Below are 138,051 nucleotides of genomic sequence, written 5' to 3'. Positions count from 1 at the left end.
AGATTTTCGCCGTCGTGACTTTTCGCTCCTCGCGAGTAAGGGAGGGGACGTGACCGAGCTTCACCGCCGCTCCCCGCGACCGGCGCGGAACCGGCGGGCGAGGGGAGGACGCCTCGGTCCGCGGCTGCGTCGTGCTCCCCGGCGCCTGGAGGAAGATTGGCCGAGGGGAGCCGTGCGCCTTCGGCGGCCGTTAAGGGTACCGCGAGGGCGGACGCCTCCCCGCCTCGGCCCCGGTGACGGGCGCCGGCTCCCGAATCGGCCAGACGCGGTTCCCGCAGGCTCCCCGGGGGAAGGCGCGGGGCCCTACGTCGTCCCCGTTCTTTACTGCCGACGGGAGCCCCCCGCCCGCCCGCCCGCCCGGGTTCCACGAGTCAGAGTGCCGGGGAGGCGCCCTCCGCTCGGGCGGCCCTGCCCGCGGTGGACCGGCGGCGTCCTGGCGGGGCGCTTCTCGCCGGTTCTTTTCCGCAGACGGGAGCAAACCGCTCGGGTTCGCCCGCCTTGGAGTTCCGGGGAGGCGGCGGAGACTCGTGGAGGCCGACGGGGAGCAGAAACTGCCGAGGGGAGGGCGTGCGCGCCTCGCCGGTACGCGCGCGGAGATTTTCAGCGACGTGACTTTTTGCACCTCGCGAGTAAGGGAGGGGAAACAACCGAGCACGACCACCGCGCTCCGCGTCCGGAGAAGACCCGACGGACTCGGCCGGCGCGAGGAAAGCGACTCGGTCCCCCCCTTGCGCCCCCCCGGATTGGGACACGTCCGTCCTTCGGCGGAAAGGGAAGAGCGGCGCGTCGACGGCGACGCCTACCGCGCTCCACGCCCCGGCGCAGACCCGCCGGACGGGGCAGGCGCGGCAGCGGAGCCTGACGGCCCCACACTCCCGGAGCCTCGGAGCCCTCGGCCCCCGACCCGAGCCGATCGTGATGCGGACAAGCCCAGGTCAGGCGAGTTCCCGTCGAGGCCCTACTGCGCTCCACCTCCCGTGCGCAGACCCGCCGGAGGGGGCAGGAGGGCCCCCTCCGGCAGAACGAATCCCTCTTTGAAAGGCTGCCTTCATACTATCTGACGCATACTAACGCTGGAGGAAGTTACATTGAACACGTGCAGGGGAGCCCTAAGTACATGTTGTGCTTATTGATATGTCGGTAGTTTAAGATGTTGCAGCAAGCGTTTTTCCATCTGCCCGCGCATAGGGCCTGGAGCAGTCACCCTCTGTGGGGAGAGCATCCGGGCCACCCCGCCTCCTGTCTTCTTGGTGGACCGGGAGAGGCCAGGCTTCCTCCCTCTCCTTCCGGTGCGGAAAGTAGACTGGGATGGGTCTCCAGACTTGTGAGTCAGAACCCTTGTGACTCCCTTTACACCCAGGTGCAGTTTGGAGGAGGATGTACCATGGATCATGGGATTTCCAGTACCTTCACTCACTTCCTGAGACCACTGCAACTACAAGGAAGGACAGATCTGAACAAGACTTGGCACACATATCCGAAATGACACACTTTATATGCTGCAGCAGCTTGGGGTAGGACAGAGCAAGGATTGTGGGATTTGCAGTACCTTCATCCAATTCACCTCCCACAGACCACTGTGATGTCCATGAATGACGAAACTTTACCAAACTTGGCACATTGATGCAATATGGCCCACTTTACACTCTAGTGTGATGTGTCACGGGTGTCCATTTACACAGACAGGCTCCCACCTCCACAAACAGCTGAGTGCTGAGGAGCCTCCAATGACACTGCAGATCATAGCAAGCACCCTGAACAAGTCCAAGAGCCCTTCCCACGTCCTCCACAAACACCATCCTGCCCACCACCCAAGTGAAGGCTTCCATTTGGAGACAATTTCCCCCTAGATTTTCTGTTTTTCCTGCACTACAGACACTTCCCAGTGTTCCTTTCTCTCTCCATTGGTGTGGAATTTGCAAGTCCCCGCCCACTGCCTCTCCCATAACCCTTTCCTACCCCTTTCTATGGTACACAGCAAACAGAGTGGAATTGATCAACAACTGAAGAACTAAACAATGGGGTTTGGGGCACTAACTCAACAGGATGGAAGTTGTAGTTCACCCTGTATCAAGACACAGCCCTGTGACCCCTACCCACAATGGTCCTGGATCACATTTGGCCCAAAGAACCCCCATGGGAGTTGTAGGTACTGGGGTTTGTAGTTCACCTGCAATCAAAGAGCACTCTGAACCCACCAATGATGAACTTGGACCTAATTTGGGTCGATACAGGGAATGCTGTGGATGTAGCGTACCTGGATTTCAGTAAGGCCTTCGACAAAGTCCCCCACGACCTTCTGGCAAACAAACTAGTAAAATGTGGGCTAGACAAAACTACGGTTAGCTGGATCTGTAATTGGCTAAGCGAACGAACCCAAAGGGTGCTCACCAATGCGTCATCTTCATCATGGAAAGAAGTGACAAGTGGAGTGCCGCAGGGCTCCGTCCTGGGCCCGGTTCTGTTCAACATCTTTATTAACGACTTAGACGAAGGGTTAGAAGGCACGATCATCAAGTTTGCAGACGACACAAAACTGGGAGGGATAGCTAACACTCCAGAAGACAGGAGCAGAATTCAAAACGATCTTGACAGACTAGAGAGATGGGCCAAAACTAACAAAATGAAGTTCAACAGGGACAAATGCAAGATACTTCACTTCGGCAGAAAAAATGGAAATCAAAGATACAGAATGGGGGACGATGCCTGGCTTGACAGCAGTGTGTGCGAAAAAGACCTTGGAGTCCTCGTGGACAACAAGTTAAACATGAGCCAACAATGCGATGCGGCTGCTAAAAAAGCCAATGGGATTCTGGCCTGCATCAATAGGGGAATAGCGTCTAGATCCAGGGAAGTCCTGCTCCCCCTTATTCTATTCTGCCTTGGTCAGACCACACCTGGAATACTGTGTCCAATTTTGGGCACCACAGTTGAAGGGAGATGTTGACAAGCTAGAAAGCGTCCAGAGGAGGGCGACTAAAATGATTAAGGGTCTGGAGAACAAGCCCTATGGGGAGCGGCTTAAAGAGCTGGGCATGTTTAGCCTGCAGAAGAGAAAGCTGAGAGGAGACATGATAGCCATGTACAAATACGTGAAGGGAAGTCATAGGGAAGAGGGAGCAAGCTTGTTTTCTGCTGCCCTGCAGACTAGGACACGGAACAATGGCTTCAATCTACAGGAAAGGAGATTCCACCTGAACATCAGGAAGAACTTCCTCACTGTGAGAGCTGTTTGACAGTGGAACTCTCTGCCCCGGACTGTGGTGGAGGCTCCTTCTTTGGAGGCTTTTAAGCAGAGGCTGGATGGCCATCTGTCGGGGGTGCTTTGAATGCGATTTCCTGCTTCTTAGCAGGGGGTTGGACTGGATGGCCCATGAGGTCTCTTCCAACTCTACTATTCTATGATTCTATGATTCTATGATAATTTGGCACACAGACCCGCCTCCATGACCAACAACCTACTGGAGGGGTTTGAGGGTCAGCAGTTCAGCCAGGACAAGGCTTTAACCCAGGCCTCCTCAAACTTTTTAAGCAGAGGGCCTGTGGTATACTGTGCCTTTAAGTCATACTCTCTGGTTGTTACACCTGCAATGTAATTAAATGACTGATGGTTGGGATATAATGCTGGTGTAGCCAAAGCTTTAGTAGTAGCCTTCCTAGTGTTTGAATAAACACCTTTACTACAAGACTCTGCTGGCTGGTCAGTTTGTTATATACGAAGACAAAAACCTAGAAGATCTGAATGGTCCAAAATGCGGCGGCCAGGCTGCTAGCGGGATCATCTATAAGATCCCATATTACACCGATTCTGAAACAACTGCATTGGCTACCAATAGAACATCGGATCTCTTACAAGATACTGATCCTGACATTTAGAGCTCGAAATGGCCAAGGACCATTATATCTTAGGGACTGCCTCATTCCTTTTTTCCATCAGTGGTCACCTTGATCCTCCCAGGAAAATCTCCTATACGTACCAGGCCCAAGGGAGGTACACCTGGAAGCTACAAGGCGTAGAGCCTTTTCGACCTATGCTCCAATTCTGTGGAACACACACACACACACACACACACACACATACATAAAAATGGGAAAAATTAAAAGAAAAAAAATTTAAAAAGAAAAAGAAATATATAGAACTTCCTTTCTTCTTTATAGTGGGGTGTCGTAAAGAAAAAATAATGAAATTGTCCACTGTGTTTGTCTTAAGCTGTGTTATAGTCTATTCCGTTTTCTCTCTTCATTTTAAATGTAGGTTTTGTTTTTTTCTTTCATCCAATCCTTGAACGGAGTCCAGTTAGTCCTATTTTTCCTTTTACCCTGGGTTTTGGTGATCAGAAATGTCAGTTCATCCATATTCATAATTGATCCTTTTTTATTATTTGGTGGGTTTCTGTCCAATTGTGCTTCCATCACCCCATTGAAATCATCAATTAACATTATGTTGCCTACCTCCTGATCTGAAATCAATTTTTGGAGATTTTCAATGTATTTGGTTTTTGGCCCTCTGTGTCTTTGAATGCCAGCCTTGCTGGTATAGTATCCTTGATGTAAATTACCACTCCCCTCTTCTTTTCTGGTGCAGATGAATAAAATTCCTTCCCTAATAATTTTTGTTCCAGGTGGGCAACGTGTCTTTGAGATATGTTTGTCTCCTGTAAAGCTATGAGGTCATACTTCTCTTTCTTCAGTTGGTTTGCAAGCTTTTTCCTTTTACTAGGTGAATTTAGCCCATTGACGTTGTTTGAAAAGCACTTAAGGGACCATTCCATAGCTTTGTTTTCCTTCTTTCCCCTCCACTACTTTTTCCAGAGGCATCTTTGTCCTTCCGCTTGGAATATCCACCTTCTCTGGGGATACTGTTCTCGCTCTTTTGTTTGGGTTCTCCCACTCCGCCAGTTTCTTTCCATCCATGTCTTTCTTCAATTTTGTATAGAAAGCTTTTGCTTTTTCTTCCGAGGTCAACCAAAAACGCTCATCTCTGAATGTTACCATCACTCCTTCAGATTTTCCCCATCGGAATCTTATGTTGTATTTTTTTAGTTCTTCAGCCAAAAGCATATTTTTTTTCTCTTGTTTAGTATCATTGGAGGTATTTCTTTTAGTATTGCCACTTTCTTGCCTTTGTAATATGTCTGGGTCGTGTTATTTCGTTTTAAAATTTCATCTCTATTTCTCCTTTTTGTGAAGTGAACTATGACATCCCTCTCCACTCTATTCTTCTTTGCATAGCTCGTTGAAATTCTGTAAACACAGTCTACTTTGTCTTCCATCTCATCCTCTTCACATTCCATTAATTTAGCTGGTAGTTGAATCGCGATTTGTCTTATGTCCTCTTTGGCCTCCTCCCTTATATTCCTATATCTAAGTTGTAGTTCCATTTCATGTTGCTCCAGCCTCTCCTGTTTCTCTTCTAGTCTGGTTGTCTTGTCCCAAAGTTGATCTATGGCCTCTTGTTGTTGTTTTTGAGACTTAGCCAGCTGTATTCTTTCTGATTTTATCTCTTTGATGTCATGTTGGAGATTTGAAATATTTCTTTTCATTGCTCCAAGATCTTCTAGAATTTCCTTCTTCATGGTTTTAATTTCTTTGTTTATTGATGTTAGTTGTTCCTGATATGTATCTTGTTTTTCCGTAAGTCTTTGAATTTCTCGCATAACATCTTTTAGTGAAAATTCGTCCTGTAGAGAGTTTCTTCTGGCTAGACCTGAGGTTAGGAGCAGTCGTCTTTCGTCCTCTTTAAGTTGCTTTTCTCCTTTCATCTTTTGTGAAGTCATTCTTGTGGTTTGGGCAGGCTTATAAGATTAGATTGGCTTGTATTGATTCACTTATTGAAGTAGAAATGGGGGAGTTAATTAATTTCTTTCTTCCTTTCTGCTTATTGCTTGGTTTTTTTGGTTCGTTTTTCTTTTTTAATTATTTATTATTTGTTTATTTACTTATTTACTGATTAATTTGTATTGTATATAAATTGATTGATGTTAATAGGTATACATTTAATTATGTGATCTGGAGTTAGGAACAGTAAATTGTCTTAAATAGTATATATCAAAGCATTGGAGTGGAAATTCAACATATTATATTTGTATGCAGTTGGATTCAGTTTAATTATCTTGATTAGGTGGGTAGAGATCTGTATTTTTCCTTAGTTGATTCGATTTGGGGTAATAAGCTGTCCGCAGGTTAATTCTCAGTAGATACAGTAGCTGATTAAACTATAGATGAGTGCCTCCTTACGTGAATCAGAGTTAATTAGATGAATTGAATGACTGAGAATTATAATTACTAGATTACTTTAAGTTAATTTAAATTAGTTGTTAAAAGTGATTTGTGCTGTGAATAATTTGCTACTTATCTTTGCTCGTTGCACAGTCTTTATAGTCTCTGATCTTTTAAGGATCTCTGTTCTTGCCACTTCTTATTCTCCTTTACCTCTGTTGCTCTTTGTTCACTCTTCTTTGTCTGAGCAGTCCTTTTTTTTGTACTATGGAAGTCTATAATGTCCGTTAAACTCCCTGTCGCTGTATTTTCTTCCGGGTTCTATACTTCCTTTCTTTATGTTCTTGGATCTTCAAACTCCCTTCCCGTGCTGTTGTCTTCTTCTGGGTTCTGTCCTTCCTATATGTTCTTGAATCTCCAAACTCCCCTCCCTCGCTGTTGTCTTCTTCCGGGTTCTATCCTTCCTATCTCTATGTTCTTAAGTTGCTCCTCCCTCGCACGTCAACTGCATGGCTCGTCCCTGCCGCCCTCTGACGCAGTCTGCTTTGCGTCCTGCGTTCTTCCAGCGGCCCTACTTCCTTCTCTCCCTCCTCACAGCGTCACCGCCCTTCGTTTGCCGCAGGTCCGTTCCCTCCTCCTTCCCCTCCTCTTTTTCGCCACTTTCAGCTCCTGCTCCCTGAACTGTTTTTAATTTCTTCGTGTGTAGACTAAACAATCCTGTAGTCAAGGTCAGTCCTCATGAGTTTCTTTGCTTTCCTTCCCTGTGTCTTTAAGAATTTGAAAAGAGACGATCTTAGTATATAGGGCTTTCTTAAGGGAGGCTTTACTCTAAGAGGGATCCTTTGTTTTTGGTAGGAGGCTTAGGAGGGCTCCGGTCGGCGGTCCCCCTTTTGTAAGACCTTCTTTCTTATATCCCCAGCTCTAGGGTGTTAGTATAATTTAGGGGTTACTCCGTTAGTCTTTTAGATTAGTTTAGATAGCTCGGATGAGTTCTGGGGTCTGGCGGTGGGTCCTTGCCACTCGGTCTAATTAATTAGGTTTAATTAGGTTTGAGTTGTTGGATCTGGTCCTAATATGTTCTTTCCTACTTTAAAGACAGAAAAGATTCTTCAACTCACTTTTTCGATGTTTTTCTGAGGTCAAAATGCGGGTGGTCGGCAGTATCCCTGGGGCCCTCTGGTACTCAGGGTTGCTCTCCCGGGAGTCTGCGTCCCTATGGGGGGGGTCTCATCCGGGCCCTTGGCCCCCTCCCTTGAGGGGAATGGGGCTCCTGGGCCGTCGGTTCGACCCCCCCGAGTGGGTTTGCAGCCTTTCCCGAGTCGATCCACCAGAAAGGGGAAGCAACAGCTCACCCGATCTCCCAAGATGCTGGGGCGAGAGAGAGAGCTCTCACAGCCTCTGTCCTGCCGCCATGCTTCCCGCACCAGAAGTCCTGTCAAGAGCTACGGTTGATCCCCCCTGGAAGTCAGGAAAATCCAATAGGAGATGAGAAAGTGATATACGAAGTGAATACATTAGCCATGCACCCAGATAAAATGGGTATAGTACAAGAAGCAACAAAAAATGATCCCCAGCTTAGGATGATTCAAACATACCTAAACCAAGGATGGCCAAAGTATATGAGAAAGGTGGTTCCAATAGCAAAACCCTTTTGGCCGGTTAAAGATCACTTAAGGTGTAGGGATGGGGTTCTTTTCATGGGAGAAAGAATAATCATTCCAGCAAGCCAAAGACAAAATGTTCTTGCACAGCTGCATGAGTCCCATCAAGGGATTCAAAGAACCAAAGAAAGAGCAAGACAGTTGATGTACTGGCCTGGTATGTCAAAAGATATTGAGTCAACTGTTGAAAGTTGTTTTGTGTGCGCCTGTTTTGCCCCAAATAATCAAAAGGAACCGCATAAACCCCATGAGATCCCAGAAGGGCCATGGCAGAAGGTGGGAGTGGATATATTTGAACAGGACATTCGCTCCTTTCTCTTGGTAACTGACTATTTCTCAAAATATCCAGAAGTAGTAAGTTTACCTGATAAAACTGCAAGAACAGTAATTGTCAAGATGAAATCTGTGTTTGCAAGACATGGAACTCCAATAATTGTGGTGAGTGATAATATGCCATTTGTGAGTCAAGAATTCAAAATATTTGCAAAAGAATGGGGATTTGAACAGTGTTTTAGTAGTCCGGGATATCCACAATCTAATGGCATGGTAGAACGAGCCATTCAGTCCATAAAACAACTTATACACAAAGTAGGAAAGGCAAGGGGTGATCTGTATGCAGCATTGTTGGAGTATCAGAATACACCTGTGACAGGACTATCATATTCACCTGCACAAATATTGATGGGAAGAATGCTGAGAAGTAAACTTCCCATAACAACTGACTTACTATGTCCTAGGATTCCTATTAATGTGCGTCAAGATCTACAAAGAGCTCAGGAAAGACAAAAGCATTTTTATGATCAAACAGCAAGACCCCTCAAACCCCTAAGAGAGGGAGATTTGGTATGGATGCAATCCAATGACCACAAAGAAAGATGGCTTCCTGCCGTAGTGATAGAAAAATGTAAACAACCTCGGTCATATCTAATAAAGAATCTGGACGGGCGCGTATATTGGTGTAATAGGCGTCAATTAAAACAACGGAACCAGACACCTGAAAGTACCATTCAAGGAAATACAACATATAATGGTTCTAAAGGGATTTTTGTGAACAAAAGTGACACACATGTAACAGCAGACAGACAGCCAACGTATGTGACATTGCATGGCAGGCCTGTGTTTGAACCTGTAAAGCACACTCCTTAGAAGGATGGTGCTGAAGACCATCCTCAACGGTGGGCTAAGTACTAGTGACCTCTGGCCCCAAAGAAGACAATCATATTCTCTTACCTGTCTAGTGATGTAATGAAGCTGCCAAGTTTTAATGAGAAACTTCTTGTAATTTTGTTGTTTTTTTTATTTTTTTTTATTTATACTTAAAACTTATACATTCTTAAATAAATTTGCAATACAGAGTTATGTATATCAAGCTCATATAGTATTTTCACTCTCTATATTATATACTCATATTATTTACCTTTTATTACCCCTCACCTAGTGGTATCCCTTCACCCCAGACCAGCCAATTACAATATTTATTTCCAAAATTCAATTGTTTCTTTTACAGTTTTTTCCCCTTACCTTCTACATATACAAACTCTATAAATTTTCCCCATATCTTCCCAAAATCATCCTTTTTTAATATCCCTCTTTTAATTTTAATCTTACATGTCAATTTATCATTTATCGCAATATCCCAAATCTCCTTATTCCATTCTTCCAATTGGCACTCCTCACTACCTTTCCATTTTTTGGCTATTAACAATCTTGCTGCTGTTAGCAAATTGGCGATTAGTTCCTTTAACTCTTTTGATACTTGAATATTATCCATAAATGACAACAGTGCTATTTCAGGCGTTCCTATTATTTCTGTTTTGGTGATTCCCTTTATTTCTTTAAAAACGTTCTCCCAAAATTTTTGAACATATTTACAGGACCACCACATATGTATATATGTACCATTTTCCTGGCAGCCCCTCCAGCACTGCTTAGAGTATTTATCAATTTGATTTAATCTAATTGGTGTGAGGTACCATCTCCAAACCACTTTATAATAATTCTCTTTTATTCTTATAGACATGTTTTTTAATATACGCATATTCCACATTTCTTTCCAGATTTGAGGGTGTATTTCCTTATTGCAATCTAACTCCCACATTTCTTTAAGGTGATCCTGCTCCTGCTCTTTATCTATTAGCAATTTGTAAATATCACTTGTTATACCTTTGGTTCTTTCTTTTCCTTCCCTTCCCCCCCTTTGACTAATCATCTTCTCAAATTTTGTAAGTTCTCTATCTCCCTTATATTTATTTCTTATTTCCCTTGCCCATCTTTCCAATTGTAGAACTTTATACCACCCAATACTCCCTGATAGTTGATTCCTTATTTCTCCTAGATTCTTCATTTTTGATTCCCAATCCTTTAATTTTATCATTCCTTTTTCTTTAAATGTTCTTTCTAATTCCCTTTTGAGATTCATTGGGAAATTTTTTTGTAATTAACACCGGTGTTAATGGGGAGATTGGTGGTATTAGTTTTTCTTCATACTTGGCCCAAATTTCTAATACATTTCTTCTCCGAATTCCTGGTTTTCCCTATGAAGAAAATATTCTCTAATTTCATATCTATATCTTTACTCTCTTCTTCTAACCATTCTAAATCCTCTTGTCCTATAATCCCTTCAATAATATACCTTAATTGATTTGACATATAGTATAGTTTTAAGTTTGGTATTCCCAGACCTCCATTCTTTTGTATTTTATACCATTTTTCCTTATTTATTCTAGCCCTTTTATTCCCATTACAAAAGGTATTTATCATATTCTGCCAATTTGTAATTTCACCAGTTGAAATTTTGAAAGGTAGCATTCTAAACAAAAAATTTATTTTGGGTAATATTTTCATTTTTATTAATGCAATTCTACCAAACCAAGACAATTTAAGCTTGGTAAATTTAGCCAGAGTGTCTTTAACATTTTTTCTTAATCTGATTATATTATCTCTTTCTAAATTGCCAATTTCTTTAGATATATTGATTCCTAAGTATTTTATTGACTTCTTTATTTTTATTCTACACAAACCCTCTTCTCTTATTCTCTCTTCCTCTTTTTTAGTGTAATTAAATAATAAAATTTCTGATTTGTTCCAATTAACTTGAAGGCCTGTGACTTCCCCAAACTCTGTTAAGTGTGTTTCTATTCTTTTTAACTGTTCTATTGGATTTTCAAGGGATAATAGTGTATCGTCTGCAAATAAACATATTTTGTATCTTCCTTCCCCCCATATCCCCTTTATATTTGTATCCTCTCTTATCATATTTGCTAATATTTCTATAACTATTGCAAATAGGGTAGGTGAAAGGGGGCATCCCTGTCTTGTCCCTCGGGTTAATCTTATTTTCTCTGTTAGGCCATCGTTTACTTGAATTGCAGCATAATTAGTTGAGTATAATTTATCAATCAATCCTCTAAATCTCTCTCCTAATCCAAATTTTTCTAATATTTTTTTTAATGCCATCCATGAGACACAGTCAAATGCTTTGAATATATCTAGGGCCAATATCCCTGCCTTTGATTTTTTTCCCCTTAATTTTATGAATTATATTTAGTACTCGTCCCACTAGATTTGACATATTTCTTCCAGGGATAAATCCACATTGATCTTTTTGAATATAATTATATATGAAGCTATTTATTCTCTTTGCCATTATTACTGTCAATATTTTAGCATCTTGATTTATAAGGGAGATAGGTCTATATGAACCAGGATCTGTAGGATCTTTATTTGGTTTTAGAATTAATATGATCCTTGATTCTTGCCACGACGGTGGGATCTGTTCTCCTGCCATTATCCTATTATATAATTCTTTTAATTTTGGTACCAACATTAATTTAAATTTTTTATAATATTCCGGTCCCAACCCGTCCATTCCTGGGGTCTTCCCTCCTTTTAATTTATCTATAGCCTCTTCTATTTCCTTTTCTGAAACTAATTGCTCCATGCTTTTTTTAAATCTATTTCTTGTAGTTCTATTTTCCAATATTTATCTATCACCTCCTCTATCCTATTATTTGGATTATCAACAGCTGTATATAGTTTTTGATAAAATTCTTGAAAAACGGCCAATTTTTCTTTCATTGAGATAGCTTCTCTGCCCCATTTATCTTTAATAGTTCCAATTAAGTTTTTACTTCTCTTATCTTGTGCTGCTCTAGCTAACATTTTAGAATTCCGATTACTATATTCAAAATATTCCCTTTTTGTATATATTAAATCCCTCTGTGCTTTTTCTAAATTATATTTTTCTAGTTCCTTCCTTTTTGCCAAAGCTTTAAGATAACTTTGTTTATCTTTGTCCTTTACATATCTCTTTTCTAATTCCTGGATTTCTAACTCTAATTTCTTTCTCTCTACTTCCTGCTCTCTTTTCAAATTACATGCTTCTTTTATAAAAAGGCCCCTTGTTACTGCTTTCATAGTATCCCACACCATTGCGTAAGAACATTGATTATTATCATTAATTTCCCAAATTTCTCCTAGTTCTTTAGCTATTTTCTCTACCATCTTATTACTCTCTAATATTGCATTTCCTACTTTCCAATTCTTATATGTTTTGTAATCCTTCTTTATTTGGAAATCCAAGCTTATTAATGCATGGTCTGAACATTTTATTACTCCTATTCCAGCATCTACTATCTTAGGTAACATGTTTGGTGAAACAAAAAAATAATCTATCCTAGAGAAATTTTGATGAGCCATAGAATGAAATGTAAATCTTTTCTCATTTCCCTTTAGCATTCTCCAAATATCAATCATCCTTTTATTCCTTATTACTTTACTTAAAATTGTATTTTTTGTGTTTTCCCTTTCCTTTTCATTGTAAAATGAGATTTAACCATTTCCTCATCTATTATTCCATTAAAATCCCCTCCTAAAATCAAATATCCTTTTTGTATTTCCTCTATCTCTTTAAATATTGTTTCGTAAAATTCTGCCTGATTGGTGTTTGGGGCATATACATTGGCTAAAGTAAAATCTTCACCACCCATTGTCCCTTGTATAATAATGTATCTTCCTAGTTCGTCTATCTTTGTTTCCTTTATGTTAAAACCACATTGATTTTGAATTATAATTGCCACACCCTTCGATTTAGATGTTCCATATGATTTTATATATGTTACAGATCCAAGCATCTTAAGCTCATTTACCCCTGATTTTGTTTGGTGTGTTTCTTGTAAAAAAGCAAAATTTGCTTTAGCTTTATATATCATGTCCGCAATGATCTTCCTTTTGTAAACTGAGCCTAAACCTTTACAATTCAGAGATACAACCCTTACATATTCCTCCATTTGATTACAAATCCACTTTCCATCCTACTTGGCTGGTCTCTAGTCTGTGTCCTCCCCTGTTTTACCCCCCTCTCCCTCCCTTCGCCCCTTTCCCTTGTGGAGTGTATTCCCCCTATTTCTTCCCCCCCACTACGTTCAGAGACCCCTTGTCTCGAACCTGGTTTATTCCAAACCTCTTTGTGGGGTGGGGGGAGGGGACTCTTCTTCCCACCGAGTGTGCTCATTCCGATATCTCCCAGGGTAATTATTTATATAATACCTTAACTACTAGAATTTACTCCAACATAGAATTAATCAGTCCTTGTCGCAGTCTTTTTCCTTCCTTCCTTCCTTCCTTCTTTCCAGTCTTAGTCCAGTCATAGTCCAATAATAATCCAGTAATAGTCCTGTCGTAATCCAGTCATTGTCCACATTAGTCCCTATTGATCCATATTAATCCATTTTAGTCCCTATTAATCCAATCTTAGTCCATATTAATCCAGTCTTAGTCTTAGTCCATATTAATCCAGTCTTAGTCCATATTAGTCCAGTCTTAGTCCATATTAGTCCATGTTAATCTCCTCCTCCTGTTGCTGCATCTTTCTTCCCCCTTTCCTCTTCTTTTTCCTTCTCCATCGGTACTGGTTCTGTTGCCTCAGTTGTCAAGTTCAATTCCTGAAGTAACGCTAGACCTTGATCTAAAGATGTAATTTTGTAGTTGTTGCTTCTCCAGCGAAACCTCAGGTGTACCGGATAGCCCCAGCTGTACGGAATCTTCTGACTTTGTAGTATAGTTGTGACTCTCTTAATAGATTTTCTCCATGCCAGGGTTTCGGGGCACAGGTCTGGAAAAATCTGTATTAGTGTCCCCTGGTATTTTAATGGGGATACTTGTCCTCTTAATACTTTCATAATTTTGTCTTTATAGTAGAAATTTCCAAATCTGACCAAAATATCCCGAGGAAAAGGGGTATTCTTCTTGTATCCCACCCTGTGAATCCTCTCAAACCAAGATTCCTCACAGTCTGTTTGCGAGATTTCTTTTATCCATTTAATCATTTCTCTCTTTAATATCCCAGGGTTTTCTCCGTTTATCTCTGGAAAGTTTCTAATTCGAATATTCATCCTCCTATCTCTGTCCATTAAATTTATCACCCTCAAATCCATCCTTTGAAGGCTTTCCTGGCATTGCTTTATCTCTATTGAGTTCACTGCCACTTGTGCTTCAGTAGCTGTAATCTTCAAATCCAGATCTTGGGTTTTTTTTTCCAATTTCTGTGATGTTGAGTGCAAATTTTTTATCTGATTTTCCAGCCCAGATATTTTAGATGTAATTTCTTGGGTGCTGTTTAAAATCAGATCCTGGAGCCCCTTAATCTGTTGTAATATCTCATTGTTTACATTTGTACTTGGGCATTCTCCTTCTCCTGGTTCCTTCCTCCCAGCTTTCTGTGCTGTCGCCATTTCGTCTTTATTTGTTTCTTGGGAGTCAGCCTGATTCTCAGCAACTTTGGCTTGTACCCTTTCCAGGCTTCTATCAGATGGACGGGGCCGTAAGTAATAATTAATTTGCTTTTGCTCACCCCTCTCTCTTTGAATGGGACGGCTTCTGCCCCCTCACTTCATAAATCTTTTTCTTCTCTTTGCTAATTTCAGCTTTATCTGATCGCCATTAAAGGAGGCCTCGCTGTCCGGAGTCAAAATCGAAAGTAATTTATCCTGGCTTCCCTATCTGCTCTTTTTCGGCATTGAAGATTTTTATGGGTAGTTTGACAAGTCCCACATCCAAAAATATTCTTTACTCACTGCGAGTCCATTTCTAATAGTTAAATTTCTTTATTTTTCCTTTCCCCTCATGGGAGCTCCGGTTTCAGCATCCACTCATGGGTCTGTGGCTCCGCCTCCCAGAAACTTCTTGTAATTTTGATATGTATGTTTTTAAGCACTTCTATAAAATGTATTTTGTTTTGTTTTCTGAGATCTGTAGTTATTATGTATGAAGGGGAGATGTGGTATACTGTGCCTTTAAGCCGCACTCTCTGGTTGTTACACCTGCAATGTATTTAAGCTACTGATGGTTGGGATATAACGCTTTTTGGTGTAGCCAAAGCTTTGCTAGCCTTTAAGAAAGACTTGAAAACATGGCTCTTCCGGTGTGCCTTTGGAGAGTAACTGTCATATTTTCCTTCGGTTATTCCCTTGGGATATCTATCCTCTAGACTGTTCCACTATTTTATGTCCCTGCTCCCCGTGGTTTTATTCATATGCCTTTCTCACCGAGTTTTAACTTAGTGTTCATGTGGCCTGCCCTGGTTTTTATTGCTTTCTCTGAATTTTGGGTTGTAATGTATGTTATTATTTATTGTATTGTTAAATTGTGTTATGATATGTTGTTTTATATTCTGTCATATTCTATGGTTTTGGGCATGGCCCCATGTAAGCCGCCCTGAGTCCCCGTTGGGGAGATGGTGGCGGGGTATAAATAAAGTATTATTATTATTATATTATTAAAGCTTTAGTAGTAGCCTTCCTAGTGTTTGAATAAACACCTTTACTACAAGACTCTGCTGGCTGGTGAGTTTGTTATATACGAAGAATACCACAGGGCCAGTCCACAATCCTTCAGACTGTGGAGGGGCCGAATTATCATTTGAAAATAAAAACCCGAACGCATTCCTATGCACACTGCGCATGTCTTATTTGTAGTGCAAAAAACAACAACAGCAACAAGGAAAGAACATTATAATATTTAAAAATAAAAACAATTTTAACCAACATAAACCTATTAGGATTTCAATGGGAAGTGTGGGCCTGCTTCTGGCCAATGAGATCGTCAAGTTAATTAGGATTGTTTTTGGGCGAGCCTAAGTCTCAAACTGAGGGCGGGTGGGGGCCAGGCAAATGACCGTGGAGGGACACAACCAGCCCACGGGCCTCCGTTTGGGCACCCTGGTTTAACCCACTGCGGCTCCTGGAGACACTGCCACCCCCACCAACAATACTTGGCCCACAGAACCCCCATGGACAACAGACTCTCCTGGAGGGAACTGGGGGGACTGGCCCACTACGGTGGGAGCTGTAGTTTCCCCTGCAGCCAAAGAGCACACTGACCCCCACCTATGGTGCATTGAGAGAGCAAACTTGTAATGATAGTAATAAAACTTTATTTGTATTCCGCCCTATCTCCCCAGGGGAACTCAGGGTGGATTCCAACATACAATGGCAAACATTCGATATCCCCGTAAAACAAACAAATACTGACATAAAATCCCAGAGAAACCTAACATTGAATTAAAGCCTAACATCAGTAAATTAAACCTAACATCAATAAATTTATTTATTTATTTATTTTTCAAACTTATATGCCGCCACTCCCCTAGGGCTCGGGGCGGCTTACAAGAACAGGCTAAAATCAACAATTTAAAAAAGTACATGTAGTCAAACAAAATTATATAATAACAGAAAATCCAAACAAACATCCACATTAATTCACAACTGCCAACTAAAGTTCACAATGTCAGTTGGTGATGTGGTCAAACGATGGCCATTGGGCTGGCGTGGACTAGGAAGGTCCAGATACAATATAGTTCTCAGCCAAGGGCCCGGTCGTGATCTCTCTTTATCTAATCCTCCTCCTCCTCTCCATATGCTTGTGTGCATAAATAGGTCTTCACTTGTTTTTTGAAGGAGAGGAGGGAGGGGGCCAGCTTTATTTCTTTAGGGAGGGAGTTCCAGAGGTGGGGGGGGGGCACGAAGAAGCCCCCCCCCTCTCTCTCTCTATCGCACTTGAGATGGGAGTGGGACCAAGAGCAGGGCCTCCTCCGCTGACCGCAGTGCCCGGGCTGGTTTGTAAGAGGTGATGCGTTTGGTCAAGTAGCCTGGACCTGAGCCATTTAGGGCTTTAAAGGTAATGACCAGCACTTTGTATTTAGCCGGAAACAGACTGACAGCCAGTGGAGCTGTCGCAACATGGGAGTGGATCTCTCCCTTTAGAGGGCTCCTGTTAGTAATCTCGCTGCCAGTCTCTGAACCAGTTGAAGCTTCCGAACTATCTTCCAAGGCAGCCCCACGTAGAGAGCATTCCAGTAGTCCAAGCGGGATGTGGCTAAGGCGTGGACTACCATGGCCAGATCTGGCGTCTCAAGCTAAGGGCCAGCTTGTTGGGAGTATGGTTGTATTTGTATGAAATGTAAATCAAGTGTTTACTGCTGATGAGCAAGAGTGTGTATTTTTCAGTAATGAAATAGTTAACAGCAGGCTAGTTTTGACTGACAGCCTGTTGTCATTGCTATGACCTATCAGGCTTGATTTCCTGCCTTTGAGGGTTGGAACTTCCTCTGGACAGAGGAATGTGTGTCTTATCTTATTGGTGGTGTTCGGCTTGAGCATTCGCTGAAGATGGACTATGAATGCTATGCTCTGAAGCCGAGAATTGCAAACTGTAAATAGACATGTAAATAAAGTTAATCAACAGTTGGACTTCGTCTGCTGGAGTGTTTGTTTGACCAGTGCTGTTTCTCAGCATGGGAATACAGTCTGGAGAAGGAGGTGAGACCGGGATGATGAATTTTGGAATCCACTCCGCCCCCCATTATCCCCTGACACAGCTGCCCCACAAGTTTTAATTGTGCAAAGGCCCTCCTGGCCACCGCCAACACCTGGGGCTCCAGAGTCAGCGATGAGTCCAGGATCACCCCCAGACTGCGCCCCTGTGTCTTCAGGGGGAGCGCGACCCCACCCAACACAGGCCGTAACTCCAGACCCTGACCCGCCTTCCGACTGACCAGGAGTGCCTCTGTCTTGGCTGGATTTAGTTTCAACTTATTAGCCCTCATCTAGTCCATCACTGCTGACGGGCACTGGCTTAGGGGCAGGACGGCACCCTTGGTATTCCATGGAAAAGAGTAGCAGAGTTGGGTGTCATCCACATAAATTTGACACCGAACTCCGGAGGATCTCTCCCAGCGGTTTCATGTAAGTATTGAACAGCACGAGGGACGGAATGGAGCCCTGAGGGACCCGCAGGCCAATGGCCAGGGAGTCGAACAGGAGCCCCCAGCCCCGCCTTCTGGGTCCGCCCCTCCAGGAAGTGTAGGTCTGACTCAACGTGACAACGTTTAACCACTGATGGAGTTTCAGGGGGTTAACCTGGCATGATGGGAGTTGTAGTTCACCCGCAACATTATGCATTTTGGACAATGAAAACATTGACTTTTTCAAGCTCGTACAGTCGAGTCTCACTTATCCAACATATTCGTGCCAGCCGTACGTTGGATAAGCGAAAATGTTGGATAATAAGGAGGGATTAAGGAAAAGCCTATTAAATATCCATTTACGTTATGATTTTACAAATTAAGCACCAAAAACATGTTTTACAATAAATTGACAGAAAAGGCAATCCAAAACACGCCAACATTATGTACTAATCACTGTATTTATGAATTTAGTACCAAAACATTGCAATATATTGAAAACATTGACTACAAAAACATTGGCTACTAACAAATTGACTACAGGTAAAGATAGAATTGCATAAAATGAACTTACAGTAGCCACATTGCCGGAAATTAAATCCATAAAACGTTCAATCCTTGCTGCCTAGAGAAACAGCTGTGGATCGGGGCGGGAGGCAAACTGCGTTGGATAATCAGGAACGTTGGAATCAGGAACGTTGGATAAGCGAATGTTGGATAAGGAGACACTACTGTAATAATAGAGCCGGGCTGTGGCGCAGGCTGTTGAGCAGCTGCAATAAATCACTCTGACCATGAGGTCATGAGTTCGAGGCCAGCCCGTGGCGGGGTGAGCACCCGTCCATTAAAAATTAAAAAAAATAGCCCCTGCTCATTGCTGACCTAGCAGCCCGAAAGATAGTTGCATGTATCAAGTAGGAAATAATGTACCACTTATAAAAGTGGGGAGGTAAGTCTAACTAATTTACGACCTGGAATGAGGAAGTGCGGTCAGAGTGGATGATGAAGCAGCTGCTCCCCCGGTGGCCAGAATCGAACATCCCCCTCAGGAGAAGGTTAAATTGCCTCTGCGTCTGTCTGTCTCGGTCTCTGTCTGATGTGTTTATGGGCATTGAATGTTTGCCCTCTGTGTGTATAATGTGATGCGCCCTGAGTCCCCTTCGGGGTGAGAAAGAAGGGCGGAATAGAAATACTGTAAGTAAATAAATATTGACTACAAAAACATTGGCTACTAACAAATTGACTACAGATAAAGATAGAATTGCATAAAATGAACTTACAGTAGCCACATTGCCGGAAATTCAATCCATAAAAAGTTCAATCCTTGCTGCCTAGAGAAACAGCTGTGGATCAGGGCGGGGGGCAAACTGCGTTGGATAATCAGGAACGTTGGATAAGCGAACGTTGGATAAGGAGACGCTACTGTAATACTATAGAGGTGCAGTTTCCCTTTCCGGCCACTGGATGGCAGCAAAGGGCTGCAGGTGAGACGCCCAAGGCGAGGGCAATATTCCCGTGCCCGCAAGAGGGCGCCAAAGGGACGGCCACCGGGCTCCACGTCCATCTCCCCTTGAGCCAGGGCGCTGAGCCAGGGAAGAGCGTTAGTGGCGGCGCTCATAACGTCCCGGGAATGGCCCTTGTGCGCGGCCCTTCGCCGCCTCTGCCCGGGACGACCACTCCCAGCACCCCACGTGGCCCCGCCTCCCTCTCGCGCTCTCCGGGCGCCATCTTTGGTCTGGGCGGAAGCCCAGCGAGAGGAGCGCTCGCTTCCTAGAGAGGCGGAGGAGGGGTTCCGGTGGGGAGAGCCAGGGGGGTGGTCACTTCCTGCGGAAGAGGCGGGTCCGGGGTCGGGAAGGCCGTGATGGCGGCGGAGGAGGAGGAGGAGGAGGAGGAGGGGGGGGCCTGGCGGGGGGGTTCGCAGCGTCACGTAAGGAAAGCAGGGCGCCCAAAGACGTCAATTGAAATAATAACGACGTGTAATATTATTATTATTATTATTATTTGCGACATTTATATACCGCCCTTCTCACCCCGAAGGGGACTCAGGGCGGTTTACAAGTATATATACATACAATATATTATATTGTACCCTAATAATGATAATATAAAATAATGTAAGGAATATAATAATATTAAAATAGTAATAATGACGCATAGTATTTATTTATCATGCCAGAAGTGACTCGAGGGTACAAGTGGTAAGGTGTGTAGAAACACACACGAAGGGAGCGATCGAGTTGGCGTGGTGCTGCATGTCCTTCGGCCAGAACTGGGCCCTTGGACGGAGAGATGCCTGGGGGTGGGATGCCGTGGGAAGGTGCGTGTGGCGGGGCGCAGGCGGCGCTGTGGCGGCCTCTGCTTGGCTCTTCTCCTCCGCACTCGCCTGTCGTGCGTGGACTCCCCTGTGCGGCCCCATTTCTGCAGGTTGGCTCTGCGCCTGGGGGTGCCACAGCGCAGCCCGTTCAGGGCCTCCCAAGCCCCCCCCCCCATCCTCTGTGTGCCCAGGAGGGGGTCTCTCATCTGGTGCTAGCCACTGACTGAGGTTCTGGGCTTTAGCCTGCCACTTTTGGACTCTTGCTTGCTCGGGTGTTCCCGTGAGTGTCTCTGTCAATCTTAGGAAGCTGTTTTTTGATTTAAGGCATTGACGTCCTGGCTGGTATCGGAACAGAGGATGGGCCAGAGATGCCACTGCCTTGGTCCTTTCATGGCTGGCTGCTACTTCCCAACAGTTGTCAGGTGGTGCAATGCCGGCTACACCGAATAATTTCTCCAGCGGTGTAGGGCGTAGACATCCAATGATAATGTGGCATGTCTCATTAAGAGCCACATCCACTTTTTTAATGTGGGGAGATGCACTCCACACTGGGCATGCTCATAGAATCATAGAAGAGTTGGAAGAGACCTCATGGGCCATCTAGTCCAACCCCCCGCTAAGAAGCAGGAAATCGCATTCAAAGCACCCCTGACAGATGGCCATCCAGCCTCTGCTTAAAAGCCTCCAAAGAAGGAGCCTCCACCACGGCCCCGGGGAGAGAGTTCCACTGCCGAACAGCCCTTCTCACAGGGAGGAAGTTCTTCCTGATGTTCAGGTGGAATCTCCTTTCCTGTAGTTTGAAGCCATTGTTCCATTGTGTCCTAGTCTGCAGGGCAGCAGAAAGGAAGCTCCCTCCCTCCTCCCTAGGACTTCCCTTCACGTATTTGTACATGGCTCTCATGTCTCCTCTCAGCCTTCTCTTCTGCAGGCTAAACATGCCCAGCTCTTTAAGCCGCTCCTCATAGGGCTTGTTCTCCAGACCTTTGATCATTTTAGTTTCCCTCCTCTGGACGCTTTCCAGCTTGTCAACATCTCCCTTCATCTGCGGTGCCCAAAATTGGACACAGTGTGATTCCAGGTGTGGTCTGACCAAGGCAGAATAGAATAAGGGGGAGCAGGACTTCCCTGGATCTAGACCAGGGGTCCTCAAACCTTTTAAACAGAGGGCCGGTCCACAATCCTTCAGACTGTGGAGGGGCCAAATTATCATTTGAAAACAATATATGAACAAATTCCTATGCACACTGCACATGTCTTATTTGTAGTGCAAAAAAAAAAACCCAACAACAATCATTTATTTATTTATTTGCTACATTTATACTCCACCCTCTCTCACCCCGAAGAGGCCTCAGCAGCTTACAAGTTGTATGTACATACAATCTATCTATATATATAAAAGAGTGATGGCATCAGGGCAGTGGACAAAACAACAAAACTACAGGCCCCCCAACCTCGAAATTTGACAACACAACCCATCATCCACGCCTCAAGGTTGATACAACAAAAAGAAAAGAAAAATAAAGTCCTAATTAGAGGGAGAGGAATAATTGTTTTTATCCAATTGCTGCCAGTTTAGAGGGCTAATCTCTGCCCACTTCGTTGCCTAGCAACCATGGGACAGCCAGGTTTCAGTTAGGGGACAGGCAGATTTAGGCCTCACTTAGACTTCTTCCACAGATTATCTGATTTGAACTGGATTATATGGCAGTGTAGACTCAAGGCCCTTCCACACAGCTATATAACCCATTTATAATCTTATATTATCTGCTTTGCACTGGATTATCTTGACTCCACACTGCCATATAATCCACTTCAGTGTGCATTTTATACAACTGTGAAGAAAGGGCCTCATATAATCCAGTTCTGAGCAGATAATATAAGATTAGAAATATACAGTAGAGTCTCACTTATCCAACATAAACAGGCCGGCAGGATAAGTAAATATATTGGATAATAAGAAGGGATTCAGGAAAAGCTGATTAAACATCAAATTAGGTAATCGTTATACAAATTAAGCACCAAAACATCATATTATACAACAAATTTGACAGAAAAGGTAGTTCCATGCGCAGTAATGCTATGTAGTAATTACAGTAGAGTCTCACTTATCCAACACTCGCTTATCCAACGTTCTGGATTATCCAACGCATTTTTGTAGTCAATGTTTTCAATATATCGTGATATTTTGGTGCTAAATTCATAAATACAGTAATTACTACATAGCATTACTGCGTATTGAACTACTTTTTCTGCCAAATTTGTTGTCTAACATGATGTTTTGGTGTTTCATTTGTAAAATCATAACCTAATTTGATATTTAATAGGCTTTTCCTTAACGCCTCCTTATTATCCAACATATTCGGTTATCCAACATTTTGCCAGCCCACTTATGTTGGATAAGTGAAACTCTACTGTACTGTATTTACAAATTTACCAGTCAAATATCACAATGAATTTGAAACACTGACTACAAAAACATTGATTATGAAAAGGCAGACTGTGTTGGATAACCCAGAACATTGTATAAGCGAATGTTGGATAAGTGAGATTCTACTTTGATATGAAATAATTTCTAGGATAGAATAATGCAGAACAATATAATCTCTAAAACCAGGACAGTAATAAAGAAATAAAGAAAGTAAATAAAGCAAGGAAATTGGAAATTCCACAAAGGAAACAATCAGGGCCAGCTAACGCCTCCCAAGAAAGGATTCTTCCAGAAAGGAAGCTGAGAAGGCAGTGAAGCACTATGTATTACCAAAGTCCTTATTATTACTATCATTACTATCCTTACTATTATTATTATTATTATTATTATTATTATTATTATTATTGTGTTGCGGTCAACCGTGAAAATGAATACAATCTGGCTCCAAGTATTCAAAAACACTAAACTCAGAATATAAAAAAATTAATGTGGTATAATAAAACAGAACAATACAATCTCTAAAATCAGAACACTAAATAAAGAACAACACTCTGAAAATAGGGGAATTCCACACAGAAAACAATCAGGGCCAGCTAACACCTCCCAACAAAGGATTCCCATCATCAAAGTCTGGCGAATCCTCTGTTTTCTCAGGGCCACAGACAGTCGAAGCATATAAAATATCACAAAAAACACCACTCTGAAAACAAGGTAATTCCAGACAGGAAACAATCAGGGCCAGCTAACACCTCCCAACAAACAAATCACTCAGGGAGGAAACAGCTAGGCTTTAAATCTGCAAGGCCATTACATCCTAATCATTTTTCCTAATTGCAGCATTCATACTTGCCTCCAACAGACAAAAAAAACAAAACAATCAGAAATATTGCATATTCACAACCTTTAGGAAATAATGTCCCCTGATGGCACAGCATGTTAAAGCGCTGAGCTGCTGAACTTCTGGACCGAAAGGCCGCAGGTTTGAATTGGGGGAACTGACAGAGCCCCCACTGTTAGCCCCAGCTTCTGCCAACCCAGAAGTTCAAAAACATGTAAATGTGAGTGCATCAATAGGTACTGCTCCGGTGGGAAGGTAACGCCGCTCCATGTAGTCATCCCACATGACCTTGGAGGAGTCTACGGACAACGCCGGCTCTTCGGCTTAGAAATGGAGATGAGCACCAACCCCCAGAATCATACATGACTGGGCTTAATGTCCGAGGAAAACGTTTACCCTTTACCTTAACTACCACCAATTCCTCAATACTTTATTTCCCATACCACCATTCTTCGCCACAGCAACGCGTGGCCGGGCACAGCTAGTATGTTATATTATTACAATAGCACATTATTAGCATTATATATTACTATATTGTACTATACCACTATACCATATTATTATTAGTAATATTACATGTAATATATAATATATAATTAATATTTTATATTATACAATATTATTACATTGTATTATTATTATTAGCTGCCCTGAGTCCCATACTGGATGAGAAGGGTGGGGTAGAAATACTGTAATAAATAAATAAATATTTATTATATTGTATTACATTATAATATTATTATCAATATTATATGTATACACAATATATTATATTATTACCATAGCACGATATTAGTAAATGAATGAACAATACAATATTTAAAAATAAAAACAATTTTAACCAACATAAACCTATCAGGATTTCAATGGGAAGTGTGGGCCTGCTTCTGCCCAATGAGATAGTCAAGTTAAGTAGGATTTATGTTGTTGTGTTACTTTCAAGTCATTTCAGATTTTGGGCAAGCATAAGTCTAAAATTGAGGGTAGGGGCCAGGAAAATGACCTTGGAGGGCCGCATCCGGCCCCCGGGCCTTAGTTTGGGGACCTCTGATCTAGACGCTATTCCCCTATTGATGCAGGCCAGAATCCCGTTGGCTTTTTTAGCTGCCGCATCACATTGTTGGCTCATGTTTAACTTGTTCCCCACGAGGACTCCAAGATCTTTTTCGCACACACTGCTGTCAAGCCAGGCATTGTCCCCCATTCTGTATCTTTGATTTCCATTTTTTCTGCAGAAGTGAAGTATCTTGCATTTGTCCCTGTTGAACTTCATTTTGTTAGTTTCGGCCCATCTCTCTAGTCTGTCAAGATCGTTTTGAATTCTGCTCCTGTCTTCTGGAGTGTTGCCTATCCCTCCCAGTTTTGTGTCGTCTGCAAACTTGATGATCGTGCCTTCTAACCCTTCGTCTAAGTCGTTAATAAAGATGTTGAACAGAACCGGGCCCAGGACGGAGCCCTGCTGATGGCACTCCACTTGTCACTTCTTTCCATGATGAAGACGACGCATTGGTGAGCACCCTTTGGGTTCGTTCGCTTAGCCAATTGCAGATCCAGCTAACCGTAGTTTTGTCTAGCCCACATTTTACTAGTTTGTTTGCCAGAAGGTCGTGGGGGACTTTGTCGAAGGCCTTACTGAAATCCAGGTACGCTACATCCACGGCATTCCCTGTATCGACCCAACTCGTAACTCTATCGAAAAAAGAGATCAGATTAGTCTGGCATGATTAGTCCTGGTACTCAGCAGCAGAGTAGCCAAGCGCAAGGGAAGGTGTCTTCACTGCATCTGGTTATGATTCCCAGGTTGTGCCAGTCTGCTTTCGTATGATGATGTTTCCAGTGCCGTTTTTTCCCCTTAGTAGTCAAGCAGTGCTTCTTGTAAGTCAGAGCACGGTCCAGGATAATGCCCAAGCATTTTGGTGTGCTGCAGTGCTCCAGTGGGATTCCTTCCCAAGTAATAATAATAATACACATAACAAAATCACGATCTGTAACTGCAAAAGACCACCTTACTGGGATCGGCACGCATCATCCAAAAATACATCACACAGTCCTACACAGTCGGGCAGTGTTTGACTTGTGATTTTTTTTATATGAAATCCAGCATATACATCTCATTTGCTGGGTCATACTCTGTCTTTGTGGCAGTAATAATAATGATACACATAATAATAACAATACACATAATAATAATTTTCCCAAAGCTCTTTCCAGAACTTTGTTGTTGGAGTTTTCTCTGGCTTTATGGTTAGTGTGTCTGTTGTTTGGTTCAGATTCTGGTAGAACCGTCTTTGGTCTGATTGAAACAGTTGATTTTGTCTCTACTGGATGATTCTGGCTTCATATCTTTCAATTTTTCTGGCTGTTGCTGTAATTTGTTCTTTCATGATTTCCAAAGCTTCTTCAGTTTTTCTGGTGTTCAGCCAGTACTTTCTGATCTGGTATTGCTTGATTTTGTCATTCTTCAGTTTCTTCTCTTTCTTATTTTTCAGGTTACTTGCATCTGATCTGAGTTTCTTGATATTCAACTCTAGCCTGACCTTCCACTTTGGTTTTCCAGTGGATTTTCTTTGGGGCTGCCTTGGTTGTAGGAGCCCAAGCTCTTCTGTTACTATCACTGCTGCACTGTAGGCATACTGGTTTGTTTGTTCAATTGATGTTATTTGGACAGTGGAGAGTGCTGCATTCACATCTTTCATGAGAGGCACCAGGCGTCTCTTCGGCACTGTTTTTAGAGTTGGGAGCCGCTTTCTTATTGCATTTGCTGCAGCATGAGCCATGATCTTATTCTTGAGCTCTTGTTGTCTTCCTGTCAAGGTTCCTGGTGGTTCAACAGGTGTTTCAAGTGCCGGTTCATCAAATTCTTGCAAAAGCTCCACACTTCCTTCTGGTTCAATCTGTCCCACCATTCCAAGTGTTGCTGGAGTCTCTGTTGCTGTCTGTGCTGTGGTCTGATGGTAATTTGCTTTGCAGATTTTCTGGATTTCTTCGAGTTCAACTTCACTGAACACTTTGTTTCTGATTATGAATCTTCGTTGGTCAGCCAGTCGGGGTTCTGTTATCTGTGAGTCAGGGTACTCTTGCTTCCATTGTTGATGCATCCTTTTTGAGTAGCCACGCTTTTGAGGTTCAGATTTGTAATAACATTTCATAACTGTCTGGTTTTCTGGCATTGTATATTTCTGTTGCTTCTGTGGCTGTTCATTTGTATTTTGATTCCGTAGCCCACTTGTCGATTGATGTCCAGAATTGGCAGCATCCACCGCGGTGCCTCTCATGAAAGATGAGATAGACCAACCACTTTTGGTCTAAAACTATTTAGTTGCTTGTGATTTCCTTTTTTTCCATCATTTTAAAATGTATTTGTTATGCAATGCTTTTGAAATGAAATAAATAAACTAATCCAGGAAACATGGACGGTGGATGAACTGACATTAAGAGGATTCCGTTCATCTATGGTGAAGGCCGAGCCGGGGGCAACATGTGGGAGAGCTAAAGGAGGAATAGGGATCCTGGTTTTCACTCATTACATGTCTGCACTAGGCCCCTACAGCCATCCAAAAAGAGTGCAGTGGCAGTGTTGATCCAATTCCAACATCACACGCTGCTGGTACTTAATGTATATATGCCCCCACTGAAGAGGAAACCATAGATAAGAGCCCAGTGATACAATTTGGAAATGTATGCGGCAATTTCATAATGCAGAATCCAAATGCTTCTGTCATTTTGGGAGGAGACTTTAATGCTAGGATCGGCCCAAATGACATCTCGCTTTATAGACTCCACAATACTCTCCCTCTCAAGCCTGATTATGATCTACACTCCTTATGTGACAATCAAAAGATCAGAAATCGAATTTTGCAGGTCTATGCCTGGCTCAAACAACTCCCAGGCCAAAATTAAGATTCTGACTAAACAGAAGGTCAGTTGCTGCCCTCTGTTCCGTTTTGCCTTGTGTTTATTTGTGTTGTATTTTGAAATGGTAATATGACTGGTCAAATAAATTGTTGTTGTTGTTATTATTATTATTATTATTATTATTATTATTATTATTACAACTGGTCCAACGATTGGCTGCCAGTTTACTAACTGGAGCAACTTACAGAGAGCGGTCAACCCTCCTGTTTAAGGAACTTCACTGGCTTCCGATCATTTTCCGGTCCCAATTCAAGGTGCAGGTTATCACCTAAAAAGCCCTGAATGGTTTGGGACCCGCCTGCCTTCGTGATCGTGTTTCTCCCTACGAACCTGCGCAATATCTCCGATCGTCAGGGAAGGCCCTCCTCTCACTCACACCCCATCAAACATTACTGGGCTTGGTCCCCATGAAAGCTGCCCCGAGTCCCTTCGGGGAGATGGGGTAGGATATAAGAATAATGTTGTTGTTGATATTATTTTGGATCCTCTGGTGTGTTTTAAGGTAGTTTCCCCTTAATAACAGAAAATCCTAACACCGGGGAGGGCTTATAGTTGCATGGCATGAGTAATCATGACACTTGGATATTGAGAGGATGGAGACATTAAGAAGTCTGCTATCCTGGATATTGGGAGAGGGATACATTAATAAGCCAGCCATCTTAAATACTGGTAGAATGAAGAGTACATTGAGAAGGTGGCCATCTTGGATATTATTATTATTATTAAACTTTATTTGTACCCCGCTAGCATCTCCCGAAGGACTCGATGCGGCTTACAAAGGCCAAGGCCTCAACACACAATATAACAATACAAAACAAAAGGCAAATTAAAAACAATTAAAACAGTATAAACAACAAGCAATAAACAATACGCTAAAACACAATAAAACTGGGCCGGGCCAGAGTAATGGGTACAAGATTAAAAGTGCTGATGTGACAGGTGATATATAAGGCTTATAGGGCAAGTGCAGAGTGCGATATACGATCTTAGTTCTAATAAAGTGCTTATGGGACTTGGTGTTGGAGATTTGGGTTATTGGGAGAATGAAGGATACATCTTGGATAATGGGAGATGGAGCAGTATTAAGATATCAGTTATCTTGGATATTAAAAGTGGTACATTAAGAAGTTGGACATATTGGAGATTGGCAGGAAGAATATATTAATAGGGCAGCCATCTTTGACATTAGGAAAGGGTGGCCATCTTAGATATTGAGAGGGAGAGATACATCAATAAGTCAGCCAACTTGGATATCAGTAGAAGGAAGAATTCATTGAGAAGTCAGCCATCTTGGATATTGGGAAAATAAATGTGGAAAGGGTTGCCGTCTTGATTATTGAGAGAAGAAGGAATAGATTAATAAGTCTGGTTTTCCTCTCATTCATCCAGCAGGTGACCTCTGAACAAACCTTGTGAAGAAGATCCTGTGAGAGCTTTGCCCTGGGGATACCTTTGGACTGAAATGGTCACTGCACTGGCAGGAAGGAGGAATAAGTAGGAGAAAGATGTATCTCATCTTTGGAGGAAAGGGAGGATCGTGCTGTCAAAAGTGTGGCTTGGGAAAGAGACCAGAAGGCTATGGCAATACAGAGACTGAGAAGAGGAAATCCTGTGCTGTTTGGGAGTTCATATCTGTGAATCTCTGGCATAATATTTGAATCAGAAATTTAAAAGAATGGAAAATTTTCATCCCTGTTCCACATCACATACAAAGGAGAAGCTACATAAGTGTATGGACTGTGGGAAATGTTTCATGGGGAGAAGTTATCTTACTAAACATCAACAAACTCACCAAAGAGAGAGGCCAAATACAAGCATGGTATGTGGAAAGAGTGTCACCGGGGAAAAGCCACATCAATGCACGGAATGTGGAAAGAGCTTCAGTCGGAGTGGGCAACTGCGTTCCCACCAAAGGACCCACACAGGGGAGAAGCCACATAAATGCATAGAATATGGAAAGCGCTTCAGTCAGAGTGATAGCCTGCGTCGCCATCAAAAGACCCACATCAATGCATAGAATGTGGAAAGAGCTTCAGTCACAGTGGAGCTCTACATTGCCATCAAAGGACCCACATAGGGGAGAAACCACATAAATGTGTGGAATGTGGAAAGAGCTTCAGTCAGAGTGCACATCTGCATTCTCATCAAAAGACCCACACAGGGGAGAAGCCACATCAATGCATAGAATGTGGAAAGAGCTTCAGTCACAGTGGAGCTCTACATTGCCATCAAAGGACCCACATAGGGGAGAAACCACATAAATGCGTGGAATGTGGAAAGAGCTTCAGTCAGAGTGCACATCTGCGTTCTCATCAAAAGACCCACACAGGGGAGAAGCCACATCAATGCATAGAATGTGGAAAGAGCTTCAGTCACAGTGGAGCTCTACATTGCCATTAAAGGACCCACATAGGGGAGAAACCACATAAATGCGTGGAATGTGGAAAGAGCTTCAGTCAGAGTGCACATCTGCATTCTCATCAAAAGACCCACACAGGGGAGAAGCCACATCAATGCATAGAATGTGGAAAAAGCTTCAGTCAAGAGTGCACATCTGTGTTGCCATCAAAGGACCCACACAGGGGAGAAGCCATATCAATGCATGGAATGTGGAAACAGCTTCAGTCAAAGGGAAACACTGCATCAGCATCAAAAAACCCACACAGGGGAGAAGCCACATCAATGCACCGAATGTGGAAAGAGCTTCAGTCGGAGTGATGGTCTGCGTTCCCATCAAAGGACCCACACAGGGGAGAAGCCATATCAGTGCACCGAATGTGGAAAGAGCTTCGTTCGGAGTGATGGTCTGCTTTCCCACCAAAGGACCCACACAGGGAAGAAGATACATAAATGCGTCGAATGTGGAAAGAGCTTCAGTCGGAGTGGAAATCTCCGTTTGCATCAAAGGACTCACACAGGAGAGAAACCACATCAGTGCATTGAGTGTGGAAAGAGTTTCATTGAAAGTGTAGCTCTGCGTCTCCATCAATCGACCCACACAGTGGAGAAGCCACATAAATGCATAGAATGTGGAAAGAGCTTCAGTCAGATTGGAAAACTGCATTCCCATCAAAGAACTCACACAGGAGAGAAGCCACATCAATGCACTGAATGTGGAAAGAGTTTCAGTCGGAGTGATGGTCTGCGTCGCCATCAAAGGCTCCACACAGGGGAGAAGCCATATCAATGCATGGAATGTGGAAAATGCTTCAGTCAGAATAGAGCTCTGCATGCCCACCAAAGCACCCACACAGGGGAGAAACCACATCAGTGCATGGAATGTGGAAAGAGCTTCAGTCAGATTGACAGTCTTCATTCCCATCAAAGGACCCACACAGGAGAGAAGCCACATAAATGCATTGAATGTGGAAAGACCTTCAGTCAGAGTGGAGCACTGCGTGGCCATCAAAGGACCCACACAGGGGAGAAGCCGTATCAATGCACTAAATGCGGAAAGAGCTTCAGTTGGAGAGGACAGCTGCGTCGCCATGAAAGGATCCACACACAGGTAGAGGAAGAGCCTTTGAGTTCCTAGTTCTGCTAAAATATCCCCCAGATAAGGGTCCCACCCCTCCACAGGCAAGCAAATAATGGGAGAATGGGAGAAAAGAAGAAGGCCACCACCTTGTTCTCTATCTGTCATGGACAGCAGTCTGTGTGGCCTGACTTGACTGCTGCTGGGGGCAGGACCCCCACAGAGGAGGACTCTTCTCAGTATTGCAGCCATTTTTAAAGGGGTTAACTTGAACTCTTCCTCCTCAAGGAAAGTATCACAGACTTATGGGATCATCTGTGAAGGCTTGCTGAAATGAGAACAGATGAGATCTTATGACAAAAGTGTTCCAAAAAAAACCCCTAGCTCTTTGAGAGCAGATAATAGCATACCTTGGTACTGTTGTCCTGGATCTTGGCTCTGCTGCCTTGGTTTCAATTCTGGACTCTGGCCTTGCTCCTGTAATGAACTCCTGTCACCTGACTGTTGGGCTATAACCTTGGCTGTCGCTTAGTCTTTGGTCATGACCTGACTCCATAGTCCTTAGCTTCTCTGTGTTAATTGAACTCTTGACCTTAGTTTGTGTACTGCCATTTTCTTATTTTAGCCAGACTTTCAAAAGTTTCAAAGCTTGAGTTTTCTTGTAGGTTCATAGAATAATAGAGTTGGAAGAGACTACATGGGCTATCTAGTCCAACTCCCTGCCATGCAGAAAAAGCATAATCAAAACACCCCTGACAGATGGCCATGTTTAAACATTTCCAAGGAAGAAGCCTCCCCAGACTCTGAGGCAGAGAGTTCCACTGCTGAACAGTTCTAAGAAGTTCTTCCAGATGGTCATGTGGAATCTCCTCTCCTATAATTTGAATCCATGGTCCCACTGAGTCCTTGTCAGGACCCAGGCTGCAGAGCACCAATAACCATGCGCAGAGACCAGATTCTATCTAATATCTTTATTAAAGAAATATATAAAGTCAATAAAAACAAGTGTAGAATATAGTTCAGAAGCAGACCTTTCAGGAAAGGCCAAATATAGTCCAGGAAAATATTGTCCAATATAAGATATTAGAGTCCAAAGTTATAATCCATTAACTGAAACACACACTTTGCCAAGCAATAGTGTGGGGAGATGACAAGGTCTTTTAGTCCATTGAAGCTTGACAACAAGGCTGGATCATGAGCTTGATTCTTGGCTGGATCAAAGACTTGAAACGTGGCAACTTGAAGCATGAAACAAGGTCCGTGGCAAAACGTGAGACAAGGCAAGACTTGGAACTAGATCCGGGAAGCAGGGAACAAGGAATACGAAGTCCACACACGATCTCTCTCCTCAAGCTGATCAATCGACTCCGCAAGGTTCCCCTTGCGGCAAAACCCCTATATAGGGTCTTGTTTTCCCGCCAACAGAACACTTTCTCTGGAGAACAAGAAGCGAAACCCAACTCTGACCAGATGCATGACTCCTTAGAATTTCCCAAGGGAAGCAGACTTAATCAGCTAGTTGTTTGGCAGCGATTCTGAGACTCCAGCGATTAGCCTCCCTGACTCCTCTATCTCTATTATAATTGTCCTTTCGGGAAAACGGGGGAGAATTCTGCCCAAAGCTTGTTTGGGTAACTTCCTGAGGACAAACATCCTCCAGGTGGAGAGGCTCCGTTTCAAACTGAACCGGTGGAAATCCCATGTTTTCCTCCTCGTCTGCCTCAATAGCACTAGGAACGGGACTACAAGGCCCATGAGACATCACAGTCCTGGTCTCTAGGACACAGAAAACAAGCCAGCTCCCTCTTCCTTATGACATCCTTTCAGATATTTAAACATAGCTCTCTCGTTTTCTCTCAACCTTCTCTTCTGCAGGTTAAACAGACCAAGTTCTTTAAGCAGCTCCTCAGAGGGATTATTCATGGTCTTCAGGCCTTTGGTTAATTTAGTCGCCCTCTTCCTCTAGACACCTTTCAGCTTAGTCAATATCCCTTAAATTGCTTCGCCCACAATGTGATTCCAGAGGTCTGACCAAAGCCGAATAGAAAGGCACCATGACTTCCCTCGATACGGAGACTAGACTCTTTTGGATGCAGCCCAGAATCCCATTGGCTTTTTAAGCTGCTGCATCACACTCTTGACTCATGTTTAGCTTGTTCTCCACAAAGACTGCAAGATCTTTTTTACATGGATTGTTGTTGAGCCAGCCATCACCCATCCTGTATCTTTGCATTTCATTTGTTTCAGCCTAAGTGTAGTATCTTACATTTGTCCTTGTTGAAATTCCTTTTATTAGTTTTGTCCAATCACCTCGCTTATGTGTGAAAAAGATCTTGGAGTCCTTGTGGACAACAAGTTAAACATGAGCCAGCAATGTGATGCGGCTGCTAAGAAAGCCAATGGGATTCTGTCCTGCATCAATAGGGGAATAGCGTCTAGATCCAGGGAAGTCCTGCTCCCCCTTATTCTATTCTGCCTTGGTCAGACCACACCTGGAATCACACTGGGTCCAATTTTGGGCACCACAGTTGAAGGAAGATGTTGACAAGCTGGAAAGCGTCCAGAGGAGGGCGACTAAAATGATTAAGGGTCTGGAGAACAAGCCCTATGAGGAGCGGCTTAAAGAGCTTGGCATGTTTAGCCTGCAGAAGAGAAGGCTGAGAGGAGACATGATAGCCATGTACAAATACGTGAAGGGAAGTCATAGGGAGGAGGGACGGAGCTTGTTTTCTGCTGCCCTGCAGACTAGGACGCAATGGAACAATGGCTTCAAACTACAGGAAAGGAGATTCCACCTGAACATCAGGAAGAACTTCCTCACTGTGAGAAGGGCTGTTCGGCAGTGGAACTCTCTCTCCCGGGCCGTGGTGGAGGCTCCTTCTTTGGAGGCTTTTAAGCAGAGGCTGGATGGCCATCTGTTCGGGGTGCTTTGAATGCGATTTCCTGCTTCTTGGCAGAATGGGGTTGGACTGGATGGCCCATGAGGTCTCTTCCAACTCTACTATTCTATGATTATCTGTTGGGGTCATTTTGAATTCTGATCCTGTCTTCTGGAGCATTAGCTCGCCCCCCCCCCCCCCCAATTTGGTAAACTTGCTAAAAAGCAGGGCCCTTAAATGTTCATTTCCAGTCATTAATAAATATGTTGAACAGCACTGGGCCCAGGACCGAATTCTCTTCATGGCACTCCACTCGTCACTTCTTTCCAGGATGAAGAAGAGGAACCATTGGTGAGAAGCATGCTTTGGATTCAGTCGCTTAACCAATTACAGATCCACTTCATAGTAGCCTTGCTTAGCCAAGATTAGACTAGCTTGTTTGCAAAACAATAATGTTGTTTTGCAAAAGACTCCAAAATCTTTTTCACACATCCTGCATCGTCCCCCATTCTGTATCTTTACCTTCATTTCTTTCTGCCTAAGTGAAGTATCTTGCATTTGTCCCTGTTGAGGTTCATTGTGTGAGTTTTGGCCAATCATCTCTTAATCTGTGAAGATCGTTTTGGATTCTGCTCCTGTCTTCTGGAGTGTTGGCTATCCCTCCGCATTTGGTATTGTCAGCAAAATTTATGACCATGTCTTCCAACTCTTCATCTAAGTCATTAATAAAGATATTAACCAGAACCGGGCCCAGGATGGGACCCTGCTAATGGCACTCTACGCGTCATTCCTTTCCAGGATGAAGAGGAACCATTGGGGAGAATCCCCCCCTGGGTTCGTTCACTAAGCCAATTACAGATCCACCTGACTGTAGTTTTGCCGAGCCCACATTGGACTAGTTTCCTTGCCAGAAGGTCACTGGGGACCTTGTTGAAGGAAGGAAGGCCTCCCTGAAATCCAGGTAGGCTCTATCCACAGCTTTCTCTGCATCTATTGAAAAAAGAGATCAGATGAGTCTGGCATGACTTGTTTTTGATAAATACATGTTGACTATTATTTATTATTTTTTACTTATGAATATTTCTGTAAATATTAGGATACACAGAATCTGTTGAGATGGACAAATTAAGTAAGCAGATGAAAGGAAATATTTGTCCAGCTACAAGCAAGATTAATAATTTACTAGTTATAATAATGAGGAGGGGATGGTTGTATATTGTGGGTTTTAGGACAGTTTAATATTATTAAAATAAAAGAGTAAATATAGAAAAACCTAATAAAAATAAAATAAAACCTAATAAAAATAAAGTCTAATAAAATTAAAATTAAAAAACCCCAATAAACATATAATACTAATAATAATTTTATTTCTAGACCACGCTCTTTCCCCAAAGGGACTCGGGGTGGTTTACATACATATAAAATGGCAAACATTCAATGCCACAACTACATCACTCGGTATCAAAAAATGAAAAAGAATAACATACTTAACACAATAAATTTTCAGATAATATAGAAACAATAAATTTTGAGATGACAGTTAAACCATTAAGAATATTATTGCACACAGCACATACTTGGACCAATTAAAATGACCAAACTGCAGAGGGTGTCCGGCATTCGTTGTAATTTAACGTGGACCTTAGCAGCTCTACAGTGACAGTTATGTTAATCCTTCTCCTCCGTACGCCAAGGTACATGGATGTGTTTTCAACTGTTTTTTTTTTTTTTAAGGAGACGAGGGTGGGTTGGGGGGGCATTTTTATTTCAGGAAGAAGTTCCAGAGGCAGGGGCCGCCTCTCATTCCCACCAACTGCTCTGGTGACGGAAGTGGGACTGAGACCAGGGCCTCTTCCACTGACCAAAGTGCATGAGATGATCTTGTTAATGTAAGATTAATGTAATGTGAATGTTTAAACGTAATTTTGTGCAATGCTTGTGAATGTAACCTGAGCGCATCATCAGAGAATGTATTGACACTGAAAGGGTTAATCAGTCAAGCCTCTAATGAACTGTGAAGATGTGACCCTGAGTGTGCCTGGAACACGTAGGGAGGATTCAGAGATAAGATTTCCTTCGTTCCTCTTACTTCCGTGTCTTTTGTCTTGTTTCTGTCTGTTAGGTTGGATGTCAATGCTAGTGTGTGCTGTATATTTACTCTACTCAGTAAAGCTATATGTTTGCTTTTACTGAAGTCTCAAAGTGTCCATTCTTCTGTGCTCCAAAGCTTCTAAGCTTCTGTCACACTCTGACATCTATAAGGTTCAGACAAATAGCTTGAACCTGAATCATTTAGGGCTTTATAAGTAAAGACCAGCATTTTGTATTTAGCTCATCGTTGAGCCTGGAACCCCAGGTTTCGGTGGTGCCCAGGGGAGCTTTTGCACAATTGAAACTTGTGCACCAGTTGCTCCCGTACCTTGGGAAGTCTGACTTGGCCACGGGAGTCCATGCTCTGGTTACATCCTGAATAGATTACCGCAACACGCTCTACATGGGGTTGCCTTTGAAGACTGTTTGGAAGCTGCAACTGGTCCAATGAGCGGCAGACAGATTGCTCATCGGAGCTGCGTACAGCCTGCAGCACTGCCTCTGTCAACCGCTCCCACCAAGTCTGGTCTCCTTTATGAGGGCCTTCAAATTCCCCCCCCCCCCCCCCACGCCTTAGGCTTTGTCTGCCAGTTATGGGGGGCCAACTTGGTTGCTTCCATTGTATCCCCTATTGCTGCTAGTAATGACAGTGCGTATAAATTGTCAAAATTTGAGGCACTGGAAAAGCATATTACCAACATGTCTGTGTCAATAAAAGATTCTCGAGGCTTCCTAGGTTCCCTTGTTTATCCCATTCTGGGACCCTTGTAACTCAATCAATGGATCGCCTCCAGCACCATTGTTTCCTGGACTGTCATTGGGCAGAGGAAAATCTGCATTAAGAGTGAGGCACGCGCTCCCATTGGCCAGCAGGGGCCAAGCTCCTGCCTTCACCAGGAACCTCCTCTGATGTCATCGGGGCTCAGCCAATCATGGCGGAGCTGGTAAAGTTGGGTGGGAGCTTTAATGTGCTCTGTATAAAAAGGCCTGTTTTTCAATGTAATGTATCTCAGCTTATCTTTTGCAGATTACGGCCTTGCTGACATCACTTTCAGCTGATTGAATGAACTACTTTGGTGGCATCATCTTCAAACTTGGTGAGATTTCAAAACTTTGGCTTCCTCGCTCACCAAGCGCACAGATGCACTGATTGGCTGGGAACTTGTGCCGATCGCCACTTAACAGGCTCAGTATCCACGCCTCAGGTTCCAGTATCCGTGGCCTGGATCTCACTATCCACTGCTGTTTAAATTGCTCTATTTCACTGGCAGAATGAGTTTTGACTGGATGGCCCAACTCTAGGATTCCATCTATATATATAAAAGAGTGATGGCATCACGGCAATTCACAAAACAACAAAAGTACAGGCCCCCCAACCTCAAAATTTGACATCACAACCCATCATCCACGCCTCAAGGTTGATACAACAAAAAGAAAAGAAAAATAAAGTCCTAATTAGAGGGAGAGCAATAATTGTTTTTATCCAATTGCTGCCAGTTTAGAGGGCTAATCTCTGCCCACTTGGTTGCCTAGCAACCAAGGGACAGCCAGGTTTCAGTTAGGGGACAGGCAGGTTTAGGCCTCACTTAGGCTTCTTCCACAGATTATCTAATTTGCACTGGATTATATGGCAGTGTAGACTCAAGACCCTTCAACACAGCTATATAACCCATTTATAATCTTATATTATCTGCTTTGCACTGGATTATCTTGACTCCACACTGCCATATAATCCACTTCAGTGTGCATTTTATACAACTGTGAAGAAAGGGCCTCATATAATCCAGTTCTAAGCAGATAATATAAGTTTATCAATATACAGTAGACTCTCACTTATCCAACATAAACAGGCCGGCAGGATAAGTAAATATATTGGATAATAAGAAGGGATTCAGGAAAAGCCAATTAAACATCAAATTAGGTAATCGTTATACAAATTAAGCACCAAAACATCATATTATACAACAAATTTGACAGAAAAAGTAGTTCCATGCGCAGTAATGCTATGTAGTATTTACAGTAGAGTCTCACTTATCCAACACTCGCTTATCCAACGTTCTGGATTATCCAACGCATTTTTGTAGTCAATGCTTTCAATATATCATGATATTTTGGTGCTAAATTCATAAATACAGTAATTACTATATAGCATTACTGTGTACTGAACTACTTTTTCTGACAAATTTGTTGTCTAACATGATGTTTTGGTGCTTAATTTGTAAAATCATAACTTAAGTTGATGTTTAATAGGGTTATCCTTAATTCCTCATTATCCAACATATTCGCTTATCCAACGTTCTGCCGGCCCGTTTATGTTGGATAAGTGAGACTCTACTGTACTGTATTTACAAATTTACCACTAAAATATCACAATGAATTTAAAACACTGACTACAAAAACATTGATTATGAAAAGGCAGACTGCGTTGGATAATCCAGAACATTGTATAAGCGAATGTTGGATAAGTGAGATTCTTCTTTAATATGAAATAATTACTGGGATAGAATAATGCAGAACAATATAATCTCTAAAACCAGGACAGTAAATAAACAGGGGAATTCCACACAGGAAACAATCAGGGCCAGCTAACACCTCCCAACAAAGTATTCCCATCATCAAAGTCTGGAAAATCCTGTTTTCTCAGGGCCACAGACAGTAGAAGCACATAAAATATCGCAAACAACACCACTCTGAAAACAAGGGAATTCCAGACAGGAAACAATCAGGGCCAGCTAACACCTCCCAACAAAGTATTCCCATCATCAAAGTCTGGAAAATCCTCTGTTTTCTCAGGGCCACAGACAGTAGAAGCACATAAAATATCGCAAACAACACCACTCTGAAAACAAGGGAATTCCAGACAGGAAACAATCAGGGCCAGCTAACACCTCCCAACAAAGTATTCCCATCATCAAAGTCTGGAAAATCCTCTGTTTTCTCAGGGCCACAGACAGTAGAAGCACATAAAATATCGCAAACAACACCACTCTGAAAACAAGGGTATTCCAGACAGGAAACAATCAGGGCCAGCTAACACCTCCCAACAAAGTATTCCCATCATCAAAGTCTGGAAAATCCTCTGTTTTCTCAGGGCCACAGACAGTAGAAGCACATAAAATATCGCAAACAACACCACTCTGAAAACAAGGGAATTCCAGACAGGAAACAATCAGGGCCAGCTAACACCTCCCAACAAAGTATTCCCATCATCAAAGTCTGGAAAATCCTCTGTTTTCTCAGGGCCACAGACAGTAGAAGCACATAAAATATCGCAAACAACACCACTCTGAAAACAAGGGTATTCCAGACAGGAAACAATCAGGGCCAGCTAACACCTCCCAACAAAGTATTCCCATCATCAAAGTCTGGAAAATCCTCTGTTTTCTCAGGGCCACAGACAGTAGAAGCACATAAAATATCGCAAACAACACCACTCTGAAAACAAGGGAATTCCAGACAGGAAACAATCAGGGCCAGCTAACACCTCCCAACAAAGTATTCCCATCATCAAAGTCTGGAAAATCCTCTGTTTTCTCAGGGCCACAGACAGTAGAAGCACATAAAATATCGCAAACAACACCACTCTGAAAACAAGGGAATTCCAGACAGGAAACAATCAGGGCCAGCTAACACCTCCCAACAAAAAATTCACTCAGGGAGGAAACAGCCAGGCTTTAAAGCTGCAAGGCCATTACATCCTAATCATTTTTCCTAATTGCAGCATTCATACTTGCCTCCAACAAACAAAAAAACCCAATCAGAAATATTGTATATTCACAACCTTTAGGAAATAATATCCCCTGATGGCGCAGCGTGTTAAAGCGCTGAGCTGCTGAACTTCTGGACCGAAAGGCCACAGGTTTGAATTGGGGGAGCGGAGAGAGCCCCCACTGTTAGCTCCAGCTTCTGCCAACCCAGAAGTTCAAAAACATGCAAATGTGAGTGCATCAATAGGTACTGCTCCAGCGGGAAGGTAACGCCGCTCCATGTAGTCATCCCACATGACCTTGGAGGAGTCTACGGACAACGCCGGCTCTTCGGCTTAGAAATGGAGATGAGCACCAACCTCCAGAGTAAGACACAACTGGACTTAATGTCTGGGGAAAACCTTTACCCTTGACCTTAACTACCACCAATTCCTCAATACTTTATTTCCCATACCACCAGGCTTCGCCACAGCAACGCGTGGCCGGGCACAGCTAGTGATTCTATAACTGAGTCACTGTAGGATAAGATGGAGTTTCAAGGGTTAAGGTCTGTATATGGGGGGGCATGTTTGGGGTAGCGGTAACTGATCTATGTTCCTCCTCGGAGGTTAAAATTGTCGGGGGGGTGGGCTGCTCTTGGTCCCACCCCCCTCGCAAGTACAACTGAGGGTATGTGTGCTGGTACGGCTGTACCAGAAGCTCCAACTTTATTTTCTTTATGTTAATGTTTGCAGTCATAGGGCAGGCACACCTGTCCATCATCATTAAATTTAGTTCCGCCCCTTGCTCAGGGCTCTGGGAGGGAAGGAGTCATTTTTAAGTCAGTCTCACTTAAGGAAGCTAAGTTATAGGATGTAGACCAGCTCATCCCGTAGAAAAGCTTCACATCTCAAGAACATCCGGGGATATAGAACATCCTAGGAATCAGCAACAGAAATTCCAGGGGAAAGGTCCCAAAGGTTCTGGCTAAGAGCTCACAGCCCCTCAGCCTCACAGCTCCTGAGGGAAACAGCTCTAAAGTTTCCAAAGAAATCTCGGAGAGGGAACAGCACCACTGATCCATGGAACTCCTGCTGAAACATCTGCAAGCCTTGGTTGGTAGGTCCACTCAATACCCAGACGCATTTGGAATCAGTAGTGGGTCCCACATCAGCTAGGCCCATATAACAGACAGCCTGGGAGAGGTTATAAGGAGGTTTTCTTCTTATAGAGAAAGCAGAGTTATCCAAAGCCAAGGCCAACTGTTTATTAAGGAAACCTTGAAATGTTATTTGACTCCTTGAAGATTTATTATTTGTTCAATAATAAAGACTTTGTTATCTCATTAAAGACTCAAAGGACTATCCTTTTCAGGAAAATCCTCAAGAACCTCTCTTTGAGGCACCCTGGCTTCCCACTGGGCATAAAGTATATGTCCTATAGAAAGACAATAGCTACAAGCCCAGTGTGTGACAGAACAGTATGTATAGCTCATACATGACAAAACAATTCCTTCACAAGAGGAGAAGGAACTGGGATCTAGTTTTCTAACAGCAGCAAAATTGTTAATAGCAGAAAAATGGAAAGAAAGGAAGGGAATTTAGTTAGAAGAATGGTACGAGAAGTCTCGAACATCACTATTAATGACAAGCTGGATTGCAATATTAAAATTACCAAAGGGAATATGGAAACAAACAGATATTCAGAAAATATGGGGAAATTTTATCACACTATGTCTTCATGTCAATCATAATAATAAAGAAATACACTATGTATAAGCAAATAAAATATGTGTAGTAGATGTATATGTAGTATACATTGTAATTGAGGAAAGTTAAAAACTGATGAGAAGCATGCTTAAGGTGTGTCTGGTTTTCTTCTTTCTAGCTGTGCAAAATACGGCATCCTTCCCTGCCCAAGATATTGGGAAAAGGGGAAAGGAGGGATCCTTATAATACATTTCGAGTGATACATTTATACATAAAAATATTTTCAAAAAAGAGATGACTGTTCAGCATTCCTATGAAGCAAACTCTGGCCTCACTGTAAATGCAACCTTAACCATCTTCATTCAGCATCGTATGCATTTGGGTCCAATATTTCTGGGTCTTTCTCCGAAGGTGTTAGGCGCATCGCATGAGAAAAGGTCCCCCACCCCCACCACTGGAAGAGACCCCCAAAGGGTATTGTTCAGCCCCCTTCAGCCAGGCAGGAAGGCACAATAGAAGCCCTCCCAAGAGACGGCCATCTAACCTCAGCGAAAGACCTCCAGAGGAGACCCCAGGCTCCCAGGCAGTCTAGTCTGTCCTTCCCTGGGGCTGGAAGAGGCCTCAAGAGGCATCGACTGAGCCCAGACCCCCACAGCCAGCCAGCCAGCCAGGAAGGCACAGCCAAAGCACCGGGGGAGGCCAGCCTCTCTTTAAAAACACCAGAGAGGGGTAATCGCGACAGAAGGGCAGTGCTGGTGTGTCCAAGTGGAGGTTGCTGTAACTTTTGTTATTTGCACAGTTTGTTGCTTGAGTTGCAGTAATTGCCACCAAAATGGATAAATTTCTAATGAAGAAACACAAATACATCAATAACTATGTTTGTGATGGAGCAGCTGCAGAGGAAACTACACAAGAATTGTTTATTCTTATCTCTAGATCTTCTTCTTCTTCTTCAGTGTCAGTCCCGCTTGATGGCGGGGTCTGCTTTATGGGTGTGTGGTGCCATTTCACCCGGCTGTGTGCCCAATCAGGGTGTATGTCCGCAGTCTTCAGGCCATTGTGCAACGTGTCCAGCCAGCGTTGCTTCGGTCGTCCCTTTGCTCTCTTGCCGAGCACTTCTAAATCAAGAGCAATCTTGTTCATCTTCCCACTGGAGAACATGACCATATCACCCAAGGCGTGATTCTCGTAGTTTGTCAGCAATTGGAGAAATGCCAAAGCATTGCCCAGATGTCATGGTTGCGGGTATGTTCAAGGCGTGTGACGCCAGCTGTAAGTCTCAGCATCCTCACCTCCATAACACCGAGGCAGCGCTCTGCTTCCTTTGTTGCCGGCCAGCATTCGGTTCCATATATTGTGGAAGGCCTTACAACAGTTTGATAGGTAGATTTTTTTATTTCAGGTGATCAGGCATTTTCTTGTGACAGAATACACCTGTGACCATGCACCATTTCATCCAAGCCGCGTTAATCCATGTGATGACTTCGTCAAAAATGTTGCCACCTGAAGTTATCATCAATCTGAGATGCTTGAAGGTGTTGACTTTTGGGAGATTCACCCCGTCCATCTGGATGGTGCCAGTCTCCTCCTCACTGGTCATCGGGTACTCTGCCCGAGCATTACGTTGTCAGCATACAGCAAAGTCCAAGGTGCCGGTTTCTCCAGATTTCTAGATTACAACATACAACAACAAAAAGGAGAGAGGACAGACCCGTGATGGTGACAGGAAACTGACAGCTTCTACATTGCTTTTTGGATCAGCTGTACAGAATCCGGACCCAACTGACCAGTTCTTCGGTAAACAGCATGGTACTGCAAATGGAGACAAAACCACATTAGTTGGTAGGAAGGTGGACAATTTTGCCAATTCTGTGGTTGGTGACAGGTTCAAAGATCTTCATAGTATGGGATAGCAGGTGGATTGGCCGGTAGGTTGTACAGTTCCCACGGCTGCTTTTTTCCTTCCAGGTTGGTATAGTTGTGTTTTGCTGCCAGTCTACAGGTGTCTTTTTCTCAGCAACAATCTGATTGAACAATTGTGTCAACCAGCCAGCAGGTCAGGTACCTTTACCTGGTTTCATGCACTTCAGTGCCACCTCAGCTTCTTCCACAGTGATCAACTGTACAGGGCCGTAGGTTAGCGCAGCTTGAGGGATCTCTATATATTATTATATTATATATATTGAAAAGCATATATTTGGTTAGTTTAACCTCCGGTGGAGGTTGTATGTCTAAAAAGCGTCATCAACATAAAAGGTTTGGAAAGCTCTGTCTTGGAGTCTTTCTGGGGTCAAATGCCTACCACTGTTCTCTCCCATCCGAATTCTATGTCCCTTTCCACAAGACATGTGTTTATAAGTTTTATCCCCAGTGAGTTCTTTGATGCGAATGTAAGCCTGAACTACGAATGAAGCTCTGTCCACACTCCAGGCATGTGTAGGGTTTCTCCCCAGTGTGAATCCTTTGATGCGAACGTAGATGAGAACTCTGAGTGAAGCTCTGTCCACACTCCAGGCATCCATAGGGTTTCTCCCCAGTGTGAGTCCTCTGATGTTGACGTAGACTTCCACTATGATTGAATCTCTTTCCACACTCCAGGCATGCGTAGGGTTTCTCCCCAGTGTGAGTCCTTTGATGTGCCCATAGACCAGAATTATGAGTGAAGCTCTGCCCACAGTCCAGGCATGTATAGGGTTTCTCCCCAGTGTGAGTCCTTTGATGTGAACGTAGACTTCCACTCTCAGTGAAGCTCTTTCCACACTCAGGGCATTCACAGGGCTTCTTCCCAGTGTGAGTCCTTTGATGTGAACGTAGACTCGAAGTATGAGTGAAACTCCTGCCACACTCCAGGCATGTATAGGGTTTCACCCCAGTATGGGTCCTTTGATGTGAACTTAGATCATCACTCCGAGCAAAGCTCCTTCCACACTCCAGGCATTTATAGGGCTTCTCCCCAGTGTGAATCCTTTGATGTCTACCTAGATGTCCACTCTGAGCGAAGCTCTTTCCACACTCCAGGCACGTATAGGGTTTCTCCCCAGTGTGAGTCCTAAGATGCAAACGTAGATCTGAACTCTGAGCGAAGCTCTGTCCACACTCAAGGCATCCATAGGGTTTCTCCCCAGTGTGAGTCCTTTGATGTAAATGCGAGCATCCACTGCCAGTGAAGCTTTTTCCACATTCCAGGCATTTAGATCCTTCCTCTGTCATGTGAACAGTGATATGGGTGTTTAATTGCAATTCAGATACTTGACTCTTCTTTCTTCTTTCTTCTCTGTAAGTGAGGTCCAGAATTCAGCAAGATCATCACCTTGAGAGGATATCTTCTTCCTATATTATTGAAGAGTCCTTACTTCATCCAAGAAGTGGCTCCACCAAGTCCTTGTTTGGCCTGGTCAGGAAAGAAGCAAAAGATCAAGGATGAAAGCCAGAAACCTTCTCTACCTCCAAGATTTCCCCCTTTCCCTTCATGGCTCATGTTGAAAAGGGAAATACCTAGAAATGCAGACATCAGGGTCTCAAGTTTATACACAGAGTCAATCACAGATTCTTTAAAAAGAAGGGAACGAATCCAGAATGAAAGAAGAAAAGGGAGGGAGAGAGGGAGGGAGGGATGAAGAAAAGAATGAATATAGAAGGAAGAAAGGGAAACTCCTTCCAACATTGGAGCATGACTTTGATTTCATTGGGCCAGACACAAATTGTGGCTAAGGGAAGCCAGGCAGAAAGGAAGGGCCATTCACTGGATAATGGGTTTCCCTGAAATACTGGGATGTGCTCAATGCTGAGGGACACGAGGATTTCCGGGCTGCCCCCCACCCGACAACGGGCCCCACGTCCGCTTCCTGAGCATCCCGAATGGGATGGGATGCCCCCGAATTGCCTGCCTCTTCCCAAAAGAATCCCGTTTCCAGCCAAGGCCCTGCCTCCCCAACTACCGAATGCAAACCCACTTTGAGGCTTGTTGGGATGTTCACATAACTACTCTCTGCTGATTGAAGTTCCCATTCAATCCCTCAGCTGAGCCCAGGATGTTATGCAAAGACAACTAATGTAGAGGTTTGTTCAGATTTTATGTTGTTATATAATTTTGTCTGACTACGTGTAGCTTAATTTATTGATGTTAAGTATAAATGTACTGATGTTAGCCCTCAAGTTGATGTTAGGTCTGAATATGATTTCCATATGTGGGGTTTTTCTGGGATTTTATGTCAGTATCTGTTTATTTTATAGAGGCATTGAATATTTGCTGTTGTATGTTGGAGATAGATAGATAGATAGATAGATAGGGCCAAATACAAATAATGTTTGATACTCGAGTATAAGCTGACCCAAATATAAACCTAAAAGTACCTAATTTTACCTCAAAAAACGTGGAAAACTTATCAACTTGATTATAAGCTGAGGGTGGGAAATGCAGCAGCTACGGGTCAATTTCAAAAAGAAATAAATATATACCAATAAAATTACATTAAATGAGGCATCCGTGGGTTAAATGTTTTTGGATATTTAGGGAAAACTGTAATTTAAGGTAAGACTGTCCAACTCTGATTAAATCATTATTCTAAACTTCTTCAATGTAAATGTGCTTATGTATCCTTCCAATAATAGAGTAAAATAATAAATGTAATAGTTAAAAAAAATCAGGAAAAACTCAGCCGTTACCAAGACCTCAAGATTGAACTGCAAAGGTTCTGGCAGAAAGCAGTACAGGTGGTCCCGGTGGTAATCGGCACACCAGGTGACGTGCCAAAAGACCTCAGCTGGCATTTGGAAACAGTCAACATTGACAAAATCACGATCTGTCAACTGCAAAAGGCCACCTTACTGCGATCTGCACACATCATCCAAAAATATATCACACAGTCCTAAACGCTTGGGAAGTGTTCAACATGTGATTTTGTGATACAAAATCCAGCATATACATCTCGTTTGCTATGTCATACTCTGTCTTTGTGTCAACAACAACAACAACAATAATAATAAATAGAGTAAAATAAATGTAATAATAGAGTAAATAAATGTAGTAAGATAAAGAGTAATATAATGAATGTAATAATAACAATAATGGTACAGTAAAAATAATGTAGTAATAATAGAGTAAAATAAACGTAATAATACTACAGTAGTAATAATAATAATAAAGTAATAAATGTAGTCATATTAAAAGTCCTTTCACTCTGGGGAACAATTTTTAACATAATTCCTGTTCAGTTGGATTTTTCAGCTGTTTCAGACTTAAAATAGGCAGTTCATGTTCTTTGATCACGTCCAGTTTTTTCTCTACAGCTGATCTTGCCAGGCAGGCAGTGCTTCAGCCTCCTGGGCGATGCCAAGGCCGCCTGCCTGTCAACAACCGTGGCCGAGCGGCGGCCCCCCAGCCAAGCTCCACCTGCCTGCCTTGTTGTAAGAGGACACATGGGACTGCACGGTGGGCCCGGGGGGGGGGGGGGTCTCAAGGGAGGGGAGGGGAGGGGAGGGGCCCTGCGTGGGGCCTGGTGGCTCTGCTCTGGCCTCCACCGCTTCCCGGCTGACCAGGGAGAGCTACAACTCGCAAGTGGGGGCAGAGCGCTTCCGCAAGTGTGAGCGGGTGCTACAGAAGCACCTGCAGGCCACGGAGCACGCAGTGCACTTGTGAGGAACTGGAATAATGTTTGTGTGAATACACAAACGGAGACTGAAAACGGAGACTGCCCAAGGCATGTGAAGCAAGGATTCAACAAGGAGTGCCTAACCTGGAAAGATGAAACAAGGGTTCAGTAAGGCGTATCCAAAATAATAATGGACAAGGAAATGTGCAGGTGGCACCCCATAAGTCATACAGCCTGAGATGTAGAATGTTTTGAAACCATGTCGTAGGAACAGAACAGCACGTTCACCGAAGGAAGGACTAACTTTAGGCTACAAAATGCAGGGGCCTCAAAGATCCAGCACGCTCTCCAGACCCGTGGCCACGGGGTGTCCAAGCCGGTGGGAGTGTTGGGATTCATCCTGGACTACTCAAGTCTAAATGTAGTCAGACAGATGATAGATTGAGGGAATCCTTTCCCCGTTTCCAAAGCATGCCTAGATAGGATTCACCATTGTTTCCTGCTTCCCGTCCTATTTAGGTCAGCCCACCCTTTGATGTTCCTAGAAATGTAATCTCTCCTAGGGCTTCGACATAACTTCCCCAATTTGGTTCTTTGGAATGTTTATGGCCCTAGAGAAGAAGCGACCAGACCCACGAGGCTGACCGCCATTCCATCTTCCTGCTTTGTTCCAGAGAGGACGCACCTCTGTCCTCTATTAGTCAAGATGTAGTTATCTATAGAGCTTTGTTATTTTAATCCATCCATGTGTATTAGATCAGGATAGACTAGCTAGATAGGTCCTAACCTTTTCTATCCTTCAATGGATTTCTTTTTACCTCAATAAATGCTTTTAAACTTTAAAGCTAACTTTGCATCCCTTTTGCCTTCCTGATGACGCAGAGGCCTTCCAAACTCACACCCGCAAGTCTCACGCTGCTGCAGTTCTTTACTCTGCTATTTTAATGGGAATTTACCTCAAAGAGGGTGATTACAGCTTAACGGCTCTTCCATTCCCAACAGGGAGGACCCGATCACGTCTTCGGAGCAGGGCCTGTGAGTGTGAGCAGGGGTGCATGGATGTGAGTGTGGGTGAGAGCTCTCTCCTGATGCGATTTTGATCAATAAATGTTACATGAAAAGTGTTAAAACCAAATTGGGTCTCTGGAAGTGCCTTATTGATCTAATATACCGGGTTTCCCCAAAAATAAGACAGTGTCTTATATTTATTTTTGCTCCCAAAGATGAGCTAGGTCTTATTTTCAGGGGATGTCTTATTTTTACATGAAGAAGAATTCACATTTATTGTTGAACAAAAAAATGAACATTTATTATATACTGTACAGTAGTTGTCATCACAAACCAGCATAACCAGACAAACTGTGAATCCTATCAAGAATTTCTTGTTACTACCATTATTTCCATGTACAACTGGTATGTACATTTACCAATCCTTCATGCTCTGGTGTTCAGTTTGGCAGGCGCTGGGCATGTTTCCAAACAAAAACTTTGCTAGGTCTTACTTTCGGGGGAGGTCTTATATTTAGCAATTCAGCAAAACTTCTACTAGGTCTTATTTTTTGGGGATGTCTTATTTTCGGGAAAACAGGGTACCTCACCATTCCCTGAACACTCTGCATCAAAAAAGAGCAGGAACCCCTTGGGTTCAAAGCACAGTTGGGACCAAGGAGTGTCAGGCAGGTAGAAAGGTGGGCAGGACCCAGGGGTGGGTGGGCGCCCAGAAACCTTCACGCCAAGCTTCGTGCCCCCCCCCCATTCCCTCCTTGGCACCTATGGTTACACTTGCTTACAGGCCGACCAGGTGAGCCTCCCTCCCTCCCTCTCTCCCTCCCTCTCTCTGCGCAGGCTGATCTCGGCACATTGGCAGCTGGAAGAGAGTCCGCATGTGCCCAAGGCACGTGTGCCCAAGATGTGGCACTTCGGAGCTCCTGGGTCAGGAAGGTCCCCGCGGTGGGAGCTGGCTCCTTAAGGAGACAGGGCAGCTTCTCTTTGGGCCAGGAATGTCCACGCCCTGGGCTGGAGGCCTGACTCTGAATGGGGTGGAAAGAAAGCCCTCCCCTCCCCTCCTCATGATCCTACATAAATCTTTTTCTTCCTGTCAGAGAATTGGCAGTCTGCAAGGATGCCCAGGGGATGTTGCCTGGATGTTTCTGAGGTTTTAACATCCTTGTGGGAGGCCTCTCTCATGTCCTCACATGCATGGGGAGCTGGAGCTGACAGAGGGAGCTCCTCTGTGCTCTCCCTGGATTCGAACCGGCAACCTTCAGGTCAGCAGTACCGGCAACCTTCAGGTCAGCTTCACTACCGAGGGCTCCATCCTGCATAAATGAGGAACTGTTTACTTGGTAGGAAACTTTCTGGAGGGCATTTTCTGTGAACAAAGTCTTTTGCCTTCTTTGTTGAGAAAGAGAGAGAGGGAGGGAGAGAGAAAGGCAGGCAGTTAGAATGAAAGAAGGAAGGGCAACAAGCAGGAGGCAGGCAGACACAGAGAGAGAGGGGCAGGTGGAAGGCTTCCCCCCCAGACCCTTTTTCCTGTGCCCCTCGCAACCCAGACCCTTATTATTATGACACGAGATGGAAGGCCATCTCTTGGGAGTGCTTTGTGCTTTTCCTGCATGGCAAAAAGGGGGTTGGTTGGACTAGATGGCCCCTGGGGTTGTTGTTATTATTAATATACAAAGACTGGGTGGCCATCTGTCAGTGATTTTCTGTGGTTCGTAAGTGCCTGCCGAAATGAGCACACTTTCCTGCCCATCCGTTCTGGCCTCAGTAAATCAAGCTGCCGCTCTTAAACTTCAGCTCTTCATTTACATTCCACTCTTATGTACAAGAATCTACTACACAGCACATGGTCTGACACAAGAGAGAAAGAGGGTTGTCGTGTGGTTTCCAGGCTGTATGGCCATGTTCCAGAAGCATTCTCTCCTGACGTTTCACCCACATCTATGGCAGGCATCGTCACAACCTCTGAGGATGCCTGCCATAGATGTGGGTGAAACGTCACGAGAGAATGCTTCTGGAGCATGGCCAGACAGCTTGAAAACATACAACAACCCTGTGATTCCAGCCATGAAAGCCTTCAACAACACAAGAGAGAAACATGGCATGCTTCAGAATTTATGCCTACGGACAATAATAATCATAATAATAAATCTTTACTTGTGCCCACCACCATCTCTCTCCCCAGGGGACTCGGGAGGCTCACAGAAGCACTGCAAGTGCCACATATGAACAACAATACACAATACACAAGTAAGTATATCAACAACGTAAGTATATCAACAACAATAGATACAGATTATTTTTGCACAGTCTGCCAGGGCTTTGGGTGATGGTTGCTGGGTGGCCCAATTGTGGATTGGATTTGTGGGTGACTAGGACATCTAGAAATGGCAGTTTCCCTTCGCTTTCTTTTTCCATAGTGAGTTGGATGTTTCGGTGGGTGCTGTTGAGGTGGTCCAGGAACTACTGAAGTTCTTCTCCTCCATGGCTCCAAATGGTGAAGGTGTGGCCCACATATCTGAGCCATATCTGGATGACACCTTCACCACTTGCAGGCATGAAGAAGAAGACCTCAACAAGTTCCTGGAGCACCTCAACAGCACCAACCCAAACATCTAATTCACCATGGGAAAAGAAAAAGGAAGGAAAACCGCCATTTCTAGATGTTCTGGTCATCCGCAAACCCAATCCACAATTGGGCCTCACCGTTTACAGAAAACCTACACACACGGATAGATACCTACATAAAAGCTCGAACCACCACCCAAATAAAAAAAGAAGCCCAATCCAAGCCCTGGCAGACCTTACACAAAGAATCTGCGAAGCCTACCTCCTCCGAGGGGAACGGGACCACCTCAACTGGGCTCCCCAGGCCAATGGAGACTCCACCACAGACACCAGAAGGGCTGCAAGGTCAAGAACATCCACGAGAGGAAAGACAAAGGCCACCCAGAGGAAAAGGGCTCTCAGAATACAGCAAGGGAACCACTGACCACATAGGGAAGCGGATGAAGAAACACAGCCTACAAGCTATCTATAGACCCACTAAGAAAATCCAACCATTGCTAAATTCATCAAAGGACAAGAGGGATCCTCCCACCTCTGGAGGAGTCTACCGTATACCAGGCAGCTGTGGACAAGTCTACAGAGGGACCACCAATGTGGAGTCCAGACACGAATCCAAGAGCAGAGAAGTCAGTCATAGCAAAGCACCTGATGAACCAACCTGGATGCAGCATATTATTGGAGAACACGGAAATGCTGGACCACTCTCACAACCACCAGGTCAGGCTACACAGAGAAGCCATTGAAACCCACAAGAAGCACATGGACAATTTCACACAAAGGAGGAAACCATGAACACAAAAACAATCTGGCTTCCAATATTTTTTAAAAAAAACTCTAAAAGCAGGACAGTAAATAAAGAACAACGGGGAATTCCCAACACGAATAAATCAGGGCCAGCTAACACCTCCCAACAAAGGATTCCCTCAGGCAGGATGCAGCCAGGCCTTGAACCTGGCAAAGACATTAAATGCTCATCAAGGTGGCCCATTGCAACATCCACACCTGCCTCCAACAGGCAAAAGTTCTTTCTCCTAACCTGGACTTTTAACAGATACAGTAGAGTCTCACTTATCCAACATTCTGGATTATGCAACGCATTTTTGTAGTCAATGTTTTCAATACATTGTGATATTTTGGTGCTAAATTAGTAAATACAGTCATTACTGCATAGCATTAATGCGTATTGAACTACTTTTTCTGCCAAATTTGTTGTATTACATGATGTTTTGGTGCTTAATTTGTAAAATCATAATCTAATTTGATGTTTAATAGGCTTTTCCTTAATCCCTCCTTATTATCCAACATATTCACTTATCCAACATTCTGCCGGCCAGTTTATATTGGTTAAGTGAGACTCTACTGCAGGGGTCCCCAAACTAAGGCCCGGGGGCCGGATGCGGCCCTCCAAGGTCATTTACCTGCCCCCCACCCTCAGTTTTAAATTTAGGCTCGCCCAAAGTCAGAAATGACTTGAAGGCACACAACAACAACAACAACAACAACAACAACAACAACAACAACCCTAATTAACTTAACTATCTCAATGGCCAGAAGCAGGCCCAGACTTCCCATTGAAATCTTGATAGGTTTATGTTGGTTAAAATTGTTTCTATTTTTCAATATTGCATTGTTCCTTCGTTGTTTTGCACTACAAATAAGACATGTGCAGTGTGCATAGGAATTTGTTCATATATTGTTTCCAAATGATAATTTGGCCCCTCCACAGTCTGAAGGATTGTGGACTGGCCCTCTGCTTAAAAGGTTTGAGGACCCCTGCTCTACTGTATATAAAACCCACTGGCCTTGTTTCCAACAGACCTCACCACCTCTGAGGATGCCTGCCATAGGTGCGGGTGAAACGTCAGGAGAGAATGCTTCGAGAACATGGCCAGGCAGCCCGGAAAACTCACAGCGTCCCAGTGATTCTGGCCATGAAAGCCTTCGACCTCCCCTTAATTCTGCCAGGCAGGAAAAACACAACCGAAGCACCCCCAGCAGATGGCCACCCGGCCTTTGTGATGATAATAATCCTAGCAGAGTCTCCCGGGGAGCATGCAGTCCAAGCCCCTTTATTCGGACAGAAGGGAAATGCGCAACCGAAACACACACACACACACACACCCCGGAGTGGTGGGAGAGGAGGATATATATATATATATATACACACACACACACACACACACACACACACACACACCCCGGAGTGGTGGGAGAGGAGGATATATATATATATATACACACACACACACACACACACACACACACACACACCCCGGAGTGGTGGGAGAGGAGGATATATATATATATATACACACACACACACACACACACACACATACACCCCGGAGTGGTGGGAGAGGAGGATATATATATATATATATACACACACACACACACACACACACACACACACACCCCGGAGTGGTGGGAGAGGAGGATATATATATATATATACACACACACACACACACACACACACACACACCCCGGAGTGGTGGGAGAGGAGGATATATATATATATATATACACACACACACACACACACACACACACACCCCGGAGTGGTGGGAGAGGAGGATATATATATATATACACACACACACACACACACACACACACACACACACCCCGGAGTGGTGGGAGAGGAGGATATATATATATATATATACACACACACACACACACACACACACACACACACACCCCGGAGTGGTGGGAGAGGAGGATATATATATATATATATACACACACACACACACACACACACACACACCCCGGAGTGGTGGGAGAGGAGGATATATATATATATACACACACACACAACACACACACACACACACACACACCCCGGAGTGGTGGGAGAGGAGGATATATATATATATATATACACACACACACACACACACACACACACACACCCCGGAGTGGTGGGAGAGGAGGATATATATATATATATATACACACACACACACACACACACACACACACACACACACCCCGGAGTGGTGGGAGAGGAGGATATATATATATATATATACACACACACACACACACACACACACACACCCCGGAGTGGTGGGAGAGGAGGATATATATATATATACACACACACACACACACACACACACACACACACACACCCCGGAGTGGTGGGAGAGGAGGATATATATATATATATATACACACACACACACACACACACACACACACACACACCCCGGAGTGGTGGGAGAGGAGGATATATATATATATATACACACACACACACACACACACACACACACACACACCCCGGAGTGGTGGGAGAGGAGGATATATATATATATATACACACACACACACACACACACACACATACACCCCGGAGTGGTGGGAGAGGAGGATATATATATATATATACACACACACACACACACACACACACACACACACACCCCGGAGTGGTGGGAGAGGAGGATATATATATATATATACACACACACACACACACACACACACACACACCCCGGAGTGGTGGGAGAGGAGGATATATATATATATATATACACACACACACACACACACACACACACACCCCGGAGTGGTGGGAGAGGAGGATATATATATATATACACACACACACACACACACACACACACACACACACCCCGGAGTGGTGGGAGAGGAGGATATATATATATATATATACACACACACACACACACACACACACACACACACATACACCCCGGAGTGGTGGGAGAGGAGGATATATATATATATATATACACACACACACACACACACACACACACACACACACCCCGGAGTGGTGGGAGAGGAGGATATATATATATATATATACACACACACACACACACACACACACACACCCCGGAGTGGTGGGAGAGGAGGATATATATATATATATATACACACACACACACACACACACACACACACCCCGGAGTGGTGGGAGAGGAGGATATATATATATATACACACACACACACACACACACACACACACACATACACCCCGGAGTGGTGGGAGAGGAGGATATATATATATATATATACACACACACACACACACACACACACACACACACCCCGGAGTGGTGGGAGAGGAGGATATATATATATATATATATACACACACACACACACACACACACACACACACACACCCCGGAGTGGTGGGAGAGGAGGATATATATATATATATATATATACACACACACACACACACACACACACACCCCGGAGTGGTGGGAGAGGAGGATATATATATATATATATACACACACACACACACACACACACACACACACACACACCCCGGAGTGGTGGGAGAGGAGGATATATATATATATATATATACACACACACACACACACACACACACACCCCGGAGTGGTGGGAGAGGAGGATATATATATATATATATACACACACACACACACACACACACACACACACACCCCGGAGTGGTGGGAGAGGAGGATATATATATATATATATACACACACACACACACACACACACCCCGGAGTGGTGGGAGAGGAGGATATATATATATATACACACACACACACACACACACACACACACACACACCCCGGAGTGGTGGGAGAGGAGGATATATATATATATATATACACACACACACACACACACACACACACACACACACACACCCCGGAGTGGTGGGAGAGGAGGATATATATATATATATATATACACACACACACACACACACACACACACACACCCCGGAGTGGTGGGAGAGGAGGATATATATATATATATATACACACACACACACACACACACACACACACACACCCCGGAGTGGTGGGAGAGGAGGATATATATATATATATATACACACACACACACACACACACACACACACACACCCCGGAGTGGTGGGAGAGGAGGATATATATATATATATATACACACACACACACACACACACACACACACACACACACCCCGGAGTGGTGGGAGAGGAGGATATATATATATATATATATACACACACACACACACACACACACACACACCCCGGAGTGGTGGGAGAGGAGGATATATATATATATATACACACACACACACACACACACACACACACACACACACACACCCCGGAGTGGTGGGAGAGGAGGATATATATATATATATATACACACACACACACACACACACACACACACACACCCCGGAGTGGTGGGAGAGGAGGATATATATATATATACACACACACACACACACACACACACACACACATACACCCCGGAGTGGTGGGAGAGGAGGATATATATATATATATATACACACACACACACACACACACACACACACCCCGGAGTGGTGGGAGAGGAGGATATATATATATATATACACACACACACACACACACACACACACATACACCCCGGAGTGGTGGGAGAGGAGGATATATATATATATATATACACACACACACACACACACACACACACACACCCCGGAGTGGTGGGAGAGGAGGATATATATATATATATATACACACACACACACACACACACACACACACACACACACCCCGGAGTGGTGGGAGAGGAGGATATATATATATATATATACACACACACACACACACACACACACACACCCCGGAGTGGTGGGAGAGGAGGATATATATATATATATATACACACACACACACACACACACACACACACACACACACACACACACACACCCCGGAGTGGTGGGAGAGGAGGATATATATATATATATATACACACACACACACACACACACACACACACCCCGGAGTGGTGGGAGAGGAGGATATATATATATATATACACACACACACACACACACACACACACATACACCCCGGAGTGGTGGGAGAGGAGGATATATATATATATATACACACACACACACACACACACACACACATACCCCGGAGTGGTGGGAGAGGAGGATATATATATATATATACACACACACACACACACACACACACACACCCCGGAGTGGTGGGAGAGGAGGATATATATATATATATATACACACACACACACACACACACACACACACACACACACACACACACACACACCCCGGAGTGGTGGGAGAGGAGGATATATATATATATATATACACACACACACACACACACACACACACACCCCGGAGTGGTGGGAGAGGAGGATATATATATATATATACACACACACACACACACACACACACACATACACCCCGGAGTGGTGGGAGAGGAGGATATATATATATATATATACACACACACACACACACACACACACACACACCCCGGAGTGGTGGGAGAGGAGGATATATATATATATATATACACACACACACACACACACACACACACATACACCCCGGAGTGGTGGGAGAGGAGGATATATATATATATATACACACACACACACACACACACACACACATACACCCCGGAGTGGTGGGAGAGGAGGATATATATATATATATATACACACACACACACACACACACACACACACACCCCGGAGTGGTGGGAGAGGAGGATATATATATATATATATACACACACACACACACACACACACACACACACACACACACACACCCCGGAGTGGTGGGAGAGGAGGATATATATATATATACACACACACACACACACACACACACACCCCGGAGTGGTGGGAGAGGAGGAGGGTTTGGGGCGGGGAGGAAGGTGAGGAAGGAGGAAAGAAGGCCTCTGGGGGGGGGGGGTCTTCCCCAAAGAAGCCTCACCTGGGGCGCCTGGCTGTCCCTTCGGGGCTTGGCAGGGAGCGAGAGACAGGGCGGGGAGGGCAGGCGGGGAGGGCCTTCTGGAGGCCTCCGCGGATGAGAAGGGCAGCTTCCCTTTCGGGAAAGGAGGGCGCCGCCCCCTTCCCGACGCCGAGCCCCGCCCTCCCTCCCTTCCTTCCTCCCCCTCCCCACCTGGAGGGGGGGAGGGAGGCCCGATTGGAGAGGTTTTTCCTCGAGCAGGAGTCAGGCGGGCCACGGCGGGGCACGTCCGAGTTCCCAGGTCTCAGGACATGTCGCCAGAGCGGTGGGTGTCCTCTGCACAGGTGGAGGCCTTCCTGGGTCGAGTAAAGGGAAAGGTTTCCCCTGACGTTAAGTCCAGTCATGTCTGACTCTGGGGGTTGGTGCTCATCTCCATTTCTAAGCCAAAGAGCCGGCCTTGTCCGTAGACACCTCCAAGGCCATGCGGCCACGGGCATGACTGCATTCTGGGTATACACATGTACATATACATGCATACATATATGAGCGGCCCCGCAGATTAAGATCTTCCAGTGAGGCCCAGCTCTCGGTCCCGCCGCCGTCACAGGTGCATTTGGCTGGGACGAGAGACAGGGCTTTTTCGGTAGCTGTGGAACTCCTTGCCGAGGGAGATTAGGGGAGCCCCCTCACTCATGCCTTTTAGGAAGCGGCTGAAGACCTGGATGTGGGACCAAGCTTTTGGCCCATCCTAAGATACGGTTGATATAATCGGATGTATTCGTTGGATTAATGTGAAATTGAATACAGACTGGCTCTGACTTTTGGCCCAAGGCTACTGGCCCTGTTGTAATGGTCATACAGTGTTTTACTGTTTTAAATGGGGTACGATATTGGTTTTTAAGTGTGTTTTTACAATCGTTTGTTTTACTATATTTTGTATTATATGTGGCACTAGCTGTGCCCGGCCATGCGTTGCTGTGGCGAAGTCTGGTGGTATGGGAAATAAAGTATGGAGGAATTGGTGGTACAGTAGAGTCTCACTAATCCAAGCCTCGCTTATCCAAGCCTCTGGATAATCCAAGCCATTTTTGTAGTCAATGTTTTCAATATATTGTGATATTTTGGTGCTAAATTCGTAAATACAGTAATTACAACATAACATTACTGCGTGTTGAACTACGTTTTCTGTCCAATTTGTTGTATAACATGAAGTTTTGGTGCTTAATTTGTAAAATCATAACCTAATTTGATGTTTAATAGGCTTTTCCTTAATCCCTCCTTATTATCCAAGATATTCGCTTATCCAAGCTTCTGCTGGCCCGTTTAGCTTGGATAAGTGAGACTCTACTGTAGTTAAGGTAAAGGGTAAAGGTTTTCCCCTGACATGAAGTCCAGTCGTGTCTGACTCTGGGGGTTGGGGCTCATCTCCATTTCTAAGCCGAAGAGCCGGCGTTGTCCGTCATGTGGCATGGCTGCATGGAGCGCCATTACCTTCCCGCCAGAGCAGTACCTATTCATCTACTCTCATTTGCATGTTTTTGAACTTTAGGGTTGGCAGAAGCTGGGGCTAACAGTGGGGGCTCTCTCCGCTCCCCCAATTCAAACCTGGTCCAGAAGTTCAGCAGTTCAGCGCTTTGACACGCTGCGCCATCAGGGGATATAATTTCCTAAAGGTTGTGAATATACAATATTTCTGATTGGGTCTTTTTGTCTGTTGGAGGCAAGTATGAATGTTGCAATTAGGGGAAATGATTAGCATGTAGCTAATTATTTAATATATTATCTGCTTAGAACTGGATTATATGAGGCCCCTTGTACACAGCTGTATAAAATGCACACTGAAGTGGATTATATGGCAATGTGGAGTCAAGATAATCCAGTTCAAAGGAGATAATATAAGATTATAAATGGGTTATATAGCTGTGTGGAAGGGCCTTGAGTCTACACTGCCATATAATCAGTTCAAATCTGATAATCTGTATTTTATAGGCAGTGTGGAAGAGGCCTAAGTGAGACCTAACTCTGCCTGTCCCCTGGGCTGAGTGGGTTGCTAGGAGACCAAGTGGGCGGAGCTTAGCCTTCTAACTGGCAGCAATGGGATAAAAACAATTATTCCTCTCCCTCTAATTAGGACTTTATTTTTCTTTTCTTTTTGTTGTATCAACTTGGATGATGGGTTGTGTTGTCAAATTTCGAGGTTGGAGGGCCTTTAATTTTGTTGTTTTGCCGGTCGCCAGGATTCCACCACTCTTTTATATATATAGATATAGATTAATCTTGCCATTATGTAAGACCGCTCTGGGTCCCCCTGGGGGAGAAGAGCAGTATATAAAATAAATAAATGAATAAATAAATATAGGATCATAGGCCTTGTGGTGTGACTAGGGCTTTCACCTTCTCTGCCAAACAGTTTTGGAGAGATCTCTCTCACACTGAGATGGTTTGACAGAGAAGGGTAAAGACCAAGTACAACTACAACTCCCACGATTTCGTAGCATTATGCCACACACACACATATAGATATCTATACACATACCTCCCCCCCCCCCCCCAATGTGTGTATGTGTCTCTCTTTTGTAGGGAGACCAAGGTGCTCGTTTATAAAGCCACTAGCTGTGCCCGGCCACGCGTTGCTGTGGCGAAGTCTGGTGGTCTGGGAAATAAAGTATTGAGGAATTGGTGGTAGTTAAGGTCAAGGGTAAAGGTTTTCCCCAGACATTAAGCCCAGTCGTGTCTTACTCTGGGGGTTGGTGCTCATCTCCATTTCTAAGCCAAAGAGCCGGCGTTGTCCGTAGACTCCTCCAAGGACATGTGGGATGACTGCATGGAGCGGCGTTACCTTCCCGCCGGAGCAGTACCTATTGATGCACTCACATTTGCATGTTTTTGAACTTCTGGGTTGGCAGAAGCTGGGGCTAACAGTGGGGGCTCTCTCCACTCCCCCAATTCAAACCTGTGGCCTTTCGGTCCAGAAGTTCAGCAGTTCAGCGCTTTGACACGCTGCGCCATCAGGGGATATTATTTCCTAAAGGTTGTGAATATACAATATTTCTGATTGGGTTTTTTTGTTTGTTGGAGGCAAGTATGAATGCTGCAATTAGGAAAAATGATTAGGATGTAATGGCCTTGCAGCTTTAAAGCCTGGCTGTTTCCTCCTTGAGTGAATTTTTTGTTGGGAGGTGTTAGCTGGCCCTGATTGTTTCCTGTCTGGAATTCCCATGTTTTCAGAGTGGTGTTGTTTGCGATATTTTATGTGCTTCTACTGTCTGTGGCCCTGAGAAAACAGGATTTTCCAGACTTTGATGATGGGAATACTTTGTTGGGAGGTGTTAGCTGGCCCCGATTGTTTCCTGTGTGGAATTCCCCTGTTTATTTACTGTCCTGGTTTTAGAGATTATATTGTTCTGCATTATTCTATCCCAGTAAGAATAATTATTTCATATTAAAGAAGAATCTCACCTATCCAACATTCGCTTATACAATGTTCTGGATTATCCAACGCAGTCTGCCTTTTCATAATCAATGTTTTTGTAGTCAGTGTTTTAAATTAATTGTGATATTTTAGTGGTAAATTTGTAAATACAGTACAGTAGAGTCTCACTTATCCAACATAAACGGGCCGGCAGAATGTTGGATAAGCGAATATGTTGGATAATGAGGAATTAAGGATAACCCTATTAAACATCAAATTAAGTTATGATTTTACAAATTAAGCACCAAAACATCATGTTAGACAACAAATTTGTCAGAAAAAGTAGTTCAGTACACAGTAATGCTATATAGTAATTACTGTATTTATGAATTTAGCACCAAAATATCATGATATATTGAAAGCATTGACTACAAAAATGCGTTGGATAATCCAGAACGTTGGATAAGCGAGTGTTGGATAAGTGAGACTCTACTGTAAATACTACATAGCATTACTGCGCGTGGAACTACTTTTTATGTCAAATTTGTTGTATAATATGATGCTTTGGTGCTTAATTTGTATAACGATTACCTAATTTGATGTTTAATTGGCTTTTCCTGAATCCCTTCTTATTATCCAACATATTCACTTATCCTGCCGGCCTGTTTACGTTGGATAAGTGAGACTCTACTGTATATTTCTAATCTTATATTATCTGCTTAGAACTGGATTATATGAGGCTCCTTCTTCACAGCTGTATAAAATGCCCACTGAAGTGGATTATATGGCAGTGTGGAGTCAAGATAATCCAGTGCAAAGCAGATAATATAAGATTATAAATGGGTTATATAGCTGTGTGGAAGGGCCTTGAGTCTACACTGCCATATAATCCAGTTAAAATCAGATAATCTGTGGAAGAAGTCTAAGTGAGGCCTAAATTTGCCTGTCCCCTAACTGAAACCTGGCTGTCCCTTGGTTGCTAGGCAACCAAGTGGGCAGAGATTAGCCCTCTAAACTGGCAGCAATTGGATAAAAAAATTATTGCTCTCCCTCTAATTAGGACTTTATTTTTCTTTTCTTTTTGTTGTATCAACCTTGAGGCGTGGATGATGGGTTGTGTTGTCAAATTTTGAGGTTGGGGGGCCTGTACTTTTGTTGTTTTGTGAATTGCCGTGATGCCATCACTCTTTTATAGATATAGATTGTGCCCCCCCCCCCCCAACCCTGTTCTACGCCTGCAAAATGCGTACCCTCGACAGGCGTCACTCTCCACTTCTGGAAGAATTCCACCAGCGTTGCCTCCAGAAAACCCTGCCAATCTCTTGGGAAGACAGGCGGACAAATATCAGCATGCTGGAACAAGACAGAAAGACCGCCAGCACTGGATCGAGGAACCTTCCGCCATCACCTCCGCCGGGCTGAGTGCCATGTTGTGCGAATGCCCAAAGGTCACCATCGTCTCCCAAAGCAGTGACTCTGCTCCCAACTCAAGAACAGAAAACGGAAGGTGGGTGGGCAGGAAAAGAGATGGAAAGATGGGTTTAAAGCAGGCAGGGGCAAACTAAGGCCCATTATTATGTCTATACTTACAAAGCGTTCTGTTTCAAATCAAAGATACTCTGCATTCAGGTTTCATTCTACTGCAAGTATGAGCCTAAATGGCTCAACCTGTTGTTTAAATAGCAAAGACTCTCACACAGGTATTCTACAAAGCAGTGTGTAACATTGAACTCATAATTCGCATTTAAAGAAATACAATAGATTTATTTTAAAAAGTCATAAGAGTTGAAGAAACAAGAAAATAACCAAGAAAGTTGATTACATTGTGAATGTAACTACCATTCATCATACTGTGAATGCAACAGTTTGATTGGCTTTTGTAACCATTTATCTGAAATTTATATTTGTTTATTGTATATAATACAATGTTTAATGACATTTAATACATTGTTATTATTCCATTTAGTGGACACTTGTTAGTTCAGGCCACCGTTGACTCTCAGGTGCCTTAATGTCATGACATATATGATGTATGGTTTGAATGAAGATCCCATCCTAAGGAATAAGGCCTGGAAAACAACTACAATTCATGGACTGTAATTGAAAGTTGCTGATGAGAACTGTGACAATGATTAACTGTTGACATTGCTGACTTGATGTACTCTTGGTGGAAAAACAACGTGTTTACATTTCCAGAGACAATGGTTCTTTTAAGTAAGGAAGTCAACATGGAGTCCTTACGTTGACCAACCTCACTTAAGGAAATCTTTACAAGGTTTCTTGCACTACAGGAAGCAAACAAGGCTCCTTGATAAGGAAAACCAATTAAACAAAGTCAACAACTGCCCAGGAACTGATGCAATCAACATGTTTTAACTCTTGTCAGAAATTTACAACTTTCAGAAGCAAATCCATAGAAAATACTGCATGAAGCACCCCTTACTCTCAGGAAAAGTGTGTCTGACCAACTGAACACCATTTCTGAACACCATTATGAACAGCCGCCTCCTCTCAAGAAGCTGATCCACTTCCACAAGAAGGATGATAACAATGCTTGATAAATGGATGAATGAATGTTAGAGTATATGTGTAAATGCTGATACAATATCCCCTTTTGTCTATGTGTCCAATATCATTATTCTAAAACCCAGAACAGGAGCCTGTGTCTGCTTCTCCCTCTGAAAGTGCCTCATGCAGCCTGGCTCACTGAAAGCGGAATAAAAGAACCCATTCAATGTTTTAGAAAGTACTTATGACATTCGATATTATAACCCCCTCCCCCGAGGACCCTGCCTAAGGACACCCTCTCCAAGACACGTCTCAATCCCCACAAGGCACCAGGTCTGGTCTGGTCAGGGAAGCTAAGCAGGGCCAGCCCAGGGTGGGACTTGGATGGGACTTGGAGGTGGTCAGAGGGAGTGTCCTTGGTGTCTTTGGAGGTGGTCAGAGGGAGTCACACCTGGACCCGGGACGAGGCTCACTAGGTGGCCATTCACCCTTGATTTACATTTTGTGTGTTTACAGATTTTCCCTCTACCGGCTATTACCAGTTCTTTCAATAAATAGGTCAGAGAACGGCCCTTTAGATCCATTTTCTTGTGTCTGGCTCTTTATTTCATGGTGGGAGTTCAAACAATCTGTATAAAAGTATAAAAACATAACGGTTGCCGTCCTTGGAGCCAGCAGGTCAAATACAGCTAGAAACAGGCACCAAACGGTAGCAGCTGGATTATTTTATTGACTTACTCACTTCATTTCTATCCCGCTTCCCTTTCTCCTCATCGTAGGGATTTGAGGCAGCTGACAATCACATCACGCAATGCCATAGGATTTAAAAGCAAGGCCGACACAAAATTGTGTAAAACACCATTAAGTATTGTGTCATGGATACAAAAGTTGAAGTACAATAAGTACACTTCTGGTGTGAGAGAACTGGCGGTCTGCAAGGACGTTGCCCACGGGGAATTGCCCAGGTGTTTTACCCTCCTGTGGGAGGCTTCTCTCATGTCCCCGCATGGGGAGCTAGAGCTGACAGAGGGAGCTCACCCACTCTACCTGATTTGAACCTTTGACCTTTGGATCAGCAATCTTGCCGGCACAAAGGTTTAACCCATTGTGCCACCGGGGGCTCCCAGGGGATGGCAGAGAGAGATGGCCAAGTTGCTTTATTTATTCATTTATTTATTTATTTACATCACTTTTACCCCGCCTTTCTCTCCGAAGAGACTTAAAGCGGCTTACAGTAAATAGGCAAAAATTCAATGCCTAAAAACAATGTAAAAACAACAATTCATATAAAACAATCTACAAAACAACAGTTCATATAAAACAGATACCATTACAAAATAAAATCACATTATATAAAATTTTAAGAATGTCCAAGATTAAAATCCATTCATCCAGAATCCTCAAGTGAAAAACTCGGGGCTATGTCTGTTTTTATTGTTGGTTTTATTGTTTTTATTGTTATTTTTAAAGCCAAGTGTATTGTTTTAATCTATTTTTGTAAACCGCTCTGAGCCAAACTGGGAGTAGCGGTATATAAGTTTAATAATAAAATAAAAATAAAATAAATAAGTCTTCGTACAGGTCATGTAAAATCCATGTTCTCATTCATTAAAAGCTTGTGTGCACAACCATGTCTTTAAGGCTTTCCTGAAGCCTAGGAGAGTTGGTATCTGCCGTATGTTGCTGGGGAAGGTGTTCCACAGCCGAGGAGCCACCACCGAGAAGGAAGGGCCTGTCCCTCGTTCCCACCAGCCTTACCTGCGAGGCTGGTGGGACCGAGAGCAGGGCTTCCCCGATGATCTAAGCGTTCTAGAAGGCTCATAGGAGGGAGGAGGGTGGCTCTAGAAGGCTTTTTTGCATTGTAATTAGCGTATGTTTATCTCAATACTTGTGTCTTGGGTGTTTTTCATTCTGTCGTTCTTTAAAAGTGTGAATGGCTTTGGGTCTTGTCGGCTGAGCTGAATACAAATGGAAGGGCCAGAGGTTGCATGCCTGCCTTTGTTCCCAGGGCCCCTAATGAGAGACAGCGTGGTGGGTGGGTGGCCCTTCTTCCTTCTGAAGGGGAGGCTGACGAGGGGCTTCCCTCTCTTGCCCCCCCAACTCCCCCCATTTGCATGCAGGGCGTGATCTGTGTGCGCACAAGCTGGCCTTCCTGGCCGGGCAGAGCATACGCCGGGAGCCCAGCCTGGCCCTGGCCGAGAACCTCTTCTACCTGAGAGGAGGAGGAAGATGCAGAGGAGGAGGAGGAGGAGAAGAAGAAAAGGGGCTCCTTTCATGTGCCTTTGGTGGGGGGCAGGGGGGGGCTTGGATGTTTTTCTTTGCCCCCATTCTTCAGGGGCTTGTCTCATTTCATTGCTGCCAATGAGTGCAATTGGTACAATGGTGCAATATTGATGTTGTTTAACAAACAGATTGTTTTTATCTGTTTCTAATTTTATTTAAACGTTAATTTAAGATGTTATTTTTATATTGTATGGGACGTTGAATGTCTGCCTTGTTTTGGAAGCCGCCCTGAGAACCCTCAGGGAGAGGATGGGGTGGCTTGGAAATATTATTACCATTGTTATTAATTATTATCTCGTGATACATGACAGTTTCCATGTCCAGGTTTGGTCAGTAAACTTCTTACTGTTTGACAGCCTTGTCTCCTCCTCCTTGGCCACTCTGGCCTGTCTCCTCCCCCCCCCCCCCCACAAAGCTTGCTGGTCTCCCATTGGTCTGCATTTACAGGGAACATGAATGAGGGCACGTTGCTGACCAGTCACTGTATCCCGTATTTACTCCAGTCTCATGCGCCATTGAATCTAATGCACACCTCAATTTTCAAAGCCTTGAAACCAAAAACGTATTTGCTGCCAAATGTAATGAGGAGCAGCAAAAGGTGCTCTCTTTGTTATTTGGCTTTCAGCAATGGAAATGAAAACCTTGGGGTGCAGCTATGTGCAGCAGTCCCTTCAGGGAGATGGTGGTGGGATACAAGAATAAAGTTGTTGTTGTTTTGTTGTTATTATTATCATTATTATTATTATTATTATTATTATTATTGAGCCTTGTCCATTAAACTACAGGTGACATCCTTCAAAGCAGAGCTCCAGGTGCTCTTGAAGCAGCTTCCCGTCTGGCTTTGGCCTGAGGAGGTCAAGTGAGGGCCAAGGGCAGGAACAAGACTGGCTGTCTTTGGGGAGGATGGAAGGTCTCTTGGTTCATTATCACCTGCCTCTGAGAGGCAGTAAGGGTGGCCGGGGGGGGGGGGGGGGTGTCCTTGTAAAGGATGCTGTCCATCTCTCAAATTACAGGCCAGGAGATTCCACCTGAACATTAGGAAGAACTAGCTGACTCCTAGAGCAGTTCAGCAGTGGAACTCTCTGCCTCGGAGTGTGGTTCAAGCGCCTTCCTTGGAGGCTTTTAAACAGGCTGGGTGGGGTCAGGGGTGCTTTGATTGCGCCTTTCCTGCATGGCACAAATGGGTTGGACTCGATGTCCCATGGGGGTCTCTCCCAACTCTATGATTCAATGACTCCGCCGGGAAACCCCCCCCCCCCCCCCCCATCTCTTGCTCTTGTGTGGAGGCTCTCCTTTCATTGTCTCTATGAGGACATTCGTGTGAGCAGCAGGCACTTCACTGGACTTGCTCTCTGTGCCCTGTGCCGGGCTTCCGTCCTGCCACCGTTCCCACTCCCCCCAAGTCAGGGATGGGGTAGATGTGGCCCAGAGTTACTTTGCCAGCTTCAGTCTCCAAGAGGCCTCCTTCCCACCTGCCCAAATGGAGGAGACCTGCAGACCCCTCCCCTGGGCAACATGCCAAGCCTGGTTTTAGGAGAAAGGAGGTGCCTTTGGCTAAAGATGAGCCCGAAGCAAAGGACTGGTGCAGTAGCTTCAGGGATCTTGGATGTCTACACCCCGTCCCCTCAACACCCCTCCGTCTCATTGGCCCCTGGCCATGCGTCCCCCCTTCCCCACGTGGCCCCACCCTGACGTCTGTTGGGAGTTGCCATGGCCAAGGACCCCTCAAATGCTCCCCGCTGTCCCTTCCACCTTGACCCTTGCTGTCCGGCCCCAATGGAGGCTGGAAGCCTGGCCAGTTTGGGAGCCCAGCAGTAGAATCCCGAGTTGGAAGGGACCCCAAGGGCCATCCAGTTCAGCCCCTTCATGCTGGGCAGGAGGACCGTCAAGACCCTCCCGACAGATGGCCACCCAAACCCTTACTTGATGAGTCTCCTTTGGCATATAATCCTAGAGTTGGAAGGGACCCCGAGGGCCATCTAGACCAGCCCCTCCCCTCCCTCGCTGCCAGGCAGGAGGGCACAATGGCGAGGAAAGCGGCCCTCTCTGAGGGAAGAAGGGGCTTCCGTGTTGGAGTATCAGCCCTTGTCTCTAGAGCCACAGAGGGGACCCGTGCTGCACCCGTGGCCATGTTTCCACCTGCGTCTCTGTAACCGGAGGGGCTTTGCTTTCTGCTGCAGAGAGAAGAGGTCTCTTCCCTTTCATCCCTTGAGCATCTTTAGGGTGCCTTTAGGGGTGCTTTGGAGGCGATTTTCCTGCTTCTTGGCAGAAGGGGTTGGACTGGGTGGCCCCCCAGCTCTGCTCCAACTCTCTGGCCCTTGTGTTGGCGGGGGGGGGGGGGGCTCCAGGAGGTTCTCCTCTGCCTTGCAGAAACACCCTCCGACGGGTCACCGTTGGGGACTCGTCTACCAAAGACATCCTCTCTTTTACCTGAGGTGCATTATGGACAACAAGCCAAGGAAGGGCTTCTCAAAACCATACCAGAACACCATCCTGGAATTATAGAATCATAAGAACCGGAAGAGACCACACGGGCCAACTAGTCCAATGACTTTCTACCCTATAGGAAAAGCTCCATCAAAGCACCCCCGACAGATGGCCATCCAGCCTCTGCTTGAAATCTTCCAAGGAAGGCGATTCCTCCACGCTCCCTCCGAGGTAGAGAGAGCCAGTCGGGAAGTCGGTGCTCCACATTTACGTGGTTTAGGGCTTCAGGGCCCCATGAAAGGGGAAAACTGCAAAGATCTCAAGGGGGCCTCGAAACCTTCTTAATCTTGTTGACTCTATCTAGCACATTTATGATTTACAACATTTCAAATAGGTTTCCTTTCACATTTAGCTTTTTGCAGCTGATTGTGATTTTTTCAGAAGGGTCTGCAAGGCTCCAAACAATTCCCATTTTATTCTGGATGGCAAATTTAGTGAATAATCCTATCCAGCCATACCTGGCAAAATGGCACGACCTGGAAGAATCCTCCACCTTGTGCGACTGTGGAGCAGGACAGACATCTCCGCCGCACCTGTCTGCTTGCCCACCATGCCCTGCCTCATGCACAGACGATGAACTGGATTATACTTATTTACGCAATGCTTTTGACACAAAAGAAATAAATACCCAGGCAGATATAATCATAGATTTTAAACTCGTGTCTTCTGCTTTAATGTTTGTTCTGTGTATTTTATTTATGTATTTATTTACTTCATTTCTATCCCGCCTTTCTCACCCAAAAGGACTCAAGGTGGCTTACAAATCTGGCCAGAATCCAATGTCCATAAAAACCAACGATAGCAATAAAACATAAAAAAACACTTTAAAAGATTAACATGAAGCATTAATACACATAAAACAGTATACAAAATTTATAAACATATGAAATGCATCCAAAAACCTTCCACATAATCAATCCAGACCATGTCAAAGCTGTAGAAACTTATTCTTTAGATGCTTGGCTTTTTTCCTGAAAGGCAGAAAGGATGGATCCTGCCGGATGTCGTGGGGAGGGGCTTCCACAGCCAAGGAGCCACCACTGGGAAGGAAGGAAGGAAGGAAGGAAGGAAGGAAGGAAGGAAGGAAGGAAGGAAGGAAGGAAGGAAGGAAGGAAGGAAGGAAGGAAGGAAGGAAGGAAGGAAGGAAGGAAGGCCCTGTCTCTCGTCACCACCAGTCACGCTGGCGAAGGAGGTGGGACTGAGAGCAGGGCCTCCCCAGCTCGTAACGTTCTACGAGTTGGAAGAACTTCCTCACTGTGAGAGCTGTTCAGCAGTGGAACTCTCTGCCCTGGAGTGTGGTGGAGGCTCCTCCTTTGGAGGCTTTTAAGCAGAGGACGGATAGCCATCTGTCAGGAGTACTTTGCGTGTGATTTTCCTACTTCTTGACAGAATGGGGTTGGACTGGATGGCCCGTGAGGTCTCTTCCAACTCTATGATTCTATGATTCTATATCAGTGCTGTAAATAAATAAACTAACAAAATGAAGTTCAACAGGGACAAATGCAAGATATTTCACTTCGGCAGAAAAAATGGAATGCAAAGATACAGAATGGGAGATGCCTGCCTCAACAGCAGTACGTGTGAACCAGATCAGAGAGGAGGAGGAATGGGAGAAACCTATATATATATTAGATCGCTGTGAGTTTTCTGGACTGTATGGCCATGTTCCAGAAGCATTTTCTCCTGACGTTTTGCCCACAGCTGTGGCAGGCATCCCCAGAGGTTGGGAGGTCTGTTGGAAACTAGGCAAGTGGAGTGTAGATAGAGATCTGGAAGGATGTCCAGGGTGGGAGAAAGGATTGCTGGCTAGACAGCAGTACATCTGGCTAGACAGCAGTACATGTGAAAAAGATCTTGGAGTCCTTGTGGACAACAAGTTAAACATGAGCCAGCAATGTGATGCGGCTGCTAAGAAAGCCAATGGGATTCTGTCCTGCATCAATAGGGGAATAGCGTCTAGATCCAGGGAAGTCCTGCTCCCCCTTATTCTATTCTGCCTTGGTCAGACCACACCTGGAATCACACTGGGTCCAATTCTGGGCACCGCAGATGAAGGGAGATGTTGACAAGCTGGAAAGCGTCCAGAGGAGGGCGACTAAAATGATTAAGGGTCTGGAGAACAAGCCCTATGAGGAGCGGCTTAAAGAGCTGGGCATGTTTAGCCTGCAGAAGAGAAGGCTGAGAGGAGACATGAGAGCCATGTACAAATATGTGAGGGGAAGTCATAGGGAGGAGGGACGGAGCTTGTTTTCTGCTGCCCTGCAGACTAGGACACAATGGAACAATGGCTTCAAACTACAGGAAAGGAGATTCCACCTGAACATCAGGAAGAACTTCCTCACTGTGAGAAGGGCTGTTCGACAGTGGAACTCTCTCCCCAGGGCCGTGGTGGAGGCTCCTTCTTTGGAGGCTTTTAAGCAGAGGCTGGATGGCCATCTGTCGGGGGTGCTTTGAATGCGATTTCCTTCTTCTTGGCAGAATGGGGTTGGACTGGATGGCCCATGAGGTCTCTTCCAACTCTACTATTCTAGGATTCTATGAAATAACCTACACCTGCAAATATGGAGGGACATCTGTACTGAAATGCAGGATTCAGGTGTGCAACGATGAAAACCAAAGTCATACCCGAAAAAGCAATAGACGATGATCAAAACACAGTATATATGTAATAACTGAAGCATAAAAATCAAACGCAGAGCCATGTGACCGACATAAAGGTGGAAAACGACATCCAAAAGGACCTTACATTTTCCATTTAACCTCAGCTCTATCTGCCTTTCCAGTCTCTGATATTTTGAACCTTCTACATCCCCGCTTTGCAAACACATTTTTTATTAAGATAAAGAGAAACATAGTAATTTTATAATATATAACACTAAAACTGTACAGCGCAGAGTGGAGACTACAACAAACTAGAAAAAATCAGAAAAAAACACCAATAAAAGACACTAATATAAATACACGAAATACACTAACTAAAAAACCTGGGCCTAATTTTAAGAACTTCGAAGTGAGTTGATTATATCCCTTACTATTCTACTCCCCCAGTTAATCCTATGTAAGTACACTTCTGCTTTTGGCAACACGCTTCTAATTCATAAATCCGGCAGCTGACATTTGCTCCTCTTGTTCTTGTTGTTGTGGAAAAGTGATAAAGAAGTCTCCATCTTTCTTGAAGTTGATCAAGGATTTCTCTTTAATGAGCAGAGTCACTTCTTCCATTTTTGATCAATCGCGAATCTTCGTCAGTCAACCTCCCCGTGTGGGAGGAGATGGTTTCTCCCCTCTCTGAGGGGAAACGATGCTTGCCGTAGTCATCCTATATTCTAGGCATCTTCCAAATTTTTATTCTATATGGCTGTCCAACATTCTTATGAAACAAAACTCTGGGCTCACTGTAAATGTAACATTAACCTTTATCGTCCACCATCGCAAGCATTTGAGTCCAATATTTCTGGACTTTCTGCAAAGTCATCACAATATGATAAATCGTACTCTCATTTTTCTGCATTAATGAGCATTGCCTTTGTATGTCTTAGATCAGAGCTTTCCAAACTGTATGCCATGGCACACGAATGGGTTGCCTGTAGTCCACAGGTGCATCCCATGAGAAATGTTTCTCCCCCATACTCATTGGAAGAGACTCACAAAGAACATCCAGTCCACCCCCTTCAGCCAGGCAGGAAGGCACTGTAGAAGCCCTCCCAACAGACAGCCATCCAACCTCAGCTCAAAACCTCCAGAGGAGACTCCAGGCTCCCAGGCAGGCTATACTTCGCTGGGCTTGGAAGAGACCCCCAAAGGGTACCTAGTCCAGCCCCCTAAAGCCAGCCGGGCAGACACAGTCAACGCACCCATGGAAGGTTATCCAGCCACGACAACACCCACAGACGTTTATTCACTACAGAAGTGGAGTGCTGGTGTGCTCAAGTGTAGGTTCTTTTATAACTTTTGTTATTGGCACAATTTGTTGATTGAGTTGCAGAAATTACCACTAAAATTGCTAATTTTTGAATTAAGAAAATATAACCTGTCAATAACTAGGTTTGTGATGAACCACATGGAGCAGCTATAGAGGAAATTACACAAATATGGTTTATACCAGGCATGGGCAAACTTTTTTTTTGCCTTCTGGTTGTATTGCTGGCCCGGCCAGGAAAGAAGGGGGCAGGTCTGCAAGGAGTAGGGCCTGGGAGGGGGCAGGGCAGGGCAGGGCAGGGCCTGGGTCATCCTCAGGTTGTCTTCCCAGCATAAGACGGAGCCACTTGCCCACTCCTTATGTCAAGAGGAAGGTGGGACACACGGCCTGTGGAGGAGGGTCTGAGGTAAACGCATCTGGCCCCCGGGCTTTAGTTTGCTCATGCTTGATTTGTACAGTAAAGACAGTAGTAGTAGTAGTAGTAGTAGTAGTAATAATAATAATATTTGCAGCCCGCCCCATCTTCCCAGGGGACTCATTATAGGAAACTGATTCCTATATATTATTATATTACATTATATTATATATATTGAAAACATATAAGAGGTTGGTTTAACCCAGGGGTCCCCAAACTAAGGCCCGGGGGCCGGATGCGGCCCTCCAAGGTCATTTACCTGGCCCCTGCCCTCAGTTTTATAATATAATATTTTTATATCATTTTAAATAATCTATATATATAAAAGAGTGATGGAATCCTGGCGACCGACAAAACAACAAAACTAAAGGCCCCCCAACCCCGAAAACTGACAGCACAACCCCTCATCCACACCTCTAGGTTGATACAAAAAAAAGAAAAGAAAAAGAAAGTCCTAATTAGAGGGAGAGGAATAATTGTTTTTATCCAATTGCTGCCAGTTAGAAGGCTAAGCTCTGCCCACTCCTAGCAACCCACTCAGCCCAGGGGAAAGGCAGAATTAGGCCTCGCTTAGGCCTCTTCCACACTGCCTATAAAATACATAGACCCCCTCTGCCCTCACCACTTTCACAGTACACAAACAACCAAATGCATACTAAACATAAAGACAACCATACAACAGACATTCAATACAACTACTACCTCAACAATTTCTCACCAACACCACCAGACAATGCCACAGCAACGCGTGGCCAGGCACAGCTAGTATACTATATTGTATATACATATAATATTGATAATAATATTATAATGTTATACAATATAATACTAATAATAATACCATATAATAATATTAATTATATGTTATATATTACATATAATATTACAGTATAGTGGTATAGTTCAATGTAGTAATATATAATGCTAATATTGTGCTATGCTAATAATATAATATATTGTATGTACATACAGCTGCTCTGAGTCCCCTTCAGGGTGAGAAGGGCAGGATATAAATGTAATAAATAAATGTAGTAAATGAATAAATAAATAATTTTAGACTTAGGCTCACCTAAAGTCTGAAATGACTTGAAGGCACACAACAACAACAATCCTAATGAACCTGACTATCTCATTGGCCAGAAGCAGGCCCACACTTCCCATTGAAATCCTGATAGGTTTATGTTGTTTACAATTGTTTTCATTTTTAAATATTGTATTGTTCTTTCATTGTTGTTGTTGTTTTGCACTACGAATAAGACATGTGCAGTGTGCACAGGAATTTGTTCATTTTTTTTTCAAATGATAATTCGGCCCCTCCACAGTCTGAAAGATTGTGGACTGGCCCTCTGCTTTAAAAGTTTGGGGACCCCTGGTTTAACCTATGATTTGCTAACAGAACTACTGTGTGGCAAAAGGATGAATGACTAAAAAGTGTGCCACTAACATGAAAATATATATCTCGGACAATCTCTATGGGGTCAAATACCACTATTCTCTCCAATGTGAGTTCTAGGTCCATGTAGATTTGAACTCTCAGAGAAGCTCTTTCCACACACCATGAGTTTATAGGGTTTCTCCCCAGTGTGAGTCCTTTGATGTAAACGTAGACCTGAACTATGAGTGAAGCTCTTTCCACACTCCAGGCATGCATAGGGTTTCTCCCCAGTGTGAGTCATTTGATGTGAACGCAAACCTGAACTATGAGTGAAGCTTTGTCCACACTCCTGACATTTATAGGGTTTCTCCCCAGTATGAGTCCTTTGATGTGACCGTAAACCTGAACTATGAGTGAAGCTCTGTCCACACTCCAAGCATGTATAGGGTTTTTCTCCAGTGTGAGTCCTTTGATGCGAATTTAGATTCACTCTCTGAGTGAAGCTCTTTCCACACTCCAGGCATGTATAGGGTTTCTCCCCAGTGTGAGTTCTTTGATGTGAACGTAGACTTGAACTCTGAGTGAAGCTCTGTCCACACTCCAGACATATACAGGGTTTTTCCCCAGTGTGAATTCTTTGATGTAAACGTAGACTTCCATTCTCAGTGAAGCTCTGTCCACAATCCAGGCATTGATAAGGTTTCTCCCCAGTGTGAGTCCTATGATGCGAGCGTAGACTTGAAGTATGAGTGAAGCTCTTTCCACATTCCAGGCATGTATAGGGTTTTTCTCCAGTGTGAATTCTTTGATGTGAACGTAGACTTGAACTCTGAGTGAAGCTCTGTCCACACTCCATGCATGTATAGGGTTTCTCCCCAGTGTGAGTCCTTTGATGTGCATGTAGACCTGAATTATGAGTGAAGCTCTGTCCACAATCCAGGCATTGATAGGGTTTCTCCCCAGTGTGAGTCCTTTGATGTGAATGTAGACATGAACTATGAGTGAAGCTTTGTCCACACTCTAGGCATGTATAAGGTTTTTCCCCAGTGTGAGTCCTTTGATGTGAACGTAGACTTCCACTCTCAGTGAAGCTCTGTCCACATTCCATGCAAGTATAGGGTTTCTCCCCAGTGTGAGTCCTTTGATGTGAACGTAGATTTGCTCTCTGAGTGAAGCCCTTTCCGCACTCCAGACATTTATAGGGTTTCTCCCCAGTGTGAGTCCTTTGATGTGGACGTAGATCTCCACTCTGAGCAAAGCTCTTTCCACACTCCAGGCATGTATAGGGCTTCTCCCCAGTGTGAGTCCTTTGATGTAAATATAATCCTCCACTGTAAGTGAAGCTCTTTCCACACACAAGGCATTCAAAGGGCTTCTCCCCAGTGTGAATTCTTTCATGTTGTTGGAGACGATCCCTCCGAGTGAAACTTTTTCCACACTCGAGGCATTTAGATGCTTTCTCTGTCATGTCAACAGTGATACAGTGTTTAAATACACTACAGATAATTGACTCTTCTTTTTTCCTTTCTTATCTGTAAGGTCCAGAATTCAGCAAGATCATCACCTTGAAAGGATTTCTTCTTCCTATATTATAGGTTTCCTTACTGAACCCAAGAGGTAGCTCCACAGAATCCTCATTTCCCTATAGTCAAGAAAAAAGCAAGAGATCAAGGTTGAAAGCCAGAAACCGTATTTACCTCAAAGATTTCCCCCCTTTCCCTTCATGGGTCATGTGGAAAAGGGAAATACTGTACCAAGAAATGCAGACATCAGGGTGTCAAGCGCATACATGGATACCAGCAAAGGCAGTCACTAATTCTTGAAAAAGAAGGGACCAAATCCAGAAAGAAAAAAGAAAATAGGGGAGGGAGGAAGAAAAGATTAAAAGATAGAAGGAAGAAAGGGGAGCTCCTTCCAATGTTGTAGGATCACGTTGATTTCATTGGGCCGTACACGAATGTGGCTAAAGGAACGGAAGGCAGGTAGAAAGGTGTAGTTTGTTCCAATAATAAAGGGCGTCATCATTGGATAATGGGTTTCCCTGAATTACCAGGATGTGCTAAATGTTGAGGGACACAAAGATTACTGGGCTGCAGTGCTTACCATCCCACAATAGCTCCAGGTTTGCTTCCTGAGCATCCCAAATTATACCCCTGCTGCTACCAAATGGCCTGTCTTTTCCCAAAGGAATCCTGCAGCCAACCAAGACCCTGCCTCCCCACCCATCCAGTTCAACCCCACATTGAGGCGTGTTCACCCAATGAGCCTCTGCTGAAGGACGTTCCCTTTGGGCCATTCTCTCCCTCGGCTGAGCCCCAAGTGCAGCTCCATCCACAAGGCCTTTTTTCCTTCCCACCTCTTTCCCCTTTGCCCACGCACCCCTTTCTTCCTTGTCCTCTGCCCAGGGGAAGATTTTCAGCAGCTGAAGGAGACAGAGAAACACAGGCTTTTTATACAGAGTCCTAGGAATGTCACTACTATATTATCTGCTTTGAACTGGATTATCTTGACTCCACACTGCCATATAATCCACTTCAGTGTGCATTTTATCCAGCTGTGAAGAAGGGGCCTCATATAATTCAGCTCTAAGCAGATAATATAAGGTTATAAATATACAGTAGAGTCTCACTTATCCGACATAAACAGGCCAGCACCTTTACCCTTGACCTTAACTATCACTAATTCCTCAATACTTTATTTCCCATACCACCATACTTCGCCACAGCAACGTGTGGCCGGGCACAGCTCCCAGGTCTCTATGATGCCAGGTGTCCATCCCCTTGCTCATGCCCCTGAGTGACATAGGCTGCCCCTCTGGAGAAGGCTCTTCTGAGTTTTACCCTGGACAGTTGGGACAAGCGCTATGCAGGAATGTGCCTGGGCTCTCTCCTCCTTTGAAGGCCTTAGAACAGAGGTCGGGCAGGCCTCTTTCGGGGGGGGGGGGGTGTTGCGGCTATGTGTGTTTTGCATGGCGGAGTGGGGTCAGACCAGGTGGCCTTCCAGGTGCAATTCCGTTCTGAGGAATTGCACCTGGAAGGCCACCTGGTCTGACCCCACTCCGCCAAGGAGCAGAGACTCTCCCTTCCCGTCCATTCATTCCCCAAAGAGCACCTGGACTCATCAGAAAGGAAGAAGACAAAGAGAGGTGGGTTGCAACAGGAAACAGCTGGTTGGGATGTTTTCTCTAAGGTCTTCATGAGCAGATCAATGTGCCGTATTGACTGGGGTGGGCTCCGTCGCAGTTCCCTCATGAGTTCCAGACCACAAGATGGGATTAAATCATACGACTTCAGCGGCAAAACCTAGAAGCAGCCTTGCATTTGGCGATGGAGGGAAATCTGATTGGGTAGGTTTGAGGAATTGTACTCTATGGGGTTAAACACTCACACTATTACTCTCTGCTAACCTGCTCTATAGTGAGGGAAAGCAAGCTATAAGTTATCTAGGACACCCTCAACCCTTTCTTAATTCTGTTTACCAGATTTATCACACAAAAAGTACAGTAATTTTATCTTACCCATTTATGATTGACCAAGCTTTTGAACGGTTTTATTTACATTTTGCTGTTTTGCAACCTACTGTGATTTTCCACTGCAAAGCTCCAAAACAATTACCATTTTTTATTATGGATGACAAATTCATGAATAATCGTATCCATGAAAACTGAAATAGCAAATAAGGAGAACCAACTGTATTTAAATTTTAGACTAAAATGAGCAGCAATGCAAACCAATGACACACCCAAAAGAAGATCAACTAAAGATTTATTTAGATAACTGGCAAGATGGAATAGGAAAAATAATGACTGAAGCACGATAATAGAATGTAAAGTCATGCGACTAACATATAGGTGGGAAATGTAATTCAAAGGCGACTTGAATTAGGCATCAAACCCCATCTTGGCTAAAGCCAGGTCTGCCAGCCATTCCAGTCTCAGCAATTTTAACCCCACCAAGTCCCCCTTCCATGAACTGGTTTTGATTCAGAAAAAAAAAGAAACAGTAAAATAGCAATACAAAAAGAAGCCAAAAATTATAATATATAATGTTAAACCTATACAGCAAATTAATTGGCGATTAGGAAAAGCTACAAAACAAAATAAGGAAGTGCCCAAGAAAACACACATCTACACAGACATGCACTCACACAAACTACAATAATAAATGTACAAACAATCATGGGTACAATTCTATGAACCTCCCATTCACAGTCTGTTGGCTTTTATCCCTGATTATTCTGCTCCTTTAGATAATACCATAATACGATAACTGCACTTCTACTTTGCCCTCGTTGTTGTTGTTGTGAAAAAGTGAGAAAGAAATCGCAAACTTTCTTGAAGGTGATCAAATATTTCCCCTTACTCAGCATTGTCAGTTTCCCCATCTTGGCTAGTTCACCGATCATAACCGTTCACCTTGCGTTGGGATAAGAGGTTTCTCCCATCCTTGAGGATAGACTATTCTTACTATAGTTATAATATAATGTACTGGCCTTCCAAATGTTCTAGATGATCATTCAGCATTCTTAACAAATAAAATGCTGGTCTCATATGTATTTCAGACCAATATTTCTGGGCCTTTCTGTAAGACCACCACATCTGATAAAATTTCCCAATATTATGTCCATGCTTCAAACTTTAACTAGGGTTGCCTTTGTATATCCTAGAAAGTCTTCACAATGTGGGTTCTTTGATGTGAACGTAGACTTCCACTCCGACTGAAAGACTTTCCACAGTCCAAGCATTTATACGGTTTCTCCCCAGTGTGAGTCCTTTGATGTGAACGTAGATCTCCACTACCAGTGAACCTCTTTCCACACTCCAGGCATGAATAGGGTTTCTCCCCAGTGTGAGTTCTTTCATGTTTATGTAGATGTCCATTGTGAGTGAAGCTCTTTCCACACACAAGACATTTATAGGGTTTCTCCCCAGTGTGAGTTCTTTCATGCCTGTGTAGATGTGTATTCTGTGTGAAACTCTTTCCACATTCCAGGCATGTATAAGGTTTCTGTCCAGTGTGAATTCTTTCATGTGAACGTAGATCTCCATTCCGAGCAAAGCTCTTACCACACTCCAGACAAGTATACAGTTTCTCCCCAGTATGTGTTATTTCATGTCTATGCAGATCTCCACTAGATGTGAAGCTCTTTCCACACTCCAGGCAGTTATAGGGCTTCTCCCCGGTGTGAGTTCTTTGATGTTGATGTAGATTTCCACTATAGGTGAACCTCTTTCCACACTCTAAGCATTCATAGGGTTTCTCCCCAGTGTGAGTTCTATGATGTTCATGTAGACTTCCACTCCCACTGAAGCTCTTTCCACACTCCATGCATTTATAAGGTTTCTTGCCAGTGTGAGTTTTTTGATGTTTCTGTAGGTATTGCCTGTCAAGAAAGCTCTTTCCACATTCCGGGCATTCATAAGGTTTCTCCCCAGTGTGAGTTCTTTGATGTTTATGCAAACCTCCATTCCGAGTGAAGCTCTTTCCACACTCCAGGCATTTATAGGGTTTCTCCCCAGAGTGAGTCCTTTGATGTGAACGTAGGCGTCCACTCTCAGTGTAGCTCTGTCCACACTCCAGGCATGTATAGGGTCTCTCCCCAGAGTGAGTTTTTTGATGTGAATATAGACCCCCACTCTGAGCAAAGGTCTTTCCACACTCCAGGCACTTATAGGGTTTCTCCCCAGTATGAATTCTTTGATGTGAACGTAGACCTCTACTCCGGGCAAAGCTCTTTCCACACTCCAGACATGTATAGAGTTTCTCCCCAGTGTGATTTTTTTGATGTGAACGTAAATTTCCACTCTTAGTGAAACTTTTTCCACACTCTATACATGTATAGGGTTTCTCCCCAGTGTGAGTTCTTTGATGAGAACGTAGGCTTCCACTCACAGTGAAGCTCTTTCCACATTCCAGGCATGTATAGGGTTTCTCCCCAGTGTGAGTCCTTTGATGTTTATGTAGATGATCACTTCGAGTGAAGCTCTTTCCACACTCCAGGCATGTATAGGGTTTCTCCCCAGTGTGAGTTCTTTGATGAAAATGTAGATTTTGACTCAAAGTAAAGCTCTTTCCACACTCCACACATGTGTAAGGCTTCTCCTCAGAGTGAATTCTTTCAGGTAACTGCAAGTGTCCATGCTGATTAAATATATTTCCATATTCAATGCATTTATATGTTTTCACTTCCATGTTGACGATCACAGGTTAATTTAATTGCAATATGGACATCTGATTCTTCTTTTTTTTCTTTTCTGATCCAAAGTTTAAGAGTTCAGCAAGATCAGAACTTTGAGAGGATTTCTTCTTCCTTGCTGCACCTTTGGCTTCCACGTTCCTCAAACTCCATTGCATATTTGTTTGTTCCTCATGAGGCCAGGGGTAGCTCCATACAATCCTCATTTCCCTGGTCAAGAAAGAAGTAAAAGATCAGGAATGAAAGCCAAAAGCCTTATGTATGTCATGATTTCCTTGAAGCCATGACATAAAGGTCAAGATGGGACAGACAGTTGTTTCATACATACTTATGGTGACATACAATTGGGGATGGACAGAGGAAGCAGTACAAGTCTACTTATGCCTAAGGTTTGATGTGACTGATAACTTTGCCTTCTCTTAAAGAGTTGATGGTATGAACAATAACCACGAGCCACTGTGCATTTAAATCATTTTATAAGGGTCATTCTGTAGACATCTTCAGAAGGAGGTGACTGTTGCTCTTTGATAACAAATGAAATACTGTGTTGTCAAAGTCTTTCATGGCCAGAATCACTGAGTTGCTGTGAGTTTTCCGGGATGTATGGCCATGTTCCAGAAGCATTCTCTCCTGACATTTTGCCCACATCTATGGCAGGTATCCTATGGCAGGTTGTGAGGTCTGTTGGAAACTAGGCAAGTGGGGGTATTGATAGATAGATAGATAGATAGATAGATAGATAGATAGATAGATAGATAGATCGATCGATCTGTGGAATGATGTCCACGGTGGGAGAAAGAACTTTTGTCTGTTGGAGGCAAGTGTGAATGTTGCCATTGGCCACCTTGATTAGCATTGAATAGCCTTGTAGCTTCAAAGTCTGGCTGTATCCTACCAGAGGGAATCCTTTGTTGGGAGGTGTTAGCTGAGAGGTGTTGGATGACACCTTCACCGTTTAGAGCCATGAAGAAGAAGCACTCAACAAGTTCCTGGAGCACCTCAACAGAATCCACTCAAACATCCAATTCACCATGGAAAAATAAAATGAAGGAAAACTGCCATTTCTAGATGTCCTGGTTATCCGGAAATCCAATCAACACAGTTTTTTTAAAAAAACAACACATATGGATAGATACCTACATCAAAACTCTAACCATTCCCAAGTAAAAAGAAGCACAATCAAAGCCCTGACAGACCGTTCACAAAAAATCTGCGAACCTCACCTCCTCTAAGGTGAACTAAACCACCTAAACTGGGCTCTACAGGCCAATGGAGACTCCACCACAGACATCAGAAGAGCTACAAGGCCAAGAACTAGATACGAGAGGAAAGACAAAGACCCACCCAGAGGAAAAGTGAACTACATCAAGGGAACCAATGACCACATAGGGAAGCTGAAGAAGGAACACAACCTACAAACTATTTACAGACCCACTAAGAAATTCCAACAAATGCTCCGTTCAGCGAAGAACAAGAGGGATCCTCTCCCCTCTGCCAGAGTCTACTGCACACGAGGCAGCTGTGGCCAAGAAGTCTGCCTAGGGACCCCCAAACGCAGCAGCATTGCCCAGACACCATCAAGGAACATGCAAGGCCCTGCAGACTGACTCAACCAGAGGAGTCAGCCATGGCAGAGCGCCTGATGATCCAACCTGGACACGGAATCTTATTTGAGAACGCAGAAATGCTGGACCACTCTCACAACCACCATGACAGATGACACAGAGAAGCCACTGAAATCCAGAAGAAGCAGGTGGACAATTTCAACAAATCAAATCAAACAAATCAAAACATCTTTAAACATATTTCTTATCAGTTTTAGATTTTTCCCATTACATGAGAATTCCAGACATGAGTCAGTCAGGGGCAGCTGATGCCTCCGAACAAAGGATTCCCTTGGGAAGGAAGCAGCCAGGCTTTGCAAGGCCATTAAACGCTAATCAAGGTGGCCAGTTCCCACTTGCTTCCAACAGACAAGAGTTCTTTCTTTCTCCCACCCTAGACATCATTCCACAGGGATATATATAAACCCCACTTGCCTAGTTTCCAACAGACCTCACAACCTCTGAGGATGCCTACCATAGATGTGGGCGAAACGTCAGGAGAGAATGCTGTTCAGCATCTTGATTAATGACCTGGAGGGAGGGTTAAAGGGTGTGCTTATCAAGTCTGTGGATGGGATCAAATCGGAAGGGACAGCTAATACTCCAGAAGATAGGCTTAGGATCAAAATTGACCTTAAAAGGTTAGAAAGTTGAGTCAAAACCAACCAAATGAGTTTCAAAAAGGAGAAATGTAGGATATGACAGTTAGGCAGAAGTCTGGGATGTATGAGACCTGGCTCAGAAACAGTCCAAGTAAAAGGGGCCGAGGAGTCTTAGAAGACCACAGGCTGAACATGAGTCAAGAGGGTGATGCCGCAGCCAAAAAGGCCAATGCAATTCAAGGCTGTATCAATTGGAGTTTAATGTCGAGATTGAGGGGATCCATAGTCCCTCTTGTTTCTGATTTGATCTGGAATTATAACTGTGTCCAATTCTGGGCAAAGCAATTCAAGAAGGATATGGACAAGATGGAAGATATCCAGAGAAGGGCAACCAAGAAGACCAAAGGTTTGGAAGCCTTTGAAACACAACCTACAAACTATCTACAGACCCACCAAGAAAATCCAGCAAATGCTACGTTCAGCAAAGGACAAGAGGGATCCTCTCACCACTGCTATATAAAGTCGGTCTACCATATACCATGCAGCTGTGGACAACTCTACAGAGGGACCACCAAACGTCGAGTCCAGACACAAATCAAAGAGCATGAAAGGCGCTGCAGACTAACTCACCCAGAGAAGTCAGCCACAGCAGAGCACCTGATGAACCAACCTGGACACAGCATGTTATTGGAGAACACAAAAATGCTGGACCACTCTCACAACCACCATGTCAGGCGACACAGAGAAACCATTGAAATGCACAAGAAGCAGGTGGCCAATGTCAACAGAAAGGAGGAAACCATGAAAATGAACACAATCTGACAGTAAATAAGGAACACCACTCAGAAATATTGGAACTCCAGACAGCATGCCATCAAGTGCCAGTTAACACCTCCCAAACACAGGGTGCCTCCAGGCATTAGAGGCCAGGCTATCTCCATGCAGATACCTTCACTGATTGACTTTGCAGCTTCATGGCTACTCAGTGCTATTCAAGCTTGCCAATTGCAAAATTCACCAAGAGAGTTCCTTCTCCAACCCTGGACATTCTACAGAGACATATATTCAGGGTGTTCGAAAAGAACTCCCTATTCTCCATTTAAATTAAGTGGTGAATAGAGAGTTATTTTCAAACACCCTGTACACACACACACAGACACACCCCCCCACACACACTTCACCTGCTTCACTGGCAACAAACCTATGAAGATGCCAGCCACAGAAGCAGGCAAAACGTCAGGAGAGAATGCTGCTGGAACATGGCCATATAGCCCCAAAACCTCACAGCTACCCAACCTAGCAACTCATTGTTTTGCCCTGGATCCCATCTTTTCTCCAAAACGTGCCCAGAACTCCTTTGGTTCAGCAAAGGGCCGTTCCCAGGAAGTCCTATACCTGGAGGCAGGGCCAAGCAACTACTGCCCAAGACTCCCTTCAAGGGAAGTCTGTTTTCAGTTTGGGCCCCGAAAGATCTGCTCCCACCCGGGCTCCCCTTCCCAGCGCATGCTTCAAAGAGGCTTGTGCCCTGCTGTTTCTACTCTAGAGGAGGCACTCGGCTGCAGATACTGGCAGGCGCACGTGTTTTCCAAGGTGTGTGTGTGGGGTGTGCAGGCCCGGAAAGCACAAGAGCCTGCCAGTGTCTGCAGCTGAGCCCCTCTTATTCTAGAGTAAGGGGCACTTAGTTGCGGGTACTGGGAGGCACACATGCTTTCTGGGCCTGCCTGCCACACGCACTTGCTTTCCAAGGCAAGGAGGCAAGTTTGGGGGTAGCACTCGGCTACCTGGAGACGGGATCGGTTCCAGCTTGCTTTCGTGTTGAGCTGATTTTCGTGCAGGGAGGGGGCTTCCCGTTTTGTGCTGCTGAAGAGAAAGACACGAAAGAAACGATAGAAATGGTAGGAATGAATTCTGCACACAACTCTACTGACAACTGTAATGCTGATCCCTAAAGAGGGTCACAATGGGACAAAAAATGACTATAGACCATGGATTCTTTTACTATGGAATACATTATACATTCAGATCAATGAGTGTATCCTTCAATACATTATACATCCAGATCAATGTGGGTTTTTACCTCAAAGACAACTACATCCTGGCTGGTGAGAGAAGCCAGAGGGGGTTTGGCCGAGTGGGTGAAGGTGGTGGTGAATGCCTCCCTTCGGGAAGGCATTTTTCCAGTGAGCCTTAAATTGGTTGTGATCAAACTGCTGTTGAAGAAGCCATCAGTGGACCCCACTCAATTGGACAGCTATCGGCCTATTTCCAATCTCCCCTTTTTGGGCAAGGTCGTGGAACGTGTGGTGGCCGCACAACTCCAGACATTCTTGGTAGATACCAATTTTCTGGATCCGGCACAGTCTGGCTTCAGGCCGGGGCATGGTACCGAGACAGCCTTGGTCGCCTTAGTCGATGATCTTCGCCGGGAACTGGACAGGGGGAGGGTGTCCCTGCTGGTTCTGCTGGACCTCTCAGCAGCCTTCGATACTGTCGATCACGGTATCCTTCTGGGGCGCCTCGCTGGGATGGGGCTCGGAGGCACTGTTTTGCAGTGGCTCCGGTCCTTCCTGGAGGGTCGTTCCCAGATGGTGTCATTGGGGGACGCTTGCTCGGCCCCACAACCATTGACTTGTGGAGTCCCGCAGGGTTCAGTACTGTCCCCCATGTTGTTCAACATATACATGAAGCTGCTGGGAGAGATCATCCGGAGTTTCGGGGTCCGGTGTCATCTGTACGCAGATGATGTCCAGCTCTGTCACTCCTTCCCACCTGTCACTAAGGAGGCTGTTCAGGTCCTGAACCGGTGTCTGGCCGCTGTGTCGGACTGGATGGGGGTCAATAAATTGAAACTGAATCCAGACAAGACAGAGGTCCTCCTGGTCAGTCGTAAGGCTGAACAGGGAATAGGGTTACAGCCTGTGCTGGATGGGGTCGCACTCCCCCTGAAGACACAGGTTCACAGTCTGGGGGTTCTTCTCCTGGACTCATCGCTGAGCCTGGAGCCCCAGGTCTCGGCAGTGGCCAGGGGAGCCTTCGCACAACTCCGCCTCGTGTGCCAGCTGCGCCCATTCCTTGGGAGGTCTGACTTGGCCACAGTGGTCCACGCTCTGGTTACATACCATTTGGACTACTGCAACGCTCTCTACATGGGGTTGCCTTTGAAGACGGCCCGGAAACTCCAATTAGTACAACGGGCGGCAGCCAGATTAATAACTGGGGCGGCTTACAGGGAGTGTACCACCCCCCTACTTAGCCAGCTCCACTGGCTGCCAATATGCTACCGAGCCCAATTCAAAGTGCTGGTTTTGACCTATAAAGCCCTAAACGGTTCTGGCCCAATCTACTTGTCCGAACGTATCTCCTCCTATGAGCCAGGAAGATCCCTAAGGTCATCTGGTGAGGCCTTGCTCTCGGTCCCGCCTGCCTCACAGGCACGGCTGGTGGGGACGAGGGACAGGGCCTTCTCGGTGGTGGCTCCCCGGCTGTGGAACACCCTCCCCAGAGATATACGGCAAGCCCCAACCCTTTTGAGTTTTAGAAAAGCCCTGAAAACATGGCTATGTGCCCATACACACACAAAGGTGGATAGCATTCTGCCCATAACACACACAATCCTGCTCGGTCACTTCACTCACCAAGAGATGGATCAACAGCAAATACTTGCCACCACATGCACAAATTGCGGCATGTTCACCTTCTTTGCACAACAACTACTCAACTACACCTGCACCAAGTGTAAACAGATTACTCTGATGGAGCAGAGGATCGAGCAACTCGAGGCCCCTTAAGACCCTTAAGGACATTCAGGCACTTGAGCTCTTCTTGGACACTGCACAACACGCTGCTGTAGATCTGCAACCTGCATCACACCAACACCACCATGATCAGGAACTTTATGGGAAGATCAACTCAAAGGCAGACAACTCTCAGGCTTGGAAGGAGGTCACCCATAGAAAGAGGCACAGGACCAGGCAGCCTCCGCAGAACTCCTCTGCTCAGCTGCATTTACACAACAGATTCCAAATTCTCACACCATTAACATACAATCAGGAAACACATCTTGTGGAGGACCACAGTTACTTAGATACCACTCAGTGGGCCACTCTTGATCAATGCGCAGGGGATAGCCCTGACGGGGACAGTGCATCGCCACATTCACACTTATGTAATCATACAAATGCTCCATCCCCAATCGTAGACGAGGCACAGCAGGAACACCCTTGGGAGAGTGATGGGCTCTTGGACGCATCTCAATGGATTGTCATTGATGAATGCACTGGGGATGTCGAGGAGGAGGGCAACACTTTACACCTACACAATTCACTTCAACAGGAACACTCTCCAGGGGACATACACACTGTCTTGCACAAAAGGGACCCTGTCAATCCTCAAAGGAAACAGGTCTTGGTAGTAGGTGACTCCCTCCTTAGAGGAACGGAAGCCATCATTTCCAGACCGGATGGGATGGCTCGAGAAACATGCTGCCTCCCGGGGGCAAAAATACACCATATCACTCAGAGGCTCAGCAGGCTCTTAAAGCCCCATCACCCTCCCCACCTTATGTTGATTCATGTAGGTACCAATGACACCGCTAGGCATACTTTTCAAAAGATCACAAATGATTTTCGAGCTCTGGGAACAAAGCTAAAACTGTATAATGTACATGTGATCTTTTCATCCCTCCTCCCCGTTGTAGGACATGGCTCTACAAGGGCCGGAAAAATAGTACAGGTCAATAACTGGCTCAGAAAATGGTGTCAAGAGGAGCATTTTGGCTTCCTTGACCATGGTCTACTCTTCCAGGAGGATGGCCTACTGGCAAGTGATGGGGTGCATCTCACACAAGTAGGAAAACATCTTTTTGCACACAGACTCACAAACTTCATCAGGCGCACTTTAAACTAGATCCACTGGGGGAGGGGAACAACAGCCTGGCAAACACTATATTACCCACGACCACAGGGAACTGCCAAAAGGCTAAATGGGGGGCTGCACAAACACAGCAAAGACCAATTACCGAGAGCACAATAATCCCAAATAAACAGCTCAAGGGGAGGTCACAGGGGCTTACATGTCTTTACACTAATGCACAGAGCATGGGAAATAAGCAAGACGAACTCCAACTTTTAGCACAGCACCACACGTACGACGTCATAGGCATCACTGAAACCTGGTGGGATGACTCCTATCACTGGAATGTAGCCATTGAGGGCTATAACCTCTTTCACAGAAATAGAACAAAGGGGAGAGGAGGGGGAGTAGCTTTATATGTCAAAAACAGTTACGTTGCAGAAGAAATGCAAGACTGTAATCTGGGAAACCAGCTTGAAAGCATCTGGATAAGAATCAAGGGAATCAAGGGACTCAAAAAGATCTCGTCATGGGTGTCTACTACAGACCTCCGAACCAGGATATAGAAGTTGATGAAGCCTTTTGTCAACAGCTGACCAAACAGGCACAAAGAAGAGATGTAGTAGTCATGGGCGACTTCAACTATCCTGATATCTACTGGAAAACAAACTTGGCCAAGAGCACTAAGGCCAACAAATTCCTAACTTGCATTAGGCTTTTAAGCATCGGCTGGATGGCCATCTGTCGGGGGTGCTATGAATGTGATTTCCTGCTTCTTGGCAGAATGGGGTTGGACGGGATGGCCCATGAGGTCGCTTCCAAATCTACTATTCTATGATTCTATGATTCTAGGCTTTCGAAGATTAAATGATAAAGACGACCCGGACTGATTTACGGCTACAGCACGAGGATTTTGGAGGAATGGATTTTAATCATATATTTTATATCTTTATATTGTTTTAACTGTTTTATTGGATTTTCATTGCTGTTTTAATTATGTGTAGGCATTGAATTGTTGCCAATTTTGTATGCCTCCCTGAGTCCCTTCGGGTGAGAAGAGCGGGATATAAATGTTGGAAATAAATAAATACAAAACAATATGAGATTCACCATGAATATTACTGAACACTTGGGAAAACACAATGGAAAACAAGCACCTTGTTAGACAGACACAGAGGCTTTGGGTCACTTAAACTGTTACTTTATGCTTGCAGCAATAAAAGAATTAATACGGGCCAAAACGTCAGGTAAAAGCCATTTCGAATAGATAATATGCAGAAATACAAATAATGGAGAAGTAACTGACATCTGTAATATAGAAAAAGGAGCAAAATGAGAACATTCCCTTAACTCACTTCATTTTAAATTTAACATTGGAAGTACTTGTGAGAGAAATACAACAAAAAGAAGGGATTAAAGGTGTGAATATAGATAGATAGATAGATAGATAGATAGATAACTGAGAGGCTTTGCAGATGATGCAAGGATTGTATTAGAACAGGGTGTTACATCCATTGCCATGGAGGGCCAGATCAGCTGTAGGGTTGCCATAAAGGCGCAATTCAGCCATGCATGGAGAATCCCTGGATACAGAGGGCCAGATTATTATTATTATATTATTATATGAAAGCCTTCGACAACACATATTATTATTATTATTATTATGCTTATATTTACATAATAATATGCATATTATGTATGAGCCCTTTGGGGAGATAATGCAGGGTATAAATAAACATAATAATCATAATATTTTTTCTCTCTGTAAAGGAGACTCAAAGCCACTTGCATCGAAAGGATTTCAATACAATTTAAAATTCACAAACATACAAATATTAAAATAGAATTAAACATCAATTATAACTTTAAAAACTAACAGTTAAAATCCATAAAGCTAGAACCACAGCACCGCCCTGGCTTGGTCTCAAAAACCTCCTTCTTGGAAAGAAGAAGGAGGAGGAGGAGGAGGAGGAGGAGGAGGAGGAGGAGGAGGAGGAGGAGGAGAAGAAGGAGAAGAAGGAGAAGGAGGAGGAGGAGGGGGAGCTCCAGAGTGGAGGGGCACGTCTCCCCCAAGATCCTGGCCGATCCTGGCTGCTGAGCAAGCTCCGGAAAGCGGCCTGGAGGAGAGCAGCTCCCCAGGAGAAGCAGCCAGGATCGGCCAGGGTTTGCAAGCGACCAGGATCGGCTGGCAGGAAGGGAAGGTTCAATGTTTTGATCTCCCTTGAGATCCCTTTGCTAAAGAAGCGAGGGCTGAGTTCTTCCTCGCTTCCTTTTGCATTCATCGTTCAGCCTGGCTGAGTTTCAGCCTTGCAATAGCAATAGGGTGGCAGAGGCGGGAAAGGGTTGAGGGCATGAACTTTCCCAAGTCATTCCTCACTGTGATAAGTGCCTAAATCTGAGTGGGGACTCTGCTGAAATGTACTGTTTCAGCGTGGCTTTCAACTGCATATGGTAAGTGGTGTATCCCAGAGGTCCTCAAACTTTTAAAGTGGAGGGCCGGTTCATGGTCACTCAAACTGTTGAGGGGCCGAATTATTTGAAATAAATATGAACAAATTCCTATGCACACTGCACATGTCTTATTTGGAATGAGGAAGTGAGGAAGTGCCGTCAGTATGGATGATGAAGCAGCTGCTCCCCGCTGTGGCCAGAATCGAACATCCCCTCAGAAGAAGGTTAACTTGCCTCTGCGTGTGTCTCTCAGTCTCTGTTTGATGTGTTTATGGGCATTGAATGTTTGCCCTATGTGTGTTATAATGTGATCCGCCCTGAGTCCCCTTCGGGGTGAGAAGGGCGGAATATAAATACTGTAAATAAAATAAATAATAATAAATAATATTTGTAGTGCAAAAAAATCCCCAACAACATTTTATTTATTTATCTACTACATTTATCCCCCACCCTCTCTCACCCCAAAGGGGACTTAGAGCGACTTACAAGTTGTATGTACATAACATGTATTATATTATTAGCACAGCAAAAAATTAGCATTATATATTACTATATTGTACTATACCACTGTACTGTAATGTTATTAGTAATATTATATTTAATATATAATTAATATTATTATAGTGTATTATTCTTAGTATTATTATATTACATTATATTATTATCAATATTATATGTATACACAATATAACCCTAACCCTAGCTGTGCCCGACCACGTGTTGCTGTGGCTTATGGTAATCGTTTGTTGGCCAGGTGGAATAGCAGTGAATAGCCTTGCAGCCTCAAAGCCTAGCTGTTTTCTTCTTATGCAAATCCTTGTTTGGTGAGCTGGAATACAATGGAATAGGCTTGCTGCTTGGAAGGCTGGGTACTTGTGAGCCTAAGTCTAAAACTGAGGGCGAGGGCCAGGTAAATGGCCTTGGAGGGCCGCATCCGGCCCCCGGGCCTTAGTTTGGGGATCCCTGGTGTATCCTATACTTTGTTCTTTTGTAATTCCAAAACGTCATGTGCTTTGTGGAGAGCCCTCGTAGTTACAGCTCTAGGATCCAAATCCTCTCTCGGCCTGATATGGGAAAGGGGGAGGCTTCCGAGGTCATACACAAGACACACAAATCTTGGCGAAGAATAAACAGAAAGAGGAGGAGGAGGAGGAGGATTCCGGAGGTTCAGAATTGTGGGAGTCCAAAGCACGTGGGGGGAGGAAGGGAGGGGGGGGGCGAGTCTGCCCGGGCCTGGCTTGGTTGGGAAGCGGGCTGCCTGCTCTGGGCTTGTTCCCTCTCGCAAACCGCCCCGACTCCCTTCGGAGAGAGAGGCGGCGGCGGGGTCGGAAAACAAGGGTTATGACGATGATTAGAAAGCAGACCATGCGGATTGTTTACAGCTGTGTGGGAAGGGCCTCCCCCTCCCCAGAGCAGAGCAGAGCAGAGCAGGCAAGCCACTGCCCCCCCCCCCTCTGGCCGGGCCCTTGGGGAAAGAGAAAGGCGGGCGGGGGGGGGGGGCGATGCCTTGCCTTCCAAAATGGGGAGAACAAAAACCTCGGGGTCGGAAGGAAAAGGCGGTTTATGGAGACGGCGAGGGCGTGGGGGGGGGGGGGGTGTTTTCCCACCCCTCAGATCGGGCCCCCTCCCCCTTTGCCCCCAAAGCTGTCGCTCACCTCCTTCCTTCCTTCCTTCTCTCCGGAAGCCTCTCCCGCTCCTGGTCTCCTCCTCCTCCCAGAAATGACGGAGGGAGGGGGGCAGGCTAACGCCGTGACGTAGAGCCCCCCCCTCGCTCCCCCATTGTCGCCCTCTCCCCAGTCTCCCCAGTCTCTCTCTCTCTCTCCCGTTCCTCCGGGCCTCGTGCCATCCCAGCCAGAGCCCAGTCTCGGGGCCAAGGCGGAGGGCCGCCCGCTCTCCCGCTGCCTCGCCTTTGTTCCTCTCTCGCCGCCAGGGCCGGAGACAGAAAAAAAAATGGGTTTTGTTTTTTTTTTGAAATTTCGGGGGGGGGGGGGTTGAACCCCTTGTACACACTCCTCCCCACTACAAACCTGTCAATATCTGCTTGAGATAGTAGTGCCTGGAGGGACTCTTAATGTTTTGCATCTCATAGACTTAGCATGGGGATTTGGTTAACCAGTTAAAATTCATGAGCAAACCAGGTTTTTTTTTATAACCTGAAAAATTTCGGGGGGGGGGGGGTTGAACCCCTAAAACCGCCCCCTCGCTACAGGCCTGCTCACCGCCCTTGGTGCGGACGGGGCTCGGCGGGCGAGACCTCCCCAGAGGGACAGAAAGTATCACGCAGGCCCCTCCTGTACAAACGGGGGGGGGGGGGGGTTACAAAGGGGAAAAAATTTCGGGTTTTTAAATAAAAAATTTCGGGGGTGGGGTTGTACCCCTAACCTCCCCCCCCCCTCTTACAGGCCTGTCAATATCTGCTTGAGATAGTGCCTGGAGGGACTCTTAATGTTTTGCATCTCATAGACTTAGCATGGGGATTTGGTTAACCAGTTAAAATTCATGAGTAAACCAGTTTTTTTTTAACCTGAAAAATTTCGGGGGGGGGGGGGGGTTGAACACCTACCCCCCCCCCCGCGCACTACAGGCCTGGCCTCGGCTACAACACCATCCAAACAACCTGGTTTGCAAAGGCAAAGGCCTCCTCCAGGGGAATTATTACTATTATTGTTATTGTATGACACAGCAAACAAGATAGTCATGCTGGATTTCATATCACAGAATCACAAGCCGGACACTTCCAAAGTGTCTAGGACTGTGTGATGTATTTTCGGATGATGCGCCCAGATCCCAGTCGGGTGGCCTTTTGCAGTTGGCAGATCGTAATTTTGTCGATGCCTATTGTTTCCAAATGCCGGCTGAGATCTTTTGGCACGGCACCCAATTATTTATTATTATTATTTGTGCACTTGTTTATTTCTCCCCTGCCTTTCTCCCCATAGGGATCGAAGGCGCCTTACAAAGCAGGACACAAACCAATACATTAAAAAAGCATGACAAACGCAAAAATTAAAACCAATGAGAAGACCATTAAATATTTATGTCATGGATACAGGTTAAAATACAGTTACGGTACAATTAAAATATTCATACAATTAACATTATATTTAATGCTAAATATCCCCCCCCCCCACAACCTCCCTAGCAGTGTTGTGTTGTGTGAAATTTAGCAGAATGCCAAGTTTTTAACTTTGTGGTTATTTTTTTTCCTGTTTGCTTCCAACAGGATAAATAAATAAACCCTCTTCACAGATGGAGTGTCCTCTTCTGGCCACTGAAATGACCAAGGTGCCCAAAGGAGGACAAGTGAGATGATCCAAAGTCTGGAGACCATGAAGACTCCCTCTGACTAACCAGGTCAGTTTAGTTGCAGAAGAAAAGGTTGAGAGAGACAGGAGAGGAGCCATGGAGAACTATCTGAAAGGATCTCCTAAGGCCTAGCAAGGCTAGGACTCAGTAGAGCCACAGGTTCAGGTGGGATCTCCTTCCTTTCCTCTTGTTTGAAGCAATTTCTCCATTGCATCCCAGTCTCCAGGGCAGCAGAAAGGAAGCCTGCTCCCTCCTTCCTAGGACTTCCACTCTCTTCTGTCTTGATCCATGGCCCTCCTCATGTCTCCTCTCAGCCTTTTCCGCAGGCTAAACATGCTCAGCTCTTTAAGCCATTCCTCATAGGGCTTGGTCTCCAGACCCTTGATCCTTTGAGTCTTGCTCTTCCTCTGGACACCTTCCAGCTTGGAGCCAACATCTCCCTTCAATTGCAGTGCCCAGAATGGGGCACAGGGTGATTCCTGGCCAAGGAGGAATAGAGGAATAGCAGGACTTCCTTCCCTGGGTCTAGGCACCAGGCTCCTCTTGATGCAGGACAAAATCCCATTGGCACTTTGGCAACAGCTTGAAAGCCCAATGCACTTCTGGGCTGCCTCCATAGGAGTCTAGTGCCCGGGCGGAGGAAAGTCCTAGCCCCACTCTCTTCTTCTGCAGGGGTCAGACCTCCTCAACCTCCTCACCCGGAAGAAGGGCCCTGCGTCCAGTTGTGGGCAAGGCCAGCCAAGGAGGAGATGGACAAGAGGGAGGGGTCCAGAGAAGGGCCAGGCTGTTACAATGAGCCAAGCTTTGGAAACCATGAAGTGGCTGAGGGAGCCAGGCTGAAGGGTCTGAAAGGAGGACACACTGAGGACGAGGAGGGGGGGGGGGGAGGGGCAAGGCCTGTGTTCTGCTGGTCCAGAGACTGGGAGGACACCTTGGAGCTGTGGGTTTGTGGCTGGGTGGCTTGGGGTCTGCCTTCCAACTCCAGAACTCCAACTATATTCCCAGGGTGGAAGGTGCCTCCGGAAGAGCCCTCTCCTCACTTGCCCCCACCACCCCCTCTGCAAGAGAGAGGGAGGGAGGGAGGGAGGGGAGGGGTGGCTTTGGGGTTTTTGTGGCCTAAAAGGGGGGGGGGCAAGGGCTGGGAGGACCAAGGGGGAGGCCCCGCCCCCTCGTGTCCCTTGGGCAGGAAAGGAAATCAATTTGGCTCTCTACCTCAGCTGGCTTTTAATGGTTTAAATGAGGTTTATTTAAAGCTAATTATTGAAATCACTTGTTTTAATTCATTGTATTGTATTGTATTGTTTTTTTTCTATTTTCTTCTTGTTTTATACCGGCATTGAATGTTTGCCTTTATTATGTTGGGAATCCTCCTGAGCCCCCTGGGGAGATAGGGCGGGCTACATATACAGTATTGTTTTGTTATTTATTCGTTCAGTCCCTTCTGACACTTGGTGACCTCCTGGACCATCCCAGGCCAGAGCTGCTGGTCAGCCAAGGCCACCTCCAGTTCCTTCAAGGACAAGCCAGTCCCTTCAAGAACACCATCCGTCCATCTTGCCCTCTTCCTTTTTCCTTCCCTTTTGCCCAGCATCATTATCTTCTCCAAGGTTTCTTGTCTTTTCATGATGTGGCCAAAATACTTGATCTTTGCCTCTAGTATCCTTTCCTCCAGTGAGCAGCCATTGGGCATTATTTCCTGGAGGATGGACTGGTTGGGTCTTCTTGCCAAGGTCCAAGGCACGCTCGGGATTATCCTCCAGCACCAAAGTTCAAAAGCGTCTCTCTTCCTTCGCTCAGCCTTCCTTATGGTCCAGCTCTCTCTTGCATCCATAGGTTACTACGGGGAATACCATTGCTTTAGCTATGCAGACCTTCATTGCCAGTGTGATGTCTCTACTCTTCGCTATATATATAATATTATCATATTTTGTGTTGTGAGTAGCTTGCGCATTTAATACATAAAAACACTAGCTGTGCCCGGCCACACGTTGCTGTGGCAAAGTATGGTGGTATAATTACTACATAGCATTACTGCGCATTGAACTACCTTTTCTGTCAAATTTGTTGTATCACGTGATGTTTTAGTGCTTAATTTGTAAAATCATCACCTAATTTGATGCTTAATAGGCTTTTCCTGAATCCCTTCTTATTATCCAACATATTCACTTATCCAACATTCTGCCGGCCCATTTATGTTGGATAAGTGAGACTCTACTGTATATTGATGATCTTATACTATCTGCTTAGAACTGGATTATATGAGGCCCATTCTACACAGCTGTATAAAATGCACACTGAAGTGGATTATATGGCAGTGTGGACTCAAGATAATCCAGTTCAAAGCAGATAATATAAGATTATAAATGGGTAATATAGCTGTGTGGAAGGGCCTTGAGTCTACCCTGCCATATAATCCAGTGCAAATTAGATAATCTGTGGAAGAGGCCTGAGGCCTAAGTCTGCCTGTCCCCTGGGCTGAGTTGGTTGCTAGGAGGTGGGCAGAGATTAGCCCTCTAAAACTGGCAGCAATTGGATAAAAACAATTATTCCTTCACCTCTAATTAGGACTTTATTTTTCTTTTCTTTTTGTTGTATCAACCTAGAGGCGTGGATGATGGGTTGTGTTGTCAAATTTTGAGGTTGGGGGGCCTGTAGTTTTGCTGTTTTGTTGGTCGCCGTGATGCCATCACTCATTTATATATATAGATACCTACACATCATTTATCTATTTTCACATTTCTCCACCCTCTTCCATTTTATATTGTCTACTCACTTATCTACTATATCATCATTCTATATTTATATCGCACTCTTCTCACCCCGAAGGGGACTCAGAGTGGCTTACAGACTATGGCAAAATTCAATGCCACATTATACATACAAATAATAAATATAACATTTCAAATTATAAAACAGTTAAAACACATAGATGCAATAAAACAGATTAAAAACATAGTTTCCCAATCACGTTCCCCCCCACAGGCCAAACATAAGCCCACTAGTAAAAGTGGTTTTATGCGTTATTACCATGGGGTAAGGCAATATAAAGTGCTAGTGTAAAAGGTAAGCCCAGGGCTGAGCAAGGCAGCAAAGCTGGATGGCAAATATTCAGACCCTATTCTGTTGTCTTCTTCCATTTCCTTGCATTGCTTGTTGAAAAATAGTTCCTTGTCTCTTCTGGCTAACCTCTGGAATTGTGCGTTTACTTGGGCGTATCTCCCCCTATCGCTGTTCCCTTTCGCCTTTCTTCTTTCTTGGGCTACTTCCAGTGTCTCAGCAGTCAGCATTCTTAACAAATAAAATGCTGGTCTCATATGTATTTCAGACCAATATTTCTGGGCCTTTCTGTAAGACCACCACATCTGATAAAATTTCCCATTATTATGTTCATGCTTCAAACATTAACTAGGGTTGCCTTTGTATATCCTAAAGAGTCTTCACAATGTGGGTTCTTTGATGTGAACGTAGATTTCCACTCTGACTGAAAGTCTTTCCACAGTCCAAGCACTTATACGGTTTCTCCCCAGTGTGAGTCCTTTGATGTGAACGTAGATCTCCACTACCAGTGAACCTCTTTCCACACTCCAGGCATGAATAGGGTTTCTCCCCAGTGTGAGTTCTTTCATGTCTATGTAGATGTCCGCTGTGAGTGAAGCTCTTTCCACACACAAGACATTTATAGGGTTTCTCTCCAGTGTGAGTTCTTTCATGTCTGTGTAGATGTGTATTCTGTGTGAAACTCTTTCCACATTCCAGGCATGTATAAGGTTTCTGTCCAGTGTGAATTCTTTCATGAGAACGTAGATCTCCACTCCGAGCAAAGCTCTTACCACACTCCAGACAAGTATACAGTTTCTCCCCAGTATGTGTTATTTCATGTCTATGCAGATCTCCACTAGATGTGAAGCTCTTTCCACACTCCAGGCAGTTATAGGGCTTCTCCCCGGTGTGAGTTCTTTGATGTTTCTGTAGATGTCCCCTCACAGCAAACCTCTTTCCACACTCTAGGCATTCATAGGGTTTCTCCCCAGTGTGAGTTCTATGATGTTGATATAGACTTCCACTCTCACTGAAGCTCTTTCCACACTCCATGCATTTATAGGGTTTCTTGCCAGTGTGTGTTTTTTGATGTTTCTGTAGGTATTGCCTGTCAAGAAAGCTCTTTCCACATTCCGGGCATTCATAAGGTTTCTCCCCAGTGTGAGTTCTTTGATGTTTATGCAAACCTCCATTCCGAGTGAAGCTCTTTCCACACTCCAGGCATTTATAGGGTTTCTCCCCAGTATGAGTCCTTTGATGTGAACGTAGACTTCCACTCTCAGTGTAGCTCTGCCCACACTCCAGGCATGTATAGGGTCTCTCCCCAGAGTGAGTTTTTTGATGTGAACATAGACCCCCACTCTGAGCAAAGGTCTTTCCACATTCCTGGCATTTATAAGGTTTCTCCCCAGTGTGAATTCTTTGATGTGAGCGTAGATCTCCACTCCGGGCAAAGCTCTTTCCACACTCCAGACATGTATAGAGTTTCTCCCCAGTGTGAGTTTTTTGATGTGAACGTAAATTTCCACTCTTAGTGAAACTTTTTCCACACTCTATACATGTATAGGGTTTCTCCCCAGTATGAGTTCTATGATGAGAACGTAGGCTTCCACTTTCAGTGAAGCTCTTTCCACATTCCAGGCATGTATAGGGTTTCTCCCCAGTGTGAGTTCTTTGATGTTTATGTAGATTTCCACTATGGGTAAAGCTCTTTCCACACTCCAGGCATTCATAGGGTTTCACCCCAGTGTGAGTTTGTTGATGCTTATTTAGATGATCACTCCGAGTGAAGCTCTGGCCACACTTTAGGCATGTATAAGGTTTCTCTCCAGTGTGAGTTCTTTCATGTAAATGTAGATGTCCACTATGAGCAAAGCTCTTTCCACACTGCAGGCATTGATAGGGCTTCTCCCCAGTGTGAGTCCTTTGATGTTTATGTAGATGATCACTTCGAGTGAAGCTCTTTCCACACTCCAGGCATGTATAGGGTTTCTCCCCAGTGTGAGTTCTTTGATGTAAATGTAGATTTTGACTCAAAGTAAAGCTCTTTCCACACTCCACACATGTGTAAGGCTTCTTCTCAGAGTGAATTCTTTCAGGTAACTGCAAGTGTCCATGCTGACTAAATATATTTCCATATTCAATGCATTTATATGTTTTCACTTCCATGTTGACAATCACATTAATTTAATTGCAATATGGACACCTGATTCTTGTTTTTTCTTTTCTGATCCAACGTTTAAGAGTTCAGCAAGATCAGAACTTTGAGAGGATTTCTTCTTCCTTGCTGCACCTTTGGCTTCCACGTTCCTCAAACTCCATTGCATATTTGTTTGTTCCTCATGAGGCCAGGGGTAGCTCCATACAATCCTCATTTCCCTGGTCAAGAAAGAAGTAAAAGATCAGGAATGAAAGCCAAAAGCCTTATCTGTGTTATGATTTCCTTGAAGCCATGACATAAAGGTCAAGATGGGAGAGACAGTTGTTTCATACATACTTATGGTGACATACAATTGGGGATGGACAGAGGAAGCAGTACAAATCTCCTTATGCCTAAGGTTTGATGTGACTGATAACTTTGCCTTCTCAAAGTAGTATAAAGGGTTGATGGTATGATCAATAACCATGAGCCACTGGGCATTTAAATCATTGTATAAGGGTCATTCTGTAGAGATCTTCAGAAGGAGGTGACTGTTGCTCTTTGATAACAAATGAAATACAGTGTTGTCAAAGTCTTTCATGGCCAGAATCACTGGGTTGCTGTGAGTTTTCCAGGATGTATGGCCATGTTCCAGAAGCATTCTCTCCTGACATTTCGCCTACATCTATGGCAAGTATCTTCAGAGGTTGTGAGATCTGTTGGAAAGTAGGCAAGTGGGGTTATTATATCTATCTATCTATCTATCTATCTATCTATCTATCTATCTATCTGTGGAATGTGGGAGAAAGAACTTTTGTCTGTTGGAGGCAAGTGTGAATGTTGCCATTGGCCACCTTGATTAGCATTGAATAGCCTTGCAGCTTCAAAGTATGGCTGTGTCCTACCTGAAGCACTCAACAAGTTCCTGGAGCACCTCAACAGAATCCACTCAAACATCCAATTCACCATGGAAAAATAAAATGAAGGAAAACTGCCATTTCTAGATGTCCTGGTTATCCGGAAATCCAATCAACACAGTTTTTTTAAAAAAACAACACATATGGATAGATACCTACATCAAAACTCTAACCATTCCCAAGTAAAAAGAAGCACAATCAAAGCCCTGACAGACCGTTCACAAAAAATCTGCGAACCTCACCTCCTCTAAGGTGAACTAAACCACCTAAACTGGGCTCTACAGGCCAATGGAGACTCCACCACAGACATCAGAAGAGCTACAAGGCCAAGAACTAGATACGAGAGGAAAGACAAAGACCCACCCAGAGGAAAAGTGAACTACATCAAGGGAACCAATGACCACATAGGGAAGCTGAAGAAGGAACACAACCTACAAACTATTTACAGACCCACTAAGAAATTCCAACAAATGCTCCGTTCAGCGAAGAACAAGAGGGATCCTCTCCCCTCTGCCAGAGTCTACTGCACACGAGGCAGCTGTGGCCAAGAAGTCTGCCTAGGGACCCCCAAACGCAGCAGCATTGCCCAGACACCATCAAGGAACATGCAAGGCCCTGCAGACTGACTCAACCAGAGGAGTCAGCCATAGCAGAGCACCTGATGATCCAACCTGGACACGGAATCTTATTTGAGAACGCAGAAATGCTGGACCACTCTCACAATGACACAGAGAAGCCATTGAAATCCACAAGAAGCAGGTGGCTAATGTCAACAGAAAGGAGGAAACCATGAAAATGAACACAATCTGGCTCCCAGTATTAAAAAGCACCAGAAACCAGACAGTAAATAAGGAACACCACTCAGAAATAGGGGAACTCCAGACAGCAAGCCATCAAGTGCCATTTAACACCTCCCAAACAGAGGGTGCCTCCAGGCATTAGAGGCCAGGCTATCTCCATGCAGATACCTTCACTGATTGACTTTGCAGCTTCATGGCTACTCAGTGCTATTCAAGCTTGCCAATCGCAAAATTCACCAAGAGAGTTCCTTCTCCAACCCTGGACATTCTACAGAGATATATATTCAGGGCAGGCCCATAGCCAGGATTTTTTGTTCGGGAGGGGCTGGGATTTTGGTTTCGGGGGGGGGGGGGGATGAGTCTGAGTGAGAGAGGATCTGCCCTAGCAAACTTTTTGTATCGTTATCCCAATACCCCTATGCATATGGGATATACTGAGCATGGTGATCAGATCATGATATGAATAAACAACAGTTTAAATAATAATTGTAAGACCTTCTCATGGACCACGCTGAGAATTTCGGGGGGGGGGGGGGGCTGAAGCCCCTCAAGCCCCCCCCCTTCCCGGCTACATGCCTGATACAGGGTGTTTGAAAAAGAACTCCCTATTCACCATTTAAATTAAATGGTGGATAGGGAGTTCTTTTTCAAACATCCTGTATGTGTAGACACACACACACTTCACCTGCTTCACTGGCAACAAACCTATGAAGATGCCAGCCACAGAAGCAGGCAAAACGTCAGGAGAGAATGCTGCTGGAACATGGCCATATAGCCCCAAAACCTCACAGCTACCCAACCTAGCAACTCATTGTTTTGCCCTGGATCCCATCTTTTCTCCAAAACGTGCCCAGAACTCCTTTGGTTCAGCAAAGGGCCGTTCCCAGGGAGTCCTATACCTGGAGGCAGGGCCAAGCAACTACTGCCCAAGACTCCCTTCAAGGGAAGTCTGTTTTCAGTTTGGGCCCCGAAAGATCTGCTCCCACCCGGGCTCCCCTTCCCAGCGCATGCTTCAAAGAGGCTTGTGCCCTGCTGTTTCTACTGTAGAGGAGGCACTCGGCTGCAGATACTGGCAGGCGCACGTGTTTTCCAAGGTGTGTGTGTGGGGTGTGCAGGCCCGGAAAGCACAAGAGCCTGCCAGTGTCTGCAGCTGAGCCCCTCTTATTCTAGAGTAAGGGGCACTTAGTTGCGGGTACTGGGAGGCACACATGCTTTCTGGGCCTGCCTGCCACACGCACTTGCTTTCCAAGGCAAGGAGGCAAGTTCTGGGACGCGCTCGGCTGCAGACAAAAGCAGGCCTGGAGACGGGATCGGCTCCAGTTTGCTTTCGTGTTGAGCTGATTTTCGTGCAGGGAGGGGGCTTCCCGTTTTGTGCTGCCAAAGAGAAAGACACGAAAGAAACGATAGAAATGGTAGAAATGAATTCCGCACACAACTCTACTGACAACTGTAGGCTGATCCCTAAAGAGGGTCACAATGGGACAAAAAAGTGACTATAAATCAATTTTACTATGGAATCCTTTGCTATGGAATACATTCTACATCCAGATCAATGAATGTATCCTTCAATACATTATACATCCAGATCAATGAGTGTATCCTTCAATACATTATACATCCAGATCAATGTGGGTTTTTACCTGAAAGACAACTACAAAACAATATGAGATTCACTATGAATATTACTGAACACTTGGGGACACTTGGGAAAACACAATGAAAAACAAGACAGACACAGAGAAGGCTTTTGGACACTTAAACTGTTACTTTATGCTTGCAGCAATAAAAGAATGAATACGGGGCAAAATGTCAGGTCCTGGGTAAAAGCCGTTTCGAATAGATAATATGCAGAAATACAAATAATGGAGAAGTAACTGACATCCGTAATATAGAAAAAGGAGCAAAATAAGAATGTTCCCTTAACTCATTTCATTTTTAATTTAATATTGGAAGTACTAGTGAGAGAAATACAACAAAAAGAAGGGATTAAAGGTGTGAATATATATGACTGAGAGGCTTTGCAGATGATGCAATGATTGTATTGGAACAGGGTTTTACATCCATTGCCATGGAGGGCCAGATCAGCTGTAGGGTTGCCATCAAGGAACAATTCAACCATGCATGGAGAATCCCTGGATACAGAGGGCCAGATGATTATTATTATTATGCTTATGTTTATATAATAATATGCATATTATGTATGAGCCCTTTGGGGAGATAAAGCAGAGTATAAACATAATAATAATAATAATAATAATAATAATAATAATAATAATAATAATAATATCATCATCATCATTTTTCTCTCCACAAAAAAGACTCAAAGCAACCTACATTAATAATAATAATAATAATGATAATAATAACTTTATACCCCGCCACCATCTCCTCGTGGGGACTCAGGGTGGCTTACAACGAGAATATGACAACAACATAGCATACAATACACACGATTCACTAAAACTGAGATTTAAAAATAATGCAATACAAGATAAAAACAACATAATAGTTACTTTAAAAAACAGAACATCAAATTGTTCTGCACAGCAGAGAGTGAATAATACATCATTCCACCAGGTCCAAGAATAGAATCAAAATGAGTAAAGAAGGAACAAGGGAACAATTTCACTTAAAGTGCTATAGAATGTAGAGTGAGGAGCAAGATAAAGTGTCATTAAGGTTGTAAACATAGAGTAGATACCAAGTGAGATGGGCTATTTATTCAAGCACGCTCTGGAACATCCATGTCTTCAGTTGATGATGAAAGATGGACAATGACGGAGCTAACCTGATCTCCCTGGGGAGGGAGTTCAAAAGCGGAGGGGCCACCACTGAGAAGCCTCTCTCCCTCGTCCCCACCAGCCGCACCTCAGACAGGGCGGGAGCGAGAGAAGAGCCTCATCCGATGATCTTAAGGCCCGTGTAGGTTCATAGGGGAAGAGGCGATCGTGGAGATAGGCAGGTCCTGAACCGTTTAAGCCTTTATAGGTGATAACCTGCACCTTGGATTGGGCCCGGAAACTTATTGGTAGCCAGTGGAGCTGCTTAAATAGGGGGGTGGACCGCTCCCTATAGTTTGCTCCTGTTATTGACCTGGCCGCTGATATTTGTACCAACTGTAGTTTCCAAACCGTCTTCAAAGGCAGCCCCATGTAGAGCACATTGCAGTAATCCAACCTGGAGGTAACTAAGGTGTGGACCACCATGGCCATGTCAGACTTCACGAGGTACATTGAAAGGATTTCAATACAATTTAAAATTCAGAAATATACAACATTAAAATAGAATTAAACATCAATCATAATTTAAAATACTAACAGTTAAAATCCATAAAACTGACTAAAAATGTATTCAGAGCTAAAACCACAGCACCGCCCTGGCATGGTGTCAAAAACCTCCTTCCTGGAAAGGCTGCCTGAGTAAAATGGTCTTTACCTGCCTCCAGAAGGACAGCAGGGAAGGGGCCCTTCTGACATCCTGGAGGAGGAGGAGGAGGAAGGCCTCATTCCTTTTATTCGTCAGTGGTCACCTCGATCGAACATAGCCGTGTTTGGTTTGACTCGCTCAGCTCCGAATGCCACACACACTCTAGTTCCCTCTTCTTTTGCTTCATCGCCGCCAGCTCCTCGGTGAACCAAGGAGATGGTTTAGCTCGGGTACTCGAGAGGGGACGTTCCGGAGCGATCGTGTCTATTGCCCTAGTCGCCTCCTTGTTCCAGACAGCGACCAGAGCATCAACAGAATCACCAGCCAAGGTGGTGGGAAACTCCCCAAGAGCCGTCAGGAATCCATCCAGTTCCATAAGCCTCCTGGGGTGGACCATTTTAGTAGGTCCTCCACCCCTGTGGAGGTTGGGGGGCACAGTGAGTCTAAACCTGATCAGGTGGTGGTCGGTCCATGGCAAAGGAGCAACAGTGAGCTCCTCCATACCGCCACCTTCCTCCCATCCCTGGCAGAAAACCAAGTCAAGTGTGTGCCCCTCTCTGTGGGTAGGGCGATACTAGTTAGGACAGCCCCATGGTTGTCATGGCGGCCATGAAGTCCTGAGCTGCACCAGAGGGAGCGTTCTCGGCATGGACATTGAAGTCCCCCAGCACAATGAGCCGCTGGGACTCCAACGCCAGGCCCAAGACCACCCCAGCTAGCTCAGGCAGGGTGACTAGTGCAGCGGGGTGGTCAGTACACTAGCAGAATCCCTAAACAGTCCCGGCCCCCTACCCTCAGATGAGCACATTCGAACAAGGTAGACTGCGGGATGGGGCACCTGGTCGGGGGATGGACTTCTTATAGACTACTGCAACCCCTCCTCCCCTCCCTCCAGATCTTGGTTGGTGCTGCACAGTATAACCTGGTGGACAAAGCTGGGTGAGGTTAGCTCCCCCAGCCTCATCCAACCAGGTCTCCGTTATGCACGCCAGGTCTGCCCGCTCATCCAGGATGAGGGCCTGGATGATCGCTGCTTTTCCGTTGACAGACCTGGCGTTCAACAGCACCACCCTCAAATAGTCATGTTGAATGTTTTTATGTTGAATGTTTTTATATTGTGGAATGATATTTTAAATTGTAAGTCGCTCGGAGCACTCTGGTGGAGAGCGACTAATTAAGAAATAAAGTGAAGAAGGAGAAGAGAGCTCCGGAGTTGAGGGGCTGAATTATCATTTCAAAAAAAAACAAAACAAAAAAAAACCCCAACAAATTCCTATGCACACTGCACATATCTTATTTGTAGTGTAAACGCCCCCCTCCCCAACAACAATTATTTATTTATTTGCTACATTTATACCCCACCTTCTCCCACCCCGAAGGGGACTCAGAGCGCCTTACAAGTTGTATGTACAAACAATATATTATACTAGCTGTGCCCAGCCACACGTTGCTGTGGCGTTGTCTGGTGGTGTTGGTGAGAAATTGTTGAGGTAGTGGTGGTATTGAATGTCTGTTGTATGGTTGTCTTCATGTTTAGTATGCACACTGAAGTGGATTATATGGCAGTGTGGAGTCAAGATAATCCAGTTCAAAGCAGATAATAAAAGATTCTAAATGGGTTATATAGCTGTGTGGAAGGGCCTTGAGTCTACACTGCCATATAATCCAGTTAAAATCTGATAATCTGTGGAAGAGGCCTAAGTGAGGCCTAACTGTGCCTGTCCCCTGGGCTGAGTAGGTTGCTAGGAGACCAAGTGGGCGGAGCTTAGCCTTCTAACTGGCAGCAATTGGATAAAAACTATTATTCCTCTCCCTCTAATAAGGACTTTATTTTTCTTTTCTTTTTGTTGTATCAACCTAGAGCCGTGAATGATGGGTTGTGTTGTCAAATTTCAAGGTTGGGGGTCCTGTAGTTTTGTTGTTTTGTCCGCTGCCCTGATGCCATCACTCTTTTATATATAGAGATTATTAGTATAGTACAATATTAGCATTATATATTAATATATTGTACTATACCACTATACTGTAATATTATTAGTAATATTACAGTACATTTAATATATAATATATAATTTATATTATTATATTATACAATATTATTATATTGTATTATTATTATTAGCCGCCCTGAGTCCCCTATTGGGTGAGAAGGGCGGGGGTAGAAATACGGTAATAAATAAATAAATAAGTTATTATCCATATTATATGTATACACAATATAGTATATTATTACCATAGCACAATATTCGTAAATGAAAGAAAAATACAATATTTTGAAATAAAAACAGTTTTAACCAGCATACTGTAAATCTTTCAGGATTTCAATGGGAAGTGTGGGCCTGCTTCTGGCCAATGAGATAGTCAAGTTAAGTAGGATTGTTGTTGTTGTTGTGTGCCTTCAAGTCATTTCAGACTTTGGGCGAGTCTAAGTGTAAAACTGAGGGTGGGGGCCGGCTAAATGGCCTTGGAGGGCCTTAGTTTGGGGACCCCTGGTTTAAGGCATCCAATAGTTGCCTCGGTGTAAAGCTGCCTTGAACCCCCCTCTCCTCCCACCCCCCCCAAGGTTGAGAAAGAAAAGCGGGGTAGAAATGTCGTAAATCAATCATAATTTGGGGGCAAGGGATAGGCGGAGGGGGGGCGATGCCTTGCCTTCCAAAATGGGGCGAACAAAGACCTCGGGGTCGGAAGGAAAAGGCGGTTTATGGAGAGGGAGGGGGAGGGGGCGTTTCATGGGGGTCCCCACCTCTCAGATCGGGCCCCCTCCCCCCTTGCCCCCAAAGCTGTCGCTTACCTGCTTCCTTCCTTCCTTCCTTCCTTCCTTCCTTCCTTCTCTCCCGAAGCCTCTCCTGCTCTTTGTCTCCTCCTCCTCCTCCTCCCAGAAATGACGGGGGGGGGGGCGCCCCCCCCCGCCCCCTCCCTCCTGCCTTTTAACCCTCTCCTCTTCCCAATCTCTCTCTCTCTCTCTCTCTCTCTCTCTCTCTCTCTTCACCCCCCCCCCCCCCCGAAGAGTCCCATTCCTCCTGGCATCATGCCATCCCAATGTAATGAGCTATATAAAACATAATAATGGTTCAAAACACAAGTATAGTAGAGTCTCACTAATCCAAGCCTAATCCAATATGTTTTCAATACATCGTGATATTTTGGTGCTAAATTCGTAAATAACAGTAATTACAACATAACATTACTGCGTATTGAACTACTTTTTCTGTCAAATTTGTTGAACAACATGATGTTTTGGTGCTTCATTTGTAAAATCATAACCTATTTTGATGTTCAATAGGCTTTTCCTTAATCCCTCCTTATTATCCAACATATTAGCTTATCCAACATTCTGCCGGCCCGTTTAGCTTGGATAAGTGAGACTCTACTGTAGTACACAATATGTATATTAGAGCATGACATACATATTACATTCACAGAATCAATGCTCAGTCCTATGGTATATAACCCAAAAGTATCTAACTCAGTATTATAAATCAAACAAGATGATATAAGTCTCTGCAGTCCTAAAAGGATAAGACTGGCTTAAAGGCAAACCGAATCAGAGTCTCTGCCGTTCTGGAAGGATTCCTCAGGACTCCACAGGTTTTGGATCAATAGTAAAGCCAAGGAGACAGAGTCAATGCTGATGCAGATCCTGAGTAGCTGGTTATTGACTGGAGTAGGTGGTAATCTATCCGTTCACGCCGTTTACAACTGGTTCCCGGGTTTTATCCCAGTTTCGGTAACCCTTCTTCTGGTAAGTGGCAAATGTTTTATTATTTCTTCATTGATGGCTCTGCATCAGGTATTATGTTTGCAGTATCAATATGCTGCTGTGGATTTTGTGGTGCGAGCACAACCCAGGAAGCCCCCCCCCCCCCCCCGCCTAAGTGGGATACAAAAGATGACAAATGGGAAACGGGGGGATATATTTGGAAAACAAACTCTCCAAACCAAACCACAGAAGCAAAACCTCAGTCCCGGTAACAACACCGGCGAAGCAACCTGGCAAGGGTTTGCAAAGGGAAAGGCCTCCTCCAGGGAAATGATGATGATGATGATGATGATGATGATTTATGCACTTGTTTATTTCTACCCTGACTTTCTCCCCATAGGGAGAAAACCTAAAGAAAACCTGGTTTACTCATGAATTTTAACAAATTAATCAAATCCCCATGAGTGTCCACTGAAGTTTATCAATGGAGCCTGATTTCTAAATTATATTTTGTGTTATGGAACTACCCTTCGTGATTTGTTAAAAAAAAAGTTTCACCCACCCCCCAATTTTTTTTTTCTGCTATGGCCCTGGGTAAAATTAAAATATTCATACAATTAAAATTACATTTAAAGCTAAATATCCTCCCAAACTCCCTCCCACAACCTCCCCAGCAGTGTTGTGTTATGTGAAACTTAGCAGAATGCCAAGTTTTTAACTTTGTGATTTTTTATACATTATAGCTGTATTCTCAGTATGCTTCTGACATGATAAATATTAATAAACCCTCTCCATTGGCAGAGTGCCCTCTCGTGGCCACTGAAATGACCAAGGTGCCCAAAGGAGGACAAGTGAAATGATTCAAGGCCTGGGGACTATGAAGACTCCCTCTGAGGAGCGTCTTAAAGAACCAGGTCAGTTTCCTTGCAGAAGAGAAGCTTGAGAGAGACAGGAGAGGAGCCACGGAGAACTATCTGAAAGGATCTCATAAGGAGGAGGGAGCAAGGCTTCCCTTCTGCTGCCCTGGAGACTAGGACTCAGTGGGGCCCATGGGTTCAAATGGCAGGAAAGGAGATCCCATGTGGACATTAGGAAGAACTTCCTGACTGTAAGGAGAATTGTTCAGCAGTTGAGTTCCTTCCTTTTCCCCCCAATTATAGTCCCGTGTCTACGCCTCTTCCAGCACCTTGAAGGTGACGACAATTTGGACAATCCACCCCCTCCTGATGATTTTGACATAATTAGCACTTTGGCCCAGGTTTCTCCTGATTTTATCTAGATTTTACCTTTTGTCCTTATATGTGAATTTTAATGACTGGTTTTCATTGTTTTTAATCTGTTTTATGGTGTTATTTTATTGTTGTTGACTGGGCTTGGTCCCATGTGAGCCGCCCCGAGTCCCTTCGGGGAGATGGGGTGGGGTATAAGAATAAAATTATTATTATTATTATTATTATTATTATTATTATTATTATTATTATTATTCCTTGGAGGCTTTTAAGCAGAGGCTGGGTGGCCGTCTGTTGGGGATGCTTTGATTGTGTTTCTCCTGCACGGCAGAAAGAAGGGGGTTGGACTGGACGGCTGATGTGGCCTCTCCCAACTCTATTATTCTATGATTCTATGATTCTGCTACAGTCAGTATGCCAAGAAACCCAACAATGGATTTCTTAAAATTAAGTCATGCCAAATGAGCCCTATCTCTTTTATTGACAGTTACAAACTTGGTAGATGAAGGGAATGCTGTGGACGTGGCCTATCCCTATTTTGGTAAGGCTTCTGACAAGGTCCTCAAGACTTTCTCACAACGGAGCTTGCCAAGTGTGGACTGGACCAGGCTCCTCTCTGGTGGGTTGGGAAGGGGCTGAGCGACCGGACACAAAGTGCTTCCGACCCTCCTCCTCCTCCTCCTCCTGGGTGAAAAGTGAACCAAGAAGTAGTGAGGGAACACTATAATCAAATCTACAGGTGAGACCAAATTGAGAAGGAGAGATAATTCCCCAGAAGACAGGGTCAGGGTCCAAAATGACACTTACAGATGAAAGACCTGTTTGGACAAAACTCACAAAACTAATTTCTATTTGAAGTTATGTAGCACAACAGTGTAGCACAAGTCATGGTTCTACATAGAATCCTAGAATCCTAGAGTTGGAAGAGACCTGGTGGGCCATTGAGTCCCACCCCATTCTGCCAAGAAGCAGGAAAATCACATTCAAAGCACCCCCGAGAGATGGCCATCCAGCCTTTGCTTAAAAGCCTCCAAGGAAGGAGCCTCCACCACACTCCCTTCGGGGCAGAAAGAAAGAGAGAGAGAGAGAGAGAGAGAGAGAGAGAGAGATCCACTTCTGAACAGCTCTCTCACACACACAGTCGGGAAGTTCTTCCTCATGTTCAGGTGGAATCTCCTTTCACCATGGCTCCATTGCGTCCTAGTCTCCAGGGCAGCAGAAAGGAAGCCTGCGCCCTCCTCCCTATGATTTCCCCCCACCTCTTGATCCATTGCTCTTATCATGTCTCCTCTCCCTCAGCCTTCTCTTCCGCAGGCTAAACATGCCCAGCTCTTTCAGCTGCTCCTCACAGGGCTTGTTCTCCAGACCCTTGATCCTTTGAGTCTTGCTCTTCCTCTGGACACCTTCCAGCTTGGAGCCAACATCTCCCTTCAATTGCAGTGCCCAGAATGGGGCACAGGGTGATTCCTGGCCAAGGAGGAATAGAGGAATAGCAGGACTTCCTTCCCTGGGTCTAGGCACCAGGCTCCTCTTGATGCAGGACAAAATCCCATTGGCACTTTGGCAACAGCTTAAAAGCCCAATGCACTTCTGGGCTGCCTCCATAGGAGTCTAGTGCCCGGGCGGAGGGAAGTCCTAGCCCCACTCTCTTCTTCTGCAGGGGTCAGACCTCCTCAACCTCCTCACCCGGAAGAAGGGCCCTGCGTCCAGTTGTGGGCAAGGCCATCCAAGGAGGAGATGGACAAGAGGGAGGGGTCCAGAGAAGAGCCGGCCTGCAAGTACAGTATTATTATTGTTATTGTTATTATTATTATTGTATGATTGCCCCCCCCCTCCCCGGGGGCCGCCCTCCCCCTCCCCTTGGCGGGGCGCCCGCCTTACCTGCGCCTGGCCTCCATTGGGCGCCTGGCGCTCTTGTGCTTTGATTGACTGCCAAGGGAGAAGGGAGGGGCCCGGCCGCGAGAGAGACACCTGCCCCCAGCGCAGCCTTTCCTCTTCCAGGGAAAGAAGGCAGCAGGAGGAAGAGAGCAACGTGGCCGCCGCCGCCCCTCCTCTGCTCGGGGCTGCTCGGCGTCGGGGAGGCGGAAGGGAGGCCGGGCTCAGGTAGGGGAGGGGGGCGCATGTGCGGGAGGGGGGGAGGCCCAGGGAGAGCTGAGAAGAGCCCCCCCCCCCCCCCGCCCGGGTGCGGGAGCGCGTCCCCTGCCCCCGAAGGCAGCCTCAGGGTCCGGAGGCCCCGAAGAGGAAGGGTCCCGGGGCTCCCGCGCTGGGGCGCCGTGGCCTCTCTCCCCCCTGCCCCACTTACTTCCCCCTGGCCGAGAGGGGAGCGGGACACGCAGCTGCTCCTTCTTCTTCCCGGCCCCCCTCGGCCCCTCCCCGCCTCCCTCCAGGACCCTGACCCATGGTCCTCACGGACGGTGTCTCTAGGGAGAGCCCTCTGTTCTGCCACAGGTTTGGGGCCCGCCCTTCCCCAGGGCCCTGGCTCCTCTGGGGGGGGGGAGTGGGGTGTGTGGGGGGGGGGCACTGCAGGGCAGGAAGAGCCAGGCGATGCGAAGGGGCTGCTGCGCCCCCCCCCCCCCAAGGAAGAGGTGGGCCAAGGGCGTGGGGCAGGGCCTTCCCACCCCTTGGAAGGGACCCTCAAGGCCATCCCGGCCACCCCCTTCTTTCCACCAGCCAGGAAAAGCACAAAGTACTCCTCACAGATGGCCACCCAGCCTCTGTTTCAGAGCCTCTAAGGAAGGAGTTTCCACCAGACTCCCAGGCAGACTTCCACTGCTGAATAGCTCTTCTTACCTTCAGGAAGTTCCTCCTGATGTTCAGGTGGAACCTGCTTTCCTGCCATCTGAACCCCTTTTTTCGTGTCAGGAGCAACTTGAGAACCTGCAAGTCACTTCTGGTGTGAGAGAATTGGCCGTCTGCAAGGACGTTGCCCAGGGGAATTATCATTCTTACGATCAGGAAGTCCCTCCTGATGTTCAGGTGGAACCTGCTTTCCTGCCATTGGAATTCGTGGCTCCATTGAGTCCAAGGCAGTAGAAAGGAAGTCTGTTCCTTCTTCCTCATGCCATGCCCTCCTCCTCCTCCTCCTTCTGCCAGTGAGCAGTGGCCTGGGCCTGGGGGTTCCTGTGGTCCCAGGCAGGAAAAGCCTATTAAAAAGCCTCCTCTGCTCCCAGGACCAGGGCCTTGGCAGAAGGGGCCAGCCAGGATGACACTGGCTGGCCCCTGGAACAAAATTTGAAAAAAAACATTATGATCCTTGGTTGCTGTGAGTTTTCCGGGCTGCCTGGCCATGTTCCAGAAGCATTCTCTCCTGAAGTTTCACCCACATCTATGGCAGGCATCCTCAGAGGTTGTGAGGTGTGGTGGAAACTAGGCAAGTGGGGTTTATATGTCTCTGTGGGATCATGTCCAGGGTGGGAGAAAGAAAGAAAGAACTCTTGTTTGTTTACAACACTCAGACTTGCCTCCAACAGACAAGAGTTCTTTCTTTCTCCCACCCTGGACATGATCCCACAGAGATATATAAACCCCACTTGCCTGGGTGAAACATCAGGAAAGAATGCTTCTGGAATATGACCATACAGTCTGGAAAACTCACAGCACCTCAGTGATTCTGGCCATGAAAGCCTTTGGCAATACATTCTGATCCTGGTTTGAAAGCTTTCTTGTTTAATTGTGTGGTACTCACTTTGGAAGTACAGTAGAGTCTCACTTATCCAACACTCGCTTATCCAACGTTCTGGATTATCCAACACATTTTTGTAGTCGATGTTTTCAATAAATCGTGATATTTTGGTGCTAAATTCGTAAATTATTGTATTTTACATAGCATTATTTCGTACTGAACTACTTTTTCTGTCAAATTTGTTGTATAACATGATGTTTTGGTGCTTAATTTGTAAAATCATAACCTAATTTGATGTTTAATAGGCTTTTCCTTAATCCCTCCTTATTATCCAACATATTTGCTTATCCAACGTTCTGCCGGCCCATTTATGTTGGTTAAGTGAGACTCTACAGTAGTTGTTATACTCCAGGATCTTTGTTTCTGGGACTACCACAAACTATGTTTATTTATCATGTCAAAAGCAAACTGAGGACGCAAGTTTTAAACTTCTCACAGCCACACCAAAGGCACTCCAAGTGGCCAGCTACTGGTCAAAAGACATTTATTATCATGCCAAGTTCCTGTTGTTGTTGTTTTAAAAAACCTGTTTGTGTTTTCAAATACATTACAAACTATGCTGAATAGATTGAGACTCTTGAGATATTCCTTGAAACAAACAGAGTGAAATGTGCTGCAGGGTGTCCCTCCTGCACAGTTTGTGCAGTTGAATAAACTTTCCCTGTGTTTTCATGATAGGACTAATTAGGAAATGGCATTTATATCTCAAGAACTAAAACCGTGTGACGTGGTGTTATTGTTTCTTTAAAAGGTCTCCTTGTAGGCCTGGCTGGCGCTTCTGAGGGACATCTGTGTCCTGAGGGGCCTTTCAGGGAGGACAGAGCCAGTAACCCAATTGCCTTCCTCCAGGTAATGCAGTTAGCTGCGCTCTGATCGAATCAGGGAGGCCTCTTTGGCCAGGAGCCTCCGTGGGCCTCTGTGCCTGCCCCCCATAAAGATCACAGCCCCCCCCCCCGTCATACCTCCCTCACTGGCAAGGGGGGGGGCTAGCCAAAGCCCACCTCATCTGGCCCTCGGAGTCAGGGTGACCCTTTAAGCCCAACCAGTAGTTCAGGCAGAACCCAGTGGCACGAGGCGTCTCCATTTTTCAGGTTGTGGAGCACCACCTGAGAAATTCCCTAAATTTGGTTGTTGGACCGTTAGGCTGTGTGAACCCTGGAAGGGGGGGGGGCTGGGCTGGGGGGCTCGTCTTTATGCTCTCCATTCCTCTCATTCGCATATTTTATTGTTACTAAAGGAGATTATGGAAACTCACACTTTTCAGAAACCTCTGATGGGTGCAGGCCATGCCTGGTGTCAAGAGTCAGACGCCAATTAGCGAACAAAAATAGAGTTTATTCAGCAGATAAGCCAAAAAGTAATGTTAACACAGAAAAAACCTTGAAACACCTCACTATCAGTGCTTCAAGAGCAGTTCAAACAAAAAATATAATTCAGCAACACAAGCAGGTAAAAACAAAGCTAAACAAACTTAGTGCAAACTGCACTTTCTGAGTCCAAGCCCTGCCAGCCGGCTCTGTAGTTTTCAAAGGAACAGTTCCCAAAAGAAAACACCAAATTGGTCAGGAAACAAACAAACAAACTAAGAATGCAGTAGACTGCTTCCACAATGTGGATAAAGCCGAAGGCTCCAAAAGGATGGTGAAAAGACGTCGTCCAGGATTCCAAGGTCAGGTCAGGAGATAACAGTGGTGTCCAAAGAGCAAGCCAGGAGTCAAAAGCCGATAGTAGTCATCAATCACAGGGCGAAGGCAGTAGCGAGGTCAAATTCCGATCCAAGGTCTGAAAAGGGTGCAGTCATCCAAAACAGGTCCACGATAAGACACAGCGAGAGCCAAGCTAGGTGATAACAGCAGATTCAAATCATAGTCCAAGTCCAGTCTTCATGGAAACACAGAGATCCCAATGGCGCCTCAGCAACACCTTGCCACATGCAAAGTGCAGTGGCCAAACATTCCCATTTTATTCCCCTTCCTCCTGGGTGACCAAACACTCACACCCAACACCAGGTGTCCCAAATCTACTCAGAGTCTGAACTCCACACAGCTAGAGCTCGTGGATCTGGAGTACTTAGCAATTCGTCGGAGTCCCAATCATCCTGCCCACACTTAGCCCCATGAACACTTAAAGAACCATCCTCCCTTCTCCAAGCATCCCAATTGGGATCAGCTCCTGCATAAACCCCAGGTTCAGAAGTATCCATAAGCCCCAAATCCCCAGACATCTCCGGTGGCTGTGCCCATTCAGTGCCCGCTTCCCCAGCCACCACCTGTTCCTCAGCATCCATTTCCCCATCTGAATCTTCCTCAGAAGATCCCCCATATAGCTCTCTAAGTCGCTTCCTGCGCAACTCCTCCAGTGAACCCTCATCACGAGGGTTTTTTCTTCCTCTTCGAATTCCATCCCCATCAACCATAATCCCCGAAGGTGCAGTCACAACACCTGGAGCCCTGGGAAGGGAAGGGAGCAAGGCTTGGGCAGGTCAGGGCCTGGTGCCGAGGGGTCATGGGGTGGGCAGGGGTCCAGCTTTCCTTCCTCCTTGCATTATTGCCATCTAGCAGTCCAAAACGCCTGAAGGCCGAGGTTTGCCTAGGCCTACACTAGACAGTAACTCTTGTCATCCAGCAAGATACACTGATGATGGGAGAATGTAACCCCCATCATCCTGTAAGATATACTGCGAAGCTGCTACCACCAAAGTCTCAGAGAGGAGACCTTTTTTTTTTTAAAAAAAATTCTTTCTTCTTCTTATTCACTTTAGATGGTAACGCAACTTGGTTTATAATATATGCGACAGAGGTTTAGATGTTGGAGGAACAATAACAAGTTTATTCAGGCACAGAGCTTAGTGGTTACAATATTGTTTCTCACTTAGAGGCACTTTTATTAACAGTTACAATACTAGAATGAGGTAAGACAAACTCCCTAAAGTGTTATTTCTTTTACTAAGTTAGAACTTCTTCTTCTGCTACTTTTACACCGCAGTCACCCTGTGATATACGATCACAGATTCTCTGTTCCTTACCAGGACACAGACTACATTAAATAAGTCACCAAACTTATTTTAAACCGACTCAAAAATGAACAATTGAGTCTCCTGTGCCTCATCAGAGCACAAACTCAATCCCTTTTTTAAACTCTGCACTTTTTCAACAAAATGGCAGTTGGCTCCGCCTACTTCTCCATGGCAACTAGCCTCTGAGTGCTGAGAGGCAATAACTGTAATACCCTTTTAAAACACAAACACACAATTAAACATAACATCTGTAAACCAAAAATTCATACTTCATTACATATACCAATGAAGGGAACATGCTAAACTGTAACTCTCATCATACTGTAAGATATACAAATGATGGGAGCTTGCTAAACTATCGCTCCCATCATCCCATAAAATAAGGCGATGATGGGAGCTCGCTAGATCATACCTCCAATTATCCAGTAAAATATGATGATGATAACTCACTAGACTCCCATCATCCGGCAAGATATACCCTGCACATTATTTTTTGAATAATTGCCACCTGGCAGATGGTACAGGGTGATAAAGACAAGGACAAACAGACGGAAGCATAGCTTCTATCCTAGAGCAGTCACTATGTTGAATTCTGTGGTTTTGCACTGATGTGGCATGGGGGGGGGCTGCATGGTGTGGGTGTGGAGGGAGAGTTGTGTTGTTTTGTGGTGTGTGTGTGTGGGGGGGAGGGAAGGCATGTAATTTCATTGTGAAATAGCAAAATGAGAAATCAAACTCTTCTTTCCCAGCAGCCTGAGACCCTTGGGCCGAGACCTGCTCTGAGCGGAGATGGAGGGTCCATCGCCTTCAGCTGCCCCCCGCCCCATGGGGCTGAGCTACGCAGTGGGGGCTTCGCAGCTGCTGGGCCTGGCGGTGCTGGCCGTGGTGGGGGCCTGGATGGGGCACTTCCGGGGGGGCCTGGCCTGGGAGAGCCCCCAGCTCCAGTTCAACGTCCACCCGCTCTGCATGATCCTCGGGATGGTCTTCCTTCAGGGGGATGGTGAGCATTGCGCGGGGGGGGGGGGATTTCCAGTGGCCAGCAGGAGGAGACTCAGCCCACTGTACCCCAATTCCCATTTAAGGTGGGGGTCCTCCTCTTCCCCTTCACTTTGGTGCTGCTGCTGCGGTCCCTCCTGGCTGGCAGGGGAGGCATGGCTGGGGGGCCCTTGGCTGCCCCTCACCTTCTACCCTCCTGAAACCCCTCCCCCTGGTCCCCCCTTGCAGCCCTCCTGGTCTACCGCATCTTCAGGACGGAGAGCAAGCGGGCCACCAAGGTGCTCCATGGCCTCCTCCATGTCCTGGCCCTCCTCGTGGCGCTGGTAGGTGAGTCCTTGGGGGGGGCACAGGGGGGGGTCTCTAGTGGGGGAGGAGGGGAGAGGGGACCCCTCTTTCTTCTCTCCTCTCCATTTCACACCCCCACCACCTACATTTCACCCGGCAGGGCTGGTGGCCGTCTTCCAGTACCACAAGAAGATGGGCTTCCCGGACCTCTACAGCCTCCACAGCTGGTGTGGCCTCCTGGCCTTTGCCTTCTACATCGTTCAGGTGAGGAGGGGGGAGGGATTTGGGGTGATTCTCTCTGCTGCACAACCCAGACTAGGTGGGGGCCCCGTGGGGGACGTGGGGAGGCCCTGGCTGGAAGAAGAGCATGCCTGGGTCGCAGGCCCCCATAATAATAAAATAATAAACTTTATATCCCACCACCATCTCCCCGCGTCGGGGCGGCTTACAAAGGCCCCCCAAGGTGCACATACATAACACAGCAAGCAAAAAATGGTACATAAGTATAAATAAGACACATAAAAACATGACAACAACCCCTGTAACACATATAACATAAAATCAAAATAATACAATTTAAAAAACAACAGTAGATAAAAATAGCTGCCATCACTTCAGAGTGCCAACTTCATATGGGCCCATTCAGCCTACTCGAGATCAAAAGCCTGTCAGAGGTGGCATTAGGGGTCATGCAATAGTGCGTCGAGTGTGGAAGGATGGCTGTTTTGTTTTGCAATTCTACAAATATCATGTTTTTTGGGTTGGCACTTAGAATCCTAGAATAATAGAGCTGGAAGAGACCACATGGGTCAAGTCTCTGACAGATCTCCCCTCCTATGTGGGGTACCCCAAGGTGCACTTCTCTCCCCTCTTCTCTTCAACATCTACGTTAGACCCCTTGCTAGTTTGGCTCGGAGTTTCGGCCTAGACTGCTATCAATATGCGGACGAGACCCAACTCCTTCTGCGCCTGGAGCCTGGAGCAACATCAATACCAGACAACTTCACCTTATGTCTGGAGGCTCTGTCGAACTGGCTACGTGCTAGCAGACTGAAGGTGAACCCGTGAAGACCGAGATTCTCTGGCATGGCCGCTCGACTGGTCTGACCCACTTGCTACCCACCTTCGCTGGTGCTGCCCTATCTCCTTCGCCCACCGTTAAGAGCCTGGGTGTCGTTTTAGATTCACAGCTGACAATGGAAGCTCAGGTCGCTGCTGCCAGCAAACTGGCCTTTTTCCACCTACGACAAGCGAGGCAACTGGCACCCTATCTATCTGATGAGGCTCTGGCAACGGTCATCCAGGCCACGGTCACGTCTAGGCTGGACTATTGCAACGCCCTGTATGTTGGCCTTCCGATGTCCACGACCCGAAAGCTCCGTCTTGTTCAGAATGCGGCAGACAGGCTCCTCACAAGAACACCCATGAAATGCCACATCACACCTGCATCTGCATTGGCTTCCCACTGATTACCGTGGTCTATATAAGATGCTAGTCCTGACCTTTACGGCCAGGGCCCATCGTACCTTAGGGACCGTCTCTCCTTCTCCCATCATCGGAGGTCGCAACGACCATCCCAACGAGACTTACTCTATGTACTGGGTCCTAGAGAAGGGCACTTGGAAAGGACCAGGCGCAGAGCTTTTTCTATTTCTGCCCCTGCCTATGGAATGCCTTGCCACCCTAGATGAGAGCCATGCGTGAGTTAGGGCCTTTTACCCTCGCACTCAAGACCTGGCTCTTTACTAGAGCTTTTAATCTATTTTAATTTTTATCAATATTTGTATGTATGTATTTTTATCCTCTACAATTTCATCTTGTAAATCGCCTAGAGCATCGTGGATGGAGGGAGATTAATAAGTAATTTAAATGATGATGATGATGATCTAGTCCAGTTCTCTGCCATGCAGGAAAAGCACAATCAAAGTATGATATATACCATGACAATAAAGTTATTATCTTCTATTCTAACAGCCCTGTGAGGTAGGCCAGTGAGCATGGTGGCAGCTGAGTGAGGACTCCCCAAGGGTCCGCTCCGCACCCTGTGCACTGCCGTGGAGGCCCCAGCGCTTCCACGGCATCCGTGGGAGGATAGGAGGCCGGAGGGGGTCCCACGGTGCCTGATGCTTCCTCCTCCTCCTCCTCCTCTCTTCTCCCTGCAGTGGCTGATGGGCCTGGGGGCCTTCCTCTTCCCCGGGGCCTCCTCCTCCCTGCGCAGCCGCTACAAGCCGCAGCACGCCTTCTTCGGGGCCGCCCTCTTCCTGCTCTCCATTGCCACCGCCCTCCTGGGCATCCTCGAGCTCCTCCTCTTCAAGATCAAGCAAGTCCTCCCTCCCTCCCTTCCTCCCTCAATGCTTTCCTGGAGTGGGAGGGGGCTGCTGCTGCATTGGGGAGATTCCTGGAAGAGGCCTGCTTTGTATTCATTATGGCAGATGTGGCCCAGGAGCAGCAGCTTTCCCAGTGTCTCCTGGATGGGGGCTGATGGGGCTTGGAGTCCCTTAGAAGACAGGGTTGTTGTATGTCTTTCGGGCTGTGTGGCCATGTTCCAGAAGTATTCTCTCCTGACGTTTTGCCAGAGAATACTTCTGGAACATGGCCACACAGCCCGAAAGACATACAACAACCCTGTGATCCCGGCCATGAAAGCCTTCAGCAACACCCTTAGAAGACGTTTGCCCTTTGGCCAGTGCCACCGGGCACAGCTGGGTGGGAGGGGGGCCAGAGGGAGACCCCCATGCACCGTATGCGTTCTCATTGTGCCCCTTCTTCTTCTCTCTTTCTCTCCCTCCCCAGGGACAGGTACAGTGCCTTTGTCCCCGAGGGGCTGCTGGGCAACGCCTTGGGGCTCCTGCTGGTGGCCTTTGGGGCCCTCCTGGGCTACATCCTGACGCGGGAGGAGTGGCGGCGGCCCCTCCAGGGAGAAGAAATGGCCCTCTCCATGGACTTCAAGAAACTGGCCGAGGAGGAGGAGGAGGGCGGGGGCAGCCCCGTGGACCCCCGCTGAGGGCCCCCTCCCCTCCGTTGCCTGGCTTGCCTGTGTCCGTCCGTCTGTCTGCAGTCGATGTCCCCCCTCCTGTGCCACCGCCCTCCCCCTTTCAGCCACCAAAACAGGAGCAGCTGCAGCAGCAGCAGCATTAGGAGCAGGCTCTCTTGCCCTTCCCTGCCCCCCCTGCCTGAAATGAGGGGGCTGTGGAGGGAGGAGAACACCTCGCCCTGTGAGAAGGGACTCCCTTCTCAAGACCTCTGGCCACTGCACTGGTCTGGCCTCATGATGGAGAAGAGAGGAGTGTGTGTGTGTGCATTGGGGGGGGGGGCATCTCTTCCTAAGGAGGGTCATTTCACACCACAAAGGGGGGGGTGTCTCTTGGGGAACAGAATTGGCTGGCCTTGTGGCCACCATGGGCCCAACTCATAGAATTGTAGAGTTTGAAGAGATTGAAAGGGCCCATCCAGGCACTTCCAGTCATCCAGGAAAACACAAGTAGAACCCTCCTGACAGATGTCCATACAAGTGGGGGCGGGGGGGAGGTTGCACTTCCTTTACTTTTCCAGGAAGGGGTGGCGGTGGCGGACAGTGCTATGTTTTCCCCAAACACTGCCTCCTTCTGCCCCCCTCCCCTTTCCCCTCTGAGCTCCTTGGGCTTTTGGAAGATACACCCCCCCCCCCCCAGCTTTGGGAAAGGGACTGGTCCTAGCTTTGTAGGAAAGCCCTTCCTTTGGCTTCAGGTGACGTGAGAGGGACCTTCTTTTGGGGAGGGATTTACAGAGGGGGGGGTGGCTTCCCCTCTTGTGGGCCTAGCTGTCTGTTTGCTCCTTGCAATCCCCTCTCCTTAGTCCCCCCCCCCCCCAACAGACCCCAAGGGGAAGGGAGAGAGGTTGGGAAAAGCTCTACCCACTGGCCTTGTGGGATGACGTGGCCTTAATGCCAAGTGAGTGTTGCCCTCGGGTGGGATCCCCCCCCCCAACACTATCTGCCCCTTGTCTGGGGGGCAGTTCTTTCAAATGCGTAGGCAGACAGAGCCAGTCCCTGAATTCATAGGGTTGAACTGCTGTGGCAGCAAAGCCCTCCGTCCTCAGTGTGGCCTTGATCCCATCGCCCTTTTTCTGCTGCAAGAGTCTTGTGATGTTTGGTAGCTGAGTGAGATCCCAATAAATATTTGCAAGGAAAAAGGCACCTCCCGGCACCTGACCCTTCAATGGCGGCAGCGACGGCCTCCCCAGCATCGCTTCTTCTCCCTTTCTGGCTCCCAGAGTCTAGTTCTTCAAACACAGGGAGGGCAGGGGGGAAACCAATGCTGCAGGGACATCCATCTTTATGCTATCCAGAACACACACACACCCATATATATGGTTGGAGTTGCACTTCAAAATGTGCATATTCCAGCTTATATAAAAATCCAACTTCAGGAGAAACCTAGAGAACCTGTCTTGTTTGCAACTCGGAGACTGCCGGTACTAGAACCATGAGGTCATCAGAGAAGACTGCCCCATCTTTAGAGGGATTAAAGAACTAATCTTGACTGCTGTTAAATATTGAAAGCATTTGTTACATATTAAGCATATTTATGGGCATTCCTTACAAATGTAATGGCGTATGCATTCGTTTTAGCCTAGCCTTTCAAGGATCAGGAGCCTTTGTCAGAGACAGAACGCCAGCAAGTAAAACAAAACTCAGTTTATTGAGGTTACAGAACTAAAAAATGCCCGTAGGAAACAAAGAACAGGGCAAACACTTGACTTCAGTGTGATAAGTAACAAAAAACAGCTCAGTTTGAGCTTAAATAGTTCAAATGGATAAACCGGGTTAAACAGAAGTATAATCCGGATTAAATCAAAAGTGCTTACTTCAGCCTGGCAAACAATGCAAACAAAAGAGAATCAGCAGGAGTGAGAATGTAAACAACAGACTGGTGGCAGATTCCTCTCTGCTATTCAGAAACAGCAGGGGAATAAACCAGGCTTGTTTATTCCTTCCTGCAGCGAACGAAAAGCGTGGTCGTAGTCAGGGTAACGGCAGTCAGCAGGGTCCCAATCCGGTCCAGAGGTCTTTAGCTAAGCGTAGTCGTCAAGGAATCCAAAGGTCTCACCGATAGCCAGCAGAAGGGATAATCCGGAATCGAAGTCAGTCAGTCCAGCGTCAATCCAGTGTGAGTAGGTATTGCCCGTCAAAAAGATGACGGAGGTCCAAGCTATCGAGATTAAACACAAGTTGCACAGAGAAAAACCCCGCACAGTTCCTCCCGCCGTCGATGCCCAGTGTCCTTGGTAAACTTACGTATCCAGTAACGAAGCACACCCGTCTTCAGGAAGTTCCCCAACAAAAGCCCAAGCGTCCGTCCAGATTACCTTGCCCAACGCAATTAGACATTGATCCCAAACCCCATTTTATCCCAATTCAAGCTCATCATCGCTGTCAGCTGTCATCCCAATTCCAGGCGCCCCAACATCATCATCCTCATCAGAGCTTAAGCACCTTTGACTACGCCCCACAGCATCCCCAGCTGTGGATCCCGCTCCATCCCTCCAGCCAGTCCATGGGTCTGATCCTGCAACCCGCCAATCACCTCCCATGTTTTCATTGCCTGTTTCCCCAACACCCAAATCCTCCCTCACACGAGTCCATTCCATGTCGTCGTCCTCCGAGCTGGCCATCTCTTCCTCCAAACCCTCAGAAAAACCCTCAAATGAGTCCTCATCTGTCGGTTCTGCAAACAAATCCCGGAGCCGCTTTCTTTCACGCTCCTCGAAGGAGTCTGACTCTCGAGGAGTCTTACGACCCCTTCTTCTATTACCGGAGCCCGAAGGCTCAACCATAACAGCCTTAATGGGTGGCACATTGGGCTAAAGGGTCACTTTATCAGGAAGGGCGCCTGCGCCATCCAAACTGCAGCACGGCCTCAGCTGCCGCTTGACCTTCAGTGCTTTTAATCTCCTCTTTAGCCTCATCCACTGTCAGTTCTCAAAATCAAAAATCAAAGCAAGATTTCCACTATCTCTGTCTAACTCAAGCCAATCACGACAATGATTGTTCTCTGAAGTCTTCCCGCTGTGCGCAGTGGAACATTTGGGCTACCTGTTACCTTCCCATGCAATGGCTCTGAGGGTTTTTTGTGGTTGACTCTGTTGGAGAGAGCCAGTGTGGAGCAGCGAGTGGATCCAGCCATGGAGAACGACTGGAGGCCAGGGTTTAGAGCCCTGCTTGGAGATGGAAACCCACCAGGTGGCCTTGGGCAAGTCACATGCTCTCAGCCTCAGAGCAAAGCCATGGTGGCAAATCCCCTTTCAATTTGAACATATGCTTGTTTCCAACCTATGTTGTGTTGCAGTAGTAGGCTGATAAGAGACTTGTTTTGATATATTATTCCCTGTATGCTAGATTAGGCTGCAGTCTAGATGTTATGGGCATATTCCCAGGCCACAAGGTTGGCAGCTGGATCACGTGGCCAGACCCATTCAAGAGGGTGCCCTTCTTCCCATATTTTCCAAGCACAAAGAGCTGCTCCCAGCTGAGGAGATAACATCATGCTTCCCTGTTTAGTGCTGAGATTGAGAAATAATCACTGATAGGAAAGTGCTTCTGTCATGAGGGGGATTAGGCAGAAAAGGAAATGTTGTCTCTCACAGTCAAATTACTCTCCTCTCCCCCCCCCTTTTTGTGCAAAGCTAAGCTATATTTGCCTTTATTGGTTGTGTCAGTTTTAGGGGGAAAGCTCTTCTGTGGGATGTGGGGGGCTCCTTTTCCCTCCATGCCAGGATCTGTGGCAAGGGGAGGGTGCCATGTGTGGGAGGGTGCGCCCACCCTGTGGCCAGCATGACCTCGGTGACATCTGCTTGGGCTCGGCAACGTCTTTTCTGACATGCAGGCTCATTTAGCCCTAGCTCAGGGTCACAAGGGAAGGGGGGGTTATGGGAAAAGCCCCCTCCCCACCATGTTCCTAGCCATGCAGTAGAACAGGCATGGGCAAACTTTGGCCCTCCCACAATTTCTAACAGCCAGTGGGAGGGCTGAAGCTTGCCCAAGCCTGCACTAGAAGCAGCCCACCCCTCATGCAATACTGATGCCAGTGCATGTGCCCATATGGGGCTCCCCATGAAAGCCCTCCAAGGCTGCTGGCATTTGTGCAGGGAAGGGCCCTGTGGCCCACATCAGAGCCCGCAGTAGCTGCTCTCCAGTGATTTGGAGTTCCCAAATGTTTATTTGTTTACAGTATTTATATTCCGCCCTTCTCACCCCGAAGGGGACTCAGGGCGGATCACATTACACATATAAGGCAAACATTCAATGCCATAACATAGAACAAAGACAGCGACAAACGCAGGCTCCGAGCTGGCCTCGAACTCATGACCTCTTGGTCAGAGTGATTTGTTGCTGCTGGTTGCTCAACAGCCTGCGCCACAGCCCGGCCCACAGGAATGTTCTCCACAGGAAGCCTGGGCCACTCAGGGGGAGCAGCCAGCATCCGGCCAATGGGCACCAAGGTTTCCTATGGAAGGGTCAAGAGTCAGCTGAAGGTGAGGCCAAGAGACACCGTCAAATCTGAAGAGAGGTGAACAAAGCTCTGGAAACTCGGAAACAACTAAAAAGGCCATTGGGCCTGATGAACTTGAGAATGAGAAATCAGAGAAATGGAACAATCGAGCCATCCTTGAAGATCTGAAAGAAACAAGATGGAGGGAACTGGGTTTAAATGAAAAGAAAAGAGATTTCAGCTTGACCTTAGGAAGAAGACCTTACTTTAGTCATACAGATTTCTTTCTAGATGGTAAAATAGAGCTAGACTGGGGCTCCTTCCACACAGCTATATAAAATCCACATTGAACTGGATTATCTGACAGTGTGGACCGAGATATTGCATTTCAAAGCAAACATTGTGGATTATCTGCCTTGGCATTCTGGGTTATATGGCTGTGTGGCCCTTGGGGCCCCTCCCAAATTATGTAGCAGGACTCCTATCTGGCACGAAGGGGGAGGAAGTGTCCCTTTCACCAGAGCAAGCCAGCCGAGCAAATGAATGCACTCGCAGCTGGAAAGGAGCCCATCTCTCTTGTGCTCAGCAGCAGCAGAGCCTCTAGTCCCATTCTCGCTTCCTTGCTTGTCAGACGCCGAGAACTGGGAAGCCCTGGCCCTTGAGCGCTCTTACTGGAGGTCAGCTGTGACCAGCAGTGCTGTGGAATTTGAAGAGGTTCAAATGGAGGGCAAGCGGGAGAAATGTGTGGAGAGGAAGGCCTGCTGCCTGGAAACCGATGCCTTCACTGTGGATCAAGAATAGGATTCTACAGCCACCTACGTATCCACTGCCAAGTAAGTAAGTAAATTGTCCATTCAGTTGCACCCTGTGTGCCTCCCCCCCCCCCCCGGGAAGCCATTTAATAATAATAATAATAATAATAATAATAATAATAATAATAATAATAATAATAATAATAGCTTTATTTTTATACCCCGCCTCTATCTCCCAAAAGGCAATATAAAACAAAATAGACAAAAGACATGCACAATTATAAAAATTTAAACATTAGCCAATAAAAACAAATGACAAGAACTAATAAAAATATGGATTAAAACGGAGAGGTTGTAAAAGTAGACTGGGTAAGGTGCACCATATAAATATTGTAAACGCGAGCCATTTGTTAAAATGCTGCTCTTGGACTTGGAAACAGCCTTCCTTCTACTCATTCCTATGAATAATTGTTCTTCATTAATTTCCAACACAATTTGCATTTTGAATCACTCCGCTGCCTCAGATGCCTTTGGATGGGATATTTAGGGCTCACAGAGACGGGCATATCTCAACGCATCCATCACCTCCTCCACTCTCACCTGCCGTGGAGTCACCTGTTCTCTTTCTAGGATGTCTCCCTGGGAAATGAACTCTCTTGTGATGGGGTCACATAGTGGTGCCTCAAAGGGCTGCTGGGCCCTGGCATTTGGAGTGAAAGCCTTTTGCTGACGGTGATGATGGCCTTGGGGAAGGCCCCTCCTGCCCCTAAAGCCCCTCCTTGGCTGGCCGGGGTGGAGGGAAGGGAAACCCCCAGAAGCAGAAGCACCCTGAAGGCTGTGGGCTAGGGGCAAGGCCCATACAGACCACCCACCCACCCACCGTTGCACCCCATGGCACTGGAGGTGAGTGGAGGCAGCCTGGAACTGGGCATCTTGACACCGGGGTCACTGTCTGAGGTGAGGGGGGAATGACTCAAGCTTTGCCTATTGAAAGAACAGGACTGTGTACAGAGCTTAGGCAGCAATCAGCCAGCCTCCCGAGCAGGTTGAGTGCATTGTCTGTGCAATCTCCCCCATGACAACAACGGGGAATTGGGTCAGGGATTGACAACATCTCTAGGGCGTCCTCTTCAGGAGGTGGAGGGGGGGGGGGGGGAGAGAAATAATATATTACCTGTTGTGGTATCAGTGAGATGTCCTCAGACTGCAGTGTCCCAGCTGCTTGGAAGGCTCATCTGGACACCTTTTGTTCCAGGCAGAACATAGAACCATTGCAATGGCCGATCTGGCCAGGCCAAGCCGGAGTTCCCATTCGGGTCTGACTGAGCGGACTGGCTCCAGTTAGGCCAGAGGAAGGGTCCTCTATGTGGTGACCCCCTCTTCAGCGCCCACTCCCCTCAAGTCCAGCTGCAACCCCCCCCTCTGGCCCCTCCCTTGGGGGCATCTGTGTGGGTGCCTTTGCTGACCTCCTAATCCCCGCCAAAATGCATCTTAAAGAAAACTACCTCCCTGCAAAAGATTTGTTTTGGTTCATTTCCTTTGCAATGGCATTAGTGTTTAATAAAAATAGATTATGAAAAATGCTCAGAACAGTAATCTTCCCTGATGGTGTCTGTGGAGGGTGGAGCAAACACGCGGAAGGGAAGGGAGTGGATTTTTGCAGCCTTCTGCCCAAGTCATTCATTTACTGAACGTGCAGCCATTGAAATGCCAGGGATGGATCGGTTAGGGATTCCTCTTCCCAGCTGGGGAAGGGGCCTCCGCAATGGGGCAGACCAAGGGGGCCCAACAAGCACAGGCCCATCGGTAGGATTCACCCATAGGCCTTGGCACCAGGAGACAAAGGGGATGGAGAGAGCAGCCATGGCAGGCTTCATTCGCCCTAGTTGTAAAGAACTGTTTTTAAAGCCTCGGTTCCTGTTGCGTGTTTCGCACTCACAGCCCTTCCTCCTGGAGGCCTTTGACCTGGGCTGCTTCTCCCCGGCCTCCTTGCCTCTTTAGCTCTCCATCCCTTTCACTTTAAGGAGGTTCAGAGGCAGCCCTAGAACATCAGGCAGCCATGCCGAGCTGCCCTTTGATTCTCCTTTGTGGAGAAAAGGGAGAACATAAATAAATATGATAAACATAACATAAACATCATAATAATATTATCCTTCTAGGGACCTTGAAATTCTCATAGATAGAGGCACAGGGGAGGCATATTTTGTCAACAGAGCAGTATCACCCCCCCCCCTCCTCCTCCTGTTTGGGTGTTTGTGTGCACATGTTTGTAAATGCACCTTTCTGGTGTAGATTATTTCTGGGGAGGGAATGGCATCCCAAAATATTACATTCTCTATGTTGCCTCGACCAACCATTCATCAACCCCACTTGCCTTGGAAATGATCTTCCCTGGGGCCTGTTTATGTTCTCCACTTGGCTCTCACTTAAAATAAATAGGCAAACACCTGCCCGTTTCAATGCTTTGGCCTTTCCAGCTGCTTAGAGTGGACCCCCCCCCCCCCCCCCAATAGTTTGGGATGAAAAGATGGGCTTGGAGGAACCAGCCGCTTTGAATCTCTGTTGTGGAGAGAAAAATCAGGGTATCAATAAACAACAACAGCAACATTTCCTATAGGCGCATAGGTACAAATAGACCTCCCTCGCTCTGTATGCAAGACTCATAGATCATGGAACCCTAGAGTTGGAAGAGACCCCCAAGGGCCATCCAGTCGAGCCCCCTTCTGCCAGGCAGGAAGACAAAGGGCCACCCGGCTTCCATTCAAAAGCCTCCAGAGAAGGAGACTCCATCGGGCAGTTCTGCTTTTCATGTCCAGTGAGACAGAGAGAGAGCACTAGAGATAGTCTGTGGCAAAGTGACTTTGCTTCCTCTTTCAGGATTTTGCAACCGTTATTGACGGCAAGACGTGAGGGACGCCTGTATAGTTAAAGTGGGGCTGATTGCAGGCATTCAATTCTTGCAAAATGGGAATGTTTGGCTAGAGATGGACCTTTGCTCGAGGTCACATGGCTTCCTTGGGCTTTTTCCTGGATCAGAGCACATGGAAGGCAAGCGGGGATGGAGGAAAACCGCCTGCTTTTGGGGCCTTCCCAGAAAAGGAGGGTAGGTGGGTGGGTATGCTCTGGGGGTCTTTTTTAGTCAAATAGAAGATGTCCCCAGATCACAGGGGTGGTGGAGGGAGCCTTTGAGCAGAAGCCCTATGGCTCCCTTGGGGCAAGAGGAGAACCGCCTCCTTCCTTCCTTCCTTCCTCCATAGAGAAACCCGGCTCCTGTTTCTTCCTCATCCTCAGTTTCTGCTCTTGCTTTCCTGCCTGGCGGTGGGTCCCAATGCGCATGCTGGGCTCTGGTGTTTGCACCCCTGGCTGCTGCCACATCCTGCAGCCTTTGGGGTCAAGCGCACAGGCCTGATCCCTCTCGCTGCCCAGTGGGGCAGACCTTCCCAGAGCTGCCCTTTCCTTTCTCTTCCCTTCCCTTTGCCTCCTCCTCCTCCCTTTCCTTTCTACAAGGCATTAATCATTGCCTTGGCCTGCCAGCTGCTCCCAGAGGAGGGTGACTCACTGTCCTTCGCCATGTCAGCCCATTGTTCCCGTCACGGAGAAATACGGAACATTTCCCAGGCCTTTGAAGAGCCAGGCGCTTGCTCTCAATGTGCGGCCACCCTATCAGTCCCAACACATGGCCCTGGTGAGCGAGCGGAGGGGCAATGGGCGGAAGGCTCCCTCACAAACAGGCCCAGGCTCAGAGTCACAGGAGGCAGCCTTCCAAGAGCCCAGCCTCAAAAGTCAACACAAACTCAAGGGAAGGAGGACACAGGGCTGCCCAGGGCAGAGGCTGCCTTTGAGGGCAGGAAGGCTCTCCTTGCAGGGCCACCTCCAAAACCATTGTGGCTAGCGAGAATTGTAGAGCCCTAGAGTTAGGAGAGACCACAGTGGCCCCCTTCTGCCGGACAGGAAAATACAATCCAAACCCTCCTGACAGATGCCCACATACAGCTTCTCTTAAAAACCTCCAGAGAAGGGAACTCCCAGGCAGCCGTGGGTTCCTCTGCCAAACAGGTCTTATTGTCAGGAAGGCCTTCTTAATGTTTAGGTGGAAGCTCATTTTGCCATTCGAGTCCATGTCTCTATTGTGCCACAGTCGCTGGAGCAGCAGAAAATAGCCTTCCCCCTCCTCAACGTGATGGCCCATCTCTCCACCTAAGTGCCCCCTCCCCATCATGGCCCAGCACCCCCCCCCAACTGTTTGCTGGCCTTTGATGTCCTGACAAGGAGAAAGACCTCCGCCTTTGATGAATCACACCCCAGAAAGCCCCAAAGCACCTCGTGGAACCATAGAATCATAGAACCATAGACTTGGAAGAGACCCCAAGGACTATTCAGCGCAACCCCCTTCTGTTGGGCAGGAAGGCACAATCAAAGCACCCCGGACAGATGGCCATGCAGCTGAATTGCGGGTGACTGACTTCAGGGAGAGGCAGGCAGGGTCTTCCCTGGACAAAGGGCTGTGTACTGCTTCACAGTTGCGAGGGAGGGGGGGGGGGGAGTAGACCAGCATGCCTTCCTCAAACCACAAAGGTCAAAGGCAGTTGTGTGGGTCAGGTTTCTGGGCAGAGGGCAAAGGCCAGCTCCATTTGGCTAGGCAGGCCAACAGCTGCCAGGCAGGGTCTGCTTTTAAATGACAGCATCCATCCATCCATACTTAAGAATCATTGGTAATGTTCCATTCTCCGGGCGGATTCCAAAAGGGGCCGGGACAGAGAAGGAAGGCCCATTTTGTGCAGGGGGAGGGGGACAACCATTCCCCCCGTTTTGGCTGGTTGTCGTTATTCTATGACTCTAAGAGCAGCCATGGGCAAACCTGGGCCCTCCCTCCAGGTGTTTTGGACCTCAATTCCCACAATTCTGAACAGCCAGTAGGCTGTTTGGAATTGTGGGAATTGAAGTCCAAAACACCTGGAGGGAGGGCCCAGGTTTGCCCATGGCTGCTCTTAGAGTGTGCTTATTGCTTGATATTTTGCATTTTACAGATTAATCCCCTCCCCCGTTGTCCTCAATTTCTCCGTCCCTCAAAAGGATTTTGGAAGCTTAATTAGTATCTCCTTAATCGTTTACAATGTTGCCTGCTCACTGGGCCCAAGCCAATGCAACTGTTTATCCAAACATATGAACAATAGGAAAACATGCTTATAAGATACAACAATGCGAAATGACATTGAGGGCATCAAGAGAAACAAAGCAAACACCATGACCATAGATAACAAAACAAACTTTTCATGATATATCAAAGTAACTCAAACACTTTTATCTACCATATACAACCTAAACACATTCTAAACCAGCACCTACTAAGGTCATCTCCCAGCGTCCCCCTCGTTACCTGTTGACTTTGACTTATTTGTTGGTCCCCTGAAGGACTGCTTTACCATTTCTGCTTTTTGTAATACATTTCTATATTAGAAAAACAACAAGATTGTTCCCCTCATGGCTGCATAAAAGGAATGCATGTGCCTCAGTCTTTCTTGGATTTAGTCAAGGATTTCTCCTTCATCAAGAGTGTCAGTTTGTCCATCTTGGCTCCTTCATTGATCTTCTTCTGCCTTTTCTCATTGGATGAGAGGGAACCTGGGTCTGGCCTGGGCAAGCGTCCCTTGGTGAGGCAGCAGCGCCTCCTTGTGGCCGAAGGAAGAGAACCAGCCCCCAAAGCAAAAAAACCCCTTCTCTCCCTCTCTCCCTCCCCCCTCCCCTAATTTTATTCAAAAACTACCAGGGTCCCCAGCATTGCCCAGGTTATTAGAAGCAGTCATTTTTTTAATTTTACGAAATGCATAAGGTTGTGGGTGAACTACAGCTCACATTATGCCAGGTTAACTCGCTGAAACTCTATCAAGTTTGTCATGTTGGGCAAATGTGCTCTAGATGCATCCTGGGTGGGGTTCAGTCTGCTCTCCAGTTGTAGGATGAATTCCAACTCCCCCCATAGTGGGCCAGGCCCATCAAATCCCTCCAGTACCTTCAGTTGGTCATGGGGGTTCTGTGTGCCAGGTTTGGTCCAGGTCCCTCATTGGTGGGGTGCAAAGTGCTCTTTGATTGCAGGTGAACTACACATCCTAGTACCTACAATGGCTATAAATCAATGTAAATTTCCCCCCAAACCTCTCCAGGATTGTTATTTGGTCATGGGGGTTCTGTGTGCCAAATATGGTCCAGTCCATTGTCAGTGGGGGTCACAGTGCTCTGTCTTGATGCAGGGTGAACTACAACTTCCATCATGTGGAGTCAACCCCCCAAACTCTTCCAGTATATTTAGTTGCTACTGTGATGCAGACAGAGTTGAAAAGAATAGGAAAGACTTAAGGGAGAGGCTGTGGGCGGGATTATGCAAATTCCACACCATTGGAGAGAGTAAGGAACACTGCGATGGTTGCAGTGGAGGAAACACATAAAACCTAGGATGAAATTGTCTTCAAATGAAAGCATTCCTTGGGTGGTGGGCCATAGTGTTTGGGGAGGACATTGTCAGGGTTTGGGCTACATGTCCATGGCGTTCGCTTTAACCTGAAATGTAATTGGAGGGAGTGCTCTTGGAGGCTTCTCAACATTTGGACCTATACCTGTTTGTGGAAATGGGAGCCTCTTTGTGGAAGTGGGCACCCCAGCCACATACAGATTTTCACTTTTATTATGTGCATAAAAGATAGATAAAGCAGCCTGTGAGGTTTGCCTGCTTCTCACCCCTGAGCCAGAGAGTCCAGGGCCAGCGCATTCGCTCGCCATCCTTCTCCCAAAGCCTTTCCACAAACAGGACTGAGGCGGAGGCCCCCGTCCACGGGCGAAAGGGGTGCAGGGGGTGGCACCAAGCAAAGCCCCTTGGGATGGAGACCCCGAAGGTGGAATCATTGAACTGGGAGAGACCACAAGGTCCATCCAGCCCAGCCCTCTTGCCAGGAAGGAAGGCACCAGCCAAGCCCTCCCAACAGATGGCCATGCAGCCTCTGCTTCTAGGCCTCCAGAGAAGGAAGGAAACCCCACCCAGGAGGAAACAGATGCCAGGGCTGAACACCTCTTCTCACACCAGGAAGTTCTTCCTAAGATTTAGGTCAAGTCTCTTTTCCTCCCTCTTGAACCCATGCCCCCCCCCCCGTGTGCCCCTCTCCAGAGCAGCAGAAAAACTCCTTAATGTGACTCCCTTCCTTAATGTGACCCCTTTTCTAATATTTAAACCTGGCTCTTATGTGCACTTCTCTCACCCTTCCCTTCTCTAAGCAAAACATCCCCCATCTCCCTCATCTGAGCCTCAGAGGGATTCATGGCTTGCAGACCTTTGGGCGTTCTCTGGACCTCTTCCATCCTGTCCCTATCCTTCTTGAATAGTGTGGTCCAGAACTGGACAAAGGATTGATCCAGGTGAAGCCTGGCCTTGAAGCCCTGGTCTCTGGTCATTATTACATTTACATCCCTCTAAAATCTCATGGCCATCCCTTTTGGCTTTCTAGGATCCCTGGGTGTCTCCATGCCATGCAGCCCACTTCTCCTGCCACTCAGTTACTGTCAAACATGGACCCCCCCCCCCCACGGGTCACAATATTAAATTAATAAAGTTGGAACCACTGTGGAGCCTTGCACAGATTATTGTGGTTTTTTATTTTTAACCAATAAACTTTGTGAACATCTGAAGCTTCAGAGGAGCCTGGTAGCAGCTAACAAGTGCACAGGATAATTTTTGAATCAATGTTTCCCTTTTTAATTGATTCTATTGTCTGCAACCCTTAAATAAATGTTATCCTTAATTTTGCTTCTCTGTAGCTTCTTTCACCTTTTTGAGTCCTTTTACTTCCACTTCCACATTCCCCAATCGGGCCACATGGCCCTCCACGGGCCCAGAATGGGGCTGGTTCTCTCCCCTCTCCCCAGACTAACCATTCCCTGTCTCCCCCGAACCCCTCTGCCACTCTCCCACCACCACAAGAGCAAGACCCACAGACTCTGCATTTCTCCCCTTTTTATGTATACTTTCTATGTCTTGTCCCTTCACCTTTGCCCCAATAACCCCAGGACACACCCGTCGGGCCCACCTCAACACCTATGGATCCCCTCCGTCGGATCCCCCGTTATCCATGGGCCCCTCATGTGTCTTTTAATATTTCTATATTTTATGTCTTAATATAAAACATGGGAGTCTGAAGCCACTCGGCGTGACCCTGGTGACCTTTCGACAGCACTCCTAGACCCAGGACCTCCCTCCAGCAGTTTTCCTGGGCATCATTTAAGCCAAAGGACTCAATCCCCCATCATCTGTGACCCACACCACCATCTGTGCAACAGACAACAGGCTTTGGAGTTGGACCACCTGTTTATTGTGCAGCCACATGGACATTTGAAAAGATATCACCTGGTGTTTCCTTCCCTGATGTTGGGATGACTTGCTTTACTTTCCACCATGACATTTCCCCATTTCCCAGGAATGGACTCATAATCCCGTCACTTTGGACAATATGCTGCTTTGTATTATGGCGCAGAGTCGCCAGTCCCACACGGTCAGGGTTCATGTAAACAATCATCACAACAATCTCACTATCCGTGGCCATTTTGAATTGCTCTATTTGACAGTGCCGTTGGAAAAGGATCCAGGGCGGATGAAAGGCCACCAGCAATTGAAGGAGGCCAGAATCATACAAGCATTGTGTTGGGAGGGAGGAGCCATACGGGCCATTCAATGTGCAATGTTATTGTTACAAAGGAATAATACGGCACCCTCCGCCACCCATCTATTGCCTGGGAAGAAACAGTGGAAGGGGAGCAAAGAACCCTTCCTTCCTGGCTCCTCTTTGCTCCTCCTCAGAACTGGTGTGTGTGTGTGTGTGTGTTTGTGTGTGGTGGGGTCTCATTCTGAATGGACAAAACATGGCGGAGGAGGAGGAGGAGGGAGAAGCTGCTTAGAAACGCCGGAGGAGGAAGGAAGGAAGGAAGGAGAGGTGGCCGGCTGCAGCTGGTGTCTAGGGGAGACGTTGCCATGGAAACGAGGGTGATGATGGCGGTGGTGTCGCAGCAGCAAGTGTGCCTGTGTGTGTCGGGTGGGCCTGGCAGGAAACGGGCAGGGAGCAGCCTGTGTGTGTATCTGTGTGTATGGAGGGGCAATGGGCAGGGACCAGCCGGGCCCGATTCAGGCAACACTGAGGAGGAGGAGGAGGCCCAAGGCACAGGCCCAAGGGATGTGTGGACAGATGGGGTTGAGTGGCCAGAGGCCACTTTGGGCTTTCATGGTGCAGGGTCCCAAGAAAGAGACCTCCCCTTGGGCCTTGCAGGCACCCTTTTTGGCTTCCTTGACGGAGCCCGCCCTCTTCATCTTCCACCTTCCCCAGCATCCTCCCCTTTCCTGTCGAGTCCCATCTTCTTGTGATCTCTCCAAAGCACAGCAGCCTCCATTCGGTCTTCTCGTCTGATTGTCTTTTAACATTTGTCTCATGTATTGCAATATGCCTATGTTTGAATAGGGTTGTATTTCAACGATGTTTTAATATGCGCTTTTCTAGATGGCTTTGACTATGTTGTGCCCCATCTTGAGCCGAAAAGAGAGACGAGTCAATAGAAGTTGCTTCTTTTGTTGTCACTATTATTATGCGTTCAGATTTGATTTGCTCTCATGATCTTTTTTTGACTTTTTTCACATTAATCACAAGATATCCCCAAAAGGATGAATGTTGGCTTCTTGCCACACGTGATAAAAGGAACCTTGTGTTTCTCATATTTCCAACATAAATCTTTGGCTCTACTATATGATCCTAGAATTTCATGCTGGAGTCAAACTTCCATTTAGATGTAATTTCATTTCAAAACACCTTTAAGATCATTCCTCAATGTAATTGTAAAACCCTTGGTCCAAGTCTTTCTTATTGCTGCAACTCAATGTTATAACTCCGATGCTGGGCCCATCTAACCCGACAATCTTGAACTCGTTCCTCTTCCAACGATGTCGGCAACAAAATTTTATACCCGTTTTCCTCCCAATCAGGAGCTCATCACCCAGGTGCCATTTAATTCCAAACTCTGATTTCTCTTTTTCAAAGAGCTTTTTATCTAATTTAAACCTTTCGTGGAGCTGTTTATACTGATTCCAATGGAAATCATCACCTTCCTTTATTATCTCATCCTGAGTTTTAAATTAACTTGATCATTTCCAAAGTTCAGCAAACCTTTTTCTACTTTAATCCTTTTCAGAGCTCTTCTTCTCCAACCCAGTAAAGGTTTCTTGATCACAATAAATTCTAATGTGTATATAGTGCTGGCATTTTAAGCTCATTTCAAGCTATTTTAAAATGATTTTTAAAGATATAAATATGATTTGTTTTTAACTTTTGCATTAAGTTTCTTTTTTAAAAGAAGTGTCTCTGTTTTCTTTCTCTGTTTATTTTTACTCTGTTGTCAAAATTTAATAAAAAATTCATTTTTAAAAACATTTCCCCCCAGTTGTATTATGTTTTTAAAATCCCCTTGTGTATGTGTGTGTATATATAGAGAGGCAATGTCACCCCCTTGAATCCCACGCTGGAAGAAGGGTGGAGTATACGTTTTTAAGAATACTTACATAAATGAATGACCACAAAACAAGCACACATGGCCTCTCTCTCCCCCCCCCTCCCCCGGCCTCATATGCAGAGCCTTTCTGCCTGATCAATATTCATGTCAAAGCAATAGCTTGCCATAATTGTAACACTCATCATTATAATAATCAGGAGAATCAAAGAATGAATCGGCAGCAGCAGTAGCATCATTTCTGGAAATCAAATCCTGTGTCACGCTAATCAAAATAAGAGTGTCAACATTCACAATAGATGATGCAGAATAATCAAAGTCTCTGCTGGCATCAAGTGAATTCTACAGGAGGCAGAAACTGGATTTAAAGTGGATTCATGCTCTAGTGTGATGAGGCAGCCAGGAGGTGGAAGAGACCACATGGGGCATCCAATCCAGGTTTCTCCATGAAGCCCAAGGAGGCTGCCGTGACAAGGCCGCCTTGCAGGGCTGTTGGGCTCAAAGGTGGGCTGAGAGGGAGCCTGGCCTCCCAAGGCCTCCTCCTGGAGCCCACTCTGCCCACGGGGCCTCAGGAGCTGTGCTTCCCTCACAAAGAAGAAGTGCCCCAGTCCCGGCCAGAAGAGGCTCTGCAGGGGCAGAGAGAATGGAATAGAATTTGCAATTGTGCTTTTGCACAACAAAAGTATTTGCCTTCCCCCACACACACCACAACGCCACACAGAGGAGTGCGTTTTGGGGGGCCAAAGAGGCAGGCTGAGCCCTCCCAAGGGGTGGGTGTGCCCTTCCCAGCAAACGGTAAGAGTCTCCAAACAAGCAGAGATGTTAGTATTTTTCATGTCGCTTTCAGGTCTCGTTTTTGAAATCTGTCAAATGCAACATAACTCTCTCATGGCAAGATTTGGGGGGTGGCCTTGGCCTTCCTCTGAGGCTGAGAATGCCTGTCCCCAGGCCCCCCAGTGGATTTCTGGCCCTGTGTGTGGATTCAGACCCTAGTCTCTCTCAGAGCTGCAATCTCCAAAGAGACTTGCCAGGGAGGAGAGAGTGGCTCTTGCCCAAGGACACCCAGGGTGGGCCTCCGGGGCCACAGTCTGACACCTAAGCCCTATGCCATGCTGCACCAGTTCTGAGAACATGTATCTTGCCTGCTTTCCCTCTCCTGCCCCACTGTCTCTGGCATCCCCACAGGTGGCACCATGGGAGAGCAGGAGACCCTTCATGGCTGGCTGGGGCAGAGAGTTCCACTGCTGAACAGCTCCCTCACACAGTGAGGAAGCACAAAGCAAGCCTGCTCCCTCCTCCCTGACTTTCCCTCCATCACATCTTGATGCATGGCCCTCATTACGTCTCCTCTCAGCCTTCTCTTCTGCAGGCTAAACATGCCCAGCTCTTTAAGCCGCTCCTCATTGGGCTTGTCCTCCAGACCCTTAATCTTTTCCTCCTCTAGACACATTCCAACTTGGCAACATCTCCCTTCAATGGCGGAGCCCAGAATGGGACACAGTGTGATTCCAGGTAAAGTGGTCTGACCAAGGCAGAAGAGAAAAAGGGGGGGGGGGCATTACTCCAAGGCCTTTTTCACACGTACTGCTATTGAGCCCTTTGCTGTTCCTTGGAGGGATTCAGTTTCCAGACCTTTGACTTTTTGTTTGCTGTTCCATCTGGGCAGTGTCCTTCTTGAACTGTGGTGCCCAGCAGGCCAAGGGGAGAAGAACCAGGTGGGCAAGGGTCTAAATATTGGGGGGGGGGGAGTCAGAGGTCAAGGCATGGGCCTCTTTGTGTGCATGTGCATGCCTGGATGTGTCCCCCAGAGATCATCTCCTCAGGCCTTTTTTGGGGGGGAGGGGCAAGAGCAATGGGTCTCTCTAGACCCCCATTTTGGGCCAGAGGTCATGACCGTTGCTGCTCTCCTCATCCTTCTGCAGCCAAGGCAGGAGCCGCTCTGGCTCTTCCTTCTTTCCTTCCTTCCTTCCTGCGTCAGATGGCAAAAGGTTAAACAGTTACACCAACTCCTCCTCAATTATTCAAAATGTAGATAATTATGAGAGTCATTTAAATGAAATTAACTGAAAAGATGTGCCACTGCTCCCATTAATTGCCCAATATCTCCGTTTCCCCTAATTAATGACTCCTACTCCTAGGATATCATAGCTCCATCTCGCAAGAGAGAGAGAGAGAGAGAGAGAGAGAGAGAGGGAGAGCTCCTCATTCCAGCAAACAGCGTCATCATGGAGTCTTGTTTCTGGAGGAGGGAGGGAAGGAGGCCATGCATGTGCCTTTCTACAGCTGCTGTACACACATGTGCACAGAAACACGGCTCTTGAGCGCAAGAGGGTCTACCGTGAGCAAGACAAAGGTGCGCCTTTCTGCTCCGCTTCCTTGGTGACAAACACATTGGGCCTCAAAAAGGCTCCATGGTCCTTTCTGGGTTGCTATGGACATTGTGCCTTTTGGTCACCATACTAAGGTGCAGTTGGCGCATATTCTCTGGGGCAATGGATCCACACTCTTCTCTGAATACTACACACTGTCATTTGTACATGAAACATACAATGTGGGTCAAAATATGACTTCAAACCTGGAGACCAGGTCTCTGCTGGCATTTCAATGGGAGCCTCACTTCCCCTGCAGAAGTCCTTTGGTGCTTCTGCCACATTTAGAGAGACTATGAAATAATATGTGTCTGCCTGGGAGCCTCCTTCTCTGGAGGTTTTTTAACCAAATCTGGATGGCCATCTGTCAGGGGGGCTTGAGTGGTGTCTTCTGGTCTAGCAAAAGAAGTGGGATGTCCCTGAGGGACCTTTTGCGCTCTATGACTCTATGTGTACAGCTGTAGAAAGAGTTGTGCACAGGGATGCGCGTCACCCACCACCCTCAATGCGCAGAGGCCCAGTGTGTCTGCCCTTCTTCACACAGAGCTCCTGATCCATAATTATTGTGCACTTGCGGTGAGTTCCCCCTTGGTATTCTCACAAAGAAGCCAGTCAAATGTGGGCCGGACACCAGTGCTCCTCTGGGGTGGGCTGGGGCTTGGTTGGGGGGGCCCAACCGTCCCATGGCTCCTCCTCCACCCTCTCTGGTGGAGGGAGGTCAGCAGAGAGGGGCCCCAAAGAGGGTCCTGTCCTGGGCCTGTCGGGGTCATTCAGGACCTGCCCCAATGACCTAGACGATGGCCAGCAGATGGCACGCTGACCACATCTGCCGATGGGGCAGAATCGGGAGGGAGAGCTCAATATCCCAGAGGGCAGGATCAGGAGGCAACAGGACCTTCACAGGTGAGGGAGCCGA

General features: G+C 45.8%; 6 protein-coding genes and 2 long non-coding RNA genes across 16 annotated transcripts; 3 read left to right on the top strand and 5 right to left on the bottom strand.

Annotated features, from left to right (window-relative positions):
• Window positions 1-19,981: 19,981 nt before the first annotated feature.
• LOC103281702 (zinc finger protein 239-like) lies at window positions 19,982-31,150 on the top strand. The gene is made up of 2 exons (XM_062967525.1): window positions 19,982-20,047; window positions 30,137-31,150. Exons 1-2 carry the CDS (start codon window positions 19,982-19,984, stop codon window positions 31,148-31,150), a joined length of 1,080 nt encoding a protein of 359 aa, XP_062823595.1.
• A 10,325-nt stretch (window positions 31,151-41,475) lies between these two features.
• On the bottom strand, window positions 41,476-57,462 carry LOC134295646 (zinc finger protein 572-like). The gene is made up of 2 exons (XM_062968761.1): window positions 57,402-57,462; window positions 41,476-44,846 (listed from the first exon to the last, which is right to left on the bottom strand). The coding sequence occupies exon 2, from the start codon at window positions 44,663-44,665 to the stop codon at window positions 43,817-43,819; it is 849 nt and encodes a 282-aa protein (XP_062824831.1). The 5' UTR covers window positions 44,666-44,846; window positions 57,402-57,462; the 3' UTR covers window positions 41,476-43,816.
• Window positions 57,463-68,712: 11,250 nt separating this feature from the next.
• On the bottom strand, window positions 68,713-105,990 carry LOC134295643 (zinc finger protein 135-like). Its single transcript, XM_062968752.1, has 2 exons — window positions 105,899-105,990; window positions 68,713-75,418 (listed from the first exon to the last, which is right to left on the bottom strand). Exon 2 carries the CDS (start codon window positions 75,242-75,244, stop codon window positions 73,880-73,882), a length of 1,365 nt encoding a protein of 454 aa, XP_062824822.1. The 5' UTR covers window positions 75,245-75,418; window positions 105,899-105,990; the 3' UTR covers window positions 68,713-73,879.
• LOC134295642 (zinc finger protein 420-like) lies at window positions 77,524-91,754 on the bottom strand. Of its 2 annotated transcripts, none has more exons than XM_062968750.1 (2): window positions 91,135-91,754; window positions 77,524-80,181 (listed from the first exon to the last, which is right to left on the bottom strand). In XM_062968750.1, exon 2 carries the CDS (start codon window positions 79,965-79,967, stop codon window positions 78,438-78,440), a length of 1,530 nt encoding a protein of 509 aa, XP_062824820.1. In that variant the 5' UTR covers window positions 79,968-80,181; window positions 91,135-91,754; the 3' UTR covers window positions 77,524-78,437. The 2 variants fall into 2 exon arrangements, with proteins under 2 accessions (XP_062824820.1, XP_062824821.1); XM_062968751.1 differs by lacking the exon at window positions 91,135-91,754 and adding an exon at window positions 83,959-90,934.
• LOC134295647 (uncharacterized) lies at window positions 92,736-98,245 on the top strand. Its single transcript, XR_010002269.1, has 2 exons — window positions 92,736-92,833; window positions 98,069-98,245. It is a non-coding gene; the product is annotated as an uncharacterized LOC134295647 (long non-coding RNA).
• Window positions 94,055-98,069, bottom strand: LOC134295641 (oocyte zinc finger protein XlCOF6-like). The gene has a single exon (XM_062968749.1). It carries the CDS (start codon window positions 97,991-97,993, stop codon window positions 96,212-96,214), a length of 1,782 nt encoding a protein of 593 aa, XP_062824819.1. The 5' UTR covers window positions 97,994-98,069; the 3' UTR covers window positions 94,055-96,211.
• Window positions 105,991-107,669: 1,679 nt separating the features above from the next.
• Window positions 107,670-120,189, top strand: LOC134295644 (transmembrane ascorbate-dependent reductase CYB561). 8 transcript variants are annotated; one of them, XM_062968754.1, is made up of 8 exons: window positions 107,670-107,721; window positions 109,697-109,814; window positions 109,974-110,139; window positions 115,487-115,734; window positions 115,959-116,057; window positions 116,176-116,279; window positions 118,178-118,335; window positions 118,809-120,189. In XM_062968754.1, exons 1-8 carry the CDS (start codon window positions 107,685-107,687, stop codon window positions 119,151-119,153), a joined length of 1,275 nt encoding a protein of 424 aa, XP_062824824.1. In that variant the 5' UTR covers window positions 107,670-107,684; the 3' UTR covers window positions 119,154-120,189. The 8 variants fall into 8 exon arrangements, with proteins under 8 accessions (XP_062824824.1, XP_062824823.1, XP_062824825.1 ...); XM_062968753.1 differs by having other exon boundaries at window positions 115,484-115,734; XM_062968755.1 differs by having other exon boundaries at window positions 115,484-115,734; window positions 115,959-116,053; window positions 118,809-119,154.
• Window positions 120,190-120,675: 486 nt separating this feature from the next.
• LOC134295648 (uncharacterized) lies at window positions 120,676-126,746 on the bottom strand. Its single transcript, XR_010002270.1, has 2 exons — window positions 125,411-126,746; window positions 120,676-123,669 (listed from the first exon to the last, which is right to left on the bottom strand). It is a non-coding gene; the product is annotated as an uncharacterized LOC134295648 (long non-coding RNA).
• Window positions 126,747-138,051: the final 11,305 nt, after the last annotated feature.

This window comes from Anolis carolinensis, chromosome 1 (genome assembly GCF_035594765.1).
Source record: "Anolis carolinensis isolate JA03-04 chromosome 1, rAnoCar3.1.pri, whole genome shotgun sequence".
In the NCBI taxonomy this organism is placed as follows: Eukaryota; Metazoa; Chordata; class Lepidosauria; order Squamata; family Dactyloidae; genus Anolis; species Anolis carolinensis.
Note: the sequence above shows the minus strand (reverse complement) of the source record. Positions and strands in the feature narration are given on the sequence as shown.

Bases quoted from the DNA above. Each gene is read 5' to 3' on its own strand.
- LOC103281702 (XM_062967525.1), top strand. From the start codon at position 19,982: ATGGCGGCGGAGGAGGAGGAGGAGGAGGAGGAGGGGGGGGCCTGGCGG. The intron at 20,048-30,136 runs GTAAGGAAAGCA...ATCAATGCATAG, and splicing joins GGGGGGGTTCGCAGCGTCAC to AATGTGGAAAAAGCTTCAGT.
- LOC134295642 (XM_062968750.1), bottom strand. From the start codon at position 79,967: ATGGAAGTGAAAACATATAAATGCATTGAATATGGAAATATATTTAAT.
- LOC134295643 (XM_062968752.1), bottom strand. From the start codon at position 75,244: ATGACAGAGAAAGCATCTAAATGCCTCGAGTGTGGAAAAAGTTTCACT.
- LOC134295644 (XM_062968753.1), top strand. From the start codon at position 107,685: ATGAAGACTCCCTCTGAGGAGCGTCTTAAAGAACCAG. The intron at 115,735-115,958 runs GTGAGCATTGCG...CCCCCCTTGCAG, and splicing joins GGTCTTCCTTCAGGGGGATG to CCCTCCTGGTCTACCGCATC. The intron at 118,336-118,808 runs GCAAGTCCTCCC...CTCCCTCCCCAG, and splicing joins CTCCTCCTCTTCAAGATCAA to GGACAGGTACAGTGCCTTTG.
- LOC134295646 (XM_062968761.1), bottom strand. From the start codon at position 44,665: ATGACAGAGGAAGGATCTAAATGCCTGGAATGTGGAAAAAGCTTCACT.
- LOC134295641 (XM_062968749.1), bottom strand. From the start codon at position 97,993: ATGGAAGTGAAAACATATAAATGCATTGAATATGGAAATATATTTAGT.